Source organism: Podarcis pityusensis, assembly GCF_964106645.2.
Source record: "Podarcis pityusensis genome assembly, chromosome: 6".
NCBI lineage: Eukaryota > Metazoa > Chordata > Lepidosauria > Squamata > Lacertidae > Podarcis > Podarcis pityusensis.
Window position 1 is genome coordinate 66,952,295 of NC_138030.1, and position 144,179 is coordinate 67,096,473.

The 144,179-nt window shown below is 41.8% G+C and overlaps 1 protein-coding gene across 2 annotated transcripts; it reads right to left on the minus strand.

Annotated features, from left to right (window-relative positions):
* Positions 1 to 22,275: 22,275 nt before the first annotated feature.
* On the minus strand, positions 22,276 to 117,021 carry ADGRL4 (adhesion G protein-coupled receptor L4). 2 transcript variants are annotated; one of them, XM_081008625.1, is made up of 16 exons: positions 116,312 to 117,021; positions 114,572 to 114,736; positions 67,380 to 67,532; positions 61,817 to 61,972; positions 60,078 to 60,148; positions 59,079 to 59,258; positions 58,787 to 58,970; positions 56,749 to 56,865; positions 55,413 to 55,606; positions 51,890 to 52,066; positions 49,178 to 49,381; positions 48,250 to 48,470; positions 46,641 to 46,707; positions 25,889 to 25,980; positions 23,595 to 23,763; positions 22,276 to 22,777 (listed from the first exon to the last, which is right to left on the minus strand). In XM_081008625.1, exons 1-16 carry the CDS (start codon positions 116,436 to 116,438, stop codon positions 22,715 to 22,717), a joined length of 2,340 nt encoding a protein of 779 aa, XP_080864751.1. In that variant the 5' UTR covers positions 116,439 to 117,021; the 3' UTR covers positions 22,276 to 22,714. The 2 variants fall into 2 exon arrangements, with proteins under 2 accessions (XP_080864751.1, XP_080864750.1); XM_081008624.1 differs by having other exon boundaries at positions 60,078 to 60,151.
* Positions 117,022 to 144,179: the final 27,158 nt, after the last annotated feature.

Genomic DNA, 144,179 nt, shown 5'->3' on the forward strand with positions numbered 1-144,179 from the left:
GGAACCCCATGTGATTATTAGAGTGAAAAACAACTCCAGACAAGATACAAGAAGGACTCTGTATGTATGGTAAAAATAATTTGAATGAAGTTGCATTGAAAGGACTGTGATTCAATGACAGACAGTGGAGCAATGGGATGGCAAAAGGTGGCTGGAAAGAGGATAAAACAGCCAAGATGATGCATTTTGCCTATATAGATTGCATTCGAATGGAGAGCTTTTACAGACTCTCCGGCTGTGCCCTGTTACTGAATGAAATCTGACCAGTTGGGACCTTGATGTGATGTGGGAAAGGTTGTAATTCCAGTGAATCACGAAGCATCCTGGCATTCACTCCCATAGATGTTCTAGGATGATGGACTGTAGCTCTCTGCTGCTATCTCTCTGCCATTTTTGTTGAAAGGATCCTGCCAAAGGAAGCAAACAGTTCCTATTACACAGTAGTTTTGAAGGTTTTTTTGCAAGGTCTTTTGCATTAGCAGAAGGGTGAATTTTAATGTTGTACAACAGAAGAATCCAATGCAGCAGTTGCGCTGGTGGAAACTCATTGCAGTAAAATTATTAGAAACCTGCTTATGCATTCTCTTGCACAACAATGTCACACTGGCTCAAAACAGTTCACCAGTGGAACAAGTGTACCACTAAATGACTTCAGCATAGGATACAATCCAGTGCTTTATGCAATAGTTATGAGCAATACACTTGATTATTTTCCCAATGTAAAGTGTGTCCCAAGCATACATGTCTGAGACTGAAACGGCTCTTGCTGTTATTACCCACAGTCAGAGCAATTTTTAAGCAGGTGATTGCTTGGAGAATTAACATCATTTTAAATAATGCATGAATGGTGAATCCTTAGCATCAACATGATCACTGACTTGATCACCAATAACTCCATTTGCCTCCTGGAGGGCTGCTCATACTCCATCCGTCAATTATTTTCCTGGACTGGAACAAGTGCACATACAATTTTGTCTTATGCTCTCTGCTGCTCTTTTGACTTCAGGCAGGAGAGCCTATGGAAATTACAAACCTCATAACATTTCCCATTGTGCTGTACTGTATGAAATCTTCAAACTACAATTTTGCTATAAAAAGAAACCAGCCTGACAGAGAGCGGTACACACAGTGAGATGCCATCACTTCTTTAAGAAAATCTTTGTCCCATGAGCTGTCCCAAATTGAGAGAACAATGTGTATGTGTCATGCTTGTCATACTGAAGACCGGCCAGGAGACTGGTTACTGGATAGATTGACAGATAATAAAAAGAGGTGAAGAAGCTATATACTTTGGCTTCAACTCAGTTGCTTTCTTCATTCATGGAAGGCTCTTTGCTCTAGAGGAGGCTTCTGTAATCAGGGGGAGGAAAGAGAGGTTTATGCAAATTTCCCTCCCTCTTTTCACCTCCCAAACTGTTCCAAGGGATCCTCCATCCCTCTGGAGCAATTTTTTTTTGGAGGGGTGAGTCCAGGGGGCTACATAGGAAAGGGGGGAAATACAGTGGTGCCTCGCAAGACGAAATTAATTCGTTCTGCAAGTTTTTTCATCTTGCGAATTTTTCGTCTTGCGAAGCACGGTTTCCCATAGGAATGCCCTGGGTATTAACGGTTTTAAGAAAAAGGAAACAAACTTGCAAGACGTTTTCGTTTTTCGTCTTGAGAAGCAAGCCCATAGGGAAGTTCGTCTTGCGAAGCAACTAAAAAAATGAAAAACTCTTTCATCTTGTGAGTTTTTCGTCTTGCGAGGCATTCGTCTTGCAAGGTACCACTGTAAGGGGAACTGCCTTCCTCTCTCCTATTTGGGAAAGCTTCCACTGGATCATCTAAGTAGCCTGTTAGAGCTGATATATACAGTACAGTGGTACCTCTGGTTGCGAACGGGATCCGTTCTGGAAGCCCGTTCACAACATGGATAGGACACAACCCGCAGCGGCGTGTCTGCACATGCACAGGTCACGATTTGCCGCTTCTGCGCATGCGCGTGATGTCATTTTGCACATCTGCGCATGCGTGAGCAGCGAAACCTGGAAGTAACCCTTTCCCGTACTTCCAGGTCACTGCGGGACGCAACCTGAAAAAACGTATCATGAAGCAAACGTAACATTAGGTATGACTGCACCTCAGCAAAAGAGATAGCCTCTTTTGCCTGCAGCTTCCCAAAAGACACACAGTGCAAGAGTCCTGAAAGGGAGATGGATGAACTGCAGCAAGAGGCCATGGTGCTTCCTCAGGTCTCCTTTATAAGCACTTTGGGCTGATCTTAGAGCAAACTGTTTAGACCACGTGGCAAAACCCTCCTCCTTCTCTGTTCCTACTTCAAGTGGATTTAGTGCTGGAACACCAACATCAGCCATTCCATAGGCTATGGGCTATTTGGGATGAACATTTGACACCACATACCTTGTATTTCCCCCTTCATGGATCACTGCCTTGTCATGGCGAAGGGGCTTGAATAACTCCAAGAAGCTATGAGTTATGCCGTGCAGGGCCACCCAAGACTGACAGGTCATAGCCAAGAGATTAGACTAAACGTGATCCACCTGGAGAAGGAACTGGCAATCCACTCCAGTATTTTGCCAAGAAAACTCCATGGCCATATAAAAGGAGAAGCTTTGAGAAGAAAGTGAGAGTTTCCAAGGCATGCTCTGGTTCATGGGGTCACGGAGAGTCAAACACAACTAAGATGACTAAATAACAACAACCTTCTATTTTGGGGTGCAATAAATAGAAAATACAATACAACAAGTTCTTAATAGCTGGGCAGTTGTATACAAGAGATCCAAAACATAAGCTGAGTAAGAACCCTTCTGTTGTTATAATAATGCACTTAAAAATTAAGTGGACAATACAATATCCTATCCCTGCCGGCAACCATTCTATTACTAAATTGAACTAATTTCATGACCAAAATGCAAGTATAGTAGATATGATGACATATTTTTCGATTTCAGTGCCACCAAAATGGTTAAAATTCTGTTTCTGGTTATTTTAAATGTGCAGCTGTTATTCCTGGTCTGTAGTTATATCTTCACCTCATATTCCCCTTGAACAGCTTTGCACGGCGATAAAAGTAAATGATTTGAATAGGATGCAAAAGAGTAAACAAACCTTTACCCTGCAATTGTTCTGGGCACCATGAAAGAACAAATAATTCTGACAGGGAGACAGAGAACAGGTCAAAGTGGTCTGATGAAAGTTTGCTTAAAAGCAGAGTTTGCCAACATACCATTTTATTTTATTTTAAAGAAATTCAGGGTGACCCAACAGCATTTACAGGTACAAAGCTAAAGCAATCACTGACTTCATTCGCAGACATAATTCCTGGTTTCTCCAGTACAGGTGTCACTTTGCTGAAAGAAGTACTTTCCTTGCATTTTAGAGCAGGTGGACAGAATTCTGTTTACTTCTGCAGCACATGGCATTTATGGCTGTGCCTTAAAATGTCATCTGAATTCCCTTGAAGTGCCATTGTAATTCCCTGCAACTCCCCTTTATTCCTTTTGTTATGGCAATATTTATATCCCACCTTTCCATAAAGTGCTCAGAACAATTCGCAACAACCATATAACATAAAACCATATAACCATTAAAAAACACAATTTTCAAAGAAAAGGACTAAAGAGCAGTCAAGAGCAGCCAAATATTAACTCATTGGGCTGCCCAAACAAGTCCCAAATCATTTCATAAAAAAACCACATGAACAGAAATCAGCAATGAAGTAGTCACACCAAATTCTTTGGAGAGAGCATTCCACAGCCTAAGGCTCAGAATCTTTCCCACTCCCAGAATCTGCCTCTGTGCCTCAGAAAGGGATTACAGGGGATTTTTTGGGAATCCAAAAAAAGCCCAACTGTTTCCCCCACCCAATTCTTTTGTTATTCTGTTGTTTCTTTCATGCCTGATATCAGAAGGGGGAGAGGTGGAGGAACACCTCTGTACGTGCATGCGTATAGCTAAACAGAAAACAGTGAACTATTCTTCCCTAAGGTTTGAATTTAGTGTTTCCTTTTTCCATGACAAAGCTCTTTGTGTGTATGCATGTTACCATAATAAACACTGAATTCTCTTTGTCATTCTCTCACACATTATGTTACCAGTATTCTAAACGAATATCAAGGAGAAAATTTGTGCTCATGTGTCCTCCCCTTCCTATGCTTGTATTCTCCTAATTCAGGCAAATCCAAATCAGCCATTGTTAACTGTATCCATGAAGGGACTATGGCAGAGGACCCATCCCCTCCACCTCGGACATTCCTACAGTTGTGTGGGGTTCTCCATCATGGAGAGACTGCAGAAATGTTCAACTGAATGTACAGCTGCCCTTCAGATCTTCTCAAGCAATACAAAAAGGTCAAAGGTGGAGAGGCAGCCCCTCCACAGATATAATTAACCAATGCTTGTATAGGGATATATCTTTATATTACAACTGAACCAGCAAATTGTGGTCTGAACATGCACTCCACACAGGGTGGAAAACCATGGTTGGAAGCTGGCAAACTACAAGTCCATTCCTGATCCTCCATGCTGTGGTTTCAAAGATCAGAAATATTGTGTCTGAATTTACTGAAAGCTGGCTTTTTATTTCTCCACACTGATGGATTCCGGGCCTTCTTTTCCCCAAGAGGCACCACTTAAAATAATGCTTTTGTTGAGATATTATTTGATGGAAGGTGCTTAGCTCAGATTCTAAGCTTCTTCTTTTATTGACCTCAGGGGACGCTTTATATGAGAGTCTTTTCTAGAACTCAAGAGTGTTTATTTTCTACTGAAACAGCTGCATTCCCTTTCTGGGCCATCTTTTCCTTTAAAGCTATGTCAGTTCAATGGCTCCTAAGGCTGGTATGTAAGTGTTTATGACAGAGCACCTTTATCCAAACACCGCAGTCCCCAAACACATTAACAGTATCGTCTTATACATGACTGCTCAGAAGTAGGCCCCATTGAGTTCAACGGGGCTTACTTCCAAGTACATAGGTATAGGGTAGCTCCTAACACACTCTGAAGCATATACTGGATTCTCTGTCTCATGTTTGTCTCATAATTCTAATTTGGCTGTATACTTCTTGACTCAGTACATAGTTAAATTGTGGAGCTTGCTCCTGCAATAAAGGCCATTAGTTTGGATAGCTCTAACAGACATTTATTTATTTATTTATTTGACACATTCATGGGGGACAAGGCCATCAATGGCTACTAGTCATGATGGCTGTGTTCTGCCTCCACTGTCAGATGCATTATGCCTCTGAATACTAGTTGCTGGGAATCACAGGTGGGCAGAGTGCTTTTGAACCCATGTCCAACCCAGTGTGGTGTAGTGGTTAAGAGCGGTAGTCTCGTAATCTGGTGAACCGGGTTCGCGTCTCTGCTCCTCCACATGCAGCTGCTGGGTGACCTTGGGCCAGTCACACTTCTCTGAAGTCTCTCAGCCCCACTCACCTCACAGAGTGTTTGCTGTGGGGGAGGAAGGGAAAGGAGAATGTTAGCCGCTTTGAGACTCCTTCGGGTAGTGATAAAGCCGGATATCAAATCCAAACTCCTCCTCCAACTCCTCCTCCTCCTCCTCCTCCTCCTCCTCTTCTTTTTCTTCTTCTTCCAACATGCAGGCTCCCCAAAGACACCTTGTAGAACATTGCGACAATTGGATTACCTTTTCTGGAGAAAGTCAGCAAGGGGCACTTGCCCCTCTTATATTCACAGATTCTTTTCCAATATTTTTTGCTGCCCTCTCTCCAGCTGGGTCTGAGACTTCAAGAAATACAGCAGTGAGGAAAAGCGGCATTGAGGAAGCATTTACAGAGCAGAATTGTTGGGTGCTGGATGGGATAAGAATAGAAACGAGGGAGAAATTTATATCAATTTGCATTTAAAGACAAACATACAGAATTCATGCTTCCTAAAACAGTAAGTACAGGAACTAAAATGCAGCCACTGTTCAAAAGTTACACTTTTCTGAATTTTGCAATGCAGTTCTCCAGCCAAGAGTTGTGTACAAAAATGCATATACTAAAATAAAGTGGGCATAAAGGCACATATATTAGTGAAAAGAATGTGTGTGTACACACACACACACACACACACACACACACACAAAAGCTTTCTGCTAGGGGGAAATTGCTTACAAAAGCATACAGTATATATTAGACAAGATCCCATTCTGTAGATTTAGGAAAAACAACAATTCGTCTTCTCGGGGTCATTTCAAATTTTTGTTATTGTGTTATGAAAGCAACTAAAAAAGACCATTGGTCTTCTCGTATTTAAAGGCAAGACCACCTCCCTGAAAACTGGGGGACAATATTTGGTCCATGTTTGGTTTAGAACTCTCCACCTACAGCCGTTTCTGCTGTTTAGGTTGTTTCACAAGGATTATCCAGCAGATGGCAGTAAAATGATATGGCATGACATCTCAAATGTCACAAGGCTGCAAAGATGGGGAAAAGGTGTACTTGCAAACAAAGGCTCCTTCACTATATGTATTTTAAAGATCTTTCAGTAACTATCTTGAGCTGGCCTTCCTATTTGAAAGAAAAGAAATGCAACAGAGATGGGGAAAGAAGAGAGAAGGTGTGTCATAGGGATGTGTTGAGGTGAGAGTAAATGTGTGCTTTCTGAAAAGAGTCCTTTGTTATGTCTGCTTGAATGTGATATAAAAGAAAATCTGCATGGAACCAGAAATAAAATAGTATATTTATTAATATCCTCAGGGCAAGAGAATCTCTCTTCCTGAAACAAGGGGAGGAAGGAATTATACACATACTCCATAGCCTATTAGTGTTAATGCAAATTATATGTGCAAATCTCTGAATCTCATGAGATAACTCCTGCCACAGAGGCAAGACAACAAATTCTTCCCAGCGCAAACTCACTTAAACTAATCAGACGAACAGATCCATTCTTTTCATGAAAAGATTGCCACATGAAGGGCTATGTGAGCGAGGCAGGCCTTCTAAGGATTACATCTGTAGCTGATTTTCTTGATACTTTATGAAGGGGAGAGGAGAATCTGCTTTGCTAACTGCCTGAGGCAGGAAAGTTTTACAGAAAAGTAGAAAGATGAAAATAGACTGAGCTATACAAACATCTGCGTAGCTGACAAGCCTCTTTTGAAGGGAAATAAAAATACCAGTCATGTGACCCAAATACTCCCTCTGGTCTCCCCCTCTCCATGAATTCACTTCTCTGATGAGAAACCAGAGGGAGTTCTTCCATGAAAAGTGATATCCTTCCTCTTCTTAAATATTCTGGTTGATTCTTGGTCAGATGTTGTAGATTTAATCCCTGGGCAACCCTTATTTGCAGGCCTGTGATTGTTAATTGCTTAAGTCAGAGTCAGTGCAAGACATTAGGTTGCTTAGGCAGGCCAAGCGGCTACCATTCCTACTTCTGACCCTCTTCCTTCCACTACCACCTCATCCACTATCTCCTTAACTCCCCCCCCCAATTTACTCAATCTCCCCCTCCCCAGTACTGCCATCTCTGCACTTTGCATATTGCTAGCTTTGCTCGGAAAAAGGGTCTTTGCTCAGAGCAAGGCACTATGGGTGAGGTCACCCTGGGAACACTGGCGCCCCCATCCAGCACTTTGCTCCACCTCAAACTACAGCTTAAAAAACACTTTGAACATTCATAGCAATTTCAAAGTTTTAAGGCGATTGTGCTATAAAGTTGTGGTTTACAGATGCAGTGCGGCAGATACCGACTGGGCAACCTCACAATGCCTTTCTCAGCAATGCTAGGAATGCATGTACCGCAGTAGCAAGGGTGCATGGGTGGGCAGGCAAGAAGGGAAGAGTAGCAACAGTGGGTGGGTAGGAGGGAGGGAACAGGTGAGTTGCAGACAAGCAGCAGATAAGTGGCAGGCAGGCGGGTTAGTTGGCTGGCTATATGGCCACAACTTTGTTGATTACAAATGTCAGGTGGTTTGACACAGGCATTGGGTGTGTATCACAATATCAGCCACCCTGGTTGAGCGTTAAACAGACTTGACCAAGGTTAAGAGTCAGCCTATGCGTCACATCTGGCTGACTCACCAAAATCACTGAGGGGGTATTTCCTAAGGCCCATGCACCCCTCAGCTGGATATTTGGACATGAAGCATCCATCCAAGCTTCCTTATTGGGATACGCCGTGACAGCAGAGCACAATGGCCACACACCCTGCCTGTGTGGCCTAAGAAGAAGAAGAAGAGAAGAGTTTGGATTTGATATCCCACTTTATCACTACCCGAAGGAGTCTCAAAGCGGCTAACATTCTCCTTTCCCTTCCTCCCCCACCAACAAACACTCTGTGAGGTGAGTGGGGCTGAGAGACTACAAAGAAGTGTGACTGGCCCAAGGTCAGCCAGCAGCTGCATGTGGAGGAGCGGAGATGCGAACCTGGCTCCCCAGATTATGAGTCTACCACTCTTAACCACTACACCACACTGGCCCACCTCAATGCCTTTTCCGCCAAAAAGATGTGACGATTGCTAAGAGGCAAGCAAAACTCTCAGACAGGAAAATTCCTCCCTGGCCTCAAATGTAATCCATAGCAAAGTCCCACAAGGCCATTCCTCCCAAGTATCATAATCCTGAAATTGAGGGTGGAGAATCCAGTGTAGACTGATGACTGGGCCCTGGCATGGCCGTCTTTATATGGCCAGGGAGCGGGGCAGAGATACAAGGTTCCCTCTGAGGTCTGCTCCCAAGCCCTGCCACATCACATGCCCATGATTGGCCAAAGGGCCATGCGGGTATGACCTCTGCAATTGGCACAGCAAGAGGAGGTGGAAGTGCCTTTTCCCACCATGCCAAAGTCCAACCCCCACCATGGCCATGTCAGAGCCACAACAGCTGCACGTGGCATGGTGCAAAGGGGCATTCTGGTAAGTGGGTGGCTAGCTGTGATGGTTGAGCTGATTGACTCATTCCAACTCATGAAAGGGCCAGCCCAGACAGTTGCAGGTACCCATTGGTTGCTAACAGATGGAAATGAAGTAGTAACCAAGTTAGTTTTGTTGTTCTTATTAGACTTCTTTATGCCTCTTTGTTACTGATCTGCATCTTGTGGCTTCACATCATAAGCAATTCCTCAAGTACTGCATTGCTTTGGCTGTTCCCCCCAAACAACTACCCCCCCCCACTATTCTTCTTGAAGCAGGAACTGAGTCCTGAATCCTAAACACACTTACCTGGAAGTAAGTGCCTTTGAATTCAATGAGATCTATGATTGACTATACATGCATAGGATATTTTCCCCCTTTTCTGAAGTCCAGATGAAACTTTGAAACAGAATACATTTCTCTTCTTCTTTAAAACACAGTGAAAAGCTGTTGCAGCATTGCTGCAATAATTTGTTTTGCCAAGGGGAACAAGGAGTTTGTTGACAGTGGTTGGCAGAAGCTGAAAGCTGGATTCAACAACACAAATGCAGCAATTTTATTATTAGAAAATCGTCTTCAGTTTGGAAGGCCATTCTATTATATTCTTGTTGGCAACAACAAGAATACCTTGTTAATTTGACTTGCAGATTTGCCTTGATAGTTAATTGCATTGCAATTTATTTATTTTAAAATGTGTATTCTGCTTTTCATTTAAAGTAAGTCCTGGCACAGATTGGAAGAAAATCCTAAAGCAATAAACAAAACAAAACCAATGTATCTGCAAGGGGGGGGGGGACCCATTCCATTTCCTATTCTATTCATGCTTACTCAAAAAATAAGCCAGTTACCTGGATTCAAACCTTTGACTAGGCTATCTTCCTCCAGTGCAGCAGTTTGCTCACTGTGCTGCCAGTTGCATATCACTTTGAGTAGTGCTCAAATGGTTGCAGCTGTTGGTGTGCAACTACCAAGAAATGCAGGTTACTATGCATATAAAAATTTATTTTTTTAAGGCTGTGTTTTTCAAAAACCTGAGAAGGATGAAACAGGCTAATAAATGGACACATGTGAAAGTGGCATGGACCATATGTTCATCCATATGTCCTGCACAAGCTACAACAGGAGCCCCCAAATTTATTTAACCAGGGTGCTTACAAAACCAGAGCTAATGTTAGAATAGTGGGGTGCATCTGAACATAAATCAGCTTCAGAAGTGGTACCGCCAACCATTTGGGATGGATCCAAGCAGTGCTCTTTTTCTAGAAAAAAAGAGGGACTGGAACTCCCCATGAACCCCTCCCTTGTTCTTTTACAATGGCAATGGTGCCCACCTGAGAGGTGCCAGAACTGTGTTCTGATGAGTTCTGGCTGAAAAAAAGCCCTGGATCCAAGTATATATGGGAAGCATGTTGAACTAGTGTCAAAGAAGAATAGTTAGGTAGCCTAGATAATAGGTTTGCTTCTCTTTGTTTTATTATGTGACTACCTGATAGAGCTCTGGACTGCCTGCCTGCTTTCAAATTGTTCCTGTCTAACCCTCCATTGTATCTTATATGACCCAACATCCACCACTTCCATTTCATGTTTCAGTTGACTGTGATCTGATGATAAAGGCACTGGGGAACCAGACAGTGTAAATCTGACGATAAGATAGTGAGGCTGATGCTAGAAAATTGCCACCGATTGACATAAGACAAAAGAGGGGGGGAAACATCAGGAAGCAAAGAACTTTTGAACTCATTTAAACAAATATGTAATAGAGACATATCTTTCTTACAAGAATAGATTTTGCTAGTGCCAAGCCAAAACATCTAAAAGCTAATAACTAAACAGAGGCACCCAGCACTCGTCTGCTGTGAGAATTGATCTTTGAAGCACGACGCCCCTGCCTTTCCCAAAACAATAGACAGGCAGTGTCCTTTCAACTACTGTGGATAAAGACTTACATCCAGTTTTCTTTTATTGCTCCAGTGGTGCACTCAGAGAGGAGGATCCCATTGTGTCTGTATGCTGGGTTATTGCTACACCAGGCTAATTCAACATAACAGTTATGTTCCTATACTCTTCTTCTTTCTTCTTCTTTGGAGATCACTTGCAGCCAAGTAAGATTGTCTTCCATAAATGTGGTTTTAACAGTGAGTCCGTAAGTGACTGTGGAGGCCAATTCTGGATCCACACGTCCTTCCACAGTGGGGACTCCCGATGGGAGTTGATCATGATGAGAGTTTGCCAAGTGTGCCTTCCTCTTAGCACATTTCTCCCTTGCGTCTTGAGTTCGAGTGCTTGCAAAGTCCATGACACCTTTGGTAAAGGCTGTTCTCCAATTGGAGCACTCACAGGCCAGTGTTTCCCTGTTGTCGGTGTTTATACTACATTTTTAAAGATTTGCCTTGAGAGAGTCTTTAAACCTGTTTTGTACTTGCCATTTCTATGAGGCTGGGGTTTGGTGTGGCACCTCTTTAGCCAACAGAAAGTGATGGAGGAGGAGGAAGACCACCAGAGAGTTCCTCTGGAGTGAAATGGTGTCTCTTTGGGACCCTAGTTGGTAATATGACAATCACCTCTTTTACACTCAAATTGGGTTTAAAATTTAAAGACAAAGTAAAAACCTTATCTTCCTAGCCATTGGGATCCTGATAAATGAGAGTAAGTTACCTGAAATGTCCAGTAATCCTACCTCTTCCTGAGATAGCAACGGAGGGTAAAAATTAACATTCAGCTGAAGCAACACTCCTGGGGAATTTCTAGGCAGGAAGGAGCCTTAAGGCATGATTTCTCAATTTAGAAGGTGATTTTTCCAGAGGAGCACAGGACATTAGGGAGCAAGTTGTGGAGAACAATAGACCTGCCAGGGGTTATTGCTTGAGACGAGATCTGCCTTGAGGTAATAGCAGAGCTGCCTCTCCTCCGCCATTTATTACTGGAATGAAACCTCATTCAGCTGATGCAGGCTACCCTTGTCAAAATTAATCAGAATTCACTTGATTTCATAATAGGGTTCTGAAAACTCAATCATTATTCATCTACCTTTCCTTTTCTTTTGTCTGTGTCACTTTTTGGTGTTTTGACACTTGTGGCAAGCATTCCCTTCTAGCAAAGTACTCAGTCACCTATCATCCTTGTGCTCACTTATGCACTCCTAGTCTAGACTTGGACCCTGCATGGTGTAAGACTGCGTCATCCATATGCAGGTTGTAGTGACTGCAGTAGTGATCAGTGTGGCAGAATGGGGTGGAGTGGGCTTCCCAATGCAGAGGTCAAGGCAAGGCAAGGGGGAGCAAGGCAAGACAGTGGGGGAGGTTGGCGTGGTGTAGCTGCAGTAGCAGAAGCAACCCAATGCTCCTTCCACTGTGATGACACCACACCAACTTCTTTGTAACCTTGTTCCTACCCTCTTGGTTACTAGCAGTGACCTCCATGTTGGGAAGCCCGGTAAGCAGCACTGCCCCCCCCCAGCTACAACTGTGTGACTGTATCTGTTGGATGGTTCTTATGTATACCCTTACTGGAGTGCCACAATTGAGTGCACAGTAAATCACAATCATATCCTCTGTTGTGCCTGTGTGGCAGAGAGGGAAGATTTGGGAGAGGTTCAACCAGGGGGGTCTCCATTGATTTATTTGGAAATATTTTAACATACACCCAGTGGCGTGGCGTGGTGTGGCGGGGGAACAGGGCGTTGCCCCAGGCGCAAAATTTGTTAGGGGCACAAAATTTCAACACCTGGTGTTGCCTCAGTACAGCTGCACGCTTCAGTCACCAGGCTCTGTTGAAAACAGCTTCTCCACGCGAACTAGGAAGTGACTGCGCCAGACAATGGAATGAATTTTCGTTTCTTATCTCTGCAGCTGTAATGCCCTGGGTGATGCAGACACCTAAGGCAGTTGAATGTGCATGCGTATTCCATCTGTTTCCCTTCCTCAGAGCTGCCCTGGATGCTGGCAACCCATGCTATGCCACTGCATACACCCACCTGTTTACCATTATGCTGCTGTTAGGGGTGGGGCTGACTTCTGAGTAAACTTTCTGTAGAGCATCTACTTTTCCTCAGCCACGCCAGTGGTAGTCTCCTGTCAGTGCAAAGGTATTGCTACATCAATATTTCCTTTTTGCTGGCTTAGTGTCGTGGTCCACTGAAGCCAGAAGGTATATGAAAGATCCTATCCCACCCAATGATTCTATGATTCAATAAGTATGCTTATAATATTTTAGTAAGTCATGATTTTAAAAGCAGAAACTCGGTGAAGGAAAAGATACGTTACTTGAAATAAAATCCTTCATTTATGGAGGTTCTGATGCAAAGGCTCCCTTCTAGTTAGCTTTATCATCAGCTCTAATAGGACACTTGTCTCCAGAGACTATGGTTACCGTGGTTCCAGATGGCCTTCAGAATTCTCCGAAGATTTGCTGCCGTGATAAATGACAGATGTGGGAGCTGTAATTTGGCTTTTAGGTCCAATAACGTTAGTCATGGTGAAATCCCAGTAAACTAAATTGCTAGTTATCATGAGACAGCGGTAAAGAATTACAAAGTCTTTCTTTTAATACTGAAACAAGGAACCTCAACAGAATGAAGGAAACCAAATTACCCTTTCCTATAACTTCCTCTGCTTTTAAACCTACTTCAAACTGTTTATAAGAATTTTGCAACAGAATTGACGATCGAGGCAATGCCACAAAACAGATTTGGCAAATGAGGGGAAAATATTATTATGTTATGAGTTTTAAAAACTGGAAAGCAAAAACACCATGACTATATTGTTCTTTAGCCAGTGTGGTGTAGTGGTTAAGAGCGGTAGTCTCGTAATTTGGGGAACCGGGTTCGCGTCTCCGCTCCTCCACATGCAGCTGCTGGGTGACCGTGGGCCAGTCACACTTCTTTGAAGTCTCTCAGCCCCACTCACCTCACAGAGTGTTTGTTGTGGGGGAGGAAGGGAAAGGTGAATGTTAGCCGCTTTGAGACTCCTTAAAGGGAGTGAAAGGCGGGATATCAAATCCAAACTCCTCCTCCTCCTCCTCCTCTTCTTCTTCTTCTTCTTCTTCTTCTTCTTCTTCTTCTTCTTCTTTATGGAGTTTCATTTTGCATATAGAATTGTGAAGAAATAGCAAGGTGGTTATCAGTTTGGTTGCTATTTCCCCCCCCCCCCCAAAATGACAACAGGACGTTAGTCACTCTGTGTTTTGCATTTAGATTTGAACTGGTGCAGATTGAAATAGCACTAAATACATTATATGAGTGGGTGGTTATCAGGAGCTGCACCTCTACAGCTTTCCCTTAGCTCTATGGCCCAACCCAGGCCCAGATTAAAGCTAGGAAGGCCTGAGCTAGGAGAATTTGGGAGGCCCAAACTTAATAGCATCTGATCATGAGAAACAAAACCTTGTTCTCTTCTTTACTGTTACTAACCAACTGGGCCTAGATAGTATGATCTGCCTGTTAAAAAAAACAGATTGCAAGAGGCCAAAACCCCCCTCCCCTTAGATTATGAGGCCATGGTCTGCAGTTTGCTCAGCCCATATGTAAATCTGGCACTGTCCTAATCCACCCGAATCCCTTGGTGGTGGTGTCTTGAGTTGGCTTGCAACAATAACATCCGAAAACCACAGATCATTTTTGTTATGCCAACTCCAATACCCTAACAACTGGCATGGCAGATAATAGGATCAAGTCTTAAAAATCATGCTAGTTTTTCGACTATAAAGTCACTAGCCATACATTAGTGAATCCATGTGATATTTATGTCTCAAAGGATGGCATCTCAGACCAACATATTGTTGACAATATTCACAAAGCAGTGGCAAAGGGAATGGGGTCAAAGGTCTCAACTAGAAGATGTGTTGAAGATCTAATTAGTCCAAAGCTTTGCAAAGATGGTGGCTTTGAAGACAGCTTGCTGAAATCTAGGCTCATAGACTTTCCCCATTACTGCAAAACATTTTCATGCTGTGTCTACAAGGCAATTGTGTCCGATTCAGTAGCTTCTAATACCCTCATCTCTCTTGGAAGTGTTGCATACAAATCATCTATTAAAAAGGTAGAATATGTGATATCACTGGAGTTTCTTTTAAGCTTCAGTCCTATGCCTTTTCAATTTTGCTTAGCTTCAGGGGAGATATCCCTTCAAACTGCAATCATGTAATGCATCTCTCATTTCCCCAATAATTCATAAATCTGCTTTCCTCCACTACCACCAGTGCTTTTCTTTTTGTGTTGTCGTGTGCAAATAAAGACCATGTGTTTCTAAATGAGATAATTCTGCAGTCTTTGATTTTGGATATAATTCCAGATCCCAGCCCCCTCACCAAGACACTAGGGGTGTGTGTGTGTGTGTGTGTGTGTGTGTGTGTGTAGGAACTAAAGCTAGTTATAATGTGACTATATGAGCCCTTGATTGAGGGAGACATAGTGTTAATATGTTGTATGGAGAAGTGGGACTTTGCTCCTGACCTTGTTCCCATGGCTGGAACAAAGCTCATCTGCAATGCATGGACTTTGATTGCACAGAGAGAGCCTATGCTTATGCAGTCTTTGAGATCAGCAAGGCAGCCGTTGCCTAAGTGAAGTAGCCATCCCTCTTTTCCTTGCAGTGATTTGGGTAATGCTCTCTTTCCCACAAGACTTTACAGCACAGTCCTAAGCATATCTACTCACAAGTAATTCCTATTGAATTCAGTGAGACAGAGAGGTAAGCAGGGTTAGGTAAAGGGATCCCTGACCGTTAGGTCCAGTTGCGGATGACTCTGGGGTTGCGGCGTTCATCTGGCTTTATTGGCTGAGGGAGCCGGCATACAGCTTCCGGGTCATGTGGTCAGCATGACTAAGCCACTTCTGGTGAACCAGACCAGTGCACAGAAATGCCGTTTAGCTTTCTGCCAGAGTAGTACCTATTTATCTACTTGTACTTTGATGTGCTTTCAAACTGCTAGGTTGGCAGGAGCAGGGACCAAGCAATGGGAGCTCACCCTGTCGCGGGGATTTGAACCGCAACCTTCTGATCAGCAAGCCCTAGGCTCTGTGGTTTAGACCACAGCGCCACCCGCGTCCCAAGCAGGGTTAGGATAGCAGAATTTGGGACTCAGCAGCATCCCTAACCTACGCTCCCCTACCTGCACTGTAATGTTCAGGAAAGGAGCAATACCCATGGAGAAGCACCTAGAACAGGGGTTGTCAACCTGGTCCCTATTGCCCACTAGTGGGCATTTCAGGATTTTAGGTGGGCGGTAGGAGGTTCTAGGGCACAAGCAGAATCCTCCTTCCATCAAGCACTGGTGGGCGGTAAGGAAATTTTACCATCAAGAAAGATGTATTAGTGCATGGTAGGTATAAAAAGGTTGACTACCCCGACTTAGAGTCTAACCATGACTTTTCCTGTGGCTAACAATGTGCCATGCCTTTATTCTTGGGAAGTGGGACAAAGAGTGCATCGCACAGCATCTGTGGAGGGAAAGGTCAACATTATGTTTTCAAAGCACGATACGACCCAGCAATTCCTGTTAGGTTAACTTCTTTTTGTGACTTGGAAAATTCAAGTTACATTGCACTATTAAACTTTGCATCATGGAATTAGCATGCATTTAAGCCTCTGTGAATGTTAACAAAAGTGTTTAGGGACAGCGGGAATAGAGAACAGAAGGCGGGGAAGGAACGAGGATCCATGTAGAGCAAAGGTCCTACACTCTGGCTAAGGGATATTTTCTAGTTTAAAAGCATTTTGCATCGCCTGCCCATGTGGAAGCTAGAAGCTGGTCTTTGAAAAAAAAATAATAATTTAATTCAGATTATCAGGATTCCCTGAGGGATAGCTACCAGAATCTGTGTTGGCATCCTCACTTTAAATTTTGTGATGTGATTGCAGATAAACTTGTGCTTAGCCAAAACCTTTCATCCAATTTCCTAAAAAGTTGTATTTACCAATGAAAGAGGCTGCTATTTTCAACCTCTTTTGAATGATGCTTTAGAATTTCTTTAGACTGAATTTAAGGTATCATTACCAAGTGGCTGTGGATTGGATGAGTGCTTTTCTTACATTGATCCAAAACTTTGCAGCCTCACCAGCTGCTTGGACCTCTTGATTTCAAAAATGCCTCATTTATTGCCTCATCAGACATTTTACCCTGGTATTTAATTGAAGTGTTGGAAGAAAGGGGGTTGGGGACTATTGAGCACCTGAGAGCAGAGCTCCCATTGATTTTGTTTTTAAGGGTAGCTCTTCCTTTTACCATAGAAAATATTTCTGCACTCACTTCTTTAAAAGTAAATAGGCTTCACAAAACATCATAGGAATACAGTCTTACCTTGGGTTGAAGTAGCTTCGGGTTGAGCGTTTTCAAGTTACGCTCCACTGTGACCCGGAAGTAACGCTCACACATGCGCAGAAGCTCAAAATGACGTCACGTGCATGCGCGGAAGTGGCGAATCGTAACCTGCACACACACACAGACGTGGGTTGTGTTCGCTTCAGGATGCGGACGGGGCTCCAGAATGGATCCCATTCACATCCAGAAGTACCACTGTATTACAAAAGGTAGGATATGAATGAATGAATGAATGAAGTATATTTGTCTCATGAAGAGTAGACATTTAGGGTTTTTAGTATTAGGTATGTTTCATGCATTTTCATTTTTTAAAAAAACACTGGCTATTGAATCATTACTAATAATTTAAATTTTCAAACTCTCCCCCAATTTTAGTGCCCAAGGATGGTATTAAGCTTTACTCATTCAAATTAGACCCATTCAAATTAATGCATAGGACCTCAATAGGGCCATTAATTTCAACAGGTCTTTTCTGAGTAAAGCTTAGTTGAATACCACCACAGTACTATTTTTCTAGAAAAAGAGGGGCCGGAACCCACCACGAACACCTCCCTTGTTCTCTTATAATGGCATTGGCACCTGCCTGAGAGGTGCCGGAACTGAGTTCTGGTGAATTCTGGCTGGGAAAAAAAAGCTTTGTATATTGTACTGTGCCCAAAAGCAAGCAAGGCAAAAACTGATTTGGCTAATATCAGGAACCCTTGCAGAAAATTTCATTTTACAGGTCTACCTTAGGCTAAGGTTACCAGACGTCCCCGTTTCCCGGGGACAGTCCCAGGATTTACAGATCAGTCCCCATACAAAATCAATTGAAGCTGAAAAGTGTCCCTGGATTTATTGAAAAAAATCTAGTAACCTTACCTTAGGCCCAGTGCATAAGAAAAGTGAAAAGACCTCCCTTCTGGAAGGGGAGGATCTGGAAGGATCACGTGTGGATGGAAGGAAGGGAAGACCAAAGGAGTTGCATTCTTCTCCAAGTTAAAGCAAAGATGAAAAAGAATTTTGTGGCCATTGGGCCTGGCTTGCACTTTAGGTGTGCATTGAAAGTGACATGGTCCATATTTTCAAGCTGGGAAAAATCAGTGTTGGCGACATCCCTAATTGATTTCAACAGCTCTTGCCGGCTTGGAGGGGCACCTGATTCCCCTTGTGCATATTTCTTATTACTCGAAAGCTACGCGAAACATTTCCTGCTCCTAAGAATTATCGCTGGATTAGAAGCAGAATGGAGCATACTCTTCTCGAAAGAGATAGCATTGTATTTCACTAGAAAATTGAGTGTGTAACTTTACCACGGCTAAATTGTTTTGTACAAGGTGGATTAGGTGAAGTCTGCTACAGTAAGTGACTAAATAAGACCAGCGTGGCTTATATCCTTTTGGCAGAGAAACATGAAGAAAGCCGAATGTTGCGAACAACTTTATTATGCTGGCATCTGACACTTTAGCCAAGGCTAAATGGAGTGTCAATGTACTGAACATGTTATGCTTCCCCTTCTATTCATTTTGTTTATAAATAGCTTTTCCAGACAGGCCCAGGCTGTGGCTATGTCTTGACTTAACGTAGATCTAATCTAAAAGTCTAGCAGTTGACAGGTTGGTTAACATTTTATCTCCCCCAGATGTGTGCATTTGCAGCTCTTCGTATTTTTTATACGGTATATTTGGGAGCTTGTGTAATGTTTACATTAGGTGGGACAAGTTCGCATAGGCCATATATATATATATATATATATATATATATATATATATATATTAGGATAGCTGAGAATTAATTAACCACACATGAACTTTCTGTACAGAACAGGCCGTGCCTTCTCAAAGTTCTGTAGGGATTTGTGGCAAGATGTCTACAGTGGTGAGCCTTCCTGAAGTGTGCCAACACCTTGTGACCCCTGTGCATTTGCTTTCTTTCATTCTGCTTGCTCAGGCAAGTCCAAACAGTAGATGAGGCAAGTGGAAGCAGTTCCTCCTTCTCATTACTGTCAATGCTGTCAGGGAATGACAGCAAAGAGGATAGCACTAGCATTGGATACAAGCCACTGATGACTAAGCTAAGTGTCCAAACCAACAGCGATAACAAAAGACAAGCCAAATATCCCATCTCTCCTCAATTTTCACAAGGGATTTCCCTTTGTCCCCAAAATGGTTAAATAACCCCAACTCAGCTGGTGTTATTGGCTCAGAACTGAACCTCTAATCTTTGGGAAATGAACATGTGAGAAGTGGTTGTTATCCTACCTGCCAGACCCTCCATTGTCCTCAGTATGTTGATCCAAGTCTTTACAAAGAGCCTACGTGCATACAAGCTGAAAGCATAGACAGCACTGCAGACTTTGTGTAGCAGGTTGAGCAGAGGTACAGTGGTACCTTGGGTTACATACGCTTCAGGTTACATATGCTTCAGGTTACAGACTCCGCTATCCCAGAAATATTACCTCGGGTTAAGAACTTTGCTTCAGGATGAGAACAGAAATCGTGCTCCAGCGGTGCAGCAGCAGCGGGAGGCCCCATTAGCTAAAGTGGTGCTTCAGGTTAAGAACAGTTTCAGGTCAAGAACAGACCTCCAGAACAAATTAAGTTCTTAACCCGAGGTACCACTGTACAGCGGTTGACTCCCTTCTGGATTGTTTTGGTTTCCTGCTGAACTGTGTAATAGATAATAATAATAATAATAATAATAATAATAATAATAATAAATTTTATTTATATCCTGCCCTCCCCAACCGAAGCCGGGCTCAGGGCGGCTAACAACAATCAAATAATCCAACATTCTAAAAACATTTCATTCTAAAAATTAATTAAAATCAAATTGACTCCTAGGCCCTTGATTATTTCTTTATGCGGCTTTCAAACCATGAAATCTAGAAGGGATTTCAACCCTTCATCAAGTTAGCAAATTAGCATGTTACATAAAAATAACATGCCCTTACATAGAAGGAGGGCTCTGTCAAGGAAGGCTTCTGGACACCTGAAGAGCTCCCCATGCTTTGCCAGGGATGGTGGTGTAGTTTGGGGGTGTGGGAAGGACCATGTGTGGGGTGCAGTGAAGAAAAAACAATACATGTGTTTAATAGAAGATATGGTTCTTGGAATTGGAAAGTAGGAGTGATTACTACAAGGTGAGTAAATAATTAGTGTGTCCAGGGGTGTTTGGGTTTTTTTTAAAGCAAAAAACAAGAAAAAAATAAACAAAACAAAAAACATTTGACATTAGTATTACAATTATATAAATATAATCCTCTGGTTGCCAAGTGGTTTGAATGCTAGAATGGCCACAATGGGAAGTGGTTGTTCAGCAGAAAATGGAAGAGTAAAGAAAAAACAGCATTCAGTGTTTAAGGTGTGGTTCTCATTGAGATAGAAAACCTGTGATTAGACTGCACAACTTCACACTGTAGGTGGGGACTGTATCTTGCTCATTAATAATAATCATAAAAATACTGCAACTGTAGGTTTTGGAGAAAAGAGTTCCAGCCTAATTTCCTCACCACATGCTCCTTTTCTATGTGTGGTTTTGTTTGTTTTTATATTGAGGAGCATTCAATTATGCAATTTTCAGAAGCTGTCCCAGTTTCTGATTTGATCCCGGAATGTCCTGCTTTTCCTTAGGATGTCCTTATTTTCATCGAAGAAATGTTGGATGGGAACCCGAGTCATCTGAAAGCAGCCCTGTATAGGGAAGGTTTTTTAAAAAAATGTTTTATACATGTTGGAAGCCTCCCAGAGTGGCTGGGACCACCCAGTCAAATGGGTGTGGTATAAATAGTAAAATTATTATTAATATGGAACAGGATGTCCCTATTTTCATCAGAGAACTGTTGGGAGTATGTTCTTTCATATCAGACAGTGGTAACAGGGCGTCTGTTCTGCAACACTACACTTGCTGCTTGAAATTTCCAGTGTTTACAGTAAACATAATTAAATCCTAGTCCCCTACATAACTGCAGAGTCTTTGAAAGTCAGTTCCAAATACAGGATGGAATGGTGGACGGGGAGGGGGCAAATTACTTTTAGTAGAGCTAAGTTTTCTTTTCTGAACACTGATCTATTATCATTATCATCATCATCAGCATTATTTGCAGCCACTCTGGTATTGCAGCACTCTTATTGATAGATTTAATAGAAGGGATTCAATTCACTCAATAGGCAGAGAGTTTAATACTTAAATCTAAGCATTTATGTTCACCTGCCATTTGAATGGTCCTGTAAATTTAGGTTTTTTTTACCAAACCCTCTTGGAGGAGCCATGCGCTTCTGAAGGACTCTCTATCTGTAGATCTCAAATAAGTTTTGACTCCTTGAAATCAGTCTGTCAGTGATTAAATTGGACATGGAAAGCTCTTATTGGAATCAAATTTGATTGTTTTATGCAAGATACTTTGCTCAGACACAGGAAATTGTGTTACACTGAGTCAGACCATTGGTCCATCAACTTCAGTATTGTCTACACAAACTAGCAGTTATGCTCCAGCGTTTCAGTGAAGAAGCCCATCTGTCTCGAGAGTTGATGGAATGTGATTCCGGGACTGAAGGCAAGCAGCTGTGTTAGCAGGACGTAAACCTGGCAGGCAGGGGTTCCCAGACATCAAGACCCCTTCTCACCCTCGCTGATGTAGTCCAAAGGAAAGCAGAGCAATACATTTGGCACCAGCTTGGCTGCAGGAGTTGCCAGAAGGAGGTTACAAGATCCCATCCAACCATCTTAGGGACTCCTTGGCCTTTTCTTCTACTTAAGATGTTCTGCAAGGCAGTGGAGGTTAAGGATAAGAGTTTTCCTTATCTTAGATGGACTACGTTCACAGGTTGATGAGACCATCTGCCCCACACCTCAGCTTAAGTACAATGTTAATGTGGCATACTACGGGGTATGTATGGATTGTGGCTAACATCTTGTGTACTCAGCTTCAAACAGCAGTGGTGGGAGCGCATGGGAACTGGAATAAATGGGAATGTGTGCACCGCCTTCATGATGCAAGCCCCTTAATTGTTTCCATGTAAATGAGGCATTGATGCACACACAGAACCACACAATTGTATCTACAGAAAGAGAGAGAAACCTTATTTTTAATCTAGCTGTTTTCATCAGTGGACACTGAGTTTTGATAAAAGTAAAATCTTTTTATTAACACTCTAATGGAATTTACTCTCTTTAAACAGCAATAAGCTAAATTATTTTCATTTCCAAGTCAGCAGGTATGACATTAATAGCAAAGCCACTCTCAGAAACAGCTTTGCACACTGGGTTTGCTCCCTTCTGAGCTACAACCATTAGCCCTGAAGAGTCCTGAGCTCCTTTAGAAGCCTTATTTGTTACACAATAAACCAGTCTGTCTTGTATAGATATGCTGTTTGTACACAATATAGTGTGCCTGAATGCACATTTAAGTACAATATCTATACTGGAGAGAAAGTAATTGATTTAAGAGAGATGACAGCTCAGTAGCTCATTTCATACTTTCACAATATAGCAATTTTTCTAAAGCCTCTCGTTTTCTCCTTTCTTCCACGGTGCTGCTCATCTTAGCTTTCCATCAATTTACCTTAAGCATCCAAAACAGCAAGGGACGTTTCTGAACAACCTAGAGTATTCATCCTGGATCTGAAATGAAAAGATGGAATGAACACAGTGGCTTATTAACAGGTAAATATATGTATTTTAAGCATCTTCCAGAGACTGTGGCTTATTCTGTTATAAAGGTTTTTACATAATTTGGCCTCAGAGAGGATTAGGGACGATGCTGAAGGGGTTTTCAGAATGCAGACTGCAGGATCTTACATAAAGGCTTCAATCCAGAATCAGATGACTATAGTTAGTAAACCTCTTTAATTATTTCATAGGATTATTGCTGTACAATCTGAAATGCATTGCTTCTTAAATTGTAGATCTGTGAGACATAAATCAGATTTCAGAGTCTTAGGACATGATTGTGAATTATGTATGTGCACGAATTATTTTATTCATCTACGGCTGCAATCCTTAATACACTTACTTGTTAAGTGCGGCCCATTTAAATAAATGGGACTGCCCAGCTAATATGGATAGGACAGTAATGTAAATCTTCTAGCTTCTCTGCCTCTGACAATCTTTTACCCTTTTCTCTCTGTTGATGCTTCTCAGACACAGAGCACACCATGCTGCCTTCTGCTAAGGGGCAGCACAATCCCCGAGCTGGGGTGAAAAAAGGGGTCAGCTGAATCAACTTCCCTTTAAATACCCTACCTGGTGAGCTTTCCCATGCCTGTAACTTTTGGGATGACTCCTGTGCGAGAGCAATCTCTGAGGTTAAAGGGCGGGGGGCAGAAAACTTCTGAGAGGGATGTTTAAAAAGGAGGGGACTTTTCGGTTTACAAATTTCAAGGGAGGCTTTGGCACAGGTGTGCCACACGAAGCATTTCTAGGTAGAAGAAGTACTCACTTTTCGTGACAAAACACAAAGAAATATGAAGATGAACAGTCCTTGAAATGCATTGAAGATTGTAAAAAGGTATGCAGTGACCACTGATCCCTGGATGACATGAAGCACGCCAAAGATCCACGTCGCCCCGAGGAGGAAGAGGAGGGAAAGAGCCCCCCGTGCACAAGATCTAGGTAGAAGCAAGAGAGTTAGAATTTTCTCTCTCCCTCCCTCCCTTTCCCACCATATGCAGGAAATGATTTTTGCAGTTGAAAAATCCCTGAATGCTGCATGGCAGTTACATGGTTCCTCCTTTAGGGTGTGCTGCGGTGCTGTTGCCAAAATGATATTCTCTTGCTCTCATAACGAAATGGAAAAAAAAGAACAGCAACAAAAATCGCAGAAGAAAGAGTAAAAAGTGGACGGTTTTTTAAAAACACTGCCTGTCTTAATCTTCAAATCTGTTTTCTCTGGTGTATTGCAGAGCCATATGATTTGATTTTAAATCTACTGTTAGTGTAATTCCCCAAGGTAAAACATATGTCTGTTATGAAGTATACCCCCTAAGAAACCTTGGAAAAAATGTATAGTATGCTCTTAGGTCAGCACATGTGCATGACATCAAAGGGATCTTTTGGCTGTTTCTCAGTTTCAGCCTCGGAGATAGTGCTGGCTGTAAAACCAGACTTTCTCTTTATATTAAAAGGATTTCGCTTTTACAATGCAAGGGAACTTTAAATTGTGGCAGGGTCAGAATACTGATGTCCTAATAGCATACAAATCAATTGCCTCTGATTCCCCCACCCTCTTTTTTTGTTAACACACTGTAGCCTAAGTACACCCAGCCCTGCTCATGGACTCTGACAAATTACACCATGTTGTCTCACAAATGAGCTCCTTGATTAGTTTTTCTTTTTCATTTTCAGTCCAGCAGTTGCTGGACTTCCTTTCCACAAGAAAGCCTTTTCTCTCCCCCCCCCCTCTTTTTTTTCTTTTTCTTTTTTGGTGCTGCTTCCAGAAAAATGAATAATTTTTGACTTCATTAGAAGCAGTGCACTGTGTGAAGCTGATAGGGCGAGGAACAGGAGAAAAGTGATCAATCAAACAATTGCTAAATCCTAACTATAAATCTAACGCAGCGAGTTGAAACTGCAGGAGTGTTTCTAAGCAACAAAAACAGTAAGTTGTTTTCAGTAGTCCCTGTAGCACACACACACACACACACACACACACACACACACACTCCAGCCTTGCCAGCACAAACAGTTTTCAAGGTCTCTATAAATCAGTTTTAAAGAAAATGAGTTGATCGGGAAATCATAGCAGCACACAAAATAATAATTAAACAATCCCGAGAGACAAACAAATGAAAAGGCAGGTTTGTTGAACCCTCCCCCTATTTCCCTCTCCTCCACCAACAGAGTGCATCACCCAGAAAGCAAAGGGACAGAAGAGAAGTGTTTTTTCAACCCCATTGATTTCAATGGGAGAGTGAAACAAATTCTGAGCTCTCCCTTAGTGAAAAAAATGGGCATCCTGACTGCAATCCTATACTCACTTACTGGGGAGTAAGTCTCTGTGAACTCAGTAGAATTTATTTCTGTGTTGGCATGCATAGGATTGCACTGTAAGTTGGGACTATGCCTCGAGTTTGGCTTAGGAGTTTTCCCACAGCAAAATGTATTGGGGGGAAAGGACATATGGCAACAAGTATGATGATTTTCTTTAAAATCCCCCCAAAGCCTAAAAACTTAATTTTGGGGGATAACTTTGCCCCTCAAAGAAAGCTCAACAACTTTGCCCCCCCCCCACAAAGGCATTCGTTGGTCAGGGTTGTGGCAGTGATGGTCAGGGTTTTGGCCGCTTTGGGGTGACAGGTTGTGTGTGGGAATCAGCCGCGGCTGCGGTGGGTGGTTGCTGGCAGCCCTGAGGGGGAAGTTCTGCCTGCTTCCCTGCCATGCACATGTGAGGTGTCTTCTCCAGGCACCAAAGAAGTGCCAAGAGCAGTGGTGATGGGGCAACGGATCACATCATATGGAAAGGTGAGTCGTGGTGTAGGGTGGCTGAGTTGCTGGGCCCTTCTTGGAGGAGAAGGTGGGGAAGTTCCGCTACATATCCTGTTGAGTTCTGTGGGGCTTACTCACAGGTAAATGGACACCCAAGTACAGTCATATGTCAGCAAGAAAAAAAGCCTTAACGCAGTGTAAAGTACACTTTCCTTCAGGAGTGATGTTAATATAGAATTACATCAGTGGGTAGCTGTTTTCAAATCAACTGGTTTTCATTTTTTAAAAAGAGTCAAAGTTGAAATTTACCTTATATTTTCATAGCAGCTAACTTCTGGCTTTAGCATGGCTGTTTGTCGAAATACTTTATAGATAATGACACCAAAAGCAATCAAATTAACCTGGAAATATATACATATATGTATTCAGTTTAACAAGATGAACGTTGGAATTATATCTGTGTTTCATATTTAAAGCAAACAAATCAAACCCCTTCTTTCTGTTGAAAGGAAAGAGCTATTCTGATCCTTTTAATAGAACAAAGAGTACTACAGTAACCTAGGTCAAAGACGAATGTAACTCTATATCCTTTCAAGTGTATAATTAACAGCAGTTTGCAAATGTTTATTGAATTTATTGGCAAATCTCTTTAGGTTCTGGATCAGAATTCTCCCCCAAAGTAGATGTATGGAATATGTATTCTCGGTTAGGCATTATACAGATATTTCATTTGAAAATACAAACCCACTGTTTCCTACTAAGTAACATGAGCAACATCACGGGTGCGTTGAAATTTTTGGGTGTAAAAGATACAAGTGAAAAGTTTTGAATTTCAAAGGTACTTTTGGTAAAAAGGGTAACCTACTAGGGACTTGGTATTAAGCTTTGCATTTGTTTGACTAAGAAAAAGCCAGAAAAATATGGAAACGAGGCATGGAACAAATAACAGTATACCATAAATCAGATATAGGGACGCGGGTGGCGCTGTGGGTAAAACCTCAGTGCCTAGGACTTGCTGATCGTAAGGTCGGTGGTTCGAATCCCCTAGGCGGGGTGAGCTCCCGTCATTCGGTCCCAGCTCCTGCCCACCTAGCAGTTTGAAAGCACCCTTAAGTGCAAGTAGATAAATAGGTACCGCTTTATAGCGGGAAGGTAAACGGCGTTTCCGTGTGCTGCGCTGGTGCTGGCTCGCCAGTTGCAGCTTCGTCACGCTGGCCACGTGACCCGGAAGTGTCTTCGGACGGCGCCGGCTCCCGGCCCCTTGAGTGAGATGAGCGCGCAACCCTAGAGTCGGTCACAACTGGCCCGTACGGGCAGGGGTACCCAGTGGCGTAGCGTGGGGGGTGCCAAGGGTGCCGGCCGCACCGGGCGCAACATCGGGGGGGGGCGCGAATCCAGAGGGAAGGGACAAGTTCCTTCCTCCGCCGGGCTCCCCGCAGCCACCGCCAGCCTTGCGCCCTAGCGCGCGCGCGCCCCCCGCCGCCGCTGCGGCTGCGCTCCACTCACTGCTCGCAGGAGGAGCAGCCGCTGCAGCAGCGCCGACGCCGCCACTGACGCCTGGCCGGCACGGGCAGCCTCCGCACCCCGACGCGCCGCCGGGCCTCGCCGCGCCCTGCGCTCCCCAAAAACCTCCGAGAGGAAGCCGGTGGGCGGGCAAGGCCCGGCTAAGCCTCTCGCCAGCGGGTTAAGGGGCTTTCGGTTTTAAAAGGATTAGCTTGGGAAGGGGCGGGGGGGGCTGCTCGCCGGCGCTCGCCATCCGAGGGAGACGGAGCGCTTGCAAGGAACGGGCTCCGTGGAGCAGGTTAGGAAGAGATCCCTTCCCTGGCAGGCCGCCGGCTTCGCCAGCTGTTTCCCATTCACGATCAGGAGGAACTTCAGGCTGCTTTCAGCTTTGGTAGAGGGAATCTAAGCAAGGGGATGGAGCCGGTGCCCTGAGGAAAGGCGGCAGCATTGGGTTTGTTTTTAGTTTAGAGAAAAGGCAAGCAAGAGGCGACAGGAGAGAAGCCTGCAAAACTAAGGCATGGCAAGGAGAGAGTGGACAGAGAGGAAAGTTTTTATCCCTCTCTCTGTACAATATAACTCGTGGGCATCCAGTGAAGCTGAACGTTGGAACAGTGGCGTAGCGTGGGGGGTGCCAAGGGTGCCGGCCACACCGGGTGCAACATGGGGGGGGGCGCGCTCGCACTCGGGTGCTAAAATCCACGGGTTAGGGGGCGCAAATTACTTGCCTTGCCCCGGGTGCTGACAACCCACGCTACGCCACTGGGGGTACCTTTACCTTTACCTTTATAAATCAGAGAGCCAACCACATACGATCCAACCACAAACGATACTACTGAGCAGTGATGGCTTTGTCTTGGAAATAATCTGAGCTACCACCACAAAAATGAGCAATAGCCTGCTTTATCTCTGGGTCAAAGCCCTATTTCTCCTAGTCACCCAGCCCTTTGATCCCCCAATCCTTCAGTCCCATTTTCTGGTAGTGGCAACAGTAGCAGCATATAGTAAGCCCACAACTTACACCTTCCCTTGTCCGGTGCAATATATAGAGGGCACACCAGGAAAAATGGTACTGATGGCCCTCAGGTGTAGTACATTTCCCCAAAGCCTCCAGGCTTTGGAGAAGGTAGGGAGAGACCATACCTTCTTCTCTCTCCCTGTGACTGGAATGTCATTATTGCTGCTGATGCCATTGCTGGCAACTCAGACTTGTAGGTAGAGTCTAAACCAAGGGGAGACAAAGGGTGTTGTGGAACAGGTGGGAAGGGGGGTAAACCAGGAATTCCTCCATGGCTTGGATTTTTAATTAAGCCAGAAGAATTCAGGGCCTGCAATGCTCACATCTTCTTTGACGTGAATGCTGTGAGCCACGAAAAATGTACCTGTGAACCTCACTGATGTTTGTTGAGTGCATATATCAGGTGGAATAAGAAAAGAAAAGGTCCAAATGTATGCAATACCCAGCATAATGTAATATAGTATCCGATATAATATCTTATACCAATATATCTTAGAGATCAGGTGCTTTTCACTTTGAAAGAAAGCAGCTCTCCCACATAGGAAGTGCTTCTTAGAAAGTAGCAGGGAAGCGCTAGGTTAGGTACCTGTGAGGTTTGTTCAATAAAGTTATGCTAGTGTTTGAAGTAAGTGGAAGCGTCTGATCAGCTATTCACAAGCAGCAGTTATTCACCAAAAATATCCATGAGTAACAGCATATCAGTATTAAAAGAATTATATTGCGGAGTCCACCTGCACCTCTATCAATAACAACAGCACATTCCTTGGACAAAGTTTGCCTGAAGAAAGCTTCTGAAGTAGTCTTTGGTGCTTTATAAAAGCTGTACAATACTCCACAAAGTAAAATAGGGACAGTTGGATATGTATAATTCTCTCTAGTTGAAGAATCAGTGCCTGAGTACCCCCCATCCGGTATTTCTATGGTCCTTTGTATGCTTAAAAAGCAGAGACATCACCTTGCCAACAAAGGTCCGTATAGTTAAAGCTATGGTTTCCCCAGTAGTGATGTATGGAAGTGAGAGCTGGACTATAAAGAAGGCTGATCACCGAAGAATTGATGCTTTTGAATTATGGTGCTGGAGGAGACTCTTGAGAGTCCCATGGACTGCAAGAAGATCAAACCTATCCATTCTTAAGGAAATCAGCCCTGAGTGTTCACTGGAAGGACAGATCATGAAGCTGAGGCTCCAATACTTTGGCCACCTCATGAGAAGAGAAGACTCCCTGGAAAAGCCCCTGATGTTGGGAAAGATGGAGGGCACAAGGAGAAGGGGGTGACAGAGGATGAGATGGTTGGATGTTCTTGAAGCTACCAGCATGAATTTGACCAAACTGTGGGAGGCCGTGGAAGACAGTAGTGCCTGGCGTGTTCGGGTCCATGGGGTCACGAAGAGTCAGACACGACTAAACGGCTAAACAACAACAAATTGTATGCACAGGGCTTCACCCCCCTGCCTTGTTTATGCGAAAGATCCTACACCAGGTGTTCCCAAACTATGGTCCATGGACAATCAGTGGCCATTGACTTTCCTTCAGGTGGTCTCTGACATATCTGTGAAGGACACTTAATATTTTAAATTTATAGAGTTGTATGGTATTCAGATTGTAATGCAATTAAATATGATATAACAAATAACAGACACAATAAAAACTACATCTGAAAATCACACAGCATCTAGCCTAGTGTATTTCAAGTGCTACTATATGCAGAAAGAGGTAAGTGGTCCACCAAGACCCTAAGCAAATGGTCGGGGGAGGGGAAGTTGGGGAAACTATGGCCTGCACAATCTAAATGGTATGCAAATAGACTTTGTTTGCTCGATTTGTTTGCTTATTCACGGGCCCACAACTGTACAGGCAAAGCCCACACAAGTAGAGTTTGTATGTGCCCACAAACTTGTTCACATATTATTTCCCCAGCATGCATGGAATTGGTTCCTCAGATAAAGAAATCCATCTGGCATAACTGAAGGGCAAGTCAAAAAGCTTTCACTTGAGAACTGTCAGCTTTAATTGGAGGTGCTGCTGGTGAAAATGGTGGCGAATAATATCTATTGATATTAACCAGTTGGGACACCTTTTTATCGATAAAACTATTCAATTAGTTTTAAATGTGTTGTTTTCATTTGTTGGTGTTGTACACTCCATTGAATGCTTTTATAGTGGGAAAGTGGAATAAATATATTTCCATTAATTAAGTAACCCAGAGAGAAAATTGTGTTTGAACCACAATAATAAACAGGAACTGTTGCAGGCACATGCATCTCCAAGCCTTACCTAGCTGTTTCCTGACTTCCTACCCCACCCTGATTCTCCTTTCTGAAGAAAAACATCTTTTGAGTTTAGTCCTACCTGCTTTTTCATTTACCCAACACCACAAACCTCAGTTTACACAGTGACCCTAAGTGGGTTTGTACCAGACCAAAAGTGCAGGTAGGTGGACACATAGAGAGAGCCTGCTGTGCAGAAATGCCTGAGGACTCCTGCTGTTGTGGGCCATTGCTGGTGTCCTTCCCCTTCCCCTCATCTTTTCATTTGGATTTGTGAAATTCTAAAAATATACTGAATGAGCCACATTTCAGCTGGCTAGCTTTTTGCATTCTGTCTGTGAATTCTTGATTGCAATTGTGCCAGTTGGTTTTTATGGATTTGCATCTGCTGACTGAGTAATATTAATGAAACATCCACTTGTTTCCTCATCTATATGCTTCAAAACAGCAATTGGAAGCCCATTGTAGGGTCCATGATGGGAAGCCTAGATGGGAGATTTTGGTGGGGTGGACAATTAAGAATTTGTCTTAACCACAGTCTGGGTTTGACCACAAAGGCATTATTTTAGAAACACATATGCTTTATTTCTGAACAGAAAATCCTGCATGTAGGTGACCCAGGGCTATGTGTGCCAGCCCTGCCTCCAACATCTCCCTGTGTGCAGACTGTAAAATCTCTCTATTCCATACCTTCCTGTGTTGAGCAAAGAAGATCTGATGGGACCATCTACCTGCAGTTTTGGGTTGTATCCACAGAGTAGGGAGGCTAGTTTAGCAGAGCTCGTGGTTGTATGGTGATTTCTACTCACCTTCAAGTGGATATGGATAGAATCCCCTTCAGACCTTCTATGTTCAACATCAAAACGTCTGAGACTAAGTGGGCAGGCATAAGGATGTTTGGAACAGTGACCCCCAACATGGACTGATGTTTCCAATTCAGGCATAATGCCCAAAGAGGGGGCAAAGCACCTCTATGATGTATTATCACACTTAACAGTTCACAATCCCTTGTGCTTAGTAATAACTACTAGGTAGTTAGTGAAGAAACAATTAACTACCTGAGACAGTCCATCTTTTCAGGGGCTACTTAAAAGACCTGAAGAAAGTCTTGGGGGTGGGGGGCAGGGAGACGAAAGAAGAGAAGTCCAGGCCAGGAAGTTTATGTCATGCATTTAACACATTTAATATGTTAACTTTGTTAAATACATGTTTGCTAATGTACAATAAATGTGGAGGTCAATATGAATGTGGCAGATAGAAAAATGGGGCTAAGGCCTTTCCCATGCATACTGCATTCCTAACACCAAACCCCGAAGATGCTGTTTGGAGGGAATCTGCTATTAGCACCAATATTTAAAATTCTGATATACATAATACTTTTGAAACCAGCAGTTCTTGAAGTTAATTATACAATTAATTTGACCTTTATAATAATTATATGCAGGCTTTTATATAATATACATATTCTGGTGAATAACAGAGGAAATTATTCACTTTATCTCTAGCTGGCATAATGTGAGTTTGGAATGCTCTTATTATAAGTGGGGCAAAATGTAGTTGGAACACAAAAGGGTGATACTTGGAGGATGCATGAAGTTTTAGGAAACTAGATAGCTAATGTAAATGGCATCAGCTTAATCATCTAGTCCAGACAATGCTCTCATACTCTTTGACATCTAGGTGGCATCTAAGTGGCAAACGAGGAATTTAATTTCAACTTCATGCGTCTCTGTCCTAATTATGGATTGGTTTTGGAGTGTAGTTCTGCTCATGGAATGGTCATTCCAGGTTCCCACTCATGGAAGAGACGAGGTGAATTTCACTGATTCCCTATTTACCCATCACCATGCATCCTCCCATCTACTTTTTAGTGTAAGGATCCCTCCAGCATAGTGTGAAAAGTAGTGTGAGAGGTTACCAGAGGAAATGGGAATCCAGAAAATTGCTTCCCGACTCATGGGTAGGAGCTTCCACAGATGGAAGGGCACCATTGGATCTAACCCAGTGTGCCTCCTGTTGTATGTTTAATTCTTCTTTGCTCCATTTGGCTAAACATAGCTATCATCATCTCCCTTAATTTCCATGTCCTATCCCTCTCTTTCTGTCTTCTGCCATGCATCTTCCTTTGCTTCCCTCTGTTTTGAAAATGTGATTATGTCATTTTAAGTGCTTTCTCAAGATACGTTCCTGTAACAATGGATGCTATCTCTCCGTAGATTTGGAGACAGTATTGTAATGCTCACATCCCCCCCCCCCCATATTTTGTGCCACACCAAAGTCCTGGTGCTTGAGATACACTATTTATCAAAGTTTCTAAGCTCGTATGGAATTTACAGATGTCCTTTGAAAGTTCTTAAGTGTTTAAGTAACAGTTTTGAATATATTCTTAGAAAGGTGGGTCCCCTTCCCACCTGTTTTTATTTTGTGGTCTTACACCATCTGCTGTAAGCGGGTGAGTAGTTGAAGTGTACTAGAGGGAGAATTAAAGTTGGAAACTATCGTCTGAGTTTTAAATACACCAAGAACACTCATAAAAGCAAGATGATTCTGGACAAGAGCCAACTATAATTCCTATTGCTTGACAAAGGAAAAACCTTGGACTTTCCTGCACAATTAAATAAACAAATACATGGCTTCTCATATACAAAAGAATGTAGCTTTCAACCCAGAGCCACCCACATGACTCTGGTCCTAATGGTGTAATTTTCTGCTTGTGAGAGATCTACTAGTATAATCATTCACTTTCATTGTGTGCTGTTCATGGTTAGGACTGTTTAACATTAATGGCTACTAGTATTTATTGTTTCCTTTTTCATTGGGTGAGATGACATGTCGAGTCCAAATAATGCTGTTAATAATGGGATGATGTTAATAGTGGGAGGTTCAGAGATGCGATCCATGAGGCACAATCCACTGGAAAGATCTCCTGCACAAGTCCCATTGAAACCATGCGTATTCCTCAAGAACACATTAAATGACGGATGGAAGATATGCAAAAGCACGGTCAAATGTGCCCTGCTGTAATTTCGATGTCCTGTATCATAGCTCTCATTACCTCTTTACATCATTATCTGTGGTAACAAATAATGAGCTGCTGTAAAAAGATAGGTTATGCAGGAGACTGAAATCTGCAATTTTTGCATTCTTACATCAACATGAAAAGGCTTATGCTTTTTCCTCAACAGTAATGTGAATGCAAAATCTAAATGGGCAACAATGAAATTAGCCTTATTTTTTTCTGTTAAGGTAGCACAACTCTCCACTACATCCCCCCAAATGCACTTCCCCTCCAAAGCCACCCCTCTTTGAGTTGGGAGAAAGGATTCAATGAATCTATCACATATAAATGGTTAGATGGGTCAGATATGTGTGGGTCTCAAAATCAAGTGCAAAACTCTCCGCTGCATTTTCCAAAATGGGGAACACTCAAAACAAAACTATATTGGAAAAAAGGTCACAGAATCAGAGAATCAGAGAGCTGGAAGGGACCAGAAGAGTCATCTAGTCTAACTGCCTGCAGTGCAGGAATCTTTTTGCACAACATAGGGATCAAACCCATGACCCTGAGATTAGTAGAGTCTCATGCTCTACCAACTGAGGTCATATGAATCCATCATATGATTTTTTTTAAAAAAAAACACAGCAAGGAGAGAGGTAAGAAGAGAGAAGGGTTATGTCATGATAAAGGCTGTGAACACATGACCAGCTTAAGTGCAACAAGTTTGTTCTTTTTCTCTGTTCCCATTGCAGTTGGTTTGGGGGCAAACACATCAAAATGCAGTGCTTCATAGGAAATGACAAAATAGATGTGGACTGTGGCTAATGTCATGTGTACACTGCTTCCCAAACCACTGGTGGGAGCACACTGGATGCAGATTAAGTGGGAGTGTGTGCATAGCCAAAGAATTAAGGGGAGGGGGTATGGCTGAGTATTGTTTAGTAGCTCAACGGGCAATGCTGTGGTGGAATGATCCTTTCGGGTTAACAAGCTGAGAAGCTTGTCTTGCACAGATATCCATGAGAGCCAAGGACACTTATTAAAGTAGGGCTACTCTCAAACATCAGGGAAACCCATTTTCAGTGTCCAACTGTGAGGATGCTTCCTGGAAGGAGATTCAGAAAGAAAAGGCTTATTGGCTTTTGAGGGAATGCAGACATAATACGATAGCCTACAAATCCGCTCCACTTCCCAGTGGGGAGGAGTTGCGGTGGACCACGTGGCCACCCACTCCCCTCCAGGAGCGGGGGACGAAGTCCCACATCATCTGGAGGTTCCCGGCCATGTCATTCGCCAGGCAGCCAATCTGCTGGCTGGGGGTGGGGTGGATGGGCCCCATTTAAACTGAGGCGCAAACCAGAGAGCTTCCTCTTGACTCGCTTCCTCGATCGTTAGGCATTGGTTGATCTTATGATGGGGGAGGGGAGGTGTGGCCATCACCTGCCTCTCCAAGCTTAAGGGTATTCCATTAAAGGAATCCGGGGGTGGGGATCTTGTCCGAAGCCTGGGGTAGGGCTAGGGCCATGCCATGGCCCCGTCAGGAAACCAGGGGGAGCTTGAGTTGGTTTGCATTGTGATGGGCAGTTATATATAGTTGGGTCAATTCCAATGTCTAAGCCAACCCCGCTCACATTCTGTAACCAATGAAGTTTTGGCCTAAATTTTCCCAATAACATTAACCTAATATCCATGTCCTTGTTCACCAACAAGGGGGTGGTCTCGGGGTCTCAACACACAACATTTTTTCTTTCTACTAGCTGTCGTAGAGAGAGATGGACTGGTAGCATTACAGGAACAGTGAATGGACTGAATCAAGATTCTCAAGTTATGAGAACGTGAATCTGGATTATTTCCAGGTACAAAGGATATTGGATCATTCTTGTGGTCCCCAGCTACAGCCAAGCCTGTTGTGGGGTAGCGATTTGTATTTGTTCCTGAAACCATTTCAAACTGCTTGATCCCAAAGGTATTTGACAAGGCATAGCTGCCCATACTGTAGCTTATTTATATTCTTAGCAATATCTGATTCCACAGCTTTCTGTGTAAACAACAAAAAAGTAAAACATCTTTTAAATGAAAAGCTATTGAACACTACAGTATACAAAGAAACCTGCCAATGTACTAACACTATTGTGCCTGTTTACAGATGGAAAAAAACAGCAAGTATGAATCATTGTAATTCTAAGTTCCTTCAGAGAGAATTACAAGACCATATGATATCCTAGCGTGTTAGATTTTGCATTAGGATCCATGACTGAGTTGTAAGACATCCAGACAGCTCCATATTGAGCACACATCTGAGGAATACAAGTTATTTCATCTTCTGTTGGCAGTTTGCTTAAACAGCTGGCTTTGAATGTGTTTCTTGCCTTATGCTGGCATACAGGAAGAAGAGCTGAATTTTGATTTGCCTAGCCATAGACTTTGTTACAGAATTATCCAAAGAAAGGCCACGAGCATCTAATAGTTTTCTAGAGCAATTTTTGGTGTACATATATATGAATGCTTCACTTTGTCACCTCAGCTTCAAAGGAGAATAATTTCTCCTGCCTATTCATAGTAAGTTATGGGAAATCTGATGGTGTTGGCAGGAGGAGGGAGAAGCATGTTAAATTGCTGTGAGGAGAGTAATTAAATCCACCAGCTGTAATTTTGTGGTAATGGGTGGCACTTGTGGTTCGAGGACCCGACCCCCGCGAAGTAAAATGAAGACACAGGGACACGTGATATAAGGTTAATGGGCTAGAAAAGGCCACAACTTTATTGATTACAGCAATGAAAAGGTATTGGCTTAGGCATTGGATCGCAAAACAAGTGGGTTTATTCACCAGGGGGTCAACACCTGTTGATGCTAATCCAACTATAGGCTCACCCCTGATGTCACCGACGGTCGTGCCATGGCCTCCCGCCAAGCAGGCTTCGGACGGAATACACGACCGCCAGATTCCTTTAACGGAATACCCCTATAAATTGAAGGCATAGGCGATGGCCACACCTAGCACTTCGACACACCACAACACATTATTCCAATGCCTAACCTACCCACCAATACCACCAGAAAGTTGTGACGATTGCTATGAGGTAGGCGAAAAAACCAAAAAGCCTAATGCCAAATGGAAAAACTCCTACCAGGCCCCCCGGGCAACCGGGGCGACCAACCTAAGGTCCATAGCAAGGCCAATGACCTAAGCCCTAACTCAAAGGGAGTGGAGGGTGGGTGACTCGCTCAGGACGACAAAGAGAAATGAGGCCGGGGAGAGGCTGGCACTGCAGCATAAAGGCTGCTGGACACGCCCCCCCATGGCACCTGGTTGGGCGGCCACCGGGGGGGGCGTGAGTGCCAGCCAGGTGAGCTGGAGGCAGGGGGCAATGCCCCCTGCTAGGAGCGGTGTTCGGGCTCCCGCCCACAACCACTCCCCTCTCTTTCAGGGAGGAGAGTCTTTGTGGTTCGAGGACCCGACCCCCGCGAAGTAAAATGAAGACACAGGGACACGTGATATAAGGTTAATGGGCTAGAAAAGGCCACAACTTTATTGATTACAGCAATGAAAAGGTATTGGCTTAGGCATTGGATCGCAAAACAAGTGGGTTTATTCACCAGGGGGTCAACACCTGTTGATGCTAATCCAACTATAGGCTCACCCCTGATGTCACCGAGGGTCGTGCCATGGCCTCCCGCCAAGCAGGCTTCGGACGGAATACACGACCGCCAGATTCCTTTAACGGAATACCCCTATAAATTGAAGGCATAGGCGATGGCCACACCTAGCACTTCGACACACCACAACACATTATTCCAATGCCTAACCGCCACCCGAGCTAAAGGCTCGCCGCCAATACCTTCAAAGCTGCAACCAATCCCAGATGCTTTTGCTGACACTAGCTAACCAAATGTCGTTCCCCAGATCCGATAAGTGGACGCCGTCATTCCGGTATAAAGCTTGGTCGCCGATCCGGATACGGTCATGATAAATGACTCGCTCAGGACGACAAAGAGAAATGAGGCCGGGGAGAGGCTGGCACTGCAGCATAAAGGCTGCTGGACACGCCCCCCCATGGCACCTGGTTGGGCGGCCACCGGGGGGGGCGTGAGTGCCAGCCAGGTGAGCTGGAGGCAGGGGGCAATGCCCCCTGCTAGGAGCGGTGTTCGGGCTCCCGCCCACAACCACTCCCCTCTCTTTCAGGGAGGAGAGTCTTTAGCAGAGGAAGACAAATTTTGATGATGGAAACCTCAGTTTGAAGAATGAGGGAGAAGAAAGGATGGTGTTAGAATAGGCATAATACACTGTCTGGTAGTTGGCTGACTAGTAGTTAAGGATGGCTAAATCAGTCAATTCTGCTTTCTCTCATATTCTCATTTTCCACTCGTAAGTTGAGCATTCCACTTTCCACATCAGTTTCAAATATTTTGAACAAGTTCTCATGAAAATTCAGCAGCATTTTTACTGTGAATTTCTCCTGATAGACATCTTTTAAGACACACACCTTTGCAAAGCAATATTGCTCTATATAATGCAGTTCTGAATGCTATTTTCACAATATATGCCTTTCCATGCAGATTTTACCCTTATATATTCCTTTTTGTGTACACATTATTTTGCTGGACAACTGTACTGAAAAATTCAGAGAAGTGTGAATTTGAAAAGATGACTGGGTTTTGGTTCACATATTGTTCCAAAAACAGCTTCATCTATAAATGTAGATCATATTTCTCCCCTGTCCCAATCTGGTAGGCATTCCCCAAGTGAAATGTGGTCTTTAGCAGATAGGCAATGCCCTATGTAGTATGGCATGGAAAATGACATATGGACTAAGATGGATGCGCTACAATGTTCTGCCTTAGTGGGTTTGTTACGGTTCTTGTGCAGTAACGTTTAGACAATAAAAGAGTTACTGTTAATCTTCTGCAGTCTCTGGCATTCATTAAATTAAGGCAGGGATAGTGGAAGCGCATACTTACTAATGTTTTTGATCCCCTTCCTTTGTTTTCTCATTCAGCCTGCATAATAATTGTGAATGTTTGTGATAGAAAATAGTTGTTATTTTTACCTACCCATAGTCTTTAAGATGGGATATAATTACACTGAAACAAATGAATGGCAGCTTTCTAAAGATATGACTGGGAACAGGATGGGAAACATGACATGTTCTGCTTTAAGTTACTAACAACCCAACAGAAGCCCATTCAATGAAAGGCAGGTGTATGACATTGCTTTATAGTTTATTTCCTTTAGCAATGACAAAAAGCTTCCAGCTTCTCTCCATTAACCATCACTTCGAGCAGCAGTGAAACTGCAATCAGTAGTGCTGTAATGTCCTAAAAAAGACCCAATCGGAATGATGATATGTAATGTCATGATGTAACATTGTTCCCTTGGCCATTGTTGGGAAAAACAATGAGATATTTAAATTCAGACATGACTCACTAAGAACACCATCCTATCCATACCAGAAGTCCACCGGCAAAGTCACTTGGAACAATGTGTGTAAATTGCATTGGGCCATTCTGTGGGTCATTTCAGTGCCGTGAAGCTGCTGGCTGAAACTCTGACAGTACCTCAACTGGTGGCAAACACTTTGTTTGGTTATGGGGAAGAAACTGGAGAATATCCTACTGCCTCTTCTCAAAATGGGTAAGTCTCATTTGCCTCCTCCTAAATTCCCTCACAAAATGGCTTTTCTCCCTGCACACTTTCAAATGCACCTTTATAATATACTGGTATGTTTTTAAATCTTGCAAGGGGAAAACATAGCTTGGAGGATGCAAGGCAGGACTTGGAGCAGAAGGGTAGTTTGTGGGAAAAGAAATTATCTTCACACAATGCACAACTTCTCCATTTTCAATTGCCTGCTCTGAAGCTGCTTTTTAAAAAGAAAGAAAAAGAAAAGGGGGAATTATATCATGGTTCTAATATGTGCATTTGCATATAATGCGCCGTTAACCCAGAAGAAAGCCTTCACTTGTTCGTACAGTTAAAATGCTAGTCATTGGGATGATAGGTCTTCACAATGTTTTTCACAGAGCAGGAGAATGCCCTGATGTTGTCTTACGAGTACATATATTAGTGCTTGATATTATGTAAAATAATTCTAGAGTTAGCATAACCAACCATAATTTTTAATTGAGTGCTAAGGGTTTTAAAGTACACAAAAATCTGTTAATGCATATGCAACAGATCTGTGTTGACTTGGAGTCATAGTCACAGTGGAACCCATCCAATCAATTAATCATAGATTGGGGTGTGTCCCCCCCATTCTTTTTCACACAGCAAGAAGAGTTCTTGCTCTTACAAGGTGCTGTTGTTTTTGCTGTTTTTCCTTGTGCAGTCCCAACGATTTCAGAAAGGCTACTGTGGGTGGCATGTTTGCAACTGGAGATGTAGGCAGCAATCTCAAATGACTGGTTTGGGGACCTGCAGAAGCTGGTGAAGCCACCCGCTGCCCCAGTATGCAATTAGATGTTGCCCAACATTTGCTTGAATTAGCCTGTGAATTTATACTCATTTACCTGGAAGTAAGCCCCATTGAACTCAGTAGGACTTCTGATAGGCATAGGATGTTAGTGGATTATGTATGAATGTAAATATCCCATCGAGACCAAAGGAATTACTTCGACGTCCATTGTTAAGCCAAGTCTTAATTGCTCCTGCCACTGAGGCAAGCTATAATTTTTTTGCATCTTTATGCCCTATACGTTTTGCAACTGTTATTATTATTACAATTTATACAGATCTTAATTGGCAAAAGCACTCCAATTATACTCGGCTCCATTCTTACTTTTCTGTAATGTGCAACAACACACTTTTGTACCTGCATGAAAAAAATATGAAGCTGCCACAAAGAACAGTGCAGAAAGGGGGGGGGAGCATTATAAAAATAATTAAGGTTAAACTGCTTGGGGGCAAGTGCAATCAAAACAATCCTTTACAAACTGTACTATAGCTCAACAATTCAAAAAGCAACTATTCTGAATATAAGCAAATTCAAAGGGAGACGATCCCCTTTTGTAACCCCCCCCCCCCCCGCCTTCTGATAGAAGACTACTGAAAACTGTCTGGTATCAAAGCTTCTCATGGATTAGACCTTCTCTGGCTTTCTGTTTCTACAAAAAAAAGAGACAACCCAGGAAAGGGAAAGCTAATTCTAAAGATTTTGACACACTACTTCTGAGTCTGTTGAGTGCTTCACATTCAAAACTTCAAAAATGAAGCTCCCAAATCATATCTTTTCTACTTTCTCAGGCTCTCGCTCAATAATTGATGAAACCATCTATATGCTGATGTCAAATCTTAGAGAAACGGGGATGGTGGTGGTGGGGAGAGAGATGTCTCCTGCTGCTCTTTTAGTTATATACTCGCTTTAAAAAAATATCATATTAGATATGGCTCCTTCAAAAACGTCTGATGTTCAGGAGCAGCTGCATAGGCATCATTCTCCCCAATGACCCTTATTATCAATGTTAGAATTAACAAGCTTGAATTCTGATGTGCAATCTGGCATGAATGAGGACAGATTTCTGTCTTCTGGCTAACGGATGGGTGAAAATGCTGCTTCGGTGCTGTTCATTCAGGATGGAAGGGAGTTAAGCTGATAACAATGCAACAGCTTAAGCCGGAAAACGAAAATGTATGCCATATTAATTGCCTGAAATTGCACACAAGCTGGCAGTCAAACAATGAAAGGTATGTCTTGCTGTCTGATTTCTCTCATTATCATCTCCCTGATGAATACACCTGCCCAAATGCTTTAGTTATTTCCTCTAGTTTGACACAGGACTGGAAAATATTTAAGAACAACAACAAGAAGAAATACTGGGAGGGGGAAGGAAAAGAGGGGAGAAAAGATTAAAGGTTCTGTGAAGGGTATGCCTAATTTCTTAAAAAAAATTATTGTAGAAAAACTGGACACAGATACCAGTAATAAATCCCACCGAACTCAATGGGACTTGCTTTTGAGTAAGACATGTATGCGCTTCAGGGGTCAAAACAGACATGACATTAATTGCATGATTGCAAGTAACATGTCTACTTTTAAAAGTTTAAAGAGTTGGCACTCGGCATCAGCACTGTGTGCAGGGGAAAGTTTCATGTTTAACCCTTTCCCCTATGTATGGTCCTGATGAAATTCAGTCCCCCCACAGTGGAAGTTATTTAAGAAACCCACAAATGGGGCATTTTGGGGGGTAGAGCTGGATCAGACCCTTTGCTGCTGTTGCATGATGTCTATGGGCCTGATCCAGGCCTCTTCACCATACCAGCCTTGAAGTCTGTTCAACTTCAAGTGTATTTGTCCTTGCTCCCACTGTCTGCACTGGCTGTGAAAATGGTGATGTCTCTCAAGCCCTGTTGTTGCTGGAAAAGGTTTGGGTTAACCCCTAAATAAACATAATAATTATTTCACCCTATCATTTTATAGCACTTCTTGTCCATGGATCATAATTATTCTTGCCTACTTATGCTGGCAGCTTTTCTTTATTTCCCAATCTCCTGCACCACCTTCGTTACTCTGTTTTAAAATTAAATAATTGCAACCCCCCCATCCTACATGACTTGTGTGCATTGATCTAATCTGAAACACAGCCTTAGATATATTGGTTGCAGTGCTGGAAAGGCTGTTAAGAGAAACAAGTTGGGGAAATTATCTTTAGCTTGCAGCTTGTTTTATGCAGGTTTAAAACACTCCTTTTCCCCTGTAGTTCAATCTATCAAATGTCTGACCCAGTCCTTTTCATGTATACTTACCCAGAGAATAACAATAAAAAATGCTTGATATGATCAATGAGGCTAATGGCATGCACTTCAGAATTCTAATGGCAGATTGGTATTAATGAGTACGTATTTTAGAGGGGAAAAGGTGTTGTTGATATGCTCAGAGAAGAACAAGTGCTTTTAGAGTAATGCCTAAGTGAACTAGGATTTTCTATGAAGACATGTCAGATTTGCCTCAAAAGAAGTATCTGAAGTACCCAATGCAATCTACAGTCATGCACTCATTAAGTTATATGCAGCCTTCAAATAATATCGCAGCGTAGTCTAACTCACTAAACTCCCCCAACACAGGCCTTTGCAATAGCAAAAAGATCTGTATCCACAGGACTGTGTGAATAGTTCTGTCTGCCCAAGAGAACTTTGGACTTGTGTTTCTTCAACACTTCTCTTTTGCAATGGAAAGATAGTTCAAAAACAGCTGGGTTTTGGCATGGTGGTCAGCCTCTAAATGGAGTAAGATGAAAAGTCCCACTAGGCCCACGTCTATTGTCCAAGCCCTTTGGTGCACCCCAATGAGTTTTTTGGATCTTGGCTGAGATGTTTTCCTGCTCACTAGAGGTATAATGTTTCTAAGAAAGCAGTAAAGCTGTGGCATATTTGTGTGTGTTTTACTTGAGAGCTGAAGTCCAGAAAAGACTGCTTTGAAAAGGCTATGAAATTGTTGCCATCTACCCGAAACCTTAGTTTGTTCTGGGCATAAGCTTTCGTGTGCATGCACACTTCTTCAGATACACTGAAACAGAAGTCACCAGATATATAGTGAGTGAAGAAGAAGAAGAAGAAGAGTTTGGATTTGGTATCCCACTTTATCACTACCCGGAGTCTCAAAGCGACTAACATTCTCCTTTCCCTTCCTCCCCCACGACAAACACTCTGTGAGGTGAGTGGGGCTGAGAGACTCCAAAGAAGTGTGACTAGCCCAAGGTCACCCAGCAGCTGCATGTGGAGGAGTGGAGACGAAAACCCAGTTCACCAGATTACGAGTCTACCGCTCTTAACCACTACACCACACTGGGTGGGGAGGGGTATTATTCAGAAGGGTGGTGGGAACAGGTGATTGGCTGATAGGTGTGGGAAACCTGTTGACAACCATTTGCGTGTCGAGGTCCCCAAGCCACCCCCCAAATAACTCACAATGCACACTTAATTTTTGTTTAAGGTTTTTGGCATAATTTTGGCCACAACTTTATTTAAATACAAAACCGTGAGTGGTTGTTTAGGCATTGGTTAAGACTATCTGTCCCCCCGCCTGGGGACAGAACTGACTTCCGGGCACCACCGAAAGACAGTGCGGGGGAAAGCAAGTCGGGGAGAAATGGAGCTGAGTCACAGACCCTCAATTCTCATCCGCATGCTCCCCGAAGGCTTGCCGGCCCTAGTCCCATTCCAGGGATTGGATGAAAAGATGGCAAGCCCTAGGATTCCTTTAACGGAATTCCCTTTCCGCAGCAACCATGGAGGGGCAGACCCAGCCTATCCTAACCCCTCCTCCACCAATTTATAACCAATGCCTAACCGCAACCTTACAAGTTGTGACGATTTGCTACGCAGTAGGCAAAAACCAAATGGCCCAGCCAATCAGCCAGATGGACGAAATTCCTACCAGGCCCCTGCCCCAACGGCAGACGACTCCATGACAGGCATAGCAAGGTCAATGCAACAACCCCTTACTCAAGGGCTGGTGGGCGGGTGATCCGTTGCACGCAGCAAAGAGAAAGCTCCAGGCTGCGTGCAGAGTATTTAAACATTTTACCCCTCCCACCAAAATTGCAACATAACTTTTACCCCAGCAACCCAGTGAACCAATCACTGCCCCAGGCCATCTTTAGAGACCCTGCCTGGTAACAGAGGGGTGGCTCAGCAGACCCCACCGCAACACGTGCTCTCCATGAGGGAGAACACGCTTAACGACTGCAATTGGTCTTACAGGAAAAAGCAAGAGGTGAAATGGCTAAAATAGCTTTATCATGTATAATGAGATAAGAATCCAATGTCTCTATTCAGACCAGGTCTCTCCATGGTTTTAAGTTTGGTAATAAGTTGCAATTCAGCAACTTCTCTTTCCAGTCTATCTACCCATTAGTGCTTGAAAGCCACAATCATGTACAGCTTCATTCTGGTGGCTTCATTTATTCTTCTGATTCCTGCTCCATAAAACAACATAGTGCCCTATTTCTGAAAACTCCTGCCATCTTGTTCAAAATAGCTTCTTCACTCCACCCAGGCAAAAAAATAAAAATAAAAATGGAATGCAGCTTACTGAAACAGAACACTGCAAATATTTATGTTAACAAAATTTGTAATGTTGCCATACGGCATCTATAAGCAGGGGTTACCCATAACTCAATGCCTCTCAATGAACGACAGCTGCCATTATATTTTGGATTGCATTTCACTTCCTCAACCTGAAATTCTTGTTTGCATTTGGGTACTAAACCATATTTACTTGTGAATATTTCAAGATGTTTTGATTGCCAGATTAACATCATTGCTAATGTGTTCAGGAATGTGTACATGAACTCCAGGCATCTGGGCATGTGTGGGGCAGTACTTATGGGTCCCTGGATCAGGAAAAATCAGTTTATCCTTTGGCCACAAATTCCTATAATCTGAAAGAGCTTGGATGTAGGTTGGTCCTAATGGTTTTCAGCACATTGCTTCACCAAAGCTTCTGTTAGTGGAATAAGGATTTGATTCTTCTTTCCTGATGAAGACCCCACCACAATCCACTCTGAAAGGTTGAAGGAACACAGGAACAGAGGAGCTGAAGTATGGAGAGGAAATCAGTAAGAAAAACCCTTCCCTTTCCATTAATGGAAGCCTTTGTCGGATCAAAGACAGCCTTCTGTCTGTGTAAGGGATGCCATTGTGTGCGTTATTTTGCTTGCCTTTTCATGAGAAACTACTTAATTCACACTTCTTGAACCAATACACAAACTGAAACACATATATCTTTCAAAATCCACACTTTTCTAAACTTTGCAGTGCAGTTATCCAACCATATCTACAAAAATGCATATACTGGGGAAAATATGTGCTTCGACATGCATATATTTGTGAAAATGACAGATTATATTATATGCATTATATTAGGGGGAATTGCTTGGGAAAATGTCAGTGATAGTCAAAAACTACACAACATTGTGTTTATTAGGAGAAATTCACACTGAATTGTTGACGGATTTTTAATGAGGGATTTTTTTTATTTTAAAAGTGCAAATTGTGGGTAAATTCAATCACGCTTATGATTATTTATTAGTTGCTTTCCTCACAAAAGTGGCTCAAAGCATCTTACTAAAACAATATTACAGTAAGAAGCAAGTATAGCAACCAACCATTAAAACCTCACAATGCAACTGTACTGATAAAAGACAGGTCTTACAGACCCCACTTCACTAAAGCAGGCTACAAATACCTGAAATTCTTCAAATTAAGGCCCAAAAACCAAGGTTAAAAGGAGAAGTTTTTAAAATTGGAAAAATGAGAAAGTGAGAGAAACTGAAACTGGCAGATCCCTATTAGAAACAGCCCTCTATCTATCTATCTACTGTATCTATCTATCTATCGATTGAGCGATCTATCTATCTATCATCTATCTAATCTATCAAACTGCTTTATAGTTTGATAGTTACAGTATTATGTGTTACTTTAATCACATTTTATTAACAAATAAATAAGGACCAGAAGCTACAGCTTAATTGCCTACTCACTGCATCTGCTCTATCGCTGTGCCTTCTAACATTTCTTACTTGATCTCAATCCATTTTTACATGTGTAACTTAGCGGCACTTTGAAAATATCTTCATGCACTCAAGCGTGTTGTCGTAAAAAAACACACCATATTTTTGCTGCTGTTGTTTATAATGGGACACCAAAAGTTTCAGAAAGATCAAACCTGAAAACATTTCCAGTAGGAATTAAAAAGGCTCCTTTTTCCCAGAAGAAATAGAGGCTATCAATTCTTGACTTGCCTGCCCATGTGAAATAGTGGGTTTTTGTCTCTGATGTCGCAATTTTGTTTAAAATAGCCTTGATGATGGCAGGGTACACGCGAATGATAAAATCATAAAGATGACAGCCTAATCTTCAAAGATGACCGATCACAGATAAAAGATTAAGTAACTCAGCATTTGAAATACCAGATTATCTGTCTCCTGGCATAGTGTCTGTGTATCCCTCCTGCTGAGTTCTGCAGAGATATCACTGACATGTAAAGATGCTACATCTTACATACCAGAATTGCTACAGAAAATGCCGTTCCCTCAGGCCGTCAGGTTGAAAGAAACAGGCCCTCAAATGAAATATTAGTTAATCAAACATATGTCTGTGAGACAGGCAAAGTACTTGGGCGCGTAATAGATAAGCATATTTTAGCGTGGCTATTTAAAAACAGCTAAAATACCATATAATTAGCACTCACAGGTGGGACAGCAATGGGTTAGTGATTATTATACACCTTTTATTATCAATTTTATGTACCCCAATAATAAAAAAAAAAACATACTTACAAGAATGATTAGACAAGCTGGTCCTATAAAACTCCATATAAAGTTGTTCTTTGTGCTGAGCCAACATCTGAAAAGTAAACAGTGCATAATGTTTGCAAATTTGCTTACAGATGAATCATGCCTGTCTTTGGAATCAGGTGTTTCTGAAGACTGGAAATGACTGCTAGTTGTGATGACTATATCCAGCATCTGAATCAGTATGCCCCTGGGTACCAGTTGCTGGAGAACACGAATGGAAGAGTGTCATTGAGTGTTATTGAGTTCATGCCCTGCTTGTGGGCAGGGCCCGATTTAGGTTTGATGAGGCCCTAAGCTACTGAAGGTAATGGGGCCCTTTATAAGTCCAGCTGTCCTTTGTCAACAACAAATTGTCACTGTTTTTGTGTGTGTTGAATATATGCCATATGGTAATTTATGGACCTAATAGGTATGTAGGTTTTATTTTATTTGTTTTTTATCTTATATTTTTTAAATGTATATGCATTTTTTTCCCTTTAAGTTTTTGAGGGGCCCCCAAGAGAGTGGGGCCCTAAGCTCTAGCTTGTTTAGCTTATATGTAAATCCGGCACTGCTTGTGGGCTTCCCATAAGTATCGGGTTGCCCTCTGAGGGAACTAAATGCTGGCTTAGATAGGCTTTGAGTCTACCGGGCTCATTTTGTGTTCTTACATTATGGCCACTAGATATGTGGTATTCCTCATTGTGGGAAGCCTATTGCTGAGGGAAGCCACAAGACTGATTGTCTGAATTACCAGACTAGTGACCCTGCAGGATATTTTTTTTCACCCAACATATCATGTTAAACCCAAAATAGTAGTCATCATAAAACAATGTTGAACGCCACCCCAACCTCTGAGTGTTGCGAGATTCTTTTATCAATGCCGGGAAACCATTTTGTTGTGGTTTCAACAGAAGGAAAAGAGGACCATTCATTTCACGGAAGGAGGCATTTCTGTACAGACATGATATGCCCACCTCCTTATAGATATGGCAGCTTGGGTTGCACATCTGAGCTACCACAAGCATAAAACCCCATCTGGATCAGGGCATATGCCTTTGCGTCTAGAACGTAACAGTGAAAATTTCCATAAGTATCACAGTATGTATTCCCTGCAACCCAAGAAGCAGATGTGTGCAATCAAGTGTCCATGCATTCATACCCTGGTGGGTGTGGCTTTCATGCACAAACGTGCAGCTGTCTGGGGCTAGATTCCTTCATCTAGTACTCAGAACTGCCTCAGAATATCCAGAGACTGGATTGATAGCAGTGTGCACAGCATTGACAAAATGGTAGGGGTGGTGAGCATTAGCTTCAATCTGTTTGAGGGAAGAGGAGATTGCATACACCTTTCATAGTTGCAGAGAGGCCACACATCTCTTTCTGAAAAATAACCACCATAGTCGTCAAAGCTGGCTGGGCCAACCGTTTCTTCGATGGGTAGTCGCAGTCCAATATAATGTACACAGGAGTGTGCAGGCAACTCACTGTTATGTGAACATAGTTTCCTATCAGAAACATGTTTAGGCGATCACATCTCAGTGGGCTGATGCAGGAAGAAGTCATGTCAGAACTATCTATAACTAAAGTCAATATGTAAACAATGAATTACACATCAGTTCTTTCGTAGTATTTGGATCCCAGTGCGGCAGAAATGCCAACCACCACTGCTGGGCTCACGTAGCCAAAGATATAGAAATTCTTGTGTAAGAATCCTTTATTGTAGATTACTCCAACAACTATAAGGTACAGGTGAATGCCTTCGATACACATCCACGCGAAGGCAGCTAAGAGGAAGTAATGGAGTAATCCAGCAGTGATTGAACAGAATAGCTAGAAGGGAAAACAGAAAAAAGCGTAAGTGAATAACATAAAAGACTCCATATCTTGCAATGCAGGTTAAAAATGTTGTCATAGTACAGTACCAGCAAAACCTCTTCCACTGGAAATTTGTCTCGATAGGAAAATGGCCCAGGCCTTGTCATTACTTTTCTGTAAGTACACAGGAAACCACCAAACCCATTTCATTTTAAAACTCAGACCTCATTCTCATTTCTTTTTGCCTGTGTGCCTACAATCACATGAAATGCACAAACTGATGAAGCAGATGATATATATTTTCCGCAGAATGTGTTCAACCTTATATATACCCCCTGCTCCACATGGGCATGTATACAAGCAGCCCCTTTTTACACTGAAACAAGACCAGGACAACCCCTGCCGAAGTAAATTGGCATTAACACCTTCTGATATTATTGGAACATGGTCAATTTAAACTCAGTTAAAAATCTGCTTCCATTTTGTCTTAGTTAAGGCTCCCATTCTCAGAGTGGACCTCTGGCAGAAGACCCTTCCTTCTCTTCAGTGAGGCTTACACTTTCTGAATGGGATTTCCTGGAATCCTTAAATGAGTGTTTTATATCCACAGCTACATTTACGGGGAAACTGGGAAATGCTACTTGCACCTCTGAAAAAGGCACTTTAGAGCACACATTTGCTTTCCTACCCAACATGAAATGGCATGAGGAAAGGCCACGTACCTTATTATTGTTCATGTTAATTCCAACAAGAAAAATTAGCTCAGCCAAAAAAAGGCTGCAACAGAGATTTTTGTGAATTGTTGTCCTTGTACTTTGAATTTCGCTGAAGAACCAGAAAGTGAAAATGCACATGGAGAGGCAGATCAAGGAGATAATTATTCCAAGCTGAGTAATTCTCGTGAGAATATAATAATTCTTGTCATCCTGGGAGGAGGAAATAATAATATAACATATTGGAGAGAATGGCTAAAGAATAGCTTCTTTAAAACCTCATTTGATAAAGGAGTTCTGATTCTATTTCATTTTCCCCCTCCATACTCCTTGTTAAAATACCCAGCCAAGTTATTGGTTGAAATGCTTTACACATTTTTAATTGATTTTATTAAGGGACTAGTCGGTACAAGGAAGTGTGCAGGGGAAAATCATAGAACTTGGACGATAGGATTTATCTCCTCCTCTGCCTGTGCCTTCTAAATTTGCTCTGGAGGATTGGGGGAAACCCCAGAACAGGTTTTGGGGAGTGCAGTGGGGGTGCAGGCCAGCTGTTATCTGGTTTTGCATTGGTATGCTTGGATAAATATAGATATTGATTTCTTCAGGGACTGTAGAGATCGTCAGATTGAACTGGCAATTATCTGTCACCAATAGCCATAGAGCCCAGCATATTTCTTTTCCAAGTAGCTGTCATTAATTTAACTGCCCATTAATACCTTATGACAGAATAATGTAATGGAGCGCTCTGAAAATTATCGCACTCGAAGAGATGGAGCATAAACCTGGGTTTTTTTTAATTTTATTTTTAGAAAACGAAAACAATTCACTCTTGACTTGTCTTGTAACTTGCGCCTCACTTGCTTTCAGATTAATATTTTAAACCCAAATTAAGTAAACACCCCGCAGATGCAAAACACACTCTTGTATTTGAGGACTCCTCATGAGCTGCGAAGGAGTCTAAGTATAACTCGAGGGAGGGAGCTTTTTATTTTTGGACAGAGGATTTAGCCGACTTGAGAGTATTAGCACAAACACATTGCATTGACACATGCTGGGCTCTTCATGCTGACAGATTCTGCTTCTTAGTTGCTAAAAGCAACTTACAATTTTAGTTCAAATGTGAGGTTTTTTTGGGGAAGTGTTTTGACACACTCTCTCTCTCTTTCTCTGTGATCACTTGGCCTGTATTTAGAATCCATGTCCATTTTATGGCGATCTTCCTTTAATCTGATACTCAGCTATGTACTTCTTTTTTTAACTTCTTACTGAGAATATTTCAACTGAACAAAATAAAATAGAAATAAAAAAGTGAATAAAAAATCTAAAAGGAGGGAAGAAGGTATGTTATTTCACTATATATGCAAATGGCTACAATTCCACATATGCTTGTCTAATATTAATGTTATTATACACAGCAGTTATTTTTGTTGAATGCTAAGTGCTGCATATTGGAAATGGATACACAGCCACCACAATAAAATATTTCCACTTTTTTGTATCATTCTACATTTGCTTTTTCTTTAAATAAAAAGCACTATGGTTTACAAAAGCCTGAAGTTCTGTCTGTTCATACATATTTTTTTTTTAGTCAGGTTTACTTCTGGGGAAAATAGGCCTATTGCATATCCACATCTTACATTTAAAGCATAGTTTATGCCACTTTAACCAACCTAGTTTCCTTGAAACAATCCTTGGAACTGTAGATTGTTAAAGGTGCTGAGAATTATTAGGAGGCACCTATTCCCCTCACAATTCCCAGGGTTTCCTGGGAAGATTGAGTGTTAAAGTGTTCTGGGAATGGTACCTCTATGAGGGGAATAGGGGTCGCCTAAAAACTCTCAACACCTTTAACAAGCGACAGTGCCTGGGAATCACGGGGGAAACCGTGACTGTTAGTGGCATAAATAGTACTTTTACAGCTGCTCAGTGACCGTGAATGGGCTCTCTGCCCCGTTTTCTGTTTGTAAAATGAAGATAGTAGTGACTTAAGTCTCAGGGTTATTGATAAGGATGAATAATATACAGATAATAAATATTACGGGAGTTGAAAAATGCTCAATAGCAGTTAAAAACAAATAATAAACGGGGGGAGAGTAGAGTAGTTAGCACCCATATAAGAGATAGCATGTGCATTACATTGTTATAGGGATGTGGGTGGCACTGTGGGTTAAACCACAGAGCCTAGGGCTTGCCGATCAGAAGGCTGGTGGTTCGAATCCCCGCAACGGGGTGAGCTCCTGTTGCTCGGTCCCTGCTCCTGCCAACCTAGCAGTTAGAAAGCACAAAGTGCAAGTTGATAAATAGGTACTGCTCCAGCAGGAAGGTAAACGGCATTTCTGTGTGCTACTCTGGTTCACCAGAAGTGGCTTAGTCATGCTGGCCACATGAACTGCACGCCGGCTCCCTCGGCCAATAAAGCAAGATGAGCGCCGCAACCGCAGAGTCATCTGCGACTGGACCTAATGGTCAGGGGTCCCTTTACCTTTACATTTACATTGTTATAATGGAATATTCACAGAGTGTAAAGTTCAGGGACATCCTAACCATGAAAATATCTACTGCTACTAAAGAATTATCCCATTGTGTATTTGCACGATGAGAATAAAGTGATAGACCAAGCGAGGAAGGAAGTAACAATTTAACTGCAGAGACCAATTGGTTCTACACACAAACTATCTAAAGAAATTAATAAACACTATATTTAAAAAGAGCACTTACAACTTCAGAGTTGTTAGAGGACATCAAAACAGCAAAAGGGGTAAGATGATTGCATCTGCATGTGGTATGAGTGCTATTGAAATGTGCTCGTTCACATCCTTCTGTAGACCAGTTTCCTTCCATTGTGTCTTCTGAATAATTCCAAAATGCACACTTAACATCTTTTTTGTCTACAGTCTGGAACAGAAGGAAAATGTTTAATGGATGGCAAGAGGCACAAAGCCACTCAATAAGAAGTATCTGCTACATTAGCAGAGGCAATTCATCACAATGCCTTTATTCCACAAACCCATTTCAAAGACTAGAAGGTCAGGTGGTGCAAAAAGTCCAAGGCCTGTAGTACAGTCAAATACACTCTCTGGAAAGAGAAGACTTAGCAAGCCCTGGTCAAAATAAGGCCACTAGAAACAGATGGGAGCAAACATATAAATTGTACAGACATTTTAAAATCAATTATTTGGACTGTTGATTTCTAAAACTCAGGGGCAATGTTTGAAAAGAAGGAGAAAGCAAGTGTAGTTTTCCTTCCTCTCTTTAGTCTACCTTCTTTTACCTATCTTGTTTCATCTTTCTGTTCTGATTTTCTTTGTTTTTATTCCTGTGTTTCTCCTGAACCTTAATTATGAACAGTTCAGATTCTGGGTTTTGTGGGAGGAGAGGTCATTGTTTTGTTGTTTTTGTTTTAACTACTTGCGTGTCAAAGCCCCCACCCCCAGGAGAATAAAGACACTAGGACACAGAATTTTAGGTTAATGTTAATGGGCAAAATTTAGGCCACAACTTTATTGGTTACAGAATGTGAGCCATATTGGTATAGGCATTGGCACCAACAGACTATATCTGACTTCCTTGCAGGAAGTCTGTAAGGGTTAACCTCCAGTAGGGGGAGCCCGGCGATGTGGATTGACTCGAGCATCCTCTGGGTTCCCGATGGGGTCGTGGCATGGCCCTAGCCCCTTCACAGACTTCGGACGAGATCCACCCCCCCCCCGGATTCCTTTAATGGAATATCCTTGAGCATGGAGGGGCAGGTGATGGCTGCACCTCTCCTCCCCCCCACATCACTATTCTAATGCCTAACCGCCACATGAGCCCAAAGCTCACTGCCAATACCCTCACACCTGCAACCAAACTCCTATTCCTTTGATAATATCAGCCAACCAGACGTCATTTCCGCCATCAGAAAGATGAACGCCATCTGCCCAATAGAGGGCCTCATTGCTGTAGGCAATTCCTGGGTGGCAAATCACATGGCCACCCAGTGCCAACACCTTCCATGTTACAGCACGATCTAAGAGTTTCCTGGCCTTGTTAGTGGCAGCTGGGCAGCGACTGTCACACCAAATGTGTCTCTCCATGAGTTGTGACCATAAAATAGCCATTTTATTGAAGGTTATTGACAAGTCCTCAAAGTCCTTTTTAATGCTTAGTCTCAAGCTGCCTGATTGGCCACTCACTGCCTGGCATAGCCGGGCCCCCTCAGCTTAACATGGGACGCAGTCCCGCCCCAACGCTGAGGTGGGGGTGGGCCTGACGGCGAGACCGCAACCCGCCCCCACTCAGAAGTGGAAGCGGTTTACTTGTGTTTTTACTTAATATTTTTATTCTGTGAACTGCCCTGAGATCTTGTGATGAAGGGTGGTCTATAACTAATAATAATAATAATAATAATAATAATGTCCCATCTTTCTTGTTTTAGGCCCCATCTGCACCATACATTCAAATCAGCATCATGCCACTTTAACAATCATGGCTGTAGTTCATTAAGGGAGTGGAGAGTTGGCAGGAGGCCGTTAATTACCTCGCAGAATAACAATTCCCAGAGTTGCTGGGAAGAGGGATTGATTGTTAAACCACTTTGGGAATTGTAGCTCTTTGGATTTGGATCTTGACTGCCTCCCCCCCCCCCAAAAAAAATTGTGATGACTTCTTCACAAAAGCCCTGGGAGGTAGACAAGGTCAATACATTGTTACTTTGCCAAGAATACTGAGTGGGATTTATGGCTGAGTCAGGATTTAATCACAGGATTTAATGCCATTCTACTTCCTATCAACTTCTGTCTATCATACACTATGTAATATCATGTCTTTTAGCACAGGAGGAAAGAAAGTAATTATATGAATTCCTCTAAATTTTCAGTGAAACTGTTCTTTTTCTGCCCCCCCCCCCCGATTAAAAGACTTTTGAGTCACCTTTCAGGTCCAGTGCCCTCCCAAGAAGAGATACAAGATAGTTAATGAATTACAAACACAATAAAAATAGCAATATAGTACAAGAAACAGCAAATTATGCTCCTGAAAATGATAAGTAACTTCATCATAGAGTGGCTGGGGAAACCCATCCGGATGGGCGGGGTATAAATAATAAAATTATTTAATAATAATAATAATAATAATAGAATTGCAGATTTGGAAGGACAATCTGCCATACAGGTATTGAAGTTGCACTCTTGGCATTATCAGTACCAGGCTCTATCCAGGCTTAGCACAGCAGCTAATGAAAAGCAGACTGAAATAAAAGATTTTAAGGTTTTTTTTTTAGAATTTTCCGGTGGTGGGACTATAAATACTCCTGGGGGAGGATATTCCACAGATGTGAGGCTGCTTCTGAAAGGCCACATCTTTTGAATCTAGCAACCTCTGATCATCAGGCTAGAGAGCAGAGCCCCAGAAGCTGATCTTCAAGCTCAAGCATAGAACTGTAGAGTTGGAAGGGACCGTGAGGGCCATTTGGTTCACCCCTGCAGTAAAGGAATCTCTTGCCCAACTTGGGGCTCAAACCCACAACCCTAAGATTAAGAGTCTCATGCTCTACCACCCAAGCTATCCCAATATCCCATTCTCATATTGATGTAAGTAGCCCTTTGGAAAACCTGATTACAAACCATCTAGGGTAATAAATAACACTTTAAATAGGACCCGCAAACCAGTGTGACTGGTACACAATACAGTAGGTGGGATGTGATCTGATTCTTTGTCCCCCTCAGGCATTCATACTGCCACATGCTGTACCAGCTGAAGTTTCCAAATAGCCTTTAATGGCAGCCCACATACAGCAGATTACAGCAATCTACTGCTGATTGCCCACCACGTCACCTGTTTGTGCGATGCAGCACCAGCGCCATTAACTTCCGTGCCCTGCTAAATTTTGCTCATCTGCTTTTGCCTCTCTAGGCAAACATGGCAAATGTAACAGATGCACAGCTTGTAAATGGAGAATGTTGAGAGGTGAGGAGGAGATTCGGATTACGCTAACCAATTATTGACAATTGTGTAGTAGAACCAACATGCAGTTATTAGTCTTGTCAATTCCTATCAACACTTTGCAGCGCTAACACACTCCCTCCCTGGCACTTGCTGAGTGGAAATCAGAATTGTAATTTCCCCTTTAATCATATTATATACACATATCAGCAAATGACATAGGTGTGAGTGAACAACCAAATGAAAACAGAGTAGCTCCTTGTTACAACATAATTGTAGGCTTACTTTTAATCAGGTGATCATTAGAAAGAAAACCTACCTGTGCATGTTTTAAAGTCAATGTTATTTTCTCTACTGGGTACAGCATAGGTGGCGTGGAGTGAATTGCGACAGCTATAACTGATGACCCTACTGTCTCTCCATGCTCTGAATTTTCCTCCAGTGAGAAGTTCTGCGATGATGAGAAGAGAGAGCCAATATTGCTGTACCGCAGAAACACAACTGCAACGGTGCCTATCAATCAAACAAACTGTGCTTAGTGGGTTGTAGCTTGTTTCCTAACAACCCTGAAGATAATAAGGAAATGACAAATAATAGATATCTGTATTTATTTTGCATGAAATATGCATAACAGGATTTTTATTTTGCAACACAATTATTGAAAAGGTTAAGAGACAGTGAAGAATGTCTGCCTCTCAAGACAATATAACCCACCAGTATTAAAAATGAGCATTTGTGATGCAAAATTAAGCAGATGGGTCCAAACTTTCCCTATTGTGACTGGAAGGGCTCCTTTGATTCAGAGAAGACATTGAAGTCCAGCAGAGGCTCCTGCTGAAATGAGGAGGAATATTTTGTTGTTGCTGTTGGCAATTTCCTCCATTGCTCCTGCAGCTCCCAGTGTCACCTCCCACACTGTTCTCTTCCCCAAACTTCCAGAGCAGATATTCAGGAGGAACAGGAAGCTGCAGGGAGGAGGAAACTAGCAAAACCTGCCCCTCCTTTCCTCTGATGTCATAGAATCGTTGAGTTGGAAGTGACCATGAGGAACATCTATTCCAACCTTCTTCAATGCAGGAATCTTTTTGTCCAATGTAAGGCTTGAACCCACAACCATGAGACTGAGAGTCTCATGCTCTACTGACTGAGCTACCATGTTTTTGCCTTTGAGAAGAAATCTGCTCATGTGAACTCTGGATCCAACCCTGTGCTAGTGAAAATCTGTTCTGAAGAGTATGGGAGAAGTTTGCAGTCTAGAAAAAAAAAAGTGGCTCGGGGGATGGTGGGAGAAGGAGGAAATGAGTGAAAATCACCTCCCCACTTTCCTAGCAGAGAACATCTGCTGGGCCTTGGCTCCTTCTGTGTACAGGTCCATTCATGGAAGTTAACTGGATCTATTCCAGAGGTTTGTTTTGTTGTTGCTTTGCAAATATGTTTTGAATATTTCCAAGAGCAGGCATTTGATCCTTGCCAAGGGTGCATCTTTAGTGAAATACCTTTGAGAAATTACTGAAATTGCATCATTGGGATTGGCTATCCCAAACACTCCTGAAGGATTTACTTTCTTGAATTTTGCAAAGGAGGAGGCTTCTGGAAAACCCCATTGAACTTCACTTCTATAGCCTTATTCCCCGAGTCACATTTCTCTCCCTAACCTTTAGAAGTAGTTGCTTCCTTTTTCTTTGCAGAGACCTTTATAATCTCTCCTCCCAACTGCACATGCTGGTGAATGTGCTCCATGCGCTGTATATCAAAGGCAAGAACTTTGAAAGCTGCGAAAGAAAAGAAGAAAGGGGGAAAACTCCTTTGGAAATCACAATTACATCCCAGCCTACTAAACCTCACACTTCTGCAATTAGGTTTACACTCAGCTGAACATTTATTACAGATGTCAGCACAAAGTCCAGCCAGGTAATTTAAGAGCGAAGACGCATGCATACACACGCACACACGCACCATTGTGTGGTTCATATTTGTTCAGGGGTTCATTAGTTCTAGTAGGCACAAATCTTTTATTTCCATTTTTGTACCTTTCCTTGGAAAAATGCAGCCCCTAATTTGCTTTGCGTTCAATGCATTTCCTAAAGAATAATGGAAACTACTTTCAAAGGAACAACCTTTTTATTAAGAATGCATTTCTGAAATGGAATATCAATTGCCATCTTTAAAAGCACAGCACCATTGAACAGTTTTTGTTTTATAATATTTGGAGGTAGAAATGAATATTTTATTATTACTACACAAAGATACAGCTACACAGAGTACAGCTGCACTGTGCTTTAATGATGTCTGTTGCTGAAACCAAAGAAAGCAACCTAATATGAACCACCCTGGACAAAGAAAATGACATTAGAGGGCATAGAGTCCTTTTTGTTGCTTTGCTCTGATCAATGTAGTGCTTCAGTCACCCATAAGGTAGCAGAAAGGTCAATCAGACAGTTAAAAGCAAAGCAAAACAAGCATTTGACTAATGGGGTGGAATTACTTAACTGGGCTGCCTGTTACTTATAGCACAGAAAGCACACACGTTTGTGATCTGAAGTTTCCAGCAAACCAAATATCAGCAAATGTTTTTGGAGAGCATTAAAAAAAGGTCCTCTTACCAAGGGTGTCCCGCACAGCTGACTTATATGCATCACTGGCTGGCCAGGCATGAAAGCAGACAATGCCTGGCCAACCATAAGAGTCTCTGATTGGACTGGCCCATTTAAACTTCAGGTTTGGGTGGGCAATCACGCCCAGCAGACTGGCCAACCAGAGAAATTCCCAAGTAGCCAGCTGGCAACATGAACTCTGACCGCCCAGGGATGGCGGCTAGGACGGGGGGGGGGGGAGGTTTTGAAACCCTCACCCACCTGGGAAAAGGTGTGCAGCCATTTCAGAGCCTAAAAAGTAATTCCTCTTGGGGCAGCCTGCAGCTTATGCACTTCTGTGTTGAAGTGTTGCAGTTTTATGATGACGTTTTGAGGTGAAAAGCTGGGTGATGTATGCTACTGGGATGCAGGTGGCACTATAGTCTAAACCACTGAACGTCTTGGGCTTGCTGATTGCATGATCGGCAGTTTGAATCCACACAACGGGGTGAGCTCCCGTTGCTCTATTCCAGCTCCCATCAACCTAACAGTTCGAAAGCATACCAGCGTGGGTAGATAAATAGGCTTCACGGTGTCCCATTGCACCAGAAGCGGTTTAGTCATGCTGGCCACATGACCTGGAGAAGCTGGACAAACACCGGCTCCCTCAGCCTGAAAGCGGAGATGAGCACCATACCTCATAGTCAAATTCGACTGGGCTTAACCGTCCAGGGGTCCTTAACCTTTATCTGTATGCTAATAGACTGAGTTCTGCAATGGCATGGTACAGCTGTGGTTACTACTCACTAACTAGCCATGGGCAACTGCAAACTCTCTGTCTCAGTTTTGTGTCTGATGCTGACCTATCTCATACGAGTTCCTGTGATGCCATGATGCAGCTCCTGGAAGACACATGCAGAAGGCACAGTGAAGAGACCCTTTAGATTTCCAAACACAGAGAGAGCTGGGCAGAAGGGTAGTGTGAAGACAGATGTCTTAATTGAGTCTCTACAACAACAGCCTCTGCAAGGCATTCACACAACATTGCTTCCAATATCAACAGTCTGTCCTGGAAGGAAAATGGGAACAGTTTTCAAATCATTTGCTCCCTTTTGCATACCTAAATCACTGGCATTAACCTCCACTTCTGTTGTCTTTTGAAAGCTCTGTGACATGAGTGCCGTGGTTTCTTCTGCAGCATGCAGCAGTTTAGTGAGGCTTCTTCTTCTGTTAACTTCCGGGATAGCTTCCCACGCTGCAGTTTTATCCTTCTGAACGAAATTGTTCACAGTATTAATGAATTCCTGTTAGATTAATAATAAAAAAGTACTTTAGGTTATGTACTATATCTTATAAGTGCTCCCCACCCTGCAAAAATAGATCAAATCTGCTGCACGGCTCGATTCACTTACATTAAGAGTTAGATTATAGAGCATTTCATTGTCAGAAATCGTGTTATTCACGATGGTTAGCAAGGGAGAAGATACAGATAATGCTTCTATGTAGGAAATCACATCCACAGGTGAAATTTGCCCTACAGTGTTTTGATTGATTTCTTGTAATACAGCCAGGGGTTCTTTTATTTTTCTAATCTGAAAGAAAGTTGAAATCATTAGGCATGACATTCCTAACATTTACAGTCAAATTCATATACATTCATATTCATTTATCAACATTAGTTAACAAGATGAGCCGACATGAGAGAGTGAATAGAATATTGGATGTCGACTTGGAAGGCTCAAGTCTCAGTCTATTCATGGCTTACTGCAGGGGTATTAAATCTGTGATCATCCCGTTGTCACTGCATTCCAGCTCCTAGCAGACCCACCCAGCATGGCCAAGGAATGATGAGAGCTGTAGTTGAATAATATATGGAAGCACACAGGTTCCCCAGACCTGGCTTACTGGGTAGCCTTGTGTAGGTACCCATCTTTCCATATAGACTGTACCATATAGGGTAGCTGTAAAAATAAATCTGGAAAACCCAGTGTACAAGTAGGTGTGTCTAATATAGGCTGTCCCAGATACAGGGCTGGTCCAAGACATTTTGGCACCTGAGACGAATGGCAAAATGGTGCCTCTCTCCACCAGAAAAGAAGAGGTAAGTGAAGATCTACATCAGGAACAACGGTGGCAGCAGCAGCGGGCAATGCCAGATCTACTGCCCCGTGGATCTGCCGCCCGAGGCAGTTGTGGCACCATAGGTGGGCTGGTGCTGGTGTGATATGCTGCAATAAGCGGCCGTAATGGCACCGCAACTGTTAGGCAGCCCCGCAGCCTGAGTAACGTATGCCATTGCAGCTGCCATCTTCTTAAGATTGTAGTACCAGAAATATTATCAGTATCATTTCAGAACAGAGGGAAAGTAAAAATAAGATTTGACAATAGATAAATATGCGAGTCTTACTTACTTTGGCTAAGGTTCTGTTAATATTTTCAGCTATGCAGTCATAGCTCAGTTCACACTTTGGCGCTGGGATTGCTGCTGAAATTAAAAGGGGATATTAAGGTCTTGGCATACAGTCATTTCAGTCTGGCTGATAACTAAAGCTCCAGACTTCCCCATTTGGTATGTTTTAAAAGCCAGAGATACTTTTTTTTGTTAAATTGGGTTGGATTTGCATGCAGCATTGTGAATGGCTCGACATATATTCATTCATAGCTAACTGTGAGATGCAGGATTGAACACAGGGTAATCTCTTTGGGGAGAGATATGTACCAAACCACATATGCTCAGCATGTACCCAAAATTGAATTGGACTCAAAATAGACCAATATCACCCATTCCTATTTTAAAAGCATTTACAAAGCCATGGATAGCAGCTACCTTCTCAGAAGACGCATCTCTCCTCCTCTCACACACAGGGCAGAATGCCCTTTCTAAGCTGCTGCTACTGCTGTGACTTTTACGAACTTTTTGTTTTTATTTTTAAGAATGCTCTTATATATTCAGGAATGTTTTATGAAAGTTAAGATTTATGTAGCTATAATAATAGATGGGCTCCTGCCAACCTAGCAGTTTGAAAGCATGTCAAAAGTGCAAGTAGATAAATAGGTACTGCTCTGGCGGGAAGGCAGTGTTTCCGTGTGCTGCTCTGGTTTCGCCAGAAGTGGCTTAGTCATGCTGGCCACATGACCCGGAAGCTGTACGCTGGCTCCCTCAGTCAATAAAGTGAGATGAGCACTGCAACCCCAGAGTCGGCCACGACTGGACCTAATGGTCAGGGGTCCCTTTACCTTTAATAATAGATGGGAGCTCATCTGATTAATTATGAAGCTTCTTAAAAAAATCAGTGACATGCCTGGCTTTATTCTTTCTCTTTTGTGGTTTTGTAAATTTGATTGTATGGTGTCTTGAACCTTTTAGGGATAGATGTTGAATGGTCAAAACCAACAAGTGTGGCTACCCTATGAGGTAACAGCACTGTAACTCCATGCTATCCATGCTGTGACATCAGAACATTCTGCATTTCTCTGCCCCAATCAGTGGCAGCCAATTTTGTGGAGTGAGGGTGAGGAAAACACGGTATATCATGATGATGCCACAGCATGAGGTAAGCAATACTGCATGATATGGCAGGTGCAGTTAAATGTGTGACAGCCACAGTACTCACTGTAATGCATTGATACTTGTCAATGCATTTTAAAATTTTTATTTTAAAAGCCACTTGTATTTAAACCGACTTGGATGAAAAATTCAATCTGAACCAAAAAGACACGTGCATGAATCTAGATTAAGCAAAGGTGATTTCATCGTACCAAGTTAGCATTTCTGTTTACATGTTTTGCCCAATCTTTACTCAAGTGTAGCACAACTCTGGAATATCTCTAAGGCTCTATTGATAAAAGCAAAGCAACAGTCATATAGTGTATTTGACCCCTTAACGGTTAATGGACTTTGGTTGGTAAGTAATAGAAGAAAATCAGTTCTGTATTTTATAATATATGACAGGCTACTTCTATTTTTCAGCAAACACACCTATCAGTCTTTTCTCCCTCTTTTAAAAAGCATAATAATAATGCAGGTATTCACATCTTGCCACTTTTTTATATCCAGCTGATTAATCTAACTGAAGATAAAGAGTTACCGGTGGGCCTCTCAGAAGATATAGTTTTATAATAACACATAAAGCTCTATAATATCATTTACCTTGGCAGGAAGTGCCATCATTTGGCTTAAACTGTAATTTTCCTGTGGATGGTTGATAACCTTCCTTACAGGAGCAGTTATATCCTCCATACACATTTTCACATTTCGCATGATCTCCACAGGCAGCAGTTACTGGTTCAGTGCACTCATCTATATCTGCAAATATTGTGAGAAATTGAATTTTAAAAAAGGTTTTACATACTAACACCTTGCCGCTTTGTTGGTAGTAGCTTGATGTGCTGCAAGCAATCACATATTGAAATTTCACATCTACATCTATTTTTTTTAAAAAAGCAGCAGCAGAAAGCTAAGCTATTGATCAAATGGAACAGAAACATGTGTGGCAATTAGGCAATTATACTGCCTTGCAGGATAAAAGTCAAGGGAATGAGAGCAGGGCTAAATTTCAAAAAATGGAGATAGCAGTGTGGCTCAAGTGAGACTGAAAAGTAGACCTACACAGTGCCGGATTTACATATAAGCTAAACAAGCTATAGCTTAGGGCCCCACTCTCTTGGGCCCCCCAAAAAAAATTAAAGGGAAAAAACTGGATGTACATTTCCAAAATATAAGATAAAAAAAGACAAAATAAAACCTACATACAGCAACAGTGTTTTGTGTTGTGTAGGCTCCTATGATGTAAGAAATGGGCCCCGCCTGCTAGCCTGCTCCCTAAGATATCACTGGTTTGCTCATTTCTATATATAGGGTACCTACATTCTGCTATTTATAATTATTAGTAGTTTGCATCATATATTTACACCTATTATTATTTCATGTTACAGCAAGTTTCTAGAGACTAGATTATGAGTCTTTGTAAACTGTGTTTCTAAAGGAACTTTTGTTATTGCCAAATGTGTTTGCATTACAGTGGTACCTCTGGTTGCGAACGGGATCTATTCCAGAGGCCCGTTCGCAACCTGAAAATAACGCAACCTGCGTCTGCGCACACTCGGGTTGTGATTGGCTGCTTCTGCGCATGTGAGTGATGTCATTTTGTGCGCATGCACGAGTGGTGAAACCCGGAAGTAACCCTTTCTGGTACTTCCGGGTCACCGTGGGACGCAACCTGAAAACGCTCAACCTGAAGCAAACGTAACATGAGGTATGACTGTATTAAGTTTGTTATGAATAAAAAATCATTTTAAGTTAGAGCTTAATAATTATTTCACTATTAATATACTTCTTAATTGTATTTCAGTCCAACAATTACTTTGATAAAATACATACTTTGTTATGTGCAAATGGCTTTAGATACCTATTAAGTCCATAAATTACCATATAGCATATATTACCTGTCCCAGGATAGGGGGCACAATATAAAGCTCAATGTCATTCCATTTAGCATGCTGCATGGAATACCATTGTTAAAATTTCCCACAGGCAGCATCACCTTTTCCTCTCTCGACATTATAAAAGAATAGGCTCCAAGTAACCTCTGCATAGTAGGAAACTGTAAACAAGACTAGTTTGATAAGCAGGATAATGCAGAACACACTGCTACAACATAGATTCACTTGTCAAAAAATGCAAGTGTCAAGTACAAGGAAACCGTGGCAAAACATCCCTTTTCATAATGGTTGAATAGATCAGTCGGAGATCAGTTTATTATTACAAGGGTTTTTCTCTTCATGTCAGCTGCAAAAAAAAAAGGGAGCTGGATTCCTAAATACAAATAAATGGCTTTCTACCAAGGGACAGACAAACTTGGAACAGCCCGCAATGCCTTTTAAGCTGAGTGACAAAATAATATACTGCATATCGATCAGGTTTAGAAGTGCACTTATAAATAGAGTATTAAAAATTAATGCATAAATTAATACTAACAGCACTTTCTCCCCAAATGCGATAAACACTGTGCAAAGATAGTTATACATAATTCAGAGTAGTTCAAAATTATAAGCACAAAAGGAAGAAGTTAATCACCACCATAAATCATTTATTATAAGTTCCTTCCCCACCCCAATATATAATTCGTAATTTTAATAAACTCAAGGTGTAGTTCAAGAACTGCTTACACAAGGACTGGCCAGTTGAGGCCGATGAGAAAATACATTGGATTGTCTTTGGCAATCGAAGGTGAGCTTCAAGGATGCCCAAGCATGCCGGCCATCTGCCAAAATGCCCATCATCCAGCAGGGGGAACACTGTCATGAACCTCCTGGATCTACTCTTTGTCTTCCCCATTCCCCTGCTTGTTTATCTGCTCCTCACTCTAGCCCATACTATATAGGGGAGAAAAGGAAGGGCAGTAGATACCACTACCTGGTTGCCCTGTCTGACAAGCAACCAGAAAGTGATAGCCAAGAAGAGGATGAGGAGCAGCAGCAGCAGCTGATAATTTGGGCGGTGATGAGATAAATCTACTGTGGCAGTCCAGGAATATTGCAGTTAGCCCAGTACTGTTTAAGGTGAAATAGAAAGTTGCCAGGTTGCACAATAATCTCTTCTCTCTCAACACAGTGGCTACCACTGACAGCTCTGATCATCTTTTGCAGGGTGGAAGTGGAGAAGATGGGTTTTAAGCAAGCATGCTCACATTTCCACACGCTTAACCAATTAAGTGCTGCCATGGCTGATGGTCAAAGATTACAAGATCAATGTAGGATCTGAAACGGCAATCTTAAACAGAGTAATCCCCATTGAACACAATGGGATTAACCATACACAGGATTGTGCTGCCAGTGTCCATTTTGTCTGCCACTGATATTCTGCCACTTCTCAAAAGTGAGATGGGCGCCACAACCCCATAGTCGCCTTTGACTGGACTTCACCGTCCAGGGGTCCTTTACCTTTTACCTTTACGTACTTCTCAAAACTGCTATTTTTTTTGTTGAGTCTAGAGATACATTTTTGTTAAATGTGTTTGTGGAAAGGGGAATTATTGGGTTGTTTTTGTTTGTTTTATTATGTATTTTGTATTCTCATTTTGTATTTCATGTTTTGAACTGCCCTGGGAATTTTGGGCGACAACAACAACAGCAACCGCTCCTCACATCAAATGGGGGGTGCTTTTTGCATGGTCGCACACAGCCCCTCCTGATCCTACGTGACCCCCAGAAATACTGCCTGGCTTCACCTGCCCCCCCCCCAAGCTGGATACCTGGAGGTTCCCACCTAACCTCAGACAGTTAACCAATCCCAGCTGGGGAGGCGTTGTCAGGGGAGCTGGTCTGCCCTACCCACACAATAGAGGGTGGAACTTACCTGGGAGTCCTCAATCGACTCCAGAGCTTCTCCCACCCTGCTCTCCCTCAGTTATGCCTTATTTTGCAGGTTAACCTCTTCTTCACAGGTTTATGAGCGCTGCTACATCATTGGTTGCTGTTAAAGGACTGGGAAGGAATTTCCCTGTAGCCTTCCCCGTAGCAAAACTTCACAACTTTGGCGGTTTCGGGCCTTGGGCGGAATCCTTTAGTCTATCTTCCCTAAATGGGGGGGCGTGAAGCGGTGACCCATGCCCCCTCTACGGTGGCGATCCCAGGGTTCCCCGTTAAAGGGGTTGTTTTGAGGGGAGTCATTGGCCGTACACCGATAGGTTGTCAGTGCTCTCCCCTGTGTTGCAGCGAAATGGGGGGCGGACTCTCTGCTTAAACATACGTTTTCCAGAGCCAGCCCAATCCTCACACTTTAGGATAACCTTGATGTTCCCCAGATCCCCGGCCGGGGACTGGGAGGGAGAAACGCCCAATGCCTAAGCCAAGGTCTCCCTACATCTGAATCTTTTAATAAAGTTGTGGCCAATTTTAATCCCATAGCGCATTGTCATGAGTCATTATTCCACCCAGGTGCCGCCTGGGGTTGGGGGGGGTCTCCGCCTGTCAATGCAAAAACAACAACAACAACAACTAATAATAATAATAATAATAATAATAATAATAATAATAATAATAGCCACTTTCTCTGTGTGATCTCCTATCAAGCCATGAATCCCATTTATGGACAACAGGGTCTCACATTCTCAAAATCAAGAACAAAATGCTTATGACATTCGGGTCAACAGTGTTAATTAAAAAGAGTTTCATAGAAGTATGAAGTAATCTTAAAAAAATAAAATAAAGTTAAACAGTCACCTCCATAGACTAAAATGCAGGCATTTAGCTTATATTGGGTGTACAATGAGAAGAATTAATTAACCAGTACGAGAAAGTGTGAGAGATGTATCTCAAACAAGCTGCAATCAACACAGGCATAATATACTTGCCAAGAGAATGTGGATTTATTGATGTTTTCCCTAGTCCCAGAGGGGGCAGCCCAGCATCATGAGAAAAAATGCCAGAAGAAGAAAACAACAACACAATATATATAGTTCTTCCAGAAAAGAGGAATCCATTGGGTCTATAAAAAGGTTAAAGAATACATTTTTCTAGTAGATTTTTTCTAGTAGATATGTAAATTCCAAAGAGTACATAACATATTGTAGAGGGGTAGACTACAGTATATTATGTTTAGTTTAATTGCTAACTATGGTTTGAGCTTGATAGGATATTGAATAGACAAATGGGGTTCATGGCAAGCTTTTCCATTTAGTATAATTTAAGGTAGCAGATATCCATGTCTATAATGAATAAGAGCACAGAGCTGTTCCTGATACAGCAATGAGTGGAGAGTCCTTTGAAACACCATAGCCATAGCTCAGTGTTAAGCACCTGCCTTGCATACACTACTGTAGGTTCCAGGTTCAGTCCTCAGCCTCCCAAGGTAAGGCTGGGAGAGAACCTCACCCCAAACCCTGGAGAGCCACACCCAGTCAGTGTAGACAATCCTGATATGCATGGACCAATTGTTTGACTTGGTATAAGGCAGCTCCCCATATTCTTGTTTCAATGCACTTCTCCTGGGCTCCTGGATCCTTCAGCTAGTGAGAAGACACAGTAGGTGAATATGAAGATGTATGAAGTTAACTTGGTGAACACAGTTCTTCTGAGAAGCTTGGACTGGAAGGACCATTTCCAAAGGCTCATCTCTCCGGAATGGGCCCTGCTGCTACACCCACTGCTATGTGTGAATCCCGGGTATGGGGCAATGTAAGTGATATTACGCTGCAACCTTATCAGATACCCGAACCCCACTTTTTCCTTCTCTTTGCTAGAGCTCCAATTCCAGCAGGACAGGGTATGTCAATGATGGGTGACTATGAAACCTCCATTTAACTTCCTCAGAACATCAGCCATGGGGTCGGCCTCCCCTTTCCCCAATTCATGGTAGGAAATGTGAGGTTGAAATCCTTCTTATTACTTACCCAGTCAAGTGGATGGTAGACAAAAAAGGATAAGGCAGAAAAAACTATTTGTGGAACTATTATGCTTGAAATGTCCTGTGCTCTTTGTGGGATGACTGAGAAAGGTTTTGCTGAGGCTAGCTGAATCATGTTTATGGGAGGATATCAGGATTTACAAGTTTATGATTCAGAAGCTGAATGAAAATAGAGTGAAATGTTTAAGTAGAAGTTTCATAACTGGCAACAAGAGACTCAAGCTCTACAGCTCCATACAATTTTTGGTGGTGTATATCGAACCAGAGAAAACACGCAGCAAGAGAAGCATATCTCCTGGTATCTTACCTACACAAGAAGTCCCATCATTGGTCACAAAGGTGGTATTACGATTACTCGACCGGAATCCAGGTACGCACATGCAGTAGTAACTTCCTACTGTATTTGTGCAGTTGGCATTTTCTCCACAAAGTTGTGTGACATTTGTACATTCATTGTCATCTGCAAAGAAACAAAAGCAAATCATTCCCAAGCTCTCTATTCAAATCTCTTTTCTCTTCTGCAGAATTCCAGGAAATTATATCGTGGAAAGGACTCTGTCTTCTACTAATGGAAATGCTTGAAGAAAGGATGAATCCATTTCTAAACAACAGATTCAATATTTATCCAGACTAGAATCCTTCAATAAACATTGATTTGCTTGTGGGTTTATGGCAAATACTCATTACTTGTAATTTTTTATTACAGCTGCTCTATAGCCATCAGTGAGAACGGAGAACCCACACAGTGGCCAGCTTTTTAAGAAAGAATCATAGAATTGTATAGCTGGAAGGGATCCCAAGGGTCATCTAGTCCAACCTCCTGCAACCCAACGCAATGCAGGAATCACAACTAGCTCATACATGGCCATCCAGCCTCTGCTTAAAAACGTCCAAGGAACAAGAGTCCCCCACCTTCTTTTAAAAATAAAATAGAATTGAAACTTTCACATTTGCAGGTCTCTAAATACTAAGGTAGATAATTTGAACCCACACTATGTCGATATATATAATTTTCCTCCCTTTTCCATATTCAGATCTTTGCATTGCAATCCTACATGTCTCCAAAGAAGTAAGCCCTGTTGTGTTCAGTGGAACTTAGTCTCACTGACACGCGTATGGGACTGCAACCTTCATTTGCTTGCCATTACTCATTGTGGTTTTTGTGTGTGTGTTTTTGTAAATGATTCATTGGTTTTTATAACAGGTTTTAAGAAAACACTGTAGTTCACATTTCTTTTGATGGAATAATTGAATTATCAGGAAAATTATAAATTCAAAATCTGGAAACAAATAGAGATGATGAACGTGTTCAGAGAGCAGAACTATGCAAGGTACAGAAAGGAGGTATTTGCTAGTTGAGTATGGTGAGATACCCCTTCATGGATCACTGCCTTGTTGTGGCGAAGGGGCTTGAATAACTCCAAGAAGTTATGAGTTATGCTGTGCAGAGCCACCCAAGACGGACAGGTCCTAGCCAAGAGTTTAGACTAAATGTGATCCACCTGGAGAAGGAACTGGCAAACCACTCCAGTATTTTACTGAGAAAACTCCATGGACATAAAAAAAGGAGAAGCTTTGAGAAGAAAGTGACAGTTTCCAAGGCATGCTCTGGTTCATGGGGTCACGGAGAGTCGAACACGACTAAGATGACTAAACAACAACATGGTGAGATAGCAAGAGGACAATGAATGAAAGTATATAGCTTTTTTGTAGGAACATACATATGTTTCTAGCAATTGGTGGCTGGACCTTATTGGTGCATGTTTAGCTATTTAGTGTACCCATTTCCCAAAGGGCTGCTCCAGATGAGTTACACCCCCTTAGTCCCCTCACTAAATAGTTTGTATATTTCAGCAATCTGCTGATATTCTCATTGGCCTTGTTTGCCTTCATTTGTGTACCTCAGATTGCAATCAAAGGACATGGTAGGAGTTTTGGGGTACCATAAGGGTTTTTTTGGCAGGGGGGAAGCACACCTTTGAATATTAGTCCAGAAACTTAAAGTGCTGCCCAAGGGACAATTAACAACATTCATACCAGCTTGCTTATTCAAGGCTGCTTGCATATACAGAAGCATTGAAGTGCCTACAGAACATGCGTGCCGGGTTTTCCCCATTTACTGTCATGTTACAGACAGTTTCTGTCAGCCTATTCAAGCAAGGAACCATTCCTGGCACTGTGCTGACTGAAGGGAGAAGCATTCAGTCACTCACTGAATGTGAGAGGTTTATCAAACAGTAGAAGATAGAATCTTAATCGTTCTTTATGTGAAGGACAATTGACATTTTGTTTAAGAAAACGATGGGCTTCAATTCTTAAGTGAATGAGCAAGAACACTGCAAATGTGAGCCTTTATTTCATTTCAAGAATACATGGCTTCTTTCAACCCTCTGCTTATTATTGTATCCACCTCCTCCAAACCCTCTCCTCTGCTAAGATTCAAGTATAAAAGTTGCAACATGCTTCCCCCCCCACCTTCAACTTCAGATATAAGTGGCACAGTGAAGAAAACATGCTTTTATTACAACCCTCAAGGGGTGCAAGGAAAACTCCCAAGTGGTATAAATTGTCTCCTATGGTGTTCACTATTAAAAACTTTTACAGTTTTGGCTAATTAACTTTATTATGGTGTTGGCATTACTCCCTCAACTAGATGCTTGTAAAGATTTTACTGGAGACTCATATACAGTGGTCACACTCCTGTTCACAAATTCGTTTTAAACCAGTGCTGCCATTTCCCTCCATCTTCTAAAAGGAAACAAGCTCCTTTTATTGTTTCCTTACAAGGCTGGCTTGTGTTTAGTCACTGGGCCTGACTGACTAAATTCCTGTGGAATTAAGTTGCACTCAATGACCATCTGCAGGAATGATGGACTTAAATGGACATGCTTTAAGAGGCGCCTTCTTATTTAATACTAGGAAGCCAATGAAGTTGCGCCAGCAATATTACTCTTGATTTATTTCAGCATCAGCCTCAGGCCCTGTATAAATAGGGTAGAAAAGGATTTCTGTAATCAAGTGCCTGGAAAAAGTTAAAGCAGTTCCCCCCCTTAAAACTATGCTTTATCATGATCTCTTCCTTTTAGTTTAATTTACACTCACATTCTAAACCAAAGGATGTAGGCAGCAATAATACTTCACATTTGTATAGTGCTCAAAGTGCTTCATATATATTAAACCTGTAAGGTGGATTAGTATTATTATGCCCATTTTCTATATACTATAATGCAGTATCATTTCTACTAAACTATTCTGGTGTTAATAACAAACATTGTCAAGCTGCCATTTATTTCAACTCTACCACCCCTTGAAATGGCAGCAATTTTAGGTTGAGCAAAATGTAGTCCTCTGCTGCTTTGTCCATCATCGTAAGCTATCTGCCCCCTCCTCAAAATATTAGAATTCACCCACCTTCCCCCCAGTCTCCAAATACCCATTTATTGTCACAGGAAATAAGTAGGTCTATAAAAATGGTATGCGTGGAAATTTTTAGTTTGGTTTACATTTTGATATATACCTCTGCTATTTGCACTTCCTGAAATAATATATAACCCTAAATGTAGGTATCCTTGAAATCCACACTTATCCAAATTTTATGAGGCAGCTGTCTAACCAATAATGCATACAAAAATGAGTAAATTGGTAAAAGTGTGCATTATAATAATAACAAGGGCATAAATTAGTGAAATTATCATACACAATTGCATTACATTAGGACAAATTGCTTGCCAAAAAACGACTGTCACATTTGCATGTCTAAAGCATTGATTGAATTGACATAGAAAGAACTAGTAGCTAGTGCTGTTCAGAAGGAGCTGGTAGACCTTTCCCCTCTCATCTGGAGGGCCATGCCACAGGGAGGACAATAGATGAGGCTTTGCCTACTCTTATTTGGATATTACTGGTTATTGTAAGCAACTCTGGGAATTATTTAAGGCTGAAGACTGGGACAAAATGCTAATCCTAACCCTAAAAATTATTCTTTAATGAAATCATTTATTTTTCTTCCAGATGTACACTATGCAAAAGAAAAGCTTATTGTCACATATGGTATGTGTACATAAGGAATCTATGGAATCAAGGTATGACACTTTTCAGTGTAGTTCGATGGCAAACAATTGTACTCTTGTGCTTTTTAAGTGTCTCTTGTTTCTTTACAAACAAGAAGAAGGATAGGGTGAGAAACAGAAGATGTAGAGGCCACAAGCAAGTTTTCCTGGCCTAGAAATAGCTGTGAAAGCAGGGACGCCTTCTTAAGTAAGGCAAAGCACTTTAGGTACTAAGTACTTATACAACTTTACTGTTTAAGTGTGCATTGTTTCTTTTTCGAAGGAGGAGAATGGGAAACTCTCATGCACTGCCCATGTGACCTCCTGGGTACCACTCATGTGACTTCCTAGGCACCGCCCCTAGGTTTAGCATCCACCAGCCATGTGTGAATGGTTGTACTAAAGTCAGGAGGAGTGGGTTGTGGCCACTGATGTAATCCCATTTGAACAAGGACTTCTGCTTGTGCAATGGAACTGCCTCTTCCTCTACTTTCTCCTCTAAATATACTCTGGCTTTTCCTCCAATCTAGAGAAAAATTGGGGTGCATGAGAGGACAGAGAGGAATTGTTCCATTGTGCAAGCAGAAGTCATTCCGTGAATGGGATGTGCGAGCATATTTTTTTTAACATTACATTTATAACCATTGTTGTTATTGGCATAAGCAAATCTGACCTTTCTAAGCCAAATTTAATTTTTTTAAAAGCATGAAAAAATTATATAAGGACAGTGAATATCTATCCTAAAATAGTCCTCTTCACTTCTTACAATATATTCAAAACATATTAATCAACAACATGCTTCTTAATAAATCAAAGTCTTGAAATGCATAACACAAATCAATTCTGGGACCCAAGGGCTTAAATTTATTCTTCAATTTTTTTATCATAATTTACAATGCTATTGAATGCTGCATGGTTTGAGGGAAGCAGCAAACTGCAGGGTTTATAGATCGGGAATTTTGGAACCTTTGTAAACAAGTTTGTTTTTCTCATCTTGGCCAGAGCAGATATTCTTGAAAGCAATTAGGCATTCATTCTGTGGTTGCATTACTACCTGGGTTAATTATGCACAACCAAATAACCACCGGCAAAGATACCTCTCAAGCATTGCAAAACAATGTTTAGGGAATGCACTGGAAATTTGTGAAAGGTCCAGATATAACTGAAATGCTGTTGTTATTACTATTATTTTAAATAGGGAAAAAAGAAAACTTCACTGGACAAGCAATGATCAGTAAATATTGACTTGCTAGTGAAAAAAGCTATTTTCAAATCAGTTCTACATTTTTGTTCTTTCAGGAGTTCTGCGCTGCTCAGATGCGCTGCCTGAGACACATGAAAAGGCATGAACACATTGATTGGCTCCCTCCATTCAAAGGGATGGTAAAGTCATTACAGTCAAATGCCATTGGGCTTAAGGCATCAATGGGACTAATGGAATTCAGATACAATTTTAACAGTGTACAGCAAATTATTAACATCATATTTTTATTTGATGGCAATGGTGTATTGTTTGCATCCTCCTTGTTCCCATTAAATGTCTCAATGCCAGGAAATCATGAATCATCCATATGGATTAATACAAATACAGTTTTCTACATGATGTCAGAAGTTATCAAGGGATGGCTTGGGCACTTGCTACCTATCATGGATAGAGTTTTTTCATCATTTGAAGAACTCCCTATTAAATAATGTGTTTGCCATCATATGGCATACCGCTGAATATCTATTTTTCATTCACTGAACCTGTATATTAAGTAGACTAAAAGCCTAAATCTGTGCCAAGGCAGTCAAGTCCATTGGTTTCATCATGGTTAGATGCTCTTCAGAGAATATGACTGAGGGTTGACAGTACACAGGTTGCCCTTAAGGGCGACATATGTATAGATTTATAAGAATTATTCTTCTAAATGTGTGTGGAAGCCAATGAAATTGATTGAGTGGCCTGAGTGGTTAAACAAAAGCCAAAATGTCAAGGGCAAGTGTTTAAACAGTGCAGTAATCTGACGGTTTGATCCAAAGGGTTAAATGATCATAAGATGAGTTATGCGTACCCTAGAGATGTTTGAAAAATTCAATATTTGTGAATTCCAATATGGCCCAAAGTTATCTGTGCACTCTGGACTAACGTGCTGATTGCAACTATATAGCATTGCTTAGTGGAACTGCCTTCCTCTCCTCTCTCCTGCAGCCCCTTACATATATTCAACACCTGCTTCATAGATTTGGGAAACCTTCCAGAGCAGAGTTTGGGGGCATGCATAAAGAGGATAAGGGGAAGTCATGTTATGCAAGCAGAAATCTACTCATGTAGCATTGGCTACAAACCATAGTTATGCATTAGGTTTTGCAGTTCCAAATGTTGCAGAGCAATCCTCAACTCAAACCCCGCCCCCAACATTTTTGAAATAGAATAACATTTACAGTGCAATTCTATAAATATCCACTCAGAAGTAAGTCCCATTGATTTCATTGGGGTTGGGAAGCCAGGTAAGCAGTGCTGCCCTCCCAGACTCCACTGGCTTTTCCCCACATGTGAGTGCCATCCCGTGAGCTCCCCACATGGGTGTGGCAAATCTTGCCTCTGATAAAGGCAGCATTGTTGTTGTTTATGTTGTTAATAGTACACACTGTGATTCTGGGCTACTTACTAAAAATGAGTCCAAGTTAACATAGTGGGACTTACAGCTACACAAATATGCTAAGAAATCCTAGCTACATGAATCTAAAAATAGATTAATTTGCGTAGTGTTGTAAACCTATTTCTTGTATTCTAGCCCAAATTGTTTAAAACAAATTGTTGGCCTTTACCCTTAATCATAATTGAAAATTAATGCGCTCATGGTTAGTATTCTACATAGAGCAGGTACTTTGTATGTACTTACTTACATAGTAAGTTTTAAGATGTATAGTAAAACATGATCTAACCCAGCTGAGATAAGAGGAAATATTTTCATGGAAGACATTTTTAATTAAAACAGTCTGTCTCGGCTGTTATTCTGAGTGGTCAGCAATGTAATCAAGGACATAGCCTTGGTTACTGTCAGCTCTACAAGAGATGACTTGAGTCTTCTTTCTCACCAATGCTCCTTGCTCAGTCTCCAGACCCACCTCTTTTGCAATTCCTACTCTCATGCCATCACGGCATTGGCCTGTTGTTGCCACTGTGTGCTGGTCCCGGGGGGAAGGTTACTGTTACCGTAGTCAAAGTTCAGTCCTAAGTCACTAGCCTGGAGATAGTCCACAAAGTGCGAGGTGAGGTCCGAAACAGGGAGCCGGGCGGGGACAGGAACACTCGAAGATCAGAAGCAGGTAGCCGGGCGGGGAACAGGAACACTGGAGGAACAGGACTGGATGCTGGCCAAAACAGCTCTTCAATGACGACGTTGCTCCCGCAACCTGGGACCGGGCTGACTGCCCTTTATCTTCTCTAAGGCCAGGGGCGGTCCCGGCCCCCAGGAGCCCCGCCTCTCCTGGCCTTAAGGCGAGCACTCCTCCTGGGAGAAACCAGTTCCCTTCGCCTCTCTGCCCTAAGCCTCTGCAGTTCAGGAGAGGCCGAAGGGTTACTGGGCCCCGGGGAAGGCTCACCTGTAGACACTGAGTCCTCAAGCACCTCTGGGGCCAGAATGGTTTCACCTGGTGCCTGCTCCTGAGGATCTGGCACAGGTGCAGGCTCCTCAGAATCTAGGCCTTGCCCCAGTTCAGCCGGCCCTGGAGGCGGGGACTCCTGTGCCGGCTGGGATTCCTCCGGTTCACTCTCAGAATCGGAATCCCAGGCCATCACACACTGCCATCCTGGGAAGGATAGGGATACATGGTCCATAACTGCTGTTGAGGAGGTATGGGGATGAGGATGGACTACTGGCTTTCAGTCACCCACAACACAGCCTGTATCTTCTGTTAGGCTGCTGCTGAGACGGCCCAATCTTTCATTTGTCACCCCATACAGCCAAGTTATCAGCTAACAGGTAATAAACATTACACTCATTTTACTGAATGCCCACATTCACTTAAATGGAGCTTCTACTGGAGTAGTTCTTGATAGACTCTGTCCAAAGTTTCTATAGTCAGTTTTCCTCCACTACCACAAGAGAGACGGTTCAGGCAAAAGGATGAAATTCAGCCTGATTCCGTCCAGAATAAACCTGGACACCAGGTCCCCTGTGGCCAAAACCTGTCGGGGGCGAATTTGACAGCTTCAGGCTGGAGGCCACTGAGGGGCCATCACAGCATGAAACTGGACAGCCCTGCCTCGGAAGTAAGCAGAGCCAAGGCAGCTGGGGAATACATTGATTCATTGCATCCTGCTGTTCTCCTCTGACAGCGGCTCTCTGCTGGCATAGCCTCTGGGGAAAACTGGAGCTGCCTTTACGTACTGTAGCCCCCAAAGGGAAGCAGTGGTTGAAGTGGCTCACTTAACCCCTCCAAAGCAAGGAAATGAAGGCTTCCTGTAAAACAAATCCCAGCGACATTCACCCTGCTGTGCTCAGCTTGTGTAGAGGTCTCAGCACAGTGGGCAGTCTGACATATATTACCCCTTGTGCTGCTGTGCTGAGTCTCCAGTTATACAGAAGACAAAACAAGTTCACGGCCGCAATGCCCGGATTAATCCTCACCTTTCTTTCAGGTGGTGCCTTGGATAAAAGTTTTAAATCTATATGGATAAGCGTGAGGTTAACTCTTTAAAAAAGTAGAAGACCAGAGTAATCATTTGTATCAGGACATGAATATTCACATGAACATGGACATGTTTACTCAAATCGTGAAGCATGGGAACATTGTATTGAAAATTCACTTGGGAATAAATTCCTTATTGCCCACAGAATCCTTTTATATTGGAAAAGGATCCTTTAACACATCAAATACCTGGAGAGGAAAAATCAGACTGTTATGAGCTTAACCACACACAAAATCACTGTGGTTAGTCTGAACTATGCTTTACTCGAGCAATCCAATTTCAAAGCATGATTTAGGAACTTATTTTAACAAACCAAAGTTAAAATCAACCACAGTTCCCTTTTTGATGGCAACATTACTGCTGATTTACTTCTGGTGTGGGAACTGGGAATGGAGACTATGAGGTGGAGGCTGCATAGGTGCACTGGTGGACACACATTTATATTGCGTCAGCCCATGCGCTTGCACAGCACTGACCTTGCCACTGCCTCTCCCCACACCGTCCAAGGAAGCAGCACCTATGCTCTCTGCCAGCTGCTCCTATAAAGACATTTCCAATTTTGATTGGAAAGAAGATACATGCTGATACATAATTTGCCCAGTTCCCTCCTGTCTCATGGATTCATACCCATAATTTCTCATTATCTAACTTGATTAATCTAGCTCCTCATCTTCTTTATTTTTGAGTTTTCCTTGATATCTGGCCGACTGAATACTTTGCTTGCAGCTGAGTTGCGCTTTAATGTGTTTTCCTCTTTTTATGTTGTACAAATGAAAGATTACAAATGAAAGATTTTCTTCTGATACTTCCTAAGTAAGGCTGAACTGGTCTTTGTGGCTAACCAAATTGTTTCCCTCTTGAGAAATACTCATCCCAATCGTGCTATTTCTGTTGTGAAGCCTGGTGTTACAATTTAGAAATGGGGTTTTGGGGAATGGGTTACTGGTTGGGGTCTGAAAACTGAAATTGCGGGTGCAGCCACAGAGTCCCCCACCCAGCACGCCCAACTGCTAAAGGGAGTGAAATAACTGGACAAGACAACTGACTGGGGTTTAAAATGGCCAAAACTTTATTGATTTCAGATGTAGGAAGCCTTGGCATAGGAATTGGGCATGGTTAAAGCAGCATACAACTTAAATGAAGGGTGGGGAAAGGGTGGGTGATGTTGTGATTCAAGGAGCCGCCACCCACTTGAGGATAAGAAAGACACATGGACACAGTATATTAGGTTAATGGGCTAAAAAAGGCCACAACTTTATTGATTACAGCATGTGAGAGGTATTGGCTTAGGCATTGGATAAAACAACAGAGCGTGACTCCACCCCCTCAGGGAGGGGTGAGTCTATCAAGGGTTAACCACCAGTGGGAGGAGCCTGTTGATGCAAATACAACTGAAAGCTCACCCTGATGCCACCGGGGGTCGTGCCATGGCCCTAGCCACCAGCAAGGGCGTCGGACAGGATCCATGACCGCCAGATTCCTTTACCAGAATACCCATAAAATGGAGGGGTAGGTGATAGCCACACCCTGCCTTCCAACACACAACCATATTCCAATGCCTAACTGCCACCCGAGCCAAAAGAGGCTCGCTGCCAATACCCTCACAGCTGCAACCAATCCCTAAGGCTTCTGATGATGTTGGCCAGCCAAATATCATTCCCGAGGTTTGAAAGGTGAACTCCGTCATCACGAAATAAAGACCATTCACTGAACCAGATGTCAGCATGTTGAATCACTTGTCCATTCATATATTGCGATTTCCGACGAGAAGCAGCAGCACAATGGCTGAGACACGCTGCCGGGCCGTGTTTGAGTGGCTAAACCCCACCCCAAGCCTCTAGCCGATTCGCTGGCCACCTGGGGGCGTGGTGCGGCAGCCAGAGCAGCTGGGCAGGGAGCGGAACACCCCCTGCCAACGCGGGAAACGGCTCCTGCTCATAACTCGTCCCCTCCCTGAGGAGGAGAGGCTCTCCTGGCCGACTGGATGAGGAGGGCAAGGGAAGCTTTATTGTTGGCAAGTGGCGCTGAATGAAGCCTGCCTCCCTCAGGTCCACTCACCAAGCCACATCCCCTGAGGCCACTGCAGATTGGCACATTTGAATTGGCAAGTTTGGCGGGAACCCGTGAGCCTCGGCAGTGGCCGAGGGGGGCGTGATATGCACAGGTAATGACTTGCAAGTGTGAATGAGCCGGTCAAGATCTCGAACATCAACGATAACAGTTTCACATAGCAAGCCCAATTCTTTTCCTGTGGAGTCAGTTCACAAGTTCATCTTCCCGTGACCAACTGTTGACGAATCAAGGATCAAGCTCCAAAGTTTGCCTAAGTCTCACAGAAGTGCAGAGTGCATTTGCTAACAACTCCTCATTCATTTCAGTCATACGTCTAAGAGTAATTTGAAGTATGTGTCGATTACAGAATCCATTTCATGGATTTAGTATAAAGCAGAAGCAACTTCTGTACGCTACAAGAAGTGACAGCTCTCCGCCAGAAAAAAACATGTTGAGCAAGACCTCACAATGGGATGTCACATTTGAGATGTTCCCCTACCAAATGTTCCCAACTCAGGAAGCCACAATAATCATGAAATCAACATTGTTCTCAGCCCTAACCAGTCACAGAAACAAAGAAACAAATCATTGGACGAATACAAACGTTAATGCGGCTGACATTTAAAATAGCTGATAAGCTTATCCAGTGGTATTTAATACAATGAATATATAATTAGAAAATATAATAACTTAAGGGGGGCATTTCTTTATACTCTTTATCTTTCATTCATTTTTCTTAAGTAATAATTTTTTTGAGGGGTGGGGGAGAACTTAAGGGGGCTTGTGTTTAGCAAATTGGGTTTAGACATCCAGCTGAGACCCTTCCATTATTGGGGAGCCTTATATGGAGGGCTTATGTGCATTCAGCTTATTATAAGTAAGGAAGCTTGTCTCTCTGCAGATAGAGGTCTTTAGTCAACATGTGCATATCACATGTGATACCGTATGTGTAATTGGAGGTGGGGCCAGCAGGAAAGGGCCTGCATCCCCTCCACACACTGAACCCTCTAACTGTATGAGAATCACGGGCACATTGCCAATCCCTGCCCCCCTGCAGCATGTAAACCGTACACATTTTTGAGGCCTCCAAAGTCTAAGGGTGAAGGTCTGAAGTGAGAAGCCCCCTCTACTCATGCAGGCTCCCAATGTGATATTAGAACCTGGTATTGTGGTTCGAGGACCCGGACTCCGCCTCAATCAGGGAGCGCTAGCCCCCTGCCTACCACTAACCTGGCTGGCGCCCACGCCCACGGGCAGGCACCCAACCAAGTGCCTGCGAGGGGGCGTGTTTAGCAGCCTAAATTGCTGTGGCACCAGCCTTCCGGCCTCACTTTTCGTCGTACCGTCGCGAGTCATCAGCTAGGAGTCATCGGAGTCATCACAGGGAAGAGCCACGAGGTTTGGAGTCGGGGGGTCTGTGTGTGTGGAGGCTGCCTGGTTTCTGGCTTGCCTTTTAACTTTAGGAGGCTTGCGTGCGCTCATTGCTTTACTGCCTTTAAAAACCCAGGCATCCAGGTTTGCCTTGCTGTGTCCTCTTTTCCGTGTAAAAACCTACATTTAACCTTCTATTTCCCCCCACTCCTGGTGCTTGATTTGTTTGTGCAGTCTAAGTGCGAATTACCTTTCTTAAGCTGCAGCTTGTTCCCTTGCCCAGCACGTGCCCCCAGCGAGGTCTGAGTGTGAGTGTGGCTCCATCTTTCTTTCTCCTTCATCTCCTCGCTTTCCTTCCCCTGCCTCTGCCTTGGTGGCTGTGCGTTTTATTTTAATTTTTGGCCAGGGTGCTTGTACGTTTCCCCCTCTATTGCCCTTGCCTGTCCGATTGCGTGGCTGATCTGGGTGACTGAGTGGGTTTGCCTTACATTTTAATTTGTTGGCCAGGGTGCTTGTGCGTTTTCCCCCCTCCATTGCCCTTGACAGCCTGGATAGCTCAGTTGGTTAGAGCATGGTGCTGATAATGCCAAGGTTGCAAGTTCGATCCCTGTATGGGACAGCTGAATATTTCTGCATTGCTGGGGTTGGACTAGATGATCCTCAGGGTTCCTTTTCCTGTTCCTCTCTAATTTTAAGTCGTGTGTGTGTGTTCTTGCAGCGTGTGTTTGTGCCTGCCGTTTATTGATTTATTACTCTTCTAGCGTGGGTTTAATTTGTGTGTCGAGGTCCCCAAGCCACCCCCCAAATAACTCACAATGCACACTTAATTTTTGTTTAAGGTTTTTGGCATAATTTTGGCCACAACTTTATTTAAATACAAAACCGTGAGTGGTTGTTTAGGCATTGGTTAAGACTATCTGTCCCCCCGCCTGGGGACAGAACTGACTTCCGGGCACCACCGAAAGACAGTGCGGGGGAAAGCAAATCGGAGAGAAATGGAGCTGAGTCACAGACCCTCAATTCTCATCCGCATGCTCCCCGAAGGCTTGCCGGCCCTAGTCCCATTCCAGGGATTGGACGAAAAGATGGCAAGCCCCAGGATTCCTTTAACAGAATTCCCTTTCCGCAGCAACCATGGAGGGGCAGGCCCAGCCTATCCTAACCCCTCCTCCACCAATTTATAACCAATGCCTAACCGCAACCTTTCAAGTTGTGACGATTTGCTACGCAGTAGGCAAAAACCAAATGGCCCAGCCAATCAGCAAGATGGACAAAATTCCTACCAGGCCCCTGCCCCAATGGCAGATGACCCCATGACAGGCATAGCAAGGTCAATGCAACAACCCCTTACTCAAGGGTGGGTGGGTGGGTGATCCGTTGCATGCAGCAAAGAGAAAGCTCCAGGCTGCGTGCAGAGTATTTAAACATTTTACCCCTCCCACCAAAATTGCAACATAACTTTTACCCCAGCAACCCAGTGAACCAATCACTGCCCCAGGCCATCTTTAGAGACCCTGCCTGGTAACAGAGGGGTGGCTCAGCAGACCCCACCGCAACACGTGCTCTCCATGAAGGAGAACACACTTTACCCTGCCATCCCTTCCATTGGTACCACTTAAATCGGGAGCCCCCTGTAAAATTTTAAAGGCTGCCGGGGCTTGGAATAGACTGTGCGCTTAAACCTCACCCCTCTTGGTTTCTCTAAGCCACCCCCCCTTCGCTTGATGTTTGGGGAAAGAAATAAGGCAGGGCTTGGGGTGGACAATTCAGGGTTTCTGATCAGGGAACCATTCCTCAGCACTGCACGTTTATATGTTTAGAACCTTTGAAGGTGTGCCTTTTCCTGGTTCTTGTCATTGGCTTCACTTGCCAGTACAGGCTCCCTAAAGAAAACCGCTTTTAAACAACAACAACAAAAAAGGGTTACGGCTTATAGTACCTTACTGAAAAGTCCAGGTTGACCCACGGTTTATATTTCCACTTCATTTTGGCTCACTGTAAAGGACAGCTATTTTCCTTTTCTTCAAAAACTTTTTCCTTGCCTGGCATGTTCATTTTACGAGTCCGGCTCCTGACTACAAACACTCCCCTCTCTTGCAGGAGGAGAGTCTCTATCACAATATCTACATGTGAAATTTTCACACATCTAGAAATACAGTAAATTCTCTTAATCATTTGTCATTTCTCTTAATCTCACTAAACAAGTTGGGGAACATCAGATTTATCTCTCCATGATAGAACTGCGAAATCGTGAGAATAACTTGAGGATTAGATTATTACAAGAGGCAGAAGAAGGACATCTAACTGAGTTTTTGACCAAAGAATTCTCCAAGTTCTGGAATTTGGAAGAAAAGGACTTTAAAATCGTATCAGCTTTCAGACTTGGAAGATTCATAAAGAAGGAGAGGCCCAGAGACTGTTTGATAACATTGAGATCAAAGGAGGAAAGGGATAAGATCTTGGGCCTACATTTTGTAAAATCACTGGAGGTTTTGGATAGAAGAATTGAAATCTATAAAGATATCCCAAGACTACTGCTGGATCTTAGAGCCGCCTATTCTGAACTTGCTAAACTACTAAGGAGCAACGCAATTCCATTCAGGTGGGAATTTCCCCAAGGAATATCTTTTACCTTTAGAGGGAGAAAGGTTAAAGTAAGAACACTGGAAGAGAGAGACAAATTCCTGTCTACATACGGAGAGGACCTTCAAAAAGGAATTGAACTACCTTCTGGGCCTGAGGCAACGCCAGTACCAACACCAGCATCTGTGGAACCTGAAGATCCTGAGAACAAGATACCACCCCTTGAAAAATAACCAGATAATTCAGGATGTCTCTGCAACTGTTGAGCTGGAATATTAATGGTTGTAACATTCCGGAAAAAAGGAAGAAAATATTTCATATATTAAAAAAAGAACAATTGGACATTATTTGTTTACAAGAAACACATGTGACGAGGCTCCACAGAAAAGTGTTAATAAATAAAAGATTGGGCCAGGAATTTGTATCGTCGGACAAAGTTAAGAAGAGAGGCGTGGTGATATATGCAAAAGAGAGCCTGTCACCTAAATTCCTATTTAAAGATGAACATGGAAGAATTTTGGCTATTGAGATACAATATCAAGGAGAGAAACTGCTGATATTAGGAATCTATGCACCTAATGAAGGGAAATCGGAATTTTACAAGAAGCTGCAGGAGACAATGCTGGACTATCTGGACTACAACAACATCATAATGATGGGAGATATGAATGGGGTCGTATCAACTAACATGGACAAGTCACAAAGTCAAAATGTTACAAAAGACGGCAGACTACCTAAAACCTTTTTTGAAATGACTGACAATATGGATTTGATTGACATTTGGAGGACAAAGAACCCACTAGGAAGAGAGGGAACATTCTTTTCTGAAGCCCAACTGACCTGGACAAGAATCGACCAAATATGGATTTCTAGAGGCCTGGTACCTAAGGTCAGAAAAGTGGAAATCTGCCCAAAGACCTGCTCCGACCATAATGCAGTAAAGATGGATATGACACTATTACCAACTGGATCCTTTAGATGGAAGATGAATGACAATTTGTTTAGAGATCAGGAAATTACCAAGAAGGCCCAAAAAGTTTTGAAGGATTACTTTGAGATAAACATGAATAATATGGTGGAAAAAAGAATAATCTGGGACGCAAGCAAAGCTGTAATGAGGGGATTCTTGATACAACAGAATGCAGTAAAGAAAAGAACACAAAATGAGAAAAAAGATAAGATCTTGGATAAAATAAAAGAATTAGAGAAGAAATTAAGAGTGAATCCGAAGTCACAGCCAACTCTGAGAGAAATTAAACTTTATCAAACACAATATTCTAAATTGATAAATCAGGAAATTGAATGGAAGGTTAAATTAATGAAACAAAAAACGTTTGAGTCGGCGAACAAATGTGGAAAACTGCTAGCTTGGCAGTTGAAGAGAAGACAAAGATTAAATACTGTTACAAACTTAGAGGTTGATGGAAAAAACATCCAGAATCCAGTGGATATCAGAAAGTGTTTCCAGAGATACTTCAAAAAATTATACACCCAAGGGCCGCAAGACGATGTTGAGATTAAACAATTTTTGGCAAAAAACGGATTATCTAAATTGTCACAAGAAAATAGGACAATCCTGAATTCTAAAATAACACGACAGGAGATCGAACAAGCCATCCAGAACATGCAACTTGGCAAATCTCCAGGACCAGATGGGCTGACCTCCAAGTACTATAAGACATTAAAAGACTATTTGATACAACCTTTGATGGAGGTCAGCAATGAAATTATGGAGGGGAAGAGGGCACCGGAGTCTTGGAAGGAAGCGTTCATCACATTAATACCAAAGTCGGAAGCTGAAAAGACACAACTTAAGAACTACCGTCCCATCTCTCTTTTAAATGTGGATTACAAAATATTTGCAGACATTTTGGCAAATAGATTTAAAAAAGTTTTAAATGAAGTAATTCATAAGGACCAGGCCGGCTTTCTCCCAGGTAGACATCTGTTTGCTAATACAAGGAACATTATTGACATTTTGGAACTTTTGCAAACAGATATAAATACAAAAGCAGTTTCAATTTTTATAGACGCGGAGAAGGCCTTTGACAATATCTCCTGGAAATTTATGATGGGAAATTTAAAAGAGATGGGAGTGGGACGGGGTTTTGAGAATGGGATTGAGGCGATATATTCAGAACAGAAAGCTAAACTGATAGTTAATAATGTGGTTACAGAAGAGTTTAAAATTGAAAAAGGGACACGACAAGGTTGCCCTATTTCCCCTTTGTTATTCATTTCGGTTCTGGAAGTGCTATTGAACATGATTAGAGGGGATCGGTTGGTGGAAGGAATTCAGGTCGGTCAGAAACAATATAAATTAAAAGCTTTCGCAGATGACCTGGTTTTGACCTTGCAGAAGCCAGAGCCCAGTACGAAAAGAGTACTACAACTGATTAATGACTTTGGTCGGGTGGCTGGATTTAAACTAAATAAACAGAAAACTAAGGTTTTGGGGAAAAATTTGACTGATACAGAGTCAGAACGGTTTCAGAATGAGACGGAACTTAATGTGGTTAAAAAAGTAAAATACCTAGGGGTAAACATAACAGTAAAAAATCTAAGTCTATTTAAGGACAATTATGAAAAATGCTGGACAGAAATTAAGAGAGACTTAGATAGTTGGTCAAAATTGAAACTTTCTTTGTTAGGCCGAATTGCTGCTATCAAGATGAATGTATTGCCAAGGATGTTGTTTTTATTTCAAACACTTCAGGTTTTGGACAAAACGGAGTGCTTCCAGAAGTGGCAGAGAGACATTTCTAAGTTTGTCTGGCAGGGCAAAAAGCCCAGAATTAAGTTTAAGATTTTAACCGATGCAAAACAAAGAGGGGGCTTTGCCCTGCCAGACTTAAAGTTGTATTATGAAGCCGCAGCGTTCTGCTGGCTAAAAGACTGGCTACTTCTTGAAGACACTGATGTGTTAGATTTGGAAGGGTTTAACAATGCCTTTGGATGGCATGCATATTTATGGTATGACAAGGTTAAAGCAAATAAGGCCTTTAAGAACCATATTGTCAGAAAATCATTGTTTAATGTCTGGACAAAATATAAAGACTTGCTGGAAAATAAAACACCAAGGTGGCTTTCACCTTTGGAAGCCAAGGCCCGAAAAAGACCCAATATGGAGGCTAAATGGCCAAAATATTGGGAAATACTAGAAAAGGATGGAGACAATTGGAAATTGCAGAGTTTGGAGAAAATGAAAGACAAAGTGCGAGATTGGTTACATTACGCTCAGATTAAAGAAGTTTTTAAAAATGATAAGAAACTAGGGTTCCAGGTGGAGAAATCGAAATTAGAAACAGAATTGCTAGAACCAAAGATTAAGGTACTTTCAAGGATGTATAACTTGCTGTTGAAATGGAATACACAAGACGAAACGGTTAAATCGGCTATGATAAGGTGGGCACAGGACATTGGGCACAATATCATGTTTGAGGACTGGGAGAGGTTGTGGAGTAATGGATTGAAATTTACTGCATGTAACGCTCTGAAAGAAAATGTAATGAAAATGATTTATAGATGGTATATGACCCCAGTCAAACTTGCCAAAATTTACCACCTGTCTGATAATAAGTGTTGGAAATGCAAAGAGTGTGAGGGAACGTTCTTCCACCTCTGGTGGACATAAGAAGGATGGTTATGTTACTTGATTAATTCTCTAGAAAACTGTTTCAGGGAGACTTTTCTATATGATCCCCATAGAAATCCCATTTACACTGCTACATATTGCACACAGCTGTTCCTGCTCTGCAGTTACCAATAAAAATGACTCGGAGAGCCCCAGAGAACGCAGCAAAGAAAGGCACATAAAAGGCTACAAAGAAAGCACAATTTAATTGTTTCATAGGACATATTTTTTTCCAGATTTAATAGGAAAAATACAGATATTTGTCTGAACTGAAATTCTGTCAGTAAATATAGGAAATGTATTTATTGCACGTTGCTCACAAGCCCTCCATTTTTTGTGCAGTTATGCAAAACATCAGAAACAGAATAAAATGCCTCTGTAGGCCAGCCATGCATGGATTCCTTCTGCATCTGTGAAGCAACTCTTGCGCTGCTTCTAACAACCCTTCAGCTGGTCTTTGGTTGGCTATTGGCTTGCTTGCTAAGACTCATTCAGAACAGATCATTTCCTAGACACAGCAGTGTAAATTCTTGTAGATGGATCAATTTGTCTTTGGACTTAAAATCTCAGAATGTCATCACTAAAGCAAATGTATAACCATTTTGACTAGTATCTATTGGTCAGATTTAAACAGGCGACATATATTTTAGATTAACACATTTTAAAGATGTTATTTGACACATATTTTTAAATACAGTGTCACCTACATTTCCTTTCCCTTTATCACCTCATTATTTGATATATAGCTGCAGCAAAAGATTTCTAGTTATTATGTGAATGTAGAGTGGGTTCTCATGAATTAATCTCTTGACCCAGAAGAGCAGATCAAAAAGCTCCATGCTCTGCTGTGATATGGTAAAACTTACTTTCTACCTTCAGGAAAGCAGGACAATCCAAAGGCCAAAACTATACTTAGTTGTAGGCCTTATTCATAACCCACAAGATAATCATTCTTCTTCTGTACATTTCTCCTACACGCTGTTCAAAGCCTACTGCGACTGGAGCCTTCGTCATTGTGCACTTTCACATTTAAATCTTTTCCTCTGCGAAAGGGTACTGCCAGTATTCCAGGTTTCTCATCTGTATTTCAGACACTACTTAGATCAAAGCAAGGAAAAGGTCAACGCATGAACCTTAGAATTAAGTTGTTTACGCTCCCACATGCGACACACAGAAGCTACAGAGCAAGGACACCCAAGGCAGCATAAACAAATCGAATACCTTTTCCTTCCTTGTTCCCTGAAAAGTACTGTTCTCGGTTCCTAATCTGAGTGTTACAGTATATTTTCCAGCGAGAAAGATTCTTTCAAATTCTTTTGTCCATCAATCACAACGAAGAAGTGCTAGTTGCAAGATAATTGCAAGTTGCCAGACCCACCAAGGGCATCCTCAAGTTCCCAGCTTCTTTGCCTAGACAGTGGCTGGCCATGACAAGCATTTTATTAGCGGATGTGTTGTTGTCCTCATCAGATAAAATTATATTGTGCCCCCCCCCTTTGCTTTTACAGCTCTGGGCTTTTCCGTTACTGGACCAGAACTATCAACAACGTAATTGGGAATGGATGCAGGAACAGTTTATGTGGTTTGCAGGCAATGACAACCAGTGTAATAATCATACTTTTATTTGAGAAAAATGGCACATGGTTTATGTTGCAGTTTCTTCCTGTCAAGACATAATTGTAGAGTCATTTTGTTTGTCTGTGTTCCTTTCCCAAGGGTGGGGTGGAGTGGAGGAAGTAGATAAAGAGAGGGAGAGAGAAGGAGGGAGAGAGGAGTTCCTTCAGAGAAAACATTTAATTGAGAAATGCAAGCCACTTTTTAAAAACCCAATTCTAAAAAACCAATCCAGTTTTTTTATATATATATAAAAAATGCAATTGCAGAGATAGGCAACAACTAGCTTCTACATTCATTGTTCTTCACAATGAATTATTCACCTTTCACAAGTATGTATCTTATTTCCACATGCCTGGCTAGATCGTATAAAAACTGAAAGCTAATAAAGAAAACCATTTCTGCGGTATGAAACAACTAGTGTAATAATAATAGTATGAAAGCCCATTTAATTTTCCATTGAAATTCTGTTCTGACATGATGGATACCTCCTGAATTCCAAAACAGTCAATTTATTACTGTTCTATCTGTATCTTACTACAATATCACCTTGGAAATAAATTGATAAGCTCAGCACTTTTTTTTGTTTAATCTCATGCTTGCAAACACTGGCTGGGGATGAATTGTCATACAAGCTTCCATGTCAGTATCATGGATGAATCACATTTAGAAATAGGTTACAATTCTTTCGGTGGAGTGTGGGATGGACTGACAAGAACTCAGGTGATGTCAAAGCGTCCATGTCACTCCCCGTGAACTAATATTAGTAGTGATTTGTTTGCTTTGTGCAATGGATAAGGAATCTCTGAAAGACAGGCCAAGAGCACCTATGCAGAGGTCACAATAAGTTCTAAAGATCCATAGCAGATAATTTCTTCCTCTTTTGCATGTGCAATGATTATAAGCAGCCGCCTTATACTAAATTGGTTGGTATTTGTCTGTCTCAGGAGATGATGGAAGAGTGCGCCTTCAGGGGTTAAGTCAAACTGTAGGAGAGTTACAGTGCCTGCTGTGGCTGTAGACATATGGGAGAGGCATATTTTGTTGCAGCTGGGGCAGAAGAAGGCATCTGTTGTGCAGATGCCGGTTTACCATGTCATTTCCCCCCCTAAATTATCTAGTCCAGATTACAGTGACTTTGCAAGGTATCAGTCAAATGCCTTTCCTCCATCTGGTACATGAGATTCCAAGGGAACTAACCAAGGCTCCAGCAATGTGCTCTACTGCTGAGCTACACCATTTTCCAATGGGCTGATCTCTCTTTGTGTACATAGTATTCTTCTTACTCATAGGAAAAAAATATGGATCTGTCCACAACCAGTGCTAAAGACCAATTTAAATGCTATCGATACCACATTAAGATCACAAGTGGAGCTCACTGTGGTGTGGATGACACTCATCATGGGCCCAAATGTGTGTGATCTTTTCTCCACACTATTGCTGTTGGTTATTAGGGATAGATACACGCTTCTGGCAGGAAGAGACTAATATATTGGAATGATTCAGGAAGTGAAAAGCTTTTGTTTTCCCTCAGGTAATTCTGGTTAAAGTCAAGATGACGAGACATTGCAGCATATATGGTTAAACCCTCCTGTACCACTATAGCCTGAGGTGTGGATGAGGAATAAAATGTTTTAAAGCTACCACATGGAAAAACGCAACTCAATCCATTCCTGCCTGTGGAAAGCTACTATATCAGGAAGAACTGTTTTCACATAGTTTTTTACCCTGACATACTAGTTTGTCAGATGCAGGAAGTGAGCAACGCAGTATTTTTATCTGCATTCTGAAATCCAGATGAGCTGAACTGACTGCATGATTGCATTCCCAAGAGCACATTTGCATTAGTTTTCCATGCTCCCATTTTAAAGTTTGAGGGCTAGGTGGAGAAAAGAACATGACGTCCCTCTATGAGCGGGGATTATGTGGTACTTTGGGACATAGTATAACTCACTAAAACAATGCAGAGGATCTTGACGTGTTAAGTCATATTTCCCCAAGGAATATGGCCTCAAACAATGGGAAAATCAGGAATCTGTCACTAAGAAAAGATAAATCTGAACAACACAAACATAGTGAACACAAAAGTCTATGTAGGAGATGTTTACAGTTACTAATTGTACAATTACTGTGAAATCTCTTGCTGATAATATAAACAGATGATCTTAATTAATTGAACAGCTTAATTCCAGTGGGTGGAAGTGACAACATCAACACTTTTGATTATCTGCTTCCCATAGGAAACATTGTCTTCTTTTTCTTTTTAAAAATGTAAGGCATCTATCGCTAGAAGAAACAGGGTCCTCCTGTGTGAGCTCATGTTTTGTTCCAGGACCTAGAACAGGATTGATGTAACGTGATCAAATTGCCCTTTCACGTCAACCATATTTTTCAACATCACTGTTTCCACAGGCACTTCTATGCAAAGTAAAACCTGTTGTTGCTGCTGCCTCTCTTATGATGCATGTAATCCAGAAACTAAAGATAGAAACTAAAGAAAAGAGAGCATTCAGGATGAGGAAGGGGGAGGAAAGTTAAGATAGTGTATTTTCAACATGTTTCCTAAAAAAAAAAAAAAAAAGGGGGGGGGGGGAGAAAAATTGGTTGACATGCCAAAGTTGGTACTGAGCAAGCCAATGTTTGGATTCCAATTCTGCATGTTATTTCCTGTAGTTAACCCACTCCAAACACACACATTTATCCCCCCGCAAGAAAGTTTGAGGCCTGCTAGAAACATGTTCATAAGCCCCTGGGGCATTGCAAGAGTTGCTACCATTGTTTATCAGAAAAGGTTCCTGTGTACCTAAAAGTTACATAGTTGCATGAAATGTGACAAGTTCAACTTGGCCATCTCTGGATATCTATGCTGCATTCAAACGGGGTGTGTGTGTGTGCAACTTCACAAAATGTAGACTTGATTCAGGAGAAGGGGAAGGAGTATTAGACAATGACAAATGTAGTGGTATGAATGGTTGTCAGAAGTGGACACAAATAAAGTATGATTACTTGCTAAGCTTGCCATTGCTTCCCATTCTCATGGGGTTTTATGACCAATGTACAAAGATTGACCTTTTTTTACACAACTGCACTTTTCTGCTTCAAGTCCTCCAAATATTGTATCTGTAAACCACTCCCTAATTCACATAATGTGGATTCATAATATGCTGAAGTGGGTCATTGAATGTGTCACCCAGTTGTTAGTTCTCAATTCAACACAAAGTTGATCATACCATTGTATTAAGTAAACTGAGATTGCTCTTCATCTCTCTCGATCTCTCTTTCTCTTCTTGAAGCTTTCCCCCCACAAAGGCTTAGAGCAACAAAAGAACTCCAGAAAAATTGCACCAAGCAAACTACATCATGTCAGAGATTCCACCAACCATTGACAGACTGGATCTTAAAAGTCCTCTCCAATGATAGATCTCACAACACTTCCTAAAGTTGATTTTACTTTTATTCAGGTCAATCTTCAATCAAGACAGTTCCATAACAGAGAAGAAGCCAACCAATAAATTTCAAGATCCCTCCACAATGAAAGACAGAGTCAGGAATAAATACGTGCATTGATGACCTGGAAAGAGACCAGCTTTTTCCAACCTGGTACCCTTCCAGGTGTTTTGGACTTCAATTCCTATTAGCCCCAGCCAGCTGATGGAATTTGTAGTCAAAAACATCTGGAGGGCACCAGGTTGGAGAAGGCTGAAACAGACTAATTTGTCCATTTGGAACCAAATGTACAGAAGTGCAAACACTTAAAATATTTCCTGCCTTTCTCAGCTCCCTGTTTCCTGCAACATTTTCTCATGCTAAGCAGTAATTTCTTTATTCTCACGTAACACACATTACAGTTAGCCTGGAGTGCTGCTGAAAAATGGCTCCCCTGTGATAAATGACCTCTGCCTCAGTCTAAACTTATAGAACTGCATCCCATGCGGGATCTCAGCTATTTCAAGGCCCCTGATAACAGCAGCCACTAGAGGCTCAAAACACGACTGCTGGAATCCAAATGCTAAGTAGTTGTATACATGGTGATCAGCATGTGAGGCCATTTTCAATGCTTGTTGTGTGCGCTGCAGCGTTTTCAGAAAAAGTTGGCTTTTGAGCTCTTGACTCTATTTTCTTCTATTTCTTTGTCAGAGAAACAGGTTGCACAAGGCCTTTCATGCTTAATATGCAGAAGGATGCGTTTGCAAGGAAAATACGTTTTGCTTCATAAAGCTCTTTCAGTGCATCCACTTCCAGTGAATAGATTGCCCTTTGCCTACTGCCCTGACTTTCAGATTTTTAGAATACACGGCAATGCTATTGAATCTGAAGGAAATGCAAATAGCAGTCATCTGTGGCAGAGACCCAAATCTCCCCTGCGTTGTTGTCATTTGGGGCCCTTCCAGACTGTCATGATTTTCTGGTGGGACTGAATCACATACCAGCAAATCCAGGCTACACAATTATAGCTGATTGGGAGATATCTGGCAGAAACCCACTTCCCCCAAAGACTGGACTATATAAGGAAAGTGTCGATAAAATGCACCAGAAGGTGTGGAATAATGCTTGCTTTGATGCAATGTCAGCAAAATATTTGCAAACAAATCAAAATGAATGTCTAGAAGCATGCTTAGTAAAATCAAATCAAATCCTGTTGTCTTCTTAAAATGACTGCAAGTAATCTAAGGCCTCATCTGCACTAGACATTTAAAGCCATATCATGCCACTGTAAACAGTCATGCCCCCCCCCCCCAAAAAAAAGAATAGGGGAACTGTAGTTTGTTGGGTGTGCTGGGAGTTCTTATAAGATCCTTATTGCCCTCAGAGAGCTGCAATTCCCAGAGCTCCCTAGGAAGAGGAATTGGTTGTTAAGCCACTCTGGGAATTGCAGCTCTGTGGGGGTGGAAATTTACTTCTTAAGAAAGACAGCTAAAAATTCAGAAAGGCTGTTGAAATATCTCTGAGGAGCCAAAGGCCCCAAAGGGAGTTGCTGTGAATACAGCCCTATTCTGAAGATGAGTATACGCAAGAAATTCAGGACGACTATCACAGCCACTATATGCCAGCTCCAGACAAGTTGTCCCCATGATTGAGGGGGCCCGGCACATGTTGTGTGTGTGTGTGTCACATTGTCTGGAGGAGGTCAAGTACTCTGGAGGAGCTGGCCACCAAAGCTGTGCCACAACTCAGCTCTTGGCCTCCTTCACCCCCTCAACGTTGAGGGGACTGGCCCCTTTCCAACAAATATAGATGGGCCAAAGATACCTTGACTCCCTAGAGTTGGCACACATGGCCCTAGACACCTAATTTACACAGCAGTTGTGCAATGAATGATTCACTCGAGGATGCTGAAAAGGCCCATAATGACACACACATATAAAGGAGTACTTTCCTTAACGCACATTGATCACTCCTTTTAAATTTAAGATAACAGTATCATTCTAAAGAGAGGGATATGTCCAACTTTTTCAGATGTGTGCCTATGATTGGACTAGGAATCAGAGGATAGTTTCTTAAGGCTAGAATAAAAGCAAGTGGTCTTGGGTATGAAGCAATAAATTCCCCTCAAAGTGCACAGTTTATCGTATTTTTGCAATTTAGCTGAATGGAACAATGAATAAAGTTTATTCTTTAGCTACTATGGATAATATAGATCCTTTTCTCTTAATAACTAAATTGCATTAAGGTAGAGGTTATTTACCAGATATGGAATGTAACTGAACAACAGGGAGACTATTTTAAAATACGTACTAAAAAAAAAAAAAGTAAAGTAACACAACCAAAACAGCATAGATGAATAATACTGGAATGATGATATTTAGAACAATGTTTTGGATTCTGTTTACTGCTTCCATTTTAATAGCAAGTTTCATGTATATTTTAACCACCAAAGAAATGAACCTCTGCAACAAAGGCAGACATAGAAACTGTTTAAGCACTGTGCTGCTCAAAATAAGAAAAAGCTCCATGGGTATTGCAACCAATAAAACCAGCCATAATGCTTTTCTTCTCCCTTCACTGATGTTAAACACTGCAATAAGATAATGTCCTTACGATTTCCTAAATCTCCTCAATAAGGAGGATATTACCTACTTATTTAATTATTGAATCTCCTGTGACAGAGGAAGCTTTACTAGTAGCAGATCTAAGTCTACTGATTTATTTTCCCTTTCTCATTAAAGTGCTTTTGCTTAATAATAGCTGTAAGACCCACTTGGCAATAGAAGAGCAATGGCAAATACTGGCAGAAAGTTGGGATTGATAAGGGGCAGGTGTTATGTGGTATTTATTTAGCACCAGAACTACACAATTTGTGGTCTAGTATTAGTTCCAGATTTTGTGCAATCCTTGGATCACAAGTCACCCTTACTGGACCCCTCCCCTGAGTAGAGCCCCCTCTCCTTTCTACTGGACACTGCACTTTCATGTGGTCTCCCTCTGAGTCAAGTCCACACCATTGCCAAGAAGTAGAAGGTAAGGCAAGTGGGTGGCTCCTGCCTGCTGCCTGCTGCTTCTCATTTGAGGTTCCCCCCTACAATCAAGCAGTATACGCCTCGCACCATGCCAAAAAACATGGGGCACCTTTGTCTGGCAGCGCTGAGGCCCATATTTGGGGACAGCAAAATACCGGGGAAGGTTATATGTGGGCGCACTGGTGGAGCCAATCCACCAGCAGCACACCTCCCTCCATGCTGCTCCACCCCTCATGGAAAACCACTGCCAGGAAGCTATGGTTGTGGTTCCACTCCATCAGATCAGCTGCTTCTAGTTTGGCTCACCTAAAGGTAGGGAGATGTAGAGAAAGAAACAGTGCAGAAGCAGACCCAGAAGGCGCTTGGGGAAGGTCTTTAGTGGTCCATTTATGGAATGTGAGCTTTGGCAGATACACCAAGCCCAAGATAGTTCTCCAGGCATGTAAAATATCTCAGTAGAATCTCTGGTTTGTGGAGGGCAGGGCTGCTAAACCTGTGGGGTAGGGGAGCTGTCATGCACTTCATGGGACAATCTACATGACTGTCAAGCTTTGTTTGCCTTGGTCTGATTTATAGATTTATTTACATTTCTGCCACTTTATTCCCAAAGGCAGGTCAGAATACATGCCAAAAGAGGACATAATCTCGTCTGCACGGACACTTGGAATGACAATATGAATCTGCCAGGGCAATGTAAGCACAAGGCATGCTTGCATGAGCCAACTACCTGTTTATACAATAGGATGTACTCGATGTTCAGCTAATGAGACTTTCCTTTACGCTATGCAGCTGTATAAATAGTGTCAGTTTACATGTTCCACCCCCTTCATATCTATTTCCTAGACTGGGCACACAGAGACCCCCCAGTCAGGATATGGCTTTTGTAACCCTTTTGTAGTCCTATGCTAAACTTCTATCATGCTATGAAGACTGAACTCTTGGTAAAAATGTTGCACAATTGTTTGGCTCTGCTTTGAAAAAGCTGGGGTGGAGTTCACTGTGGGAGGCCAGTTCTTACTACCAGCAAACTTATCATAATAAGAAATCAGGTCAATTAAAACTATTTCACAATTACTGCCCAAAATCTCTCCAAGCTTGACTTGATGTCCACTTTAGAAAGAAATAGATCTGAGCTTCCTTTTCACTTAACAGCTACTGCCTGCGTTCCTGCCTCCGACTACTCTAGATGGAAAGTCATATTAACTTTGAAAAGTGTTCCTGTGAATAGACTTTCAAGTCAATACACATTTGAAGCTATTTGTTTTCCTATTTTCACTGTGGTTGTTATGGAAATAAGATTCTTTCTGCATGCACTATGAACTGCTTATGCAATAAGACTGCAGAACCGATATCACGTATTTGACTAAACTTTATATATTAAACATTTATACCACATTGCTCTTGTCTCTGCAATAAGGATAAATATCTAAATTTCAATCATTAAAATATTATGTTTGTGATGCACCAGGAACAACCCCCCCCCTTGATTTTATACTGAGCATGACTCTAGCAAACATGTAATGAACATCTGTACTGTAAGATGGCTCACACTGAAATTCTCCTCATCTGAATGTCTCCCCAGTTGTTAGGATTCTGAATGATTTGAAATTATTTTTTAAAGTTGTTTCCCATGCATTAGCAGGTTTTGTTCAGGTCTTTTGCGCATGCAAGCTTTGTGGCAGTTTTTGGTTATGTCTTTTTCTCCCTTGCTTGTGGTTGATGTGCAGAAGCACATCTGGGCCTCAGTTAACACACTGCAGAAAGAGGAATACTGATGTAATCATTCAATCACATTGAAGATTTCTTTTGTGCACTGGTTTGCAATCAGGGTGCATTGGTAGTTGTGCACATTGGTATAATAAGTAACAGTAAAAGGATGGGAACTGAAAACTATGAGAGGCTGTTCATGTGCAAGCACTGAAATTTATTTTAAGAAATTGTCCAAGATATACCAGAAAGAGGAAAAGCTGAATACAGGGCATCTAATATTTGTGGAAAGTGGGTTATAATATGTTTTTGGTTTTGTTTTATTACCGGTATGTATTTTGTTTTGTACATTTTGTATTTTCATGAGGTAGGCGGAGACCTCCAGGTATCCCACCTGAGGGAAGGCAAAGCCAAGCCTATGCTGTTGGAGCCGCTCCAGATCTAGGGGCTGCGCGCGTCCACGCAAAGGGCGCCCCCCGTTTTAAGCGGGGAGCAGTCATTGTATTTTCATGTTGTGAACTTCAGATGAAGGGCAGGATACAAATGTCGTAAATAATAATAAATGAAATCAATCTAGAATGAATCTATGGAAAAATAATGGAATTGAAAGGTATATCAGCTCATACCTAGACTGTAGTTAGGTATCCCAAGTTCAGTACTAAATAAAAATCTCCCTGGAAAGTACATTTGGCATGTTAAATATAAAGCTAAATATGCATAGCCAGTGTTGATCACTCATTTATTCCCATCAGAATAATGGAGAGATGGATACCAATTTCAATTGATGACCTCTTGCATGAGATGTGTGAGGATTGTCCTGCTAGAATAATGAGATCTTTAGTTGGCTATGGTGACATTATATGCATTGCCCCTCTAGATTTTCTTCATATAGATACCTAAAGGATCACTTCAGTATGTCATCCTACGAACACCAAAGACTGCATCTGAATGCACCTTGAGAGCAAAGGAAATAACATCACTATTAAGTTTTATTTGTTAAGAACATTTGTATCCTATCTTTCCAGTGGAATATTGCTCAAGGCTGCTGGCCATAAAAAGAAAAATCATCAGTATGACAAAATTAAAAAAACAAAACACAATAATCCATTTTTTTTAAAAAAGATACACCAGCAATATCACTCACCAAACAAATAAACAGCACTAAAAATGCAGACAAATCTATAAGCAGAAGAACACAAAACTGGCAAGCCAAGCTGGCCAAGACAGTCAAAACAGAAGAGTGTTTTGAAGGATGGCTGTGTTTTGGTTCACATATTGTTTCAGAAAGTCTGAATTGGATATGTTCGGCTTTAAATGTGCACTGAATCTCTAGTCATGGTCCAGATGTTACCATAGCCAAAGTGTCCAGTGCTTAGCAGTAAAGAAATCGGGACCTTTGACATAACATAGGAAGCTGTCTAATGCTGAGTCAGGCCATTCGTCCATCTATCTCAATATTGTCTATACTGACTTGTAGTAGCACTCCAGATTTCAGACAGGGCTTTCTCTCAGCTCTATCTGGATATTTTGGGGGGTTGATACTGGAACCTGTGTTCATAGCAGATGTTCTACCACTGAGACGCAGCTCTCCCTCCAAAGCTGCAAAACACTGCACATTAAAAAGTACTATGAATATCATTAGTAATAGAAGTGAATTGAAGGAGCTATAGGTAATCAGAAGTTACATTACCTAGGCTATATTATTCTGTTTTGGTGAACTCCTTTTTGAATAGATCAATGTCAGCACAATTGTCCTTTTTGTATGAGTGTTATGTGCCAGGGCCAGTGGAATAGCAAAGCATCTGTTCTTTCACTTAAGTGTCCAGGATGTGATTTCAGAAATAATCTTCCCCTTGCTACTTTTTTGAGCGAGCAACAATGTGACCTTGCTGTCTGAGTCATTCCTCTTCCCTTCTCTGAGCAAAGCTGGTATGAGACACATTTTCTTTCCAAAGAAATCTAGGCTCTTTGCAAGAAACATATATTAAATAAAGATATATGCTAGTCACTGCTGAAGCTTATGTCCACTCTCAAAATAACTTGTTTAGATGGCTGGCCATGTGAACAGCCTTCATTATGAATAAAGCATCAAAACCGCTGCATAGCCACTCGAGCTATTCTTTCAAATTGCAGCACCCATTACATGGCTGCCTTTAAAATAAGCAAAGATTGGATTCAACTGTTTGGGAGAAAATAGCCATTTATTGTGGTGTGTGTTTTGGGGCCAAGTTTCATTTTCCTTCTTGCAAAAACAAGATCTTTGTGTCTAGGTAACAAATGTGCAACATTAAATCATAACAAAAAGAATTGAGTTCTCACTTTGGCTTGTACAAAACTGTTCTGTACATGTGGATTTAAGCTTGAGTTTCATTGTTTTTAACAGGCTGTTTAAAGACTGACCATATGTATCTTGCAATGGATATAGTCCTGTAGAGAGGGCTAAAGTCCTGATGCAATCAATGAGTGGACGGGGCTTGGGATAGCGTGCTCCATCCTTGACCTCCACGAACTATCTGTGTACAAATTTTTGTGTGTGTGCAAGCTGTGTGTATGCTGTCTTCATGTGATCTATGCCCTACACCAAATTCAGACAACATTACACCCACTCCAAGCATAAAAAGAAAAGAACCCATTAATCATCTCCGCAGTGGTGAAACGACACACATGGAGGAGGCAAAGGTGTTTTTAAAACCATATAATTAATTAAAACCTTGCGTAAATCAAACAAGCCACTGTTTGCATCTCTTTCCAGAAGTCTGCAGGGATCTACAGTGGCTATCAAAAAGAGTCACTAAAGTACTCAAAAAAATGAGAGGATCAAACAAGTTACAGCCAATTATTCTCTTGCTATTGCCATACAGCGGGGGTGGGGGTAAATGTGACCAAACTGAAAGCAGCATGGCCACAATAAACCTTATTCATGACAGTTAGTCTTCCCGAGGAGGAAACTATAGCCAGGATAAACCGAATTTAAGGACAGAGCTAAGCCAGGGTGGATGAGGACAGATGAGATGGAGGACAGGTGATAGACCTGCTGCCCTTTCACAATGAAAAGATGAGGTAGTTTTTAGACCCTTTTAACTCAATGGTTGCATGACTCAATCCATTAAGAAATATAAAGCATTCTGGATGCAGTAGAGGGTTGTGTATTTTCGTTAATATCAATATAAGGAAATCTGTACTGAATCTATTGAAAATAAATACAGCCCCGAGTTTCTGTTCTTCTATGTTTATCGTAAGTGATGAGATGACATGAATACTCCAAACTCTTACATAGGCTATCATGCAACTGAAGTAATTCCCATAAGATCCCACTTTTCAACAACGAAGGCAGATTATTAAGTTTCCTCATCCTCCAAGCAAAACAAAACCAGCAGTTTCCTTCCCACACTATGAGAAGAGTTCAAGGTGAAAGAACAAATTTGTTCCAAACATCTATTGTTTCCTTTGACCTTCCAGTATACATAGAACCCGTTATTGCAGCTACCATTGCCACAGAATCAGTTTGTATTAGACACTGCCTACTCCACAAGTTGTGTATTGTCTTTTCAAACCGTAGGCTATAATTCTCCAAAGTTCTGATAGGTGGCATGTTCAAGCTGTAGTGGGAGATGGCTAGAGGATGTGGCAAAGAGAAAGGGTCTTGGAAATGAGCTTTTAGAAGAAGAGTCTATGCATAACCCCAAATCAAGCCCCATCTCAAAACAAGAAAAAGGAGTGCCATTAAGTGGATTAGTTAGGAAAAGTTTTGGGCAAACTCCAATTACCTCTCATGCATAGGCTGTGCTTTTTTTGGGGGGGGGGGATGGTGTGCTGGTACACATACCTTGATAAATGTAATGTGGGAGCCAGCACAAAGTGACTACCATGAGCATCAAAGAAAGAGGTGGTGGTACTCTGTACAGTAGCCCAATAACACTGTGTTAGATCATTGTTTAAAGCATAAGAACCTAGTGCATCCAGGTTTGAAAAATGCCTTCAGGTGGTATAGTGTGGAGTACAGCTAGCTAAGAAATTTATACAGTGGTGCCTCGCAAGACGAAATTAATTCGTTCTGCGAGTTTTGTCGTCTTGCGGTTTTTTTTGTCTTGCGAAGCACGGTGTCGGGAAAGTTTTGGAAAAGCTTCAAAAATCACCAAAGTCTTTAAAAACCTCAAAAAAGGCTACCACACTGCGTTCTATGAGTTGCTCCTCGAAGTCAAGTCACAACTGTATTAACGGTGTTAAGAAAAAGGAAACAAACTTGCAAGACGTTTCCGTCTTGCGAAGCAAGCCCATAGCGAAAATCGTCTTGCGAAGTAGCTCAAAAAACAAAAAACCCTTTCATCTAGTGAGTTTTTTGTCTTGCGAGGTACCACTGTATTCTCCTTTTGAAACTGGCAGTCATATTTGAAGATCAAAAGTTGCTTTATGAAAAAAAAAGTGGCACCTTCAAGAATATGTTTCAGAGTGGAACAGTGCTCCTGTTCAGGGTTCCAGACAAGCACACTCTTCTGAGAATACTCAACTCCATTCCTTCTGCCCCTCAATTTTCCCCTTTCTCTCCCTGACAAACAGTTAGCAATCTGTAGCCACTCAGCATTCTTAGTCATCATTAGGATTTTGGGGTTTTTAAACACCCCCATATTTTTTTCCTTCTCGATTTTTATTTTGTTTTATTTTGCATTTCTGCAAACATCAGGGTTCCCCTGAGTATGCTGATGCCTTCTCTTTGTATGTGGATGGTTAGGCTTGCCATATGTCAGGAAAATTCCTGACATGCCCTGATTTTCAGGTGTAAAAATGGCATCTGGGTGAATTTTGCCATTTTGGCTGCAGCAGGATAGGGATTTGGAGAATGAGTTCATTGCTCATAGATATTTTGAAAACTGTATTCTTGCACATACAATCAAATGAGCATGCACAACACCTTCTGCTTACACACCCATTGACTTCATTTCAGATCTGGAAACTAGGGAAATAGTACTACTTGCTGCGTACGGACATTGAAATGGCTCTTCTTTACACTGCTACTTGTCAATGGAACAATATGTTTCTCAGGTAGGTACAAGATAAACCGGATGTTCGGTTAATACATTTATGATTTCTTAAGCAAATCCTAGAACATCCTCTTTAAACTTAATCTGATTGACTCAAGAAGTAGAAAACAGACACTTCCCTTCGGAAATGGAACAACAATTGGCAAAAGGTTAAAGATGTTGAATTACAGAGATGTGCTTGAATCTATACGAATAGCAGAACGATTATAGAAAATTGTGGGTTCTTTTCAAAGAAGCAGGAACTGGCTTTTCTGTATCATGTCTTGTTATACAATTTAGAATGCTTCTATGGCAGCAGAATAATGAGCAGAGCATCCCTGTGTTTTGAAGTCCTACCGTGTTTGATATGACTCACTTCTTAGTTCAGGGGAAGTCAGCACTGATGCCTTTCAGAATCCAGTTGTTGTTGTTCTATGGCTCTCAGTAATCCCGGTCATTGAACATGTTGACTGGTGTTGATGGGAATTGGAGTCCAAAAACATCTGAAGGGGGAAGCATAGTAGCTACCCCTGTCCTAGTTAATGTATTTAGGACCGCAGCTTAAAAGGGCAAATTTAGGGAAGACTCTTTTTCAACTTCACTCTATACTCAAACTGAAAAAGCAGTTGTAGGTGAAGAATGCTTTAGCAACACTAGCTTCTCCTGTAGGTGGATGAACTGTGCCAATCCTACAAGACTAACAGGATTCATATGGCATTGCAAATGTGCAATCCCTCATGTTGTGGCAATGTAAGTACATTAAGTTAAATTGAAGAAAGCAGGACTTCCGGGTTGGCGCCACCGGCAATGGTGGAATCCCTCTGATTGGGAGGGATTTGCCCCGTGGGAATTTGGGTCTGGCCGCCACGGCGAAGGCGGAGACCCGCAAAAAATCACAGGTGGGAGAAGCCTGTGAACGTGGGATTCGGCGGGCACCCTTTGCGCCTCCCCTACTCGCGGGGAACCCAGTTTCGGGGGTCCGGAGCGACGTGGGGTGAGTGGCACGGTGCTTCGAATCGTCTGCTTCTTCCACGAAGCGAAGCCGCATAGCTGTTGCCGGAGAGTGCTGACTTTTTCCTGTGGACAATTTGACTCTAATTACCCGTGAGTAGAGCTGAAGTGGGAGAATTGGATTTTTAAAAGTATAATTTGGCATCGAAACGGGGAGGTTCAATACAGGAAGTCCACCTCCCCCTTTTGTAAATAGACTGAAGCAATGAGGCTGCAAGCTGAAGCCTTGGGAAGCCTTTTGTAAAAGACCAAATTTTCATCGGTAAAGAACATTTAACCCCCCCTTGGAGGCAGGAAAGAGGGGGGGAAGTTGTGGACTGTGTATGCCTGCAGGAGAGAGCGAAGAGAGCTAGAATACCACCGCTCTGACCCTGGAAACGGGCTGCTAGTAGGACTGACGTCTTTTGGAATGTCCATTGACAGTGCTTAGAATGTTCACTGACAGCTAGCTAAATAAGAGAAATACATTGTTTCTACTGTCTCCGGCTGTTTCTAAAAAGGAGTAAAAGTAACTGAAAACTGAAACTAACTTTGGATTGTTTGAACTGTGTCTAAAAGAGGACATTATTGATTAATATAAAATAACATAAATAGAAACTGTTTCCCCTTAGCAGAAGCTTATGAAACTGGTTGTTTTACAAGAGTTGGGCTAGGGGAATTTCCAACTGCAAGATAAAAAATTGTGAGACTCTGGGACTGACCTTGAATCTTTTAAGTGTTATGGCAAATGGAAAGGAAAAAACAGATCAGCTAACTGCTGAAAAAACATTAAGGTCTGGGAGGACTTGGCAGCAACCCAGGAGAGGTTCAGCATCAGGCCTTCCTGCTTCCTCTGCTGCTGCCTCTGCATCAGTACAAGCACAACCAATAGGAATGTCAACAGAAGAGGTTTTAGTGGCTGCATTAGGTAAGATAAACGATTCATTGGAACAGCTTAATAAGAAAGTGGATGTTGCAACGGAAAGTATAAATAATTTGGGACAAAAGGTGAACACCAATACAGAAACTATCCAGAAATTGATACAGGAATCTACTCTGATACGGCAGACTGCGGAGGAAGCCAGGGAGAAAGCCGTCGCGGCTGAATGTAAAGTAACACAATTGGATAGAGAGAGAGTCTCAGCCCTACAGAGGCAACTTGATGAACATAAGCTGACGCTTGCTATGATTGAACTTAAAGAAAAACAGACGAATTTGAGGATCAGAGCTTTACCTGAATGGGAGAAGGAAAGCTTGATAGACTTTTTTACACAGGAATTTGAGAAAGAGAAAGAGAAGTTTCAGGAGGAGACAGGACTAACATTGGTTAAGAAAGTGAAATATTTAGGGGTTAACATGACTGTTAAAATGTGAATTTATTAAAGGATAATTATGAAAAATGTTGGACTGAAGTGAAAAAGGATCTACAAATATGGACAAATTTGAAGCTATCATTGTTAGACTGAATTGTTGTGATAAAAATGAATGTGCTGCCAAGGATGTTGTTTTTGTTTCAAACGTTGCAAATTTTGGATAAGATGGACTGTTTCAAGAAGTGGCAGAAAGATATTGTTTGGCAGGGCAAGAAGCCTCGAATAAAATATAAGATATGGCAGATGAAGTCGATGGACTATATGGAATTGGTGGAAATGACTGGCAGAATCCGAGACCAGGGAGAAGAGTCGGTGGAAGAAGACTGGAAAAAGTTTAAAGACTATTTATAGAAATATTGTAAAATTAATGAATGTTAGAAAAATGTTGGAATGAAGTTATATGGCTTTAGTAGAAATGCTATAAGGAATTAAGTATAAATAGATTAATAGAGTATTAAAGGGAAAAATAAGGTTAGAAATTGTTAAGATAATTAAAGGATAGAAAGTAGAGGAAGATGGAAAGGAATTGCTGAAACAATCAACAGAAGTGGAATACAAAAAGGGAGGTGTGAGGAGGTCACTGAAATAAGTGAATGAAAGATAAGATATGGAAATTGTTTGATGTTTTTTAAACTGTTTTTGTTTTGTTTTGTTGGTTTTAATGTGTTATGTAGTGTTTCTGTGTTGTATTGTATTTTTTTATTGTTTTGTGTGTTTAATTTTTTTATTTCTTTGTGTGTCGGAAAAGTAATAAATATTTTTTAAAAAATAAATTGAAGAAAGCAGAAATGTTTGTAGTAATTGGCAAGGGGTAGGTGTGAGGAACGAAGACATCTGAAAATTAACATTCAAAAACAACATTTAATTTCTAAAGTGAGGATGTAGTGAAAAATATCTACTTCCCCATCCCTGGATTCCCTAAATTGCAAGTCATTCATTTTTTAAAAGTCAAATCTAAAACTATTTTATTTAATGGTGGCTACTGAGTCTAAATTGCAACCTGTACTCAGACATTGCTTATCATTTAGGCAGTGGTAGTTAGTGTCCATTGGGACTGGTAGGGTAGGAGAGAGGAAGGCCAACAGTAGGTGGAGCCATAGCCCAAAATAGGCAGATCCAACCATTCTTAGCATTGTTCCTTCTTAGTTCAATAGAAGCAACATATCTTCAAGAATAAGCTTCAATATTGGATAAGTAATATGGAAAGCTTTTTTCATCCTGAGGGCCACATTCTCAGATGGAAAACTTTTCACATGCCAGAAGTGTGTGGGGCAGAGACAAAAGTGGGCAGAATCATAAATCCACATGATACCTTTTATTCAGTAGACTAGTTTCTACACTGACTGTCATCTATCTGGAAGCAAGAGGCAATATTAGAGTTGCGTATCAAGGCCCCCAAGCCACCCCCAGGAGAATAAAGACACAAGGACATAGAATTTTAAGTTATTGTTAATGCGCGAGGCTGAAAGGGAAGCCTCAGAGTTGCGTCACAGCTTAAATCGGCCCCGGCCACGCCCCTGAAGCGACCTGATTGGCCACCTGGCTACATGGTGTGGCGGCGGTCTCCCACAGCATGACGCGGGATGCTGTCCTGCCCGCTGAGTGGGGTGGCCAGGAGGCCTGACCGCAACCCATCACCACAAAAAAGTGGAGCCAATTTCAAGGACACATTCCAGCCAAGCAGAAACATTCAAAGAGGGTGTGAAGCCAGGCCAGTAGAAGAAGTGATTGGGAAGGGAGTGTGGTCTGAGGCAAATACCCCAGGTCAGATGGAGAGGCTTGGGGGGCTTCATTCAGCTCCCAGGCCTGAGGTTCCCAACTCACACACCTTGTTTTTCCTTTGTGTTGCAAGGCTAATGAACCAACTTTCACTGTGCAGTTATCATTGGCTTCTAATTTTGTGCAAGGGTCCCTTCATAAATAATGTGAGTGCAAAAAATAAACTTGACTTTTTCAGCCTATCTAGTTTCCTATGAGGGAAACTGGATTGTTCTACCTATTCTGCAAAAGTAAACATCACCCAAATTCTTAAACCTGAAGGGGTACTCCTGTGCTCTTTTTAGGGATAAGTGGCCCTGTCAATTATGATTCCCCTCTGTTCACTACATTTCCACATCAGTTTGTGCCATTTGTTTTCAAAAAATTGTCATGAAAATCAACCAGCATTTTAGTGCAAATCTCTCCAAATATACAAAATTCTGTATGCGATTTTGCTTAACGTATATTTTCACTAAGCTGTTTTTTCATGATACAAAAATGCATTGTATGTTCTTACCATATATATATGCATTTTAATGCAATCTTTACCCTAGTATATGTCTTTATGCAAACTGAATTGAATTTCTTCCTCATCTCTAGGCCTCGTCTTGAAAACATTTCCTGGGTTAAGAACTATGAGAACTAGAAGAACTTGGGACAAAGTAACTCGCTCCAAACCTTAAGAATTTGCTTTTCTGAAACTCAGAGCTGTGGCTTAGCCAGGCTGTTTAATTAAGCGAAAGAGAGTGGGAATGACTACTGCACTTTGGTAATCCTGTGTTTTATTATGATAAAAATCATAAGAGGCCTTTATGTAGTTCAGGACTCTGTTTTTATTTCAATGTTATCTAAAAGAACCATTGCTACTAAACTTCCTGAAGATGTGGTTTTAAAAAAGTAAAACAAACACACACACACACACACACACAGAGAGAGAGAGAGAGAGAGAGAAAGAAAGAAAGAAAGAAAGGGAGAGTCAGTCTTTGTATCACTTGGTTATCTTGCAGGACTTATTGCCTCATATTTAATAAACCACTTTGCTGTGTGTTCCTTCACTGGTAAGCAGTTATTGAGTCAAAATCAGAAGACTGCTATAAAATCAAATTGTCCCCTTTTTGTGTTCCAAGAAGGGAATGTTCTAATTGACCTATTGAGGGCCGCCTTCTCAACTGTAACTCTTTTTGTAGATGCTGATAAAATTCCAAGCATGCAGGGAACCCTTACAAGAGTCTGTCTGAACTCAGGTTGAGAAGAGAATTAGTGTGAAGAGCCTCCATAATCACTAGCTTTCGGAATGCTTTTACAGTTCCATGCTGTGGAGCTATGCCTCGGGCCAGACTTTGCAGGAACCAGCTTGTAACCTCAGGCTAAGGTGATGTGAGCTAGGTTAGACATTCAGCCCACATGTTTCTCATAAGAGAAAGACCAGACATATCATAGAAAGACGGTATTAAGAGCTGCTTGATACTGAGTCACACCAGTGTGGTCCTTCTGCCTTAGCATCATCTGCACCGAGTGGTAGAGGCTCTCCCAGGGAAGTCATGCAGAAAGAGAATGTTTTCTTACCTTACAATCTTTAGATCCTTCAAGATCTTAGAACATATTCTTTATGTGCTCTAAGAAAATATACTTGGTATGTATATCACTGAGTTCTGGTTACACATACAAATTAAAGAACAAAAATATTTGAATCCTACTATTTTCTATCATAACTAGTCAACTTATTGAAATACTTATTTTTTTATTGATTCAGTTGGGTCCTAATACTCAAAATAGTTATGCCAGGGACAAAAGCAAAGTATCTGCTTGAATCTCTTTCATGTTTATGTGTTGTTCTTTTTTTGCTCTCAGCTTCTTCCATTCTCCATTTTGTTGCAGTCCAAGCTTGTTCAGCATTGAAGAGCTTGTCTGCAAAACTAGCCATCACCAACAAGCACACACTGACTTCTCAAGTTTCAGCTTCCTTCTGTGAGAGCTCTGCTGCTCCTGTTTCCAGTGATGAGTCATCAGCTAGCTTAATTCAGATCAGCTTCTGCCAGAGTGAAACTTTTTAAAGGTAACCTCTTTAGAGCATTCCAAATACAATGAATTCAAACATACATTTTATGTACATTAAATATATAACTTTGACATAGATCACATCCATGCAATACATGGCATGCCCCCAAAGAATTCTGTAAACTATAGTTTGCCCCACAACTCTCAGCACACTTAACAGACTACAGTTCCTAGGATTATTTGGGGGAAGCCGGGTGCTTAAAATATATGGTGTATATGTGATCATAGTGTTGGGTGGGGTCTTGTAGGCCATCCTCCTCAATGCAGAGCACCCCCAACAGTTGGCTATCCATCTCTGTTTGAAGATCTAAGCTAGGGCAAAGAGGTCCAGCTTTTTGACGTTCCAGCTACGGCAAAGCCATCACCCCTACAACTAATTGGTTACACTGTAGTGTAAACTGTCAATAAATTTATCCTAATGCTCAATTGAAATCGACCTTCCTATAACTTAGGGCCCATTATATATAGCCCTACCTTCTGGAGTAGGAGAGAACAAGTCTTTGCCTTTTTACAAGGCAACAGTCCTTCAGGAATTTGAAGAGCACTATTTTAATAGCTGCTGAAAACACATTGTCTTCCAGTGGAATCAGTTAACACATTAAGTTTTGCAGGGGCGGACTTTGGTAATATGGCATATGAGTGAGGACAAAATTTTGTGGCTTCCCTCCTAAATATTTCTTATTTCTGTAATTCATTTGGGTGCAGTTGCTTTTTAATGGATCTTTTCCGTAGGTACCTGTATAGTAATAATGATGATGATGATGATGATGATAATAATTATTATTATACCTACTACTTTTGTGCTTCCATGGCTAGGCACCCTGTACGTGGGAACTGCCCACGCTGCCCTAAACCCAGTGCTGAGTTTTGAGAGATCTTAAAGTTAGATATTAACTAACAGCAGTCACAAATTTTAAAGACGGCTGCTTCTTGGGAGAAAAGCAATGATAAACCTAGACAGCATCTTAAAAAGTAGCGATATCACCTTGCCAACAAAGGCCTGTATAGTCAGAGCTATGGTTTTCCCAGTAGTGATGTATGGAAGTGAGAGCTGGACCATAAAGAAGGCTGATCGCTGAAGAATTGATGCTTTTGAATTATGGTGATGGAGGAGACTCTTGAGAGTCCCATGGACTGCAAGAAGATCAAACCTATCCATTCTTAAGGAAATCAGCCCTGAGTGTTCACTGGAAGGACAGATCGTGCAGCTGAGGCTCCAATACTTTGGCCACCTCATGAGAAGAGAAGACTCCCTGGAAAAGACCCTGATGCTGGGAAAGATTGAGGACACAAGCAGAAGGGGACGACAGAGGACGAGATGGTTGGATTGTGTTCTCAAAGCTACCAGCATGAGTTTGACCAAACTGCAGGAGGCAGTGGAAGACAAGAGTGCCTGGCGTGCTCTGGTCCATGGGGTCACAAAGAGTCGGACACGACTAAACGACTAAACAACAACAGAGTTAGATAAACTGACTTGATTGGTATTTGGAATGGGGGGGGGGAGTTCTGAGTTTTCATGTATTATGTGCAGCCTGTGCTTTTCAAAATATCTTTGCTGTGTCTGGGAAATCATTGCAGCAGGACAGCTGTGGTTACATATACACGGGCTGTACAATTACTTCAAAAACTCTGGCAAATATAATTGCTGTGCAGTTGTAAAGGAGACACACGATGGCTTTTCAGAGCCCCAACTTCATATGGCACTATGCAGCCTCACGATAGCTGGATGAGCTGCTAGTGTGGAGATTGATTCATCTCTCAGAGTGTAAATTGCGACTGACGTTTACAAGGGATTCTTGTGGCTATTGTCTCTTCCCCTTCCTGCCTGCCGACCTGTGCAGAACAAACAGCTCAGCTTCATTGTCCTGCCATATTTTAGAAAGTTAAAGTAAACACTGTGATCATGCTGTTTACTTCAATATTGTGCCAGTGAAACAACAAATTGGCAGTCAGCAGTCATCAGGCAGCCAGCAGTAAAACTATACAACAGTACCGGAAAGCTGCAAGTATGTCAGCCCGTTTTATCCCTAATATAGGAGGGGAAATTCCCAAACATTGCATTTCAATTGGCTTCTTTGTCACCTACTGTTATTCAGTGGAGTCTGAATTATTTTTCTGGATGTGGGTTATCTGCTGCACGGAAGTTCCATTTCTCTGTAATTTAGATGTGGTTTATATTCATACCTAAAGCTATAATTGCAATTTAAAGAAGCGGCTCAGTCCTCTAATCTGAATTCGTCATCTGACTCCTTACCATCCTCTTTCACATCCAACATCACCATCAGCTTTCTTCATGCTTTTAGCACACACATGAACACACACATTATCCACAGCAATCCTCTTAAAAATGTGCACCTATGAGATTTGGGTGGCTTTGTTTTCCCCACTGTGTGTGACAGAGATGGGGAACCTGTGGCCCTCCAGATTATGTTGGACTCCGAATCCCATAAACCCCAATCAGCACAGCCAGTGGCAATGGATTATGAGAGTTGTAGTCCAACAATGTCTGGAAGGACAAAGGTTTTCCACCCCTGATTTATCCCAATATTGTGAGCAGTGTTGGCTTTCTAGAGCATTGAACAGGAGTCTTTCCATCCTGAAAACTCACCCATAGCTCCCTGGTGCATTTGGCAACTTTAGCAATCACCACATGAAAAGAGTAACAATAAGATTAGGATATACTTATTCATGGCTCATCTTACAACATTTGTTTAAATGTGACCTTTGCTGGTGTCTTTGGCTTCATCTGCTCTTTTTATATTTTTGATAACTGCCTTATTAAAAATGCTTTTTAAAAATTTGCAGCATGGTGCTGCAGAACTTGCACAATAATTTTTAAAATATAATTTGCTATTAGCTGCAAAAATGTTGAGATCTGTTCTTAAGATCGGAAAAATGAGAATCTCGGAGAAACAAAAAAGACAGATCCTTCCATCTCTACTCAGAGGAGACTCATTGCAATGAATGGGCCTATGTTAGTCATGCCCTTTCATTTCACTGAATCTGCTCTGAATGAGATTAACATGGGACACAACACATTGAACTTTAGATCCCATTCCCTGCTTGAGTTATCCTACTCGACAAAGTCCATTTCATGGACAATCTGGAGAAGACAGATTGCGTTATTGAATCACTGTCTCTTTAACGAGTAAAGAACAGTTTCATAGCAGTATACACATTAAATGAATTAAACTGACAACTGTCGGTTCAACCTCTTTTTGCTTTCAAAAAAATCATACAGATCCTTTGTTTAAAAAAGGTTGAATGTTACTTCTGAAACCAATAGCTACTACAGCTTCCTTGATTATATCAACACAAAGCTCCAGAGTTAAGAGTGGAGAAGGGAGGTATTTAAATAACATCATTAAGGATATCATTAAAAGCCAGCTATTACTGAACAGGTGCAAAATTGTTAAATTGCTGCTAATGACAGCAACAGTGAGCGTTGCCACCTATCTAACTAACATGCCTGCACTGTGTGTGTCATTTGGCGAGCTGCGGCTTATATACGTACATGAAAGAGAATCTGCATTGATGATAACAGAAGGACTGTTGTACTAGCAAGCAAACATTATAAATTGAAGAGTAACAGGCATTTATCTCCAGAAGCCCTTCCTAGGAAAAAAGTAGAGGAGAAATACTCACACTCCAAGATCTAACATATCATTAAGTCACAGCATTGCTCCACTTATTTTAGCTTCAAGCTAATAACTAACCTGACTATCTTTTAATCCTTTTAAGATCTTATCCAATTAAAAGCAGATGGTAAATATGCTCTTAGAAGACTACAAAGAAGATTAGCTGAGTTGTGCGATCCACTGCCTTCAAAAAATGCCCTTTTTTTGCTTCCCGAGAATATTTCCTGCACCACCGATGAAAACCAACGAATGAATAAAGAACCCATCCACGTGATGCTGACACAAAACTTCACACATGCACTATGCAAAAAGAGGAAATAACATTACCCCCTTCTTTCCTCCACCTCTCCCTCCACAAACTCACAATGCCTATGATAACAATGTCTCATACCAAATGTAACCAACCTGTAGAAAAGAGTATGAATTGAAAACAGAGACACTATACAGTCATACCTCGGGTTAAATATGCTTCGAGTTGAGAGCGTTCGAGTTGTGCTCCTTGGCAACCCGGAAGTAACAGAGCGCGTTACTTCTGGGTTTCGCCACTTGCGCATGCGCAGATGCTCAAAATGACGTCACGCGCATGTGCAGAAGTGGCGAAAAGTGACGTGCATATGTGCAGACGCGCCATTGCTAGTTACATTTACCTCTAGATGCGAATGGGGCTCCGGAATTCCTGAAAATTTTTCAGTAAAAACCATTTAAAGAAATTTCCTACTATCTTACCCACCTTCACCCAGAAAGCTTGGGCAGCTGCTGGGGCTTATGAACTCTGGCAGGGACCACCACTGATGCTGGTCCTGGGAGCCACCAACCTATGAAACTCACTATGGGGTACTGTGGGGAAATTTAAAATGGTGTCCTGGAGTTCTCTAATGCAGGAGACGATTCACCTTGCCAAAGCCAGTGAAGATGTTCTTGACCATAAACCACAATAAAGCAGTGACCAAACAACAAAAAACACAACATATCCAAAATAAAAAAGGCTAGGCAAACAGAAACAGTTCAATGGGATTTACTCCCGTAAGTGCAAATAATTCATCCTTTAAAGTAGTGTGAGAAGAATGAAATAATCTCTAGCTAGCACCTAAAAGCAAGTAACCTTGGGAAAGTACCCACAGCCACCACTGAAAGGGCTTTTTCTCCAGTCACTACCTACTACCAGAGCAATCCCAACCCCCGTCATGCCAGGCTTGGGCAGGGCAGAGGGTTTGAAATGACCAGAGGTGTCCATTTGCCCAGAGGCAGCAAATTTCAAAGGCCAGATTTTGTATGCTTAAATTTTATAGTAGCAGTGCGTGTGTGTGTGCATGCAGTGCTTTGTTCTGGGAGGTACGCATTTTGTGAATCTTTGTACTTTTGTTCATTTACTGTATTTATTTCCCCCGATTTGAACTATAAAATGTTGATTTTCTTGAATCAAAATGACAGTACCCCTAAACATTTTTTAAAGGAAAAAACACATTGTGTGTGTGTGTGTGTAATGTATCACATTTGTTAATGTTAGTTTGATACTTCCCACAATCCAGGAGCTTCAGATTTCAATGCTCTACAACTCCCATAATCTCTGACCATTGGCCATGCTGACGGGAGGGGCACAGCTCAGTCATTCCTGGTTTCATGGAATAATTCAGCATGTATTTGGCTCGCGTTAGTTCTTTTGCTGTGTGACAGAAGACGCCCCCTTTTCCTTTCACACAGTAGTGAAAATAAGGGATTTGGAGTAGTAACAAATTCATGTGATCACATGAAAATTAGAGACTCATCACTTGATGGGCTCTTTTCTTTTCGTTTCTCAATGACAGGAACATGATAGGAAAAATTGCTTTCAGGGTAACTCCATTCCAATAAAATCCATTCCAGTCAGCCATGTAGGCTATCACACAAATATAGTCATTGTCCTCTCCTTTTCCGTTATAAACAGAGATTAGACTGACTATGACGCTGACTAGAAACAGCATCATTTTGTGTAATATCCCCCCCCCCCCCACATGCCTTTGTCACTATCAGATTTCTAGAAGCTATGAATACACAGGCAACCTAAAACTCAATTATCTTTCCATGATTTTTATTTCATGTGTTTGTTGACTAAACTTGGCCCAAGGGGATGGATTAATACAGTTAGATGCTTTATTGTTCTGTCCTTGATCCTGTCATGTCTGGATAGCTCAGTTGGTTAGAATATGGTCCTGACTGCAGGTTTGATCCCCGTACAGGACAGCTGCATATTCCTGCACTGCAGGGGGTTGGAATAGATGATCCTCAGGGTCCCTTCCAACTCTACAATTCTATGATTCATTGTGTTTTGGGAGGGCCATTTTGTCTACCTTGGGGCTCTTTTCTTTTGTCCATGCAAAAGTCTGCTTAGGAATGCATAGTTGAGTATTAGTATTCATGGAAAATAGAAATTATTTCAGTATTTATGGATAAGGAATGGGTGTAGGGGCAACATGCTCTATCCCAATTAATTTGAATGTCTGGAATGGATCCCTGTAGCTCCCCATATATTTATTATTCACAGATACTGAAGAACTAAAACACTTGACATTTAAAAACAAATGGGTCAATATGGTTTCGGGAGTCATGGACAGAAAAACTTGCAACCCTCTGGGCACTTTTCTGGGAGCAGGCCTTATTGAACAAGGTGTGACTTTTGTCTGATTAGAAAGAATAGGCTTGCTCTGGCAGGGAAACAACAGTGGAGCAAGTATGAATGGAACCCCCCACTGCGGATTTTCTCTCATCATTTTTCACTTTCCATTTTTATTTAGGTGAAATCCAGTGAGAACCTGGTGGGACCCCTCTAAGAAAGTGAGCTACTTTCATCCATTGCATTTGATCTTCCTGTGAAATCCCCTCAGGTATTCTACATGAAGGCAAACTCTCAAAAATTAATGCTTTAAGTGAGGGGAAAGAGAGAGGGGTCAACACCAACAGTCGGAGACCATCCTGACTTCCTAACCTGAGTCCTCCTATCCGGGGCTCTATTCAAAAGAAGCAAAGAAAGAGGAGATGCATCAAAATGATGCCAACAATCGAACTTCATCAAATAAGAGAGTCGTTATAGAAGACTGAAAAAGCCCCACATTTCTTTTGAGAGATGTTGGCTCGGTAGGATATCCGAAGCAATCTTCAACCGAAATAAATCAAGCCTTTCAATATTTTATACAAAATACAGTCATACCTTGGTTCCCGAACACCTTGGCACTCAAACGTTTTGGCTCCCAAAGGCTGCAAACCCGGAAGTGAGTATTCCGTTTTTTGGAACCCAAACGTCCAATGGGGCTTCTGTGGCTTCCGATTGGCTGCAGGAGCTTCCTGCAGCCAATCAGAAGCTGCGTGTTGGTTTCTGAATGTTTTGGACTTCCGGAACTGATTCTGTTAGACTTCCAAGGTATGACTGTATATAGAATCAGAGTTGGAAGAGACCACAAGGGCCACCCGCTGCAATGCAGAAATCTTTTACCCAGTGTGGGGCTTGAACCCATGACTCTGAGGTGAAAAGTCTCTACCAACTGAGCTATCCCAGGCTTCATTTGTTATAGTTTTTTAAAGAACAGTTTTGAGGCTGTGCAACCCCCCCCCCGCACACATTCTTCTCCTCATGACTTTTGGTGCTACCTCCCCATTTAGCCTCAGGCATCCAGCCAGCTAGCCAGAGCCCACACCAGAATACTCTATTCCATTCCCAACCCATCTTTTCTGCTTTTCATTTCCAAGTGACTCTACCCCCCCCCCCATGGCCACTGAGCATGCTAATTCCTCATTGATTTGTTTGTGTGTCTGTGGGTTAAACCACAGAGCCTAGGACTTGCTGATCAGAAGGTCGGCAGTTTGAATCCCCACGACGGGGTGGGCTCCTGTTGCTTGGTCCCTGCTCCTGCCCACCTAGCAGTTCGAAAGCACGTCAAAGTGCAAGTAGATAAATAGGTACCGCTCCAGTGGGGAGGTAAACGGCGTTTCCGTGTGCTGCTCTGGTTCGCCAGAAGCGGCTTAGTCATGCTGGCCACATGACCCGGAAGCTATATGCTGGCTCCCTCGGCCGATAAAGCGAGATGAGCGTCGCAACCCCAGTGTCGGCCACGACTGGACCTAAGGGTCAGAGGTCCCTTTACCTTTTACCTATGTATATGTGTGAACATTAATCTCTTAATTATATTTAAAAATATTTCTCATACTCTGCAAACCCTAGGGTTTCCCAGAGCATGCTCATTCCACCCTGGCTTTTTTCTTTCACAGGTCCCACCTGGGTCCCAATCCTGTCAACGCTCACTACCTGAGCTCATTAGCAAAGGGAGATACTTTGGTGACAAATTTAGTTTTCCACAAGTCATTCAAAAATACAGGAATTCCAGGAACAAAGTCTAAAATAATCATGTGACCTTCCTGTGTCTACATCTACAAATCATGCTGGAATGACAAGGTTGTCAGAAGAAGAGATTGCTAAGGATAACCCAATAAAATAAAATAAAATAAATAATGATTTGTAAGGAACTCCATGAATATTAGCTTGCTTACCATAACATCCATTTCTGTCTGGTTTCTCTATGCCGGGCCCACTGAATCCTGGGCCACAAAAACAGCCTTGGCGTCCATTACGAACTTCACATTTTGCACGCTCATCACATGGGATGGTACAGTTCTGGGAGGAGTAGCTACTGTCCAGCAGTGTGGACATGAACACTAAATGGAATTTAAAAGAAATGTGAGTTTTGTCTTTGAGTTCTGAAATCAGTTTTAGGCAACCATTAAGTTGAAAAATCTTATTGCTAAAGAGTCCTGTAAAACAAGGCTTGAAAACAAAATTATAACTGCTGAATGAATGATTTAAGTTCAAATATCTAGGCTTTCAAGTATGTGGATTTGTCTTGAAAAGCATCAGCCTTCAAGTACGTTCAGTAAACACAAAAATACTGCACATCAAACAAGGCTCCACGGTATTTTTGAATAAACTATAAGTGTTTAATTCTACCATGTTTCCCTGCACAGGGCAAAAGTGGCAAATAGTTCTTAGTCCAAAGAACACAACAGAGGAGACAAGAAACATTTTGCATCTGCAGGACACCTCCCTCCCTGCAACAAGCATTTTAACATTACTTTTTAATAGCCCTAGTCCAACAATGTAACTTCATGGAAGATTACATTTACACACAATAGCAGTATCATTTCGGAACACTTTCCCCGTTTTTCAAGGCTACAGTATGACTATCTGAGCTATTTGCTTCATCTTGAGTGTGATAATGGAGCCCAGGCCGATTTTCAAATTCTCCTTACGTCTGGTGATTGCAACGGGTTTCAGCATTATGAAAGTTTGCTTTTGAAAACATTAAGTATAAATTCATTTCCCCATAATGGCAACCTTTATTACTATTTCACATAAGCCACTCTGAGCTTCCCTTTCTCCCCCTGAAGAGTGGCAAATCTATTTTCTGAATAAATAAATAAATGCATTAACACAAAGGAAAAGGAAACAGAATGCAAACAACACAGACCAAGCCATTTACTCCGACGAAATCCCTGTAACTTCAGGGGAGCTTACTATCTTTTAAGGGTGCTTAGGATTGCAGCCTAAACTTCATAAAGTAAGCAGTTGTTGGACAATACTCTCCTAACCCTAATATTACTTTCTAATATTTGAATCGCCATCTTAGTGCTTTATGTCCAAGATTAATTACTGCAGGAAAAACAAGAAGTAGCTTTCTATGAATAATAATGTCCAAAAACATTTTAAAGGTCATGATTATACAACTTTGTAAATATATAATTCTGTTCCCTTCCTCTATTACATTATGCATTATTTATGTGCTTCTTCCCTACAGAAAACCTCTTATTATTATTTCTGAATCTGGCCATCTGTGAGATGTGGCCTTGGTTTAACAAACTGGATAATATTCACATTCACCACTGCCGCCGCCAATGCAATAGCATTTCTGTCTTCTCAAGGTCAGAATTCATTTGAGCTCATGGGATTATTGTCGTCAACTTCTATGCATGCCAGTCTTCTGCAGACATTAGAGTTTCTTTGCCAAGGTGGTTTTGACAAATCTAGCAACTTCCAAAGCTGGACCTGAGAAACTACTTGAGATTCAGACCATTGGTCCATCCCAGTCCTACTTGAAGATGCCAGGGACACTCTATTACTGTGCTTTGGTTGTCCCACATGGATCTCCCAAACTTTCTCTTCTCTATTTCCACACCCTGCCCACCAGTTTTGTCTCTTACATCCAACTTAACCATTCATGAAATAAAATTACCTACCTAGGACCAGTAGAAGTTTCATGGGTGGTGCTTCTAAGAAGTGCTCAGTCTTGAATCCCTTTGTAACAAAATATCTGGTCCTGCTGGAAAATGTATGATCGTGGGCTAAAGGGTTGCACATGCCCATTAGAAGAGAGGATCACGGTGAAATGCCAAAGCTCTTTATTCTGCCATTTGCCTGTCCGTATGCTTCTTCAAATATTTTGAGGGAAGGATGAAGTGAGCTAAAATGCTGAACAGCAAATCAGCTGGAGAGCAAAGTAAAGGAACTGTATAGAAAATTTGATCAAACAGATGAATGAATATGAGTGAGGATAGGCGCAGGAGACAGGCATGAGTACAGAGTTTAAGGAGATGGAGCGTTAGGGACTAACAAGAAGATTTAAGAAAGATACAGGGATAGAACCAAAGACTGAGGATAGCACAGTGGATGGAGATCACAATGGACTTGGAAAGCTGTGGGGAGTAGACCAGGAATGAAAAATGAGCATTAAGAAATGGTGAGGCAGTTACCAGGATCCCACCAGCCTTGCCTGACGTGGGTTGAGCAAATCAGAATTCTAGCACCCCAAAAGAGTTGGTGAAATCTGTAGTTTGCTTCCGTGTCGACTGCTTTCCTTGGCTATCCAGAGATGTCCCAATTGCAGTCTGAAATTCGGTCACTTTAAGAGCAGCAGCATGAGAAGGAGGCACAGGAAATCCACTGAGATTTCTTTTGTGTGGAAAACAAAGATATAAAGCCATGGGAGGAAGGAGGCAGGAAGCCAAATGTGCAGCAAGGAATTTCAGGACCAGCAGGGAGGCTCAAAGCAGGGAGGTACGTGTTAAGGCCCTAAAGGGGTGATGTAATCATAATTAGAGGATAAGTGGCAAAGAATATTGGGGGTGGGGAGAAGATGAATTTTGCTACACCTAACAGAGAATGGGGGGGGGGGGGGAATATGGCAACATAATGCAGGCAAGAACACGTCCAGTCTCTTTCACTTGGATATATTTTGCTTCCTGCTATACACCTTTTTCAAATTTTGTATTCTATTATTACTATCATTGAAAATATGTTTCTATCCCACTTGTTTATGGCGGGAAAAGGACCTTGCTGCTGCTGCTGCTATCTTATAGTACCCTTGATTTCACTGGAACTCAGCTGCAAAAACGTGCAGTGCTCAAGGTAAGATGATGTGTGGAAAAGAAATGCTTAGAACTTTTAGGATTACTTGAGTGTCTATACACACACACACACACACACACAATTTTTTCCTACATGCTGAATTTTTCTGTACTGTGTTGGATTTAAAAAAACCCCCAAAGTGAAAATAGTGTATGAAGTCAATAAATGATATTATCAGGGAGTGCACAGTTCCCAAGAATAGATCCACACAAGTTTTTCTTTTGAGGATAGGCAGCAACTGAGTGTGGTGCTAGGTGTGGACCAGCTTCACAGTCATGGGTGACTTTGCATTGTGAAAACCACACTAGTTATAACTCCAAACGAACTGCTGGAAGCTCCCGTTCTGATGGCAGGTCAGGCTTTAGACTTTGGAGGCCTTCAGCACTGTTTACCGGACCTCATCTTCCATTGCACCTGAAGGCAGGAGGCTAGTTTATGGGGCATCTATGGTCTACATGGTACATACAGCTCTGTCTTCTAACAGCTTGCCAGTGCTATCTGCACCTCAGGCAGCAGAATGTGAGGTGTGGTAGGCAGACCCTGAAATACCACACCTGTGCTCTCTTCACCTAACAGCTTGTCTTGGTAAGCTTGGCTCTATCCGCTGGGTCACTTTCTCCTCTAACATCCATAGTTTATGCCCCTAAACCTGACTTGTCCCTAGTTAGTTTTTCCTGATGAGGTGAAAGAGTTATTCCTTCTGGATCTCTGAGAGCCATATCCATCTGGTCACCACAGAATTCAGGCCTCTCAGATCCATCTACATGACCTTCTCTCCTACGTTTATGGAAGACAGGAGCCCATTTGGGAGGGCACTACTGTTTTTCTGAAAAAAGATTTTCTGAAAGGCTATGCGAGACAAAACACATCTCACAACTGCAGCCATTCTGTCACTACACATGGAAGTTTGCCAACTCTGTAACAGCAGGCAAGAGCCACAGTGACAGGAAATCTCTCTTTGCAAGAGAAAATTAGAAAGTAATATGAAAACAGTGTTTCCTCTTTCCACACCTACTTGGTAGGCTGGAGGCCGCAAGCACATTTCCCTCCATTTTTAAATTCAGCTTTCTTTCTATCAAGGTGAAACTCTCATTGCCTGCATCAGACTACAGTGTAGTCTGCAGGCATAGAGTGGAGAGAAGCCATTTCTACTTCCATTTGCTGAGGTTGCAACACCTGCCATGTTACCCAGGGTTGAATTATTTAGCCAGAAGATGGGACGGCTTCTGCTGGTGGCACACTGTTGTCCCCCGGCACCACAGCACACAACTGAGCAGGTGCTGGGCATGCTGTCTTGCACTTAATTCTCTTTCAATACCCCCCTCAAGGCACTAATGTGTCCTCACATCATGCAGCAGGGAACTGTTCTTATTTCCCCAAGAACCAGAAAGGTTGTTGTTGGGAGTTATTATGGCAAGTATTGTGTAAAATATCTTCCCAACCATAATATCCCAACCGTACATGGGTGTGCTTATGGAGGATGCTGAAAACAGCAACTTCACACCTCACCTTCCCTTTCCCCTCTCACAACATAAACCTTGAGACATTATAAATTTCTCACCATGGTGGGGACCTCTAAATTTGGGAGCCTTTCTGCTTGTGTAAGCTCCCTCCACATTTTAGAACCACAATCTTCCATGGTCCTAAATTGAAAAGGGAACCTAGACAGGTAAACAGCCTCCCAACTACAGAACAGAACCCCCCCCCCAACACAGCTCAGAATGGGTGATGAAGACAGCCTGGGAGGATGAAGTTAGCATACTCATCCCAACTCTTCCTCATCAAGTGAGGGATCTAGGATGGGACTATAGTGACTCATGTGACATGACATCATTCTGCATCAAGTTTCCCCGTCTCTGCTTTGCTTGATTGTCTGGAACTTGCAGAAGCAAATAAATGTGAAGTGAAATGACTCAACTTTACCAGGAAGTTTAGAGGACATAAAGTTGTTCTTTGTAAGAAGTTCTACTTCTGGGATGAAAGCTGTTGTAGTCCTGTGCAGCCAGCCACAGCAGAGCTCAATGGAGGGAGAAGCCAGCCAACCAGCCGAGTCTCAGGGGGTATTCACCTGGAGGCAGAGTCTGTATACAACAGGCATAGGCAAACTCAGTCCTCCAGATGTTTTGGGACTACAACTCCCATCATCCCTAGCTAACAGGACCAGTGGTCAGGGAAGATGGGAATTGTAGTCTCAAAACATTTGGAGGGCCGAGTTTGCCTACACCTGGGATACAAGATTCAGTCCAGTCCTACGGGCAGGAATATCTCAGTTCACGTAGCCAGATGATCCAGGGGTTAAAAAAGGCTGAGGAGCCAAGATCACGAGAAGCAAGAAGCAGCAAGGTCTGGCCTGGAATGACAAATGTTGTTTCCAGCAACTGACTGGGGTTGGAAACCCTGCTTAAGAAAGCTGGAGCCAGCTGGTTCTCATCAAGAACAAGAAGACTGATTAGCAGCAGGTGGAGGCACGTCATCTTCTGCTCCTTCAGGCTGCTGCTCAGCAGGTGAAGCCGACTGCTGGCCCATGACAAAAGCACTTTCTGATAGGTGCTTCCTGTCTGGGTGGGTGTTGCACTAATATCCAATCTACATCCAGCTCCACTATCACTAGCCTGATGTGCCATTTCAATAGACTGTATCAATTTTGACCCTACTTGTTCCGAGCCTTCTAAGAATTAGGTTTAAGAATTGGCTTGTGTCTCTCCACAAAAAGATTTCCCCAAGGAATCACGTTGTATTCTTGTGCTCCATGACAGACATATTTCTAATCTCTTTTGCAATGGGAAACTTACCATATTGGTTAGATATACACATGCACAGGAACTGTTCCCTGTGTATTTTCAGTAGTATTTCAACAGTATTTTTTGAGGACCGACAAAGAGGAGGAAAGCACATAAGAAGCTCATAGGTGAAAAGGAGGGAAAAAAAGAGAGAAGATCTTGATGAGGAGCTTAGATGAGCTGAGAAGGTAGGAATGAAAGGTGAAAAGCAGAGAGGAGCAGGAAAGGGGTCAGCTCATAAAACCATTAAGGATAATATGAGAAGCTTACATCAGATGTTAGCAGGCAACGGGGAGCCAGCAGAGATGACAATTTGGGGAATGTCAGAGCACTATCTTAATGGAGGATTATTTTCACAACAGATTAGTGGTAAAACTGAATGTTGAGGGTATCAGCTGGAGCCTGAAGAAAATGAGGTCGCAGTAATCAAGGATGAAGAGGATGATGGACTTGACAAGTTTTATATTTTTTGTGGTGAGAATGAAGAGGAAATGGAAGATTTTAGAGACATTTGGGAGATAAAACCACCTGGATTTAGTGATAATATCTACCAGTATATAGGGATAAAGAGTGGAGTGACACATGAGAAGGAACAGTAGACCATGTGAGAAAATGCCTTCGAAATCTGCAATGTTGCCAAGACTTTCTTATTGCTGTGAAATCTCAGTAGCCGCTGATGGGGGAAAAAAATCCCTGATGCAGTCAGAATCTGCAAAACTTTAGACTTGGGTATAGAGAGAAAGAAAGAGAGTCATTTCCAAGAGTTGTGTAATTTTTTGCAAAATGGTCTCAAGGTTAATTATATATTAGGAAATGCAAGGGACAACTGTATTGCCAGAGACAGTAGAAATTCTGTGAAAAACAAAAGTAACATCTATTCACATTAGTCTCTTGCCCACTTCATTGCTATCTTTAATTTGAGACTCTGTATAGATTCTTCAGAAAGTAAGGCCAGCTCAGAGAAAATGTTTGATGGTGATTGTCCAATAAGCCCAGGCTTCAATAAACTAAATTTCACAATCTCAAGGGAGAGTTTCTATCCCATTTATCAAACAACGAAACATACTCACTTAGCTCACAACACATGCAGAATCTGGCCTTTGCAAATTCCCATATGAAATTACCTGATTTACACATCTCAGAATAATGTGTCAATTGGCACTTAGCTAATTGAGCTAATGTTGACAAACAGTTGTCAGCAGTCTAAATGTATCAAAAGATGAATTTAAAACTTTATTTTGAGAGAAAACACACATTTGAATATATATTTGGAAAGAATGCACACTTCACAATTCATTTTAATTTGGGTTTCAAAGTAGTTTGAGGGCTGTTGTTGTTTTTAATGCAGATTAATCTGGAAGTAGCAAATAATGGAATCATGTGTAAAAATATAGACCAGAAAAAGAGCTGTCCATCCCTCTATGTAGCATAGCAATCTGTTTTGGGTTGTCATCAGTTATTGTTGTTGTTAATGTTATTGCTTGTAGTGCATTCCATTATGTTTTCTATTGATTTATATGTTTATTGCAGGGGTTGCCAACCTTTTTGGACCTAGGGGTACATTGTGAGAAAGGGAGTCAGTCACAAAAAGGCTGTCATGGAGGCATGATAGGGTTGCCATATTTCAAGAAGTAAATTGTGTCCTCCCTCAAAGAGGGCACGTGTTGCGGTGAGACCTGGAGACTGACCTCTTGTGTTGTGGGTGGGTAAGATTGGTCAGCCACAACACCCGATTGGTAGGTCCCTCGATGTTGGGTTCAATCTGGCCAATGGGGCGCAGTCCAAACGGATCGAGGGACCTATATATACCCATGCACGTGACCCAGAACTTCCTTTTTTGGCACGTGCATTCGGAAGACCCGCCCACCTCTCCCTACTTTTAGGGCTTTTGCGCTTGACCTTGCTATGCTGCCGTGTGTCATCTGTCATTGGGACAGGGGCACAGCAGGAATTTCCCTCATTTGGCTGATTGCCTGTTGCCATTTGGGTTTTGCCTGCTGTGTAGCAAATTGTCAGAATTTGTAAGGTTGCGGATAGACTCTGCTTCAGGTGACAGGGATGGGAGAACGCTCTTGCCATCCCTATGTGAAGGGTATTCTGTTAAAGGAATCCAGGGACTCAAATGGTTTGGTCAACCCCTGAGAGAGGGTTGTGCCCGTGCCTGAGTCCAGGGGGATAACTGGGTGGCGGACATAGTCTGTTCCCGGCAAGGGTGCAGGGAGCTAGTCGAACCGGAGCCTATGCAACCACTCTATAATCAATAAAGTTGTGGCCTAAATTCTGCCAAAAACCAAACTAGAATTTGAGTCAAGTGTGAATTTATTTAGGGGGGAGGTCTCTGGGTCTGAACATGTGAAAATCCAGACAGTTATCGAGCCCCTAACTTGTTGAATTTTTTTTGTGTGATCACCCGCCCACGCCAGACCATGATATGGAGCCAGAGCCTGAACCCAAGTTGCCCTCCCACAATCCCGCCACAACTGGAGCCACCAGAGCCCAATACAGAGCCCAAGCCTAAACCCAAGACGCCGGTGCCCCAAAAAGTAAAAAACCAAAAAAACAGAGCCGATACAGAGTCAGAGCCCAGCCACTGCTCTCAAGCCCGAGTTGCCTGCACACATTTTTTAAAAACAAACAAACAAACAAACAAACAAACAAACAAACAAACCCCTTTTGGTTAAAAATGAAAAAATTCCCTGGGATTTCCCTGACATGTGGCAACCCCAGCATGGCATAACAAAATGGCTGCCAGGGATAATGACATAACTTAAAGTTTCAGATATAGTTATTGCCAATTTTTCACCCACTGCCCCCAAACAACTTTATATTTACCATGGTAGGTTAGCTATGTCCTGGTGCTCCTGATTTTGGAAATAGAGCTTTTAAAGGCACAAAAGCCTTGTTTTCCCTAATACCAATCCTAAAAAGAAGAATAAGCTTCTATCCTGTACCTACTTATCTGGGAGCAAGCCCTATTAATCACAAAGAGGCTTACTACTGAAAACTGTACAGCAAATTCTTAATGAGTGCCTGGACATTTGAATAAAGTTAGTCCCTACTGATTGATTTTATTCAAGGGGGAATTACACATCACTTTTACAGCAAGTGCTGTTAAATACCAATTAAACATGAATTTGCAATGACATTTGTACATCCATAATTTTGTTCACACAGGAATGAACATTGGTAGCTGTTGTCGTTAGCTTTGCAATGTAGGAAACTGTATATTAAATGAACCAAATTTCAACAACACGTTACTGAGAAAAGGGACTCATACCAAAAATAAGAGAAATAAGTATTTATTGGATAAGGCACAATTATAGAAATTGAAAGTGTAGGCTAGATAACATTTTTCATGGATATACATCTATAGAAGAACAAGCAGGAAATTATATGTGCAGTGTCTGTGTTTACTTTGGACAAAGCAGTATAAGAGATCTTAGTTTAAAGACTGTACTGGATTTAATGTCACTTGCCTCTGAGAAGAACCTTTGATGAAATCATTTTTAAATAGAGGGTTGCAGGGGTGAAGGGGAATTGCTGAAAATTGCCTGCCATACTTTCCCGTTGACTGTTGCCTTCTATTGACAGGGCAAAGCCAATTGGACACCACTCATAATGGATTTCTGTGATCCATAATTATAACTCGTTTACATCTACAAACATATCCTATTTGGCATTGTTTACCAGAGAAACATGACTCTTGTACCTTTCATAGTACTTTAGTAGCATAATCCTACATATGTTTGCTCAGAAGTAAATATAAGTTGTTTTGATGGGCTTAGTCTTGAAGCAAGTGTACATAAGGATGTAGCATAATAGTGGTAGTACTTAGTTATTAAAAATAAGCTTCTACTCTTTGATGTATTAGCTTTTTTGTGTACAAGATGTTGGCATGGGACTGATTTTTTACAAGAGCCTCCCCCCCAGTACATCCAGTCGTGTTGAGACTATACACATGCAAGTCAGCTTGCTTGGGTCACATACCTTTAAATTTAGACAACCACAATCAAACTTGGTACTGGATTTGCAGTTTGCACAGCTGCAAATTTGTACAGTGATGCTATACCTTTTGTATTTCTTTTCTAATAGTTTGTCACATTCCATTTGCCATATCGACTTCTACAGCTTATTGAGCTGATGTTTTCTGTGAACTATCCAAGAGGCCTCAGTATTTTTTTGCGCTTTTTAAAAGTCCCTTTTGTGTTTTATTGTTCCTTGCCCATATAAAGAGCCTCTCAACAAACATACTACTTTTCTATTTAAAGCATCATTTACCTCACCATTTCCCCCTCACTGATTAGGTGAATAGGTGTCAGGAATATTTACCTTTACCCTTATTAACTGTGTCATTCTGACCTCTCAAACTGCACAACAATTACCCACAATTTTGGCATTGTTGCGCCTGCCATCATTTCCAGAAGAAACTCCAGGTTCCAGAAAGTTATAATTCAAGTTGTAAAATCTTGTAGACATTCAGCTAGAAGATCTGTTTTAAATTAAATAAGCATCTATTTATGAAAAAAAGTTGTGATTTTAATAATTTCTTTTTCATGTCTGTTGCTATAGCTCCCAACAAAAGAACACAGGAAATGTCAAACAGACGTACAGAACCATGTAGAAATAGTGTTAGGTGCTATTAAATTTTACTTATTAAATAATGTATCCTCTCGAGAAACAGACCTGAAGAATATGCAGCAAAAGCTTACTCCCAAGTAGCACTGCATAGGATTGTAACTTAAAGCCTATAGTCACTCAAGGGATAGTCTGTTACTGACTGGATTCAATCTTGCACTGCTGTTTATAAAGATCCTGATAAAGACATATTTTGATTTTACAGTTCCTGAAGTCTTGCCCTGATAGCTATTTGCACTGTGATATTGCATTTGAATATGTTGTTGCCATTGGTATTTATTAACAGTGACAACGACTCTTATTTGTATAGTGTACAAAATTCTTCATCAGCCATCACACTTTAAAATGGTGTGGCAAACAATTTTATGTGGAATGCGCTTTCTCCAGATACTCCAATTTCCTTCCCTTTGCTTTAAGGGAAAACAAGATGGCCCCAGTCCAACCGTAGCCAAGGATGGAAAACTGCTGCCCAAACATGCAGGTGTGCATCGTGGCAGGACTTTCAGGGCAGAGGTATGGAGCACCGCACAGGAGAATTAGCAGGAGGGCTGTCAAATGCAGCTGGGCTGGATTTCCACATTTTGAAGTACGTGAAGTAATGCAAGTAATTATCTGAGAACATCTCCATCCCCATGAGACCATTAGGTCTGGAGACTGTTATTATCTAACTGCACCACTGCCTCCAAAATTATGTTCATCTAGATTTGTCCTGGCTGATAAGAGTTGAGTTTTCCATTTCTGAATTTAGTACTGAGCACTGTTCATGCTGCTTTAATTTATTCCTGCCTCTTCCCATTTCAGCCATTTAAGAGGCCTCTTTGTGATATCAAGTAACTCCAGTGAGGACCAAGTGTCAAGTTCCCATATTCTTTAAAGTATCACAAATGCTAACTTGCAAGGAAAGCATTATAAATGCAATTATATCATATTTTAGTAGTAATGATATTATTATTAGCTGGACTATCCAAGTGTTTAAGATTAGGGATGAGCAATCTGTCAGTTTTCATTTCCCTCAGCTTCTCATTTTTCCAATCTTAAATTCAGATCTCCACACTTCCATGTCAGTTTGTGACTTATTTTACTTATTTATTTTACAAAAAGCAAAAAAGCTTAATGAAAATTCAACAGCAACTTTATGCAATTTTTCCTAATATAAACATTTTTGTAAAGCAATTTCCCCCTAATGCAATGCATTTTCTTATGTTATTTTCATGAACATTTGCTACTGTACCCTTGTCTATGCATTTCTGTAAACATTACTTTCCTGGAGAACCGCATTGCAAAATTCAGAGAAGTGCAGATTTCTAAGGCCTGCTGTACTTCAGTTCATCTGTTTCAGAAAGTGTGAGTTGGATAGGTTTGTCTTTAAACATGGACCAAATCAAATTTCCCTTCTATCCTTATTTAAGAGCCTTCTTGATAGCTTGGTGGGATTTGGAGAGCATATTGTCAGACTCACTTTCTCAAATTGTTTGCATTTCTGTCACCTGTTTAGTTCATATTTGAAAGATTCTCTCGTACCCCTCATAAACTCAGTTCTTTGTTTTATTTCCATGTAGCTCAAGCTTCTCTTACTGGAGATTTAGGGCTATGCCCAAAAGCTGGTTAGAGTGATAAACCTCTCCTAAGTTGAGCTGATTTATGCTCGTTGAAAAGAGGGTGCCATCTTTTCCCTCCTGACATTGCAAGGATCTTCCCTTTCTGAAACTTGTAAAAAGAAGTCTAGACAGAATGTTGTTGTAGGACACATTCATCTGTGTTTATCATGTATTTGGGAAAGTTGCAATTAATTTTTATTCACTGGTGATAACTTTCTGTAGAAAGACTGGAAAGGTTGATGGGTACGTTGCAGATTTAAGTGATGTGCCTTGTTTATGCTGCTTCCTTGTGGGCCATTACTGTAGGATTTGAGTGGAACCATATGATTATAGTCTTAGGTTGTCATGCAAATAGACTAATTTTGTTCCATTTCCCCTTCCCTTCACTGTCCTTGTCAATAGGATGGATAAATCTCACACCTTATTCTGTTTCTGATAGACTTGTAAGGCTGTCATCAGAGTGGATTAATCTTGTGCCTGTGTTATCACAAAATTCTTTCTCCTAAGAATGACTTATCATTGAATTTAAAGCCCAATATACTTTATACGCAATCTGCAGCCTTAGGCTAGTGACAAAAATGTAATAAGAGCTAAAAATGGCACACAACTAATCCATTCTTATCAGGATATTTAAATTATAATTTCATGGTCTTCCCTCAATGCCTCATATAATCAAGGAAGAATAGGGAGAAAAATAATGTATTAGAAACTTCAGCTTCAAATGTCATTCTAAGGGAACTATTCACACACCTGGTGGATTGATATTGTCAATGGGCACAATTTATCAAGCTCCATTACTAACAGTGGAAATTTCCCTATTGGCTCCAATGGAAGGTGGAGTGATAAAGTTTTTATCTGGTGAAATCAGTTCATGTAAACACTCTGCATTTGGCTGGACACCTTTCCACACCTTTATCACATAGGGTAAAGGTAAAGGACCCCCGGACAGTTAGGTCCAGTCAAAATGACTATGGAGTGTGGTGCTCATCTCTCTTTTCAGGCCAAGGGAGTCAGTGTTTATCCACAGACAGCTTTCCGGGTCATGTGGCCAGCATGACTAAACCGCTTCTGGTGCAGTGGAAACCAGAGCACACGGAAACACTGTTTACCTTCCCACCACAGTGATACCTATTTATTTACTTGCACTGGTATGCTTTCGAACTGCTAGGTTGGATCTCGTAGGAGAGTGGGTTGGCTGGATCATACCCCATGAACACAAGCTGCGATTTATAATGACAAATTGTGGCATGTGATTAACAGTTTAAACATGAGCATATCAATGGGTTCTGAGACCCTACGCATTGAAACTGGGAGAAAATTGTTTGCAAAATGCAAGTTTTGTCAGTGTAGCTGAAATGGGGAATATTGCTTAATTTTCCACAAGTGCTGCCCAAGCAATTTGTTGTGTAAAAATTGCCATCTAGAAAGGCTATTATTTTTTACCACATGCATATACAATACAGTGGTGCCCCGCAAGACGAATGCCTCGCAAGACGGAAAACCCGCTAGACGAAAGGGTTTTCCGTTTTTGAGTTGCTTCGCAGGACGAATTTCCCTATGGGCTTGCTTCGCAAGACGAAAATGTCTTGCGAGTCTTGAGATTTTTTTTTCGCTCCCCCCCCCTTTATCTAATCCGCTAAGCCTTTAATAGCCTTTAATAGCCTTTTAGCAGCTAATCCACTAAGCCTTTAAGCCTTTAATAGCCGCTAAACCGCTAATAGCGCTAATCCATTAAGCCACTAATAGGGTTGCTTCGCAAGACGAAAAAACCGCTAGACGAAGACTCTCGCGGAACGGATTAATTTCGTCTTGCGAGGCACCACTGTAATGTTAAAATAATGGGAATTATTTGACTTAAACCCCAAAGAAGAAGAAATCAAAGTTACTGGGGTTTTTTTTATCCCCTTGACATGGATCTTTGTGCAAAGTTATAAAATGGCTTGGAAATGAGAGGTTCTGTGTCATCATAATTTAAATTGTCTTAAGTGTTTGGACATGCTGCTGCAAACCTTTGAGGAAAACAAGCTCCAAATATAGATTTGAAATAAATTATTATGCTATGGGTTTCTCTTGCCAGACAAAACAACATCTCTTCAAAATTCTAAATGAAATGGTTTAAACAACTGTCCCAAAGAGTTTTGCCAAGCTATTACATTTCCCCCACATTTTGCCAGTGTGGATGCTGGCAGCAGTCTTGCCCCCAGTAGCAGCCTGCAGTGAGGCAGGGACACAGAGCTGCCCTCCCAACACCAGCATTGTTACATGATGACTGAGGGCAGCGCAGTGGTGAGGCTGATGCCCCTCTGTGGAGCCAATATAGTCCACACAGCTAAACTGGCCTTTTATCATAGAATCATATGATTCTGTGGACAAAGAATTGTGGCGATAGATAAGGGGGCTTCTTCTGTGGCAAGGAAGGAAGTGGAGGAGACATCCTGCTTTCAGCCCTGCAGTTAGCTTGGCATGAATCTTTTTCTCTGCAGAATATCTCTCCCATTTTGGCTTCGTAATCCCCTCTATTGTGGTTGTTTTGTGAATTATTTTGTCTTTTTTACATCTTTCTTCCTGCCTTCCTTGTTTGTCTTGTCACCCCCCCTTCCTTCTTCCTTCATTTAAATAATAACATTTTTTTAAAAAGCTAGGTGCACACCCTAATGAGATGCGCTGTGCACACCTATGTTAAGGGAAAAGTAAATGACCCCTGGATGGTGAAGTCCAGTCAAAGGCGACTATGGGGTTGTGGAACTCATCTCGCTTTCAGGCCAATGGAACCGGCGTTTGTTCACAGACAGCTTTCTGGGCCATGTGGCCAGCATGACTAAACCGCTTCTGGTGCAATGGAATACTGTGATGGAAGCCAGAGTGCACAGAAGTGCTGTTTATCTTCCCACCACAGTGGTACCTATCTATCTACTTGCACTGGTATGTTTTTGAACTGCTAAATTGGCAGGAGCGGGGACAGAGCAACAGGAGCTCACTCCATCACGGGGATTTGAACCGCCAAACTTCCGATCAGCAAGCCCAAGTGGCTCAGTGGTTTGGACCACAGCGCTACCTGCATCCCTATAACACCTATGACAACTGGCTCTTAACCATTGTTTGTTCCTTGCTTTTGTAGAATATGAAATCAGATGGAATAATTGCATTAAAGAAAGAGTGTGCTTTGTTTCCAGAGACCTGAAAATATACTAATAACTTTTTTTTATTTTACTTTTAGGCCACTGAAGTTTGCACACATTTAAGAAGAATGACACAAACATAAAAAGTCCTTAAGATTACCAAAGAAGCTTGCAAGATGCCTGCTGTACTCCATAAAGTAATGAAACTTGCACCTAAGCAGCCTAAGGATAGTCAGAAGAATACACTACCAATCAGGCTTCTCTAAGAGTGTGACTGGAAATGCTTTCTATAATGGATGTTGAGCACAAGCACTGCCCACTGAATGGTGCTTTGAGGTTTAACAGACAACATTTATTGGTTTTTAAGAGTGTAACTGCTATACTCTTAAGAAATACTTGACTGGTATGACAACTTTATTAATAGACACATGGCACTTAGGCTTTGCTGGAGACATAGCACAAATAGGCAGTATTTAATTTTATATGCAAATGATAGGCCATATGGTGCTTTTTTCTTTTTCTTTTTAAGCTTGCCATCAGTAGAACAAGAAAGATTTTAAGAGCTATGCAGTGGGAATCCCACACATTATACTGTATGTATGGAATAGCTCCGTGAAGCAGACATTTTTTTAAACAAAGGAAGGGTGGTACATAAAGCTCATAAGTCTAAAATGGCAAGAATTAGAGCTCCTCAGTGTGCCTGTGAGCAGACAAGGAGAAACAAAGCCTCGTGGCATAGCATAGTAGAATTGGGTTGAATTCCAGGGTAACATTTTTGATACCTACCTTCACAGATCACCCACACAACACAGGGACAAGGGCTGTAAAATGGGCTTCCATAGTAGCAAGGACTCTACAGCTTAAATAAATACATAAATTGTGTGGTCATTACCAGTAAGGAAACCTATTTAAGGGCGCTTATGCCTATGCTACATGGCTGATCAGTGCAGGGTAGGTATTGAAAATGTTACCCTGGCATATAGATGATCTATTTTTATACATTTTAGCAAGTTTTTCTGGAGTTTGGAGATGTCATAGAGAAACTGGGTCTTACTTGCATATGTGGTGGAATTGTGCAGACATCTGTGTATTTTGGAATATTATATATGAAGAACTTAAAAAAATTATTTAAATTTACATTCAAAAAAAGGCCAGAAACATTTCTATTAAGCATATTGCCAAAAGAAATAGGGAAATCAAAAAGAACATTGTTCATGTATAGGATAACGGCGGCCAGAATTTTAGTAGCAAGAAATTGGAACAATACAACAACACCTAACACGGCAGATTGGCAAATCCTAATGGTAGAATACCTGCAGCTAGCAAAGGCGACAGGAAGGATAAGAGGCCAAACAAACAAATAGTCTATAAGGAATGGAGAATTTTAAAAGAATATTTAAAAAACTACGGTATAAAAGGAAACCTCTTGGCAGAACTAGACTGACCCTTGTATTGTATAAATATAAGTTCGCAGAGATGTAAAAAGAAATTATATAAGAAATAAGTAACTGTGCGGTATAAGGTAATCAATAGATAAAGTACAGTGAGACTAATTGGAAGTCACTTTTAATTTTTTCTTCTTCACAAGTTTCATAATTATTTGCATTGTTGGGAGTATAAATGATGTTTGTTATATTAATTTTGCTGTTTTTTATATTATTATTGTTGTTTGTTTGCTTGTTTGTATGTATGTTTTTTCTTTTTCCCTTCTATAAATGTATTTATTTAAAAATAATAAAGACATATTATCGAAAATGTTACCCTGGGATTCAACCAAAGGAGGCATACATACAATCAACAAATATAAAAGAAGTGACACAAAAGGAACATGGGATTTCAGATAAGACATGAGGGAAAGCACTAAGCTTTGGCATGCTTGGTGGGATGAGGCAATTTGTTGGGATTTGCTACAGAGGCAGGGAGAGCTCTGAGGAAAAGAAGGCCAGGGCGACCCTAAGACCAAAACTTCAGCTAGGTGGCCTGCTTCAATCCTTTCTTAAAGACCAACCAGATCCATTATCTTGTTATAAGGCCAGTTGCTTCCTAGGGAGAGTGGAGAAAAAGAGAACAAGGTGAAACAATATCTGTATTCCTTCAGAACCTCTTAAGGTAAAGATAAAGGTACCCCTGACCGTTAGGTCCAGTCGCGAATGACTTGGGGGTTGTGGTGCTCATCTCGCTTTACTGGCCAAGGGAGCCGGCATTTGTCCACAGACAGCTTCCAGGTCATGTGGCCAGCATAACAAAGCTGCTTCTGGCGAACCAGAGCAGCACACGGAAACACTGTTTACCTTCCCTCCGGAGCAGTATCTTTTTATCTACTTGCACTTGACGTGCTTTTGAACTGCTAGGTGGGCAGGAGCTGGGAACGAACAACGGGCGATCACCCCGTTGCAGGGATTCAAACTGCTGACCTTCCGATTGGCAAGCCCTAGGCTCTGTGGTTTAGACCACAGCGCCACCTGTGTCCCTCAGAACCTCTTACCTTCCAATAAAAGTACTTCCCTTGCAAACTCACCTGTGGAGATGGAATACTTTGATGTAGACTTGTTCCTCCACACACCAGGAATAATATATTCACAAATCCCAAATTAACTCTCTGTTGTTGTTGTTGTTGTTGTTGTTGTTGTTGTTGTTGTTGTTTTTGGGAGGCAATCTCTTTTGTGAACTAAGACCTTTTACCGGATCCCACCACATGAGGAAAAGGGCTGCCCTGCTTTTTTGCATGTAGAAACCCACACAGAATGCCACTGCATGAATGTCTTAGATGCATTTCATGGAAACAGGCAGGGTGAATTTGCAGTTCTTTTCCACACTGAGAAATAAAATGGACACCATTGTATTGTATGGATATCACTGTTGTATGTGTATATCTCATTGCACAGGTGGATCTGTATAACTACGTGCATCTTAATGCAGATGCAAATGTGTGTCCATATCAAAATACCACACATGGCCATAGACATCTGGCATGCCCTTTCATGCAGAGGTGTTTCCAGTTTGAGCCCTTTATCTACTAAAAACAGAGGTTGCTGGCACTTAACATTCTCCTTATATTTATTCATTTCTTAAGGCTTATGCTTCTTCTACCATTTAACATTTATATTGCACACACAGGCACACACACTCTCACACACAAGTGCTAATATGTCCTATCTTGGCAAGAATTACAGCAAACAAACGCTTCCTTTAAAAGTTGTTATCTTTGTCAGACATGAGGTAACCAAGTGCATGGGATTTGAAATGGTGAGAAACGAAATGAAGTGATATGAGGTAAAAATATATAAAAAGTGGCTAAGGTCTTCAGCCTTTTCTCAACACTCACTTTATGTATTCTTTCCATGCTATACAAAATATGACTTTGACAGAAAAGCCTACAGATGTTCATTTGTGTGCTTCTTGCGGTTTCTATTGGAAACGGCTAGATTTCACAGAGGGATGGAGACCCGGTGCTTATATTTTGTAATCATCATGCAAAAAAACTCTTATGGACCTTTCTGAACATTGTAATGTATATACAAAATAGGCAAAAACTATTCACTGTAAGTGAAAGTGCACATAGCCACTTGGAAGTCTGGTCAATATTGCCAAGGCTTGAGAAGAATTCTACCGCATATTTATCTGTGTGATATTTCTTTGTTTGCTTATTCATTCATTCTGACATTTGTATGCCATCTTTGAAGGCAGAGCCCTTCAAAGTGGCTCACATAAAACAATAAAACAGAAAACAGATTATTTGGGATATATATAAAACCATTATCCAAATATAAAAATCAATGACACTCAATTAAAACCACATAAAGCCTAATACGCACAGAAAGCTAATTGTCAAAAGTCCTCATTGATCTTCAATTCTTCTTTTGCTTACAGATCACAGGAAGTTTTCATAAATAGCTCCATTAATCATATTGCTCTCATGCTTTGAACAAGCAGATTTTTTTCCTAACAGAGGGAAGATAATAAAAATGTTAATATTTAGTATCGAAAACAGTTTTAGAGATCCTGTCGTTGGGACAAGGGCATGGCAAGAATTTTCCCCATTTGGCTGATGGGCTGTAGCCATTTGGGTTTCGCCTGCTACGTAGCAATTCATCACAACTTGTAAGGTTGCGGATAGGCACTGGTTCAGGTGACAGGGATGGGGAAACGGTCTCGCCATCCCTATGTGAAGGGTATTCCATTAAAGGAATCCAGGGACTCAACTTGGTTTGGTCAACCCCCGAAAGGGCGTTGTGCCCGTGCCTGAGTTCAGGAAGGCATCGGGTGTGTGTGTGTGTGAACAGAGTCTGTTCCCAGGCTTTTCACCTGCCTCAGGTGTTCACCCTTGGCTGACCTATGACAGAGCTCTGGTTCAGCGCTACCTGCAAGGGTGTAGGGAGCTAGTCGAACCAGAGCCCATGCAACCACTCACTTATCTGTAATCAATAAAGTTGTGGCCTAAATTCTGCCAAAAACCAAAACTAAAATTTGAGTCAAATGTGTCTTTATTTAGGGGGAGGTCTCTGGGTCTGAACACGCAACTGTTTGATCCACTGTGGCTGTGTGGGGAGGCTGTACAGGTGGCCCAGCTGTAGCAATCCTCCCTGGAGGGCCTCAGGCCCCACCCCATGAGAGGTTGTGTTCCACACCCACCTTGAGGGCTTTTGCCTGGCTGGAAAAGAAATGAAAGGTTATTTACCATATTTTTCGCTCTATAACACGCACCCGACCATAACACGCACATAGTTTTTAGAGGAGGAAAATCCGTAGGCATGCCACCCGTAGGCATTCCCTCCATAACACGCACAGACATTTCCCCTTACTTTCTAGGAGGAAAAAAGTGAGTGTTATGGTGCAAAAAATACGGTATTTAAGCTACTACTGCAGCCCGTGTTTCATTAGCCCCCAAATGGAAAATGAGCGAGGTCCCAACTAAAGAATAATGGCAACTTAAACTGACAGAATATGTGCAGCTTGCAGACTTAACATATAGAATAAGAGAACAAGAAGAACATATGTTTAGAGAAGATTGGAAAACGTTTATTGAATATATGGGGGGAAATTATGTACACTTGAAAATGTTGGCAGCACTAAGATAAATTCAACAGTGTAAGTAAGTAAATAACTATGTAAGTTTTGATGGATGTAATAATGGAATACTGAATGGTTTAGTTTTTGTAAAATATGCAGGGATTTATGATATGCAAAATGAACCATGGAAAGAAAAGAAGGGAAGTCATTGATATTTTAAGGATGTTTAAATGAGTGTTTTAAATTATAAAACAGAATATATATATATATATATATATATATATATATGGAAAATAACTTTGAACAGTTTCAGTGTCTCTGGTTTGCCTGGATGGAGACGAGATGGAAACCACTGACTGTTGCATGGCTGGATTGTAGCTTTTTGTATCTATTGCTGCACCCACCTTTGCTTCTGGCCACGTCCACCACTATGTATGTGGCCCAGGTGAAGGTGCTCAGAAGGAAATGTGACCTCAGGTTCCCTACCATTGCCACAAGCAAAGCCTTTTCCTTTTTTAAGTCTAAAAGGCGGGGGGAGGTAGAAGTGATTTGGGTCTCACAGCAAAACGCTTGGGCATTGCCTTCCCATCTGCAAGCCACTCTTTTACAATGTCCTTGATTGAAACAATGTGCTTAACTATCAAGAGAGGTCCTCATAAGACCATGAAGTATAGAGTCTAGGATTCCTGTGCACAACAGAATGTAAAGTAAAATGACAATAAACTGTATTGTGGGGGTTCTTATGAAACGTCTTAGCAGTTAATTTTAAAGGCACAAAACATGTCAGCTGAAGCGCAGAGGGTATAAATTTTGCCAATTAATTAACTTGATACAATATGTTTCCCATAGAGAGGTTGATGCCACTGTCTATATTTCAAGCGCTAGGCGTATTATGTATATAGAAGCTAGTGAGTTTTATCGCAAATGCTTCCATAAATGATGTCCCACTAGGCAACAATGCAGAACCACAAGTGAATGATTATGCCTGTTGTCTGAAATGCAGCAAATAGCGTAGTTATGGCAAGTGTGACACCTGAGAGCAAAATTGAAATTTATAGAATGCATATGGCAGAATTTCACTTTTCTTTTTCATTTACTGATAAGACAACATGACAGATGTCTTAAAACGAAAACAGATGAAATGAATTTCCACATGGAAATTCTGCCAACTTTCATTTCCCCCCCAGGTTCCTAGGATCTATTCCCACATGGACAGCTAGAATTTGAAAACTCTGTAACACTCCTCAGCATTTTTCCATTGGAGAATAAGACAAAACACTGAATGTTACAAAGCAGTTAAAAAGATAAGCTTCCTCATAACTGTTCCAAGATCTTTCTGATTTACTTAAGAAGGAGGGATGGGGTTGGGATGTTGGAACTCTTCAAAGCTGTGCTCCTTGTAGTTTGTTCCCGATGAAACTTACAAAAATGGCTAAAGCATGCAATATAATGAAAACCTTACTATGATTTGTTTTAACTCTGCTGAGGTAAGACTTAGGTGAATCAAATTAACTACCGGGTACCAGATCCTCTTACTTGCATGGACACAAAACAAGGCCCTCTGTGGAATAAGTTTTAGAAGGGCATGGAGAATTTATTTTTAATCAGTTCTGAAACACAGGCTTCTGTAATAAGAATTCCCTTTGGCAGTCAAAGCCTCACTTGCATACTCAAAGAAAAGGAAAGGGGCAGGTCTGAAAGGCAGTAGGAGAAAACATGAGACCCAGTAAGCTGGAGGCATTATTTTCATACTGTGTCGGCTTCACTCTTGTTGAGTATTCCAGCATCCTCTTTTCATCAGGAACTAGTAGGCAGACGACTCAGAAACTGTGTGTTTGTACTTGCTGAAATCGATAGGCTCAAGATGAAAGGTAGTGTTTAAAGAGCTAATGCGTGAGACATTAAACACCATGCCGTACAAACCATGCCTAATCCTGGGGACCGCAACTGAAATTGCATCAGGCAGAACAAAGGTTATGACACTCTTTCTTTGTTATTTAATCTAATTGGAAGTCTTGGGATTGAGTTTCTGTTGTTGATTATTATATGGCATGCAGTCTGTATAGCTTCAGGGTGGCTTGTTTGTTTGTTTGTTTGTGCCTCAGTGATCTTTTCTGGGAACCCTAAGGCTGTTGGGCTACTTAAGGGAAGGGCACAGAGACCAGACTTATTTTCTTGCTTCCCCATTTAGAGAACAAACACCACCTTCATGATTGCCAGAGGTCTGTCTTGAGAATGACAGTGAGCATGATACAACTTTTGAGCACAATTATGCATGAGATTAAGGGTGGGTTTACCAAACCACTTTCCTTAATTTCACACATAATTGTGCTTAAAAACTGTCCTATATCTTACATACCTCATGTGTGCCAATACCCTTTGTAAACCCTGGCTGGATGATACAGATGATCAAGCTTCCCGTGTCCTTTGTCAATTTTACGGATGTTTTATCTCATTTAAATCCATGGATTTTATAGTTAATTCACATTTCCTCTTTCTCAGCTCTTGAATAGCTGTTTTGTTCATTTATTTTAGGTATGACGACTGCTTGCAAAGGGTTGTCTAGTACTCTCCCATCAAACTGCATTTCTTTGCTGCTTTTAGCTATCTAACAGCTAGTTCCCATCAATGGGCCTGTAACCTTAAATTCATAAGATTGGCTTGCCAGGGTGATTGGTGGTGGTGTGCAAAGCCATGGGAAAGGAGTCAGGAAACCTGCTTTCCTAAACAAGACTGCCTTCAGATATCTTCTAAAAGTCAGATAGTTGTTTACTGTATTTCTTTGACATCTGATGGGAGGGCATTCCACAGGTCGGGTGCCACTACTGAGAAGGCCCTCTGCTTGGTTCCTTGTAAATTGACTTGTCGCAATGAGGGAACTGCTAGAAGGCCCTTGGTGCTTGACCTCAGTGTCCGAGCTGAACAATGGGGGTGGAGAAAAAGGAAGTGTGCTACTATGCACACATATGGAGAGAGGCAGAGACAGGGGGTCACAACATATTGGATGAGGTGGCACTGCTTATAGTTAGCAGTGAATCACACTTTCTGCAATGCATTACTAAACTGTCTCTGAGGCTTGGCTGGTTTTGCATTGCAAGCAGTCATTACATAGGCCAGAAGCAGTGAAACCTGATTGTGGTGACAGAGCTATGGAGTCAGTCTCTCTGTGTGTCTCATAACAGTGTAAAAGGTAAAGGTAAAGGTAAAGGACCCCTGACAGTTAAGTCCAGTCGCAGACGACTCTGGGGTTGCGGCACTCATCTCGCTTTACAGGCCGAGGGAGCTGGCGTTTGTCCACAGACAGTTTTTCCGGGTCATGTGGCCTGTATGACTAAGTCACTTCTGGTGCAACGGAACACCAAAACCAGAGCAGCGCATGGAAATGCCACTTACCTTCCCACTGGAGCAGTACCTGTTTATCTACTTGCACTTTTTTAGCGAGCTTTCAAGCTGCTAGTTTGGCAGGACCTGGACCTTGCAAGGGGAGCTCACCCCGTCGCAGGGATTCGAACCGCTGACCTTCTGATCGGCAAGCCCAAGAGGCTCAGTGGTTTAGACCACAGCGCCACCCGCGTCCCTACAACAGTGTATCATACCGTTATAAATTTCAAATAGACCTCTAGAGTAGTTTGGGTTATTGTTTATTGGAGTAATTGCTTGCAAAATCTGTATATTATGGGATTTTGCACAGAAATGTATATTAGAAGAAACAAACACTAAAATGCTGGCAAATTATCGTTACAAATTAAAAAATCACAAACTGATTTGCAAGCGCGAGGAACCAAACTGAAGATTGGACAACTGCGATAACTGTGAAGCACCCTGAGACCTGTGGGTATACGGTGGTATACAAATTTTAATAATAATAATAATAGTAGTAGTAGTAGTAGTAGTAGTAGTAGTAGTAAAATAGACTAAACTTGACATTCATCCCTTCCTCATCTCTTGAAACCCCAGCTCTGATTAATGGCGAAGCTGCTACTTTCATTATGCACCATGTTACTTTCTCTAGTTTTTGCATTAGAATAATTTCAATCCAAACATGAAATGTCCCCTACTGAGGGGGAAATAAGCAGTTTAAGGAATGCTAGGAAGATTTACATAAAATATTGTTCAAGGGAAACAAAGAAAAAAATAAATTATATGATAGCGGTCAAGCACTGTAAGAAAAAAAAGAAAAGAAAAACTTTAAAATGAAATCAATTCATGTTAACTGTTGTAAAGAAAGGAAAGTTTTCAACTATATCAAAGGACAGAGGAAAAAAGAAAACCCAAAGGATAAAATACAATCTCCACATAATAAAAGGTGGAACAAATAGCAAGAATTCTGACACAGAAAGCTCAGATAAATACTTCTGGTATATGTTTAATTGAAAAAAAAAAAATGGAAGCAGACATGCATTGGGAGGAAAACTCAGGAAACCAAAGCAGGGCAGAATAGAACTAATTTATAGTAAGGGAAGTGTCAGTAAATTCTTGAAAGAAGTCAACAAAAGAAGACTCTAGGTTCAGTGTGTCTCCTACCTAGGGAGTTGAAAGAATTGCTTGACGAACTAGCAGAACCATTAGCAGTAATATTTGACACATTTTGGAAGCTAGGCTGCTGTGAAAGAGGAAAAAATGCAGTCTGGGTTCAATTGTCTTAAGGAGCAAACTAGGAGAATGTGACTTTGACGGATAATCTGGCCAGTTTCCAAACTGCTAAGGGCTTTTGGAGGACACCTTCCCTCCAGATTATGCATTTTAGAACACTCAGTATACCCTATCCTTGTTTAACACACAACTTCATTCAAACCTACATTACATTTGTAAAACGCTCTGTAAAAGATTTTGGAGTTGATTCAGAGGTATCCCCAAGGTGTTGGCACTGCATGATGTACTTTGATGTGGATATGCATTCATCTTTGAATTCAGTTGTTTTAATGGAGTCATTTCCGCACCGAAGTACAGACAACACAGGCTGACTACTATAGCACTAACCTTTTCCTTGTACCTGACTCCTGCATGTTCTCTGCCAATATCCATGAAATTCCTTTGGTACTTTGTATGAGTTTTTCATGCACATAGTGAAGGTCAGTGAATTTGTTATTGTTATTGTTTTCTGAAAGTACAGTAGCGATGGGGAGAACTCCAGAGTGCTCCTCATCTTGGAGTGGATTTACACCCCCCCATGTCACCTATGAACCCAAAGTGTGCATTAGAAAGTAGATATGTATAGTACTTTCCCATACCCTAAACGGCCTCGGCCCAGTATACCTGAAGGAGCATCTCCACCCCCATCATTCAGGCCGGACACTGAGGTCCAGCTCCAAGGGCCTTCTGGCGGTTCTCTCACTGCAAGATGTGAGGTTACAGGGAATCAGGCAGAGGGCCTTCTCGGTGGTGGTGCCCATCCTGTGGAACACCCTCCCATCAAATTTCAAGGAAATAAACAACTATATGATTTTTGGAAGACATCTGAAGGCAGCCCTGTTTTGGGAAGTTTGGTGTTTTCTAATGTTTTTACATTCATTTGGGAGCCGCCCAGAGTGTCTGTGGAAACCCAGTCAGATGGGCGGGGTATAAATAATAAATTATTACTGTTGTTGTTGTTGTTGTTGTTGTTGTTGTTGTTGTTGTTGTTGTTGTTTTTACCCTGCCCTGGTTAGCCTTATAAGTATGGTAAAAAGAAAAGAGGGCTGCCCCCATAAGTACAATTCCTCAGGAAGGGTTTGCACCTTGTGATGTACGGTCACCTTCTGGGGACATTAAAAAAAATACTTTATTGAATGGTCATGGAGGCTTGCTCAACAGCTGTAAAATGTTAAAGGCAGCCCTCAGATCATATGATAAGAACTTTTTAAAAAGGGTGAATCTTTAGGATTTTTCTGAAAATATCCGCCCACAAACAGGATGCACAGGAGTAGTGTTTTTGTGCACATACAAACCAGCATGGGACAGAAACAGAAAAATACCCTGTTAAGTATTATTGTTTAGTTGTAGGTTGAAATGGGTAATACAGTAACTCTGACTGTACAGGTATGTGCACTGCTAATAGCATAGCATGGAAACTTCCATTGTGCTAAGGTCTGCAGAGAGTCTAACAAGTTAATGATTAGTGGGAAGGTGGCTCTGTCAGCTCTGTCACATGTTTAACTTACATCATGTGAAAAGGGTTGTATTACAGCTCTAGGCATATGTTCATCTGTAGGCACCCATTTTGTACGAGTGAGCTCTTTGTTTGGAAGCACCAAAGAAAAAGGATGCGTGCTAATCCTCTCTCCAGGAGGCAGTGGTGGAGGAAGGGGGCGGGTGGCGGTCTGCCCTGGGTGCTAGCCTGGGGGGTGACATTGCCACGGGCGGGCGCCTCCCCCTTGGAATGCTTGGGCAGGCGGGTGGCACCTTATTGGGACGGCACTTGGACGGGCGGGCGCTTACCCAATTGGGATGATGGCTCGCACAGGCGGGCATCTCTCCCTTGGGATGCTTGATCCGGTGGGCGCCGCCCCATTGGGACAACTCTGGCATGGGCAGGTGCCTCCCCCTTGGGAGGCTCAATTCGGTGGGCACCGCCGCATTGGGACGACACTTGCATGGGCGGGCGCCTCCCCCTTGGGGAGGATGGGAAGTGGAAAGCTTGGCGTGGTGTGGGCATGGCAGTAGGAGCATGGGATTAGCTTCACCACCCCGCCTGAACTTGCCATGCTCCCTGCTGACTTTCCTCTCCCCTTCCTGGTAACTGACAGCAATATGTGGTATTCTGAAGCTGGGAAAACAATACTGCTCCTCCAACATTGTGTTGATGGTGGCTGTTTATACTTCATGCCCCAGGGTTGGCTGGTGGGATGCTGAAGAGAAGAAAAAGGAAATTCCTTGGGGTATTTCTATAGACCAGCGCCAGCCCCATTCTGACAGCTGCCCCCATCAGAAAGATGGAAAGCGGCATTTAGGTGTTGGTCAACAGTGACAGGTGATCCAGATCTTGAGCATATGAAAAAAAGGTCTACTTTATCCACAGATATGATGAAAAACTGTTTGTAGTACTGCACTTAGCAAGCAGCTTAGATCATCTCTGATTCATAAACTATCCATGCGTTTCTCTTTAACCGCTGTATTCAACACAATAGAAAAAAGGCACACAGATCAGACCTTCTTAATGTGTTTTCCATAATGCAAATTGATCTGTATTCCTTTTCATTTCCTTGACAATGAAACAGTGTGCGACTTGTGTTCCCATCACTCTCTACGCAGCACCCAAACATTTCATTACCTGATCCTTTATTGTGCCAGCTTCCTTTTTTTATGAGGAGTTGATCAAAATTAATATAGTCCCTCTACCCAGTGGCATTTATTTCAGTTAGGAGATTAGAAATGTAAAATTTCAATAAAAGAAAAAAAATTAAGAAGCTATTTTAATGAATATTTTACACATGACTAATTAACACAATCCCCTCCAGGAATTTGGAAGCAATAAGAAATTGACGGAAAAAATAAATTAAAAATTAATAAAGGGGTCTCCAAACAACTTTGTTTATGAGCATTAGCAATTGCACTCTTAGTTATGAATATTTCAAACTGTTATGTTGTTTAAGAGATGTTATTCTTGGAGTTTTCATAATTATAAAGGTGATTAGGGATGGAGGGAGGGACAGACAGTAACATACCAGACATAATGTTCTGAAATTATAATGCCCACTTGAGGAACATACACATCTCCTGTTAATACAGTGGTTGTCTCACGTGCAAATATGCTTAGGGAGAGAAAAGGAGTTGGTCCTTTTTATGGAAGAGATACTCAGAAGGCACACAGAAAAACCATAGAGGGTGAGCCAGAAAAGCCACACATCATTAAAAATGGCTGAGCCCAGGGTGGGGACGAATCACTGGGCAATTGTTGAATTTAGAGGATGGGTCATGGTAGTTTAGGGCTAAAAACATGCCAGGTGGTACAAATGGACTGCTCCACTTTGCTTGCATTCCACTCAAGACCAAACTACACATTACATTTTGTTTAATGCTTTGCATACGGAGGCATCTTTTAAGAAGATAAGAAGAGTCTGCCGGATCAGGCCAGTGGCCTTTACACATATTCCAACATTCCCAGAGTAGTTTAATTAGTGGGCTTTGGGGGCATGATATACAATGGTTGGGTGATTTGTGTGTATGTATGTGTGACATTTATGTGAAAGCCTCTGAGGGGCATATGTTCCGAAAAGCTATCTCTGTGGTTTTTCATGCCTGTTTGGGCTGTTTGGGCTGTGTTCCAGCATGCTCTCCTTTCCTCCCTTATCAGCCACCCACCCAAAGTCAGATATGTGCAGCTGAGGGCTCTCCTCTGCCGGCATAAAAGCCGCTTGGAGAAAACTTTTGCTTGGAGCTGGTGTATTCATGACAGTTAATGTCCTCAATATATCTGAGCTTTCCCATGACGTAAAAGCAACTTCCAGAAAACTAATACAATATAGCACATGTTTATCACTCATTTCCATGTTATTTGATGCAAGAAAAAAAATCTGCTTGCAGCACCCTGAACCAGGAAAGCAATGGAAGTGATTGCTTTTCCAGCTTCCATGGATTACCTGCCCTCCCTCCCTCTAGGTTTTGCTTCAGCTCCTGACCTTGCTATGGACCTCGGTTGGTCGCCTTGGTTGTCCAAGGGGCCTGGTAGGAATTTTTTCCACTTGGCAGATTGGCACTGCCTAAGCCAATACCACTCACATTCTGTAACCAAGAGAGTTGTGGCCTTTTTTTAGCCCATTAACCTAAATACTTTTGTCCATGTATCCTATTTGATCACCAAGTGGGGAGCAGGGCCTTGACTCACAAGCTCCCAAATGTTTTGATAGTGGTTCGTGAAGAGTCAAAATAATATCTGCAGCCAGCCATTAAAGCAAAATTGTTTTCTGATCCCTCCAAATGAAAATTAACACATAATTTTAAAAAGGTTATCGCTGTATGTGTGAACACTGTATTGAAGTATTGTTTGCTTTTAAATATGCCTATACATTTCTTTCATCACTCCCAGCTCATTCTCTCATATATATATAATATCAAATGATTTGTAAATGCAATTTGTTTCTTGGAGGGGAAAAATTTGCCACAATGATTCAAATTAGTATCACTAAGAGCTTTTAATTAAAACCTAAAATATGTATGCCACTGTAAAAAAAAAAAAAATTAACATTTTTACGGTTTTATTAATAAGGCTGTTTGCTAAGGGCTCCTGAAGCAATGGTGCTTTTGAAGATAAGCACTAAAACAACATTAGTCTGGCACTTATATTAATTCTTTATAGCTCTGGAATCTTTTCTTTCCCTTTACAATGGAAATTTCCCCTCCTATGCTTTGTGTAGAAAAGCACCATGGGTGTTTCTGTCTGGAAGGATGATTGTGCTCTCTGTGTGCTATGTGTGTTCAGGGGGAAATACATATGCAAGAGAAAAGGGCTTCGTCTGAAATATGGAGAGCTGCCACAGGAACACCATCAAAAGCTGGCAAGAACATTTATATGGAAGAATCAACACTGTTGTTCTAGTTTTGAATTAATGCATTTAACTGTAGTGGGAGAGGAAGAATGTG

Excerpts from the sequence above, each read along its gene's own strand:
- ADGRL4 (XM_081008624.1), bottom strand. The coding sequence starts at position 116,438 with ATGGGCATGTGCAACCCTTTAGCCCACGATCATACATTTTCCAGCAGG. Across the intron at positions 48,471-49,177 it reads TTAACATGAACAATAATAAG|CTATTCTGTTCAATCACTGC; the intron begins GTACGTGGCCTT and ends TTTCCCTTCTAG. Across the intron at positions 23,764-25,888 it reads AGCTGCTATGAAAATATAAG|ATCTTGTGCACGGGGGGCTC; the intron begins GTAAATTTCAAC and ends GCTTCTACCTAG.